This window comes from Primulina tabacum, chromosome 18 (genome assembly GCF_025594145.1).
Source record: "Primulina tabacum isolate GXHZ01 chromosome 18, ASM2559414v2, whole genome shotgun sequence".
NCBI classification, from domain to species: Eukaryota; Viridiplantae; Streptophyta; class Magnoliopsida; order Lamiales; family Gesneriaceae; genus Primulina; species Primulina tabacum.
In genome coordinates, this window is record NC_134567.1 from 21,941,325 (window position 1) to 22,085,503 (window position 144,179).

At 36.6% G+C, this 144,179-nt stretch overlaps 7 protein-coding genes, 1 non-coding gene and 3 pseudogenes across 8 annotated transcripts; 5 read left to right on the plus strand and 6 right to left on the minus strand.

Annotated features, from left to right (window-relative positions):
* Positions 1–3,744: 3,744 nt before the first annotated feature.
* LOC142534001 (small nucleolar RNA R71) lies at positions 3,745–3,855 on the plus strand. The gene has a single exon (XR_012816873.1). It is a non-coding gene; the product is annotated as a small nucleolar RNA R71 (small nucleolar RNA).
* Positions 3,856–29,471: 25,616 nt separating this feature from the next.
* On the minus strand, positions 29,472–31,771 carry LOC142533747 (prefoldin subunit 5). The gene is made up of 3 exons (XM_075640624.1): positions 31,408–31,771; positions 30,230–30,307; positions 29,472–29,806 (listed from the first exon to the last, which is right to left on the minus strand). The coding sequence occupies exons 1-3, from the start codon at positions 31,696–31,698 to the stop codon at positions 29,723–29,725; spliced, it is 453 nt and encodes a 150-aa protein (XP_075496739.1). The 5' UTR covers positions 31,699–31,771; the 3' UTR covers positions 29,472–29,722.
* Positions 31,772–41,670: 9,899 nt separating this feature from the next.
* On the minus strand, positions 41,671–43,738 carry LOC142532363 (uncharacterized). The gene is made up of 4 exons (XM_075638679.1): positions 43,595–43,738; positions 43,132–43,473; positions 42,575–42,906; positions 41,671–42,244 (listed from the first exon to the last, which is right to left on the minus strand). The coding sequence occupies exons 1-4, from the start codon at positions 43,736–43,738 to the stop codon at positions 41,671–41,673; spliced, it is 1,392 nt and encodes a 463-aa protein (XP_075494794.1).
* Positions 43,739–51,199: 7,461 nt separating this feature from the next.
* Positions 51,200–61,634, minus strand: LOC142532628 (myosin-1-like; annotated as a pseudogene).
* A 16,657-nt stretch (positions 61,635–78,291) lies between these two features.
* On the plus strand, positions 78,292–80,231 carry LOC142532185 (glyceraldehyde-3-phosphate dehydrogenase A, chloroplastic-like). The gene is made up of 5 exons (XM_075638463.1): positions 78,292–78,431; positions 78,599–78,718; positions 78,810–79,111; positions 79,185–79,429; positions 79,541–80,231. The coding sequence occupies exons 1-5, from the start codon at positions 78,402–78,404 to the stop codon at positions 80,041–80,043; spliced, it is 1,200 nt and encodes a 399-aa protein (XP_075494578.1). The 5' UTR covers positions 78,292–78,401; the 3' UTR covers positions 80,044–80,231.
* A 206-nt stretch (positions 80,232–80,437) lies between these two features.
* On the minus strand, positions 80,438–83,577 carry LOC142532186 (uncharacterized). The gene is made up of 3 exons (XM_075638464.1): positions 82,894–83,577; positions 82,039–82,534; positions 80,438–80,732 (listed from the first exon to the last, which is right to left on the minus strand). Exons 1-3 carry the CDS (start codon positions 83,513–83,515, stop codon positions 80,726–80,728), a joined length of 1,125 nt encoding a protein of 374 aa, XP_075494579.1. The 5' UTR covers positions 83,516–83,577; the 3' UTR covers positions 80,438–80,725.
* A 24,758-nt stretch (positions 83,578–108,335) lies between these two features.
* On the plus strand, positions 108,336–110,695 carry LOC142532364 (uncharacterized). The gene is made up of 4 exons (XM_075638680.1): positions 108,336–108,544; positions 108,958–109,063; positions 110,037–110,090; positions 110,441–110,695. The coding sequence occupies exons 1-4, from the start codon at positions 108,336–108,338 to the stop codon at positions 110,693–110,695; spliced, it is 624 nt and encodes a 207-aa protein (XP_075494795.1).
* On the minus strand, positions 110,441–114,498 carry LOC142532365 (putative protein phosphatase 2C 72; annotated as a pseudogene).
* Positions 114,499–115,269: 771 nt separating this feature from the next.
* LOC142533909 (26S proteasome regulatory subunit 8 homolog B-like) lies at positions 115,270–116,602 on the plus strand. The gene is made up of 3 exons (XM_075640844.1): positions 115,270–115,369; positions 115,722–115,832; positions 116,428–116,602. The coding sequence occupies exons 1-3, from the start codon at positions 115,277–115,279 to the stop codon at positions 116,566–116,568; spliced, it is 345 nt and encodes a 114-aa protein (XP_075496959.1). The 5' UTR covers positions 115,270–115,276; the 3' UTR covers positions 116,569–116,602.
* Positions 116,603–123,696: 7,094 nt separating this feature from the next.
* Positions 123,697–136,690, plus strand: LOC142532366 (uncharacterized). The gene is made up of 5 exons (XM_075638681.1): positions 123,697–123,834; positions 134,254–134,582; positions 134,967–135,072; positions 136,037–136,174; positions 136,436–136,690. Exons 1-5 carry the CDS (start codon positions 123,697–123,699, stop codon positions 136,688–136,690), a joined length of 966 nt encoding a protein of 321 aa, XP_075494796.1.
* A 435-nt stretch (positions 136,691–137,125) lies between these two features.
* On the minus strand, positions 137,126–140,699 carry LOC142532367 (putative protein phosphatase 2C 33; annotated as a pseudogene).
* Between the last annotated feature and the right edge of the window lie 3,480 nt (positions 140,700–144,179).

Below are 144,179 nucleotides of genomic sequence, written 5' to 3' on the forward strand. Positions count from 1 at the left end.
TTTAAAATCATTTAAGCATAATTAAATCATAAATAGTAAAATCATTTTAAAATAACTTTAAGCATAAACAAATCCTTTAAAATTCATTTAAAAATAACTTTAATCATCATCATAACTCATATATCATAAAATCGTTTTAATCATAAGCTTTCAATCATATATCATTTTGGGTGAAGTTTGATCCTTGAAAGTGACTAACTTTTATCCTTCGGTTGACTGATCAAGTCTTCAGCTCCACATGGCCCATGGGGGTGTGCACTAGACTCCACCATGGAAATACGATCGTCGGGGTTTCCCTCGGGGGCCTTCTCCCATAGACAGGTTCCCTCTGGTGCATTTTCCCAAAAATGGGTTCCCTCTGGGTTCTTTTCCCGTAGATAGGTTCCCTATGGGGCTTTTTCCCCCTCACGACATCCCCATAAAATTGTAAGTTCACCGTCCTCAACATAAACGGATCCCCCACAAATCATATATCATATGTCACAGTCAATTCACATCCCTCAAAATATTTTTTTATTTTCTTAAAAATCATAAAATCTCATAACTTTCCAAAAATAGCATTTTAGAGAGTAAAAATTGTCCAGCTTTCCAAAAATCATAAAAATACATATTATCATCAAAATCATCGTAATAAATCATAAAATATCATTTAACATGCGTTATGATCCTTCAGGACGCTGCCAAGTGTTTACGTATTTTCCTAAGTGTAAAATTATCGTTTTGCCCATGTACGTAAAAATTCTCGATTTTATCTTTTTCTCATTTTTAATGACATGGGCTTACCTTAAATAAATATTTAAGCTTAAATATAATTTTTCATAATTTTATAAAGCATAAAACTAGGTTTTTCAATTAATTTTGTAATTAACGTTTCATGACGCGGTTAAATCTCGAATAATTCCAAAAATCATTATTTTGTCCCCAAATTTTAAACATAACATTTTTATTATTATTCTACCCTTGTGAGCCTTGAACCACACCCGTAGATCCATGGTTCTAATTTTTTCCTTTTAAATTTCGAATTTGACACAAGTAAGGACACACCGAGCCATCTCCTAAAATACTTGAGCCACGCCCGAGCCACCTTAAGCCAAACCCGAACCAACCCATCTAGGAACCCTACTAACCAGCCCCAAGCCCAAGAACCAGCCCCTGGCCCGCGTTAAAGCCTCTGCACCTTGGACCCAATTGCATGCGTGTGTGCGTGTGAGGTGTTTTGGTGCACTAGGACTCCTTATCCTTCTAGGAGCCTTACATCCCCCCTAACCATCTACCAGCACTGACCCTCACTGAGCCTAGACCACACTCAGACCCAGCCCAGACTAGCCCAAACCTTGAACCAGCGCACAAAGCCGCTGCAAGCCCCCTGCCCACAACAGCTGCATGCGCGAGTTGCACATCAAGCTACTCTGCACCAACCCATGACCCAACCCCTGGCCAACCTCCCTTGACCATACTGGACCAACCTAGCCCTAGCAGCGAGCCACTGGTTCGAGAAACCAGCAGCTGCGCGCCTCTCCTTGGTTACCTCCCGATATCTCGAGCAAGCAGCCAACCCAGCCGCACCAGCCCTTGGCCTGACCCCTGCCCATCACCCTAGGACCCTGATGGACCACCTAGCCCAGCCCCAACCGAGCCGCAGCCCCCTGTACAGCAGCTGGTTGCGAGAAGGCTTGGGGAGAGTCCTAGCTTTCGTGAACTCGTCCCCAGCCTGAACCACGAGTCCTAGCCATGTTAGGACTCTTCCTAGGACCTAGCCATGACCCTTATGACCCAATCCCCAGCCCTGGTCGAGCCCCAAGACCCCATGCACAAGAAACGAGCCACTTGACCCACAACATGCACACAAACTCTTAAAGAACTCATGGTTCTTTTCTTCCCTTTCCACGATTGTTCCATCTTGTGTTCTCTTCAATAATTATCATGGTTTGTTCATATTCAATCATATTTTATCATGTTTTGGCAGCATGTCTGTTGATTCATAACGATTATTTTAAAACAAGCGTAAAATCGTAAAAACGTTGAAACTACGTATCATACCGTAAAATAATCGAACCCACGTATTTTACATGCATTATCAATTAAAACACACATATTATGATTTGTATGATGTTTGAAAGGGTTTAGAAAACGTGCCTTTACGTTTATAATGCTTGAATATACGATCTTCGGCGAAGATGCGATGTTGGACGACCGGACGACGAAGAACACAAGCCTTTCTTCTCCTCCTACTTTTCGAAAATCTGAAGTGTGTGTGTGGTGTGTGTTTCACTGCTGATTGGGTGTGGAATAATGTGTTTTGTTGAAACTTTTCAAGTTCGCAATCTTGATTTTGATTTTAACAAAACTTGTTATTGTGTTTCTAACATATTTACTCAAGTGTGAAGTTATTAAAACAAGAAGCAAGCCGAAACTGAATTCTGCACAAACTGAATTTCTGGCGAGCTTCGGTATTTTGATGATATCTCTCAACTGGATGATCCAAATGACAATCCAGTCAACTAAACTGTTTAGAAAACTCAATTTGGAACAAATCGTATCTCACGTTAGTTGGGCAAAATCGGATGTTATCATGATCTAACTGATCGCTAAATTACCGAACTGATCACACGAAAACAACAATCAGTTTGGTTTGAGAAGTTGCCGTATTTTGGTCATATCTCTCAGCTTGTTTGCGTTGGAAAGATAAGACAATGATCTACAAATCATCTTCAGAAGTCAAAGTCTGAATCGAAGCTTAAGATGATGATAAATGACAATTAAGTTACTGGTTCTGCACAAATTGAAATCATCCTAGCTGATTTCAGCACACCAGCTGAAATTGAACCAACTGAACCAGCTGAAGACCAGTTGAACCAGACCAACTGAACTGAACCAGCTGCTGACCAGTTGAACTGAATGACAAGTTGAGTTGACCAAATTTGACCAGTCGAGGAAAAGGTCCAGCAAGACGAATTTGACAGTTGTAACCTCAGAAACAGTACAGAAACTTTTCAAACGGTCATATTCTTGTGTCTAACGTATATATCATTGTTGGGGCTTATAAATATAACATCTTGAAGATCAAACAAGAGCTTTTGAAGTGGTTTCAAAGCATGGGCAGTTAGCATGAATATATTAGCTAGTTGAGAGCACAAGCCCTTGTGTGAGGATACATTTGAGATGTACACTGTAAAGGATAAATTCCTCACACAATCACTCACACATATACAAGAGAGTTAAACTTCAAAGATTAGTTGAGTGAGTCTTACACAAAGACAATAAACTTGTGTATGTAGTCTTTGCATATGAGACATTAAACAATATGCTGATTATGAGGTTCTGCCTACAATCTTGAGTGCTAGGAGTTCAGTTTAGTCAGTGGGTAAGTCCTAGCTGAGTGGGTCTGTACAAGTGTTTGTATAAATCAAAGTCTTCTAGTGAATATCCTTCCCAAGAGGAAGAAAGGGTGACGTAGAAATTATTCAATCTCCGAACATCCATAAAACAATTCGTGTATATTTGTTTATTGCATTTACTTATCATTTTCATAGTTTTAATTATTGAATTATTGTTTTTAGTTGTTGGTGGTTCTATTGTGCCTATATTATCCCAATTTTGAGCATTTTATGCTAATGAATCCAAATATTCTATAGCTTCATTTGGGTTTTTATCTTCAAAAGTTCATTACACATGAATTCTATCATTTGCCTATCTTTAGGTATTAGACCTTCATAAAAGTGAGAAACTATTCTCCATGTTTCAAAACCATGATGTGGGCATGTATTAAGTAATTCTTTATATCTATCTCAACATTGATAAAACGTTTCTCCTTGTTTTTGAGAAAAAGTTGTAATTTGTCTTTTAAAAGAGTTTGTTCTATGGGAAGGGAAAAACTTTTTGAGAAATTGTTGTTGCATTTCTTCCCATAATCTTATTGAACTTGATCTTAAATTTTGTAGCCATATTTTAGCTTTATCTTTTAAAGAAAAAGGGAAAAGCTTTAATCGAACTATATCCATGCTACAATTTTGATCATTATAAGTGTTACAAACTTCCTCAAATTCTCTTAGATGCAAATATAGATTTTCAGAATCTAAGCCATGAAAATTTGGTAAATGTTGAATAATTTGAGGTTTGAAGTTGAAATTAGATGCATCAGGAGGAAAAACTAAACAAGATGGGGCACTAGTTCTAGTAGGATTCATATGGTGCCTAAGTGTTCTTAATTGATCATGTTCTTGATTATTATTATTATTATTATTATTATTATTATTATTATTATTATTATTATTATTATTATTATCTTGATTATTTGAATTATCATCCATGTTTAAATTATTTTCAGATACTCGAATAAGTCTACCGCTTTTTTTTCGACTCCAAATACTCATACAAAAAAAAAAACAACACAATACTTATAAATAAAACATAATTAACAAATATAAACTTAATTTATACCTCCCCGGCAACGACGCCAAAAACTTGCTACTACTTAAATAATAATTCACCCAAGTATAGGTTTTCTGCAAGTAATATATTTCGTAAGTACGATATCGATCCTCAGAGAGGTTATTTTGAGTTTAAATTTATTAATTTATAGATTACCAAATTTGGTAAATGTTGAATAATTTGAGGTTTGAAGTTGAAATTAGATGCATCAGGAGGAAAAACTAAACAAGATGGGGCACTAGTTCTAGTAGGATTCATATGGTGCCTAAGTGTTCTTAATTGATCATGTTCTTGATTATTATTATTATTATTATTATTATTATTATTATTATTATTATTATCTTTATTATTTGAATTATCATCCATGTTTAAATTATTTTCAGATACTCGAATAAGTCTACCGCTTTTTTTTCGACTCCAAATACTCATACAAAAAAAAACAACACAATACTTATAAATAAAACATAATTAACAAATATAAACTTAATTTATACCTCCCCGGCAACGGCGCCAAAAACTTGCTACTACTTAAATAATAATTCACTCAAGTATAGGTTTTCTGCAAGTAATATATTTCGTAAGTACGAGATTGATCCTTTGTCAAGGCTTGAGGATTTATTCTTGGTTTATGTAATATTGTTTAACTAAAAGTAAAACAAAAGAAACCACCATAAATAATGGTTCCAAGAAAATTAAACACACACATAATATAATATAGTTCCCACTATAGAAAATACCGAATTAACCGATATTTTATATATGGTACCTATGATTATAATTATAACTATATAAATAAATAATTGCATAAAGTAAATGTTAAATTAAATCATTATATTTCATTTAGAACAACCGGCAGAGCCACGCTATTGCCTAAATGAAATATATTGATTTAATAAGTTAGTTGCGGTAAAGTAAAAGTTAGTTGCGATAAAGTAAATGTTAGTTGCGGAAAAGTAAAAGTTAGTTGCCGGAAAGTAAAAGTTAGTTGCGAGAAAGTAAAATTTAGATGCGAGAAATAAAAGTTAGTTGCGATAAAGTAAATGTTAGATTGTTAGATGTTAGTATTAAATCATAATATTTCATTTAGAACAACCGACAGAGCCACGCTATCGTCTAAATTAAATATTATGATATTATTATATAAATATATATATATATATATATATAATAATAATAATAATAATAATAATAATAATAAGTGATGAAATATTTATTGTATCAAATTAAACAACAAATCAAGATAACCACTTTAATGGTATCAAGCATTTGATGTAAGTTGATAACAACAAATAATTCATTTTTATACCTACAATAAAAATAAGTTAGCTAAATGAACAAAAATAAAGAAAGAATATACAAAATATAAACAATCTTACTTCACCAAGAATGCAGCCTCTTCACCTTGACATAATAGATTTAGCTTGCCATAAGCTTATTTTTGATCAACACTAAAATATCACTCATAGTTGAGAACATGAAAAAAAATATATTGGAACTTAGAACTTTGATACACACTCACACTATATTTTACAATGAGATAGAATGATTCTCAAGCTAGCACAAGGCCTCTATTTATAGGCCAAATGAGAGAAAGGGTCAAAATTTTTATTAATGCCATGTAGTTGCAATAGTATTCTTTGTCTCCTCAAAGTTCAATTCCATGTCCCTTCTTTCAATGCTTTGTTCCACTACTTTAATCACCGAATTTGACTCTGCTCAAAACGACAAACATGTGGGGAATTGTCTGTAGATGAATTTGGCCACTTGGTTCACCTCATTTGGTTAAATATTGAAATAGTTATGATTTTTTTACTATATGCTGGTCATAGTAAAAGTAAATTTGTCCTCCTTTTGATATTTGCACAATTTTATCATCTTAATGAACTTTTTAGGCAATCATGTCTTGTGCAAAGTTGTAGATAATTTCTCAAAGATTCCAAACATGTTTGAGTCACCTCCATTTGAATTTTCTAGCTTGAGTTATCATTATTTTACCAACACGTAGAAAACCTGAAAATAAAACATATTTAGTAAGACAATTAAATATAAACAAACAATACTAAAATAACATAATTTTATAATTTTAATGAAACTTAAATTTTAAAATACAGGTTTTAACATATAATAAATTATTAATTTTAAGTTTCATCACACCCCCACACTATTTTATTACTAGTCCCTTAGTAATAAACTTTATCGGAAAATCACAACCTAGATTCTTTATTCCTTTTATATATTCAAATACAAACATATTTATTAAAAACAAAATCATATACCGATTTATATATATATATTCGTTTAATATAATAATATATAATTAAATGTGTTTTTATTATTATTCTTATTTTCACATAATATAAAAAGTAACAATATATATATATAATTTTTTTAAAAAATTTCTAAATTTTTTATAATAATATAGTCAAAAAGATAATTCACACCACCCACCATAACATGTATAATATCAAGAATATTATTGTAAAAGCCTCAACTCCATATATTCTTTCAGGTCAAAATGTTTAAGGAATAGCTAGTTTTCACTCATGGAGTTGGAATGAATATTAACTCTCATTGAAAAAAGCTAAGTATTAAAGCAGACAATTAATTAAACTAATATTGAAAACAAAATAGGAAAATTTACAAAGAATAAAATCCCCATTTTTTCTTTTTTTTTATTGTTTTTTTTTTAAATAACGTGACTGCAAAATTTTACAATAACATAAAATTTTTTATCCAAACATTCTACCATCAATATATATATATATATATATATGTATATGTATAAATATTTATATAACGGATACATCCGACTACCTTTGAAACTTATCTAGCACAAACAAATCTTTTTGTTTGTTTATTTGTTTTTTTTTGTTTTTTTTTTAACACAATATTGATGTTTTTAGAACACATTGATAGTACATCAATCAAATCTAAAAAATTACAATGAATAAAGTATTTTGCAGTCCGTTATATATTTACTTCTTTTTTTTTTCTTTTTTTCAAGAAATATTTTTTTTAGGGGAGTTATATTCTTGTAATTAACCATTTTTTAATAATCAATAAAAGTTTATTAATTGTTTTCTCATTTCTCACCACTCACTCACAAAAGATGTGTGAGTATATATTATACTTTTACAAAAGAATTCTTTCAATTATACATGTTAACAACCATACAAACCATATATTTTAACTATATTCTCATAAAAATTTTAAAAATTATTTTATTTGAAAACACATACAATTATATATATATATATATATATATATATATATATATATGAACACATCTATTATATATTTTATATTAATTGATCAAAAATATATATAAATTGGTACGTATGAAAAACTAATTTTTCTTTTAATCTGTATTTTGAATATAATGAATATTAAAATATAGTGTATTGTGATTTTTCAATAATTATTAACTAATGCGTCTCAGGTGTATTTTACTGACACCTTACTCGACATTGAACTAAAAATTATTATTATTATTACTATATATAAGTATATATTTTAATTTTTATATAAAAAAACTAAGAGGAGAAGAAGAAGAAATTATTCATACCTTAAAGAAAAACATTAAAACATACCGTTGAATCACAAGTTTAGCATCACATGAATTTTCTTTTCTTACTTTTGGATGTTGGCCAATTAAGTTGAGATAAGGATGGATCTGGTTCATAACTATATCCTTGCAGTAAATCAATAAGTTCACCTTCACTTGTAGCAGAAACTAACATCCTTCGCGAAACTAATAAAATAAATCCATGTTCCACAACATCATCAAGAAACGATAACAGTTTATCATAATAATTGTTAACATTTAACAAACCAATTGGCTTATTGTGGATATTTAATTGTGCCCAACAAACAGTATGAAATATTTCTTCCAAAGTACCGAAACCTCCTGGCAAAGCAATGAAAGCATCTGAATGCTCAATCATTTGAGTAATTCGTTCATACATGTTGTCCACTTTCATTTCTTCTCCTATTGTTGGTCCTGTAAGATTGGCTAAGGTAATCGGAATAATGCCTAAAACTTCACTTCCACCTGCATGCGCAGCTTTTGCAACTTTTCCCATGAGGCCAACTTCACCACCACCATATACCAAATGAATCTTTTTTTTAGCAAGTGTTATTCCAAGATTTTCTGCTACTTCTTAATAAATTGAATCTTTTCCTCACTAGATCCACAAAATACACAAATATTTTTTATTTTACTTACCGTGGACTGTTGACATGTTGAGAAAATATGTTTTTTGTAATTGTTAGATCACAGCATATGAATTTATAAGCGTAACATGCCAAAAGTCAATATTTGAACAGTAAATTATTATTATTAAAAGAAAATAAAAACGACAAAATTAAAACAAATATATACAGCGTAGTTGTGATTGTGGCTCACATCTTCCTCTGATTTTACGTTCAGTAACGGCTTCAACGCCTTCTATGAGTCGAGGATATGCTTCCCATCCAATTTTCTTATAAATTGACAAACATGGTCTTTTAACATCAGATTCCCAAGACGAAATTGTGTATATATATTTACTTATCTAAATAGATATGTGTTACTACAGTAGGATCTTTGTAAGGCTGATTCCACCGTCCATATTGATATTCCTCCTGTTGAAATTTCCACCATAGTTTAAGAAGTTCATTTTGCACGTACCCACTAGAATGCGTATCAAGAACCTCTAGAAAATTATCCAAAGGCTCTTTACTCAGACCATTCTTAATGAATAAAATTTTATCTTCTCTATTCATTGATGTCATTCCAACATTTTTGCATTTTCCCTTACAAGTCCACCTTGCACATTTATGACATCCACCTATACGTTTATCTCTTCGCTTTTTGGCATATGTGTTTTTACCAAATCCTGGCATATGTCTTATTATTAATTCACTTGCTTCCCCAACCAATCGGACTTTTACTTCAATTATCAAACGGACATCATTCGGTATGCCATATGACATCATCAACCTTAGCCGCTCACATCTAGCTTTATAAATTTTTTTCAACGCATTATCAGGTAAACAAGCAAAATATTTACGAAGATTCATAATACACGCATCCATATTATTATTATTATTATTATTATTATTATTATTATTATTATTATTATATATTTCAATTATTTTGGGAAAACTGAAGAAATCGACTTAAACAGTCACGGAGTACCGTTATCCGCCACTTAACCGGAAAATGAACTAGAATCTGCAAAACAAAATGAAAATATCAAACAACTATTGTGGATCATATAAAGGCATAAACTCATTATTAAGAATTTCATTTTCTATAAAAGGCTTAAGTCTTTGCCCATTAACTTTAAACACGTCATTATATTTAGGATTTTCAATATCAACAGCACCACGAGGATAAACAAATTTGACTATAAATGGTCCTGACCACCTCGATCTTAGTTTACCTGAAAATAAATGCAAACGAGAATTATAAAGCAAAACTTTTTGTCCAATTTCAAATGACTTTCTCATAATATTTTTATCATGAAAGGCTTTAGTTTTATCTTTATAAATCTTTGAATTTTCATATGCATCATTTCTTAATTCTTCAAGTTCATTTATTTGCAATTTTCTTAATTTAGATGCATCATCTAAATTAATATTAAATGCTTTAATTGCCCAATAAGCTTTATGTTCAAGTTCAACAGGTAAATGACAATGCTTACCAAAAACTAACCTATATGGTGACATCCCTAATGATGTTTTAAATGCAGTTTTATATGCCCATAATGCATCAGTTAATCTTAAAGACCAATCTTTTCGATTTGGATTAACTGTTTTTTCTAAAATTTGTTTTATTTCTCTATTTGCAAGTTCAACTTGACCATTACTTTGAGGATGATATGGGGTAGAAACTTTATGTGTAATGCCATATTTTCTTAACAAAGAAGAAAATGATTTATTTATAAAATGACTTCCCCCATCACTAATTATTGCTCTAGGTATTCCAAATCGGCTAAAAATATTTTCTTTTAAAAATTTTACAACAACTTTATGATCATTAGTTCTACATGCAATTGCTTAAATCCATTTTGAAACATAATCAACAGCGACTAAAATGTACCTATATCCAAAAGATAATGGAAATGGACCCATAAAATCTATCCCCCAACTATCAAATATTTCAATAATTATGATTGGATTTAAAGGCATCATGTTTCGTTTTGAAATTGATCTCATCTTCTGACAGTTTCACAAGATTTGCAAAATAAATGCGTATCTTTGAATAAAGACGGCCAATAAAATCCACATTGTAAGTTTTTGTAGCTGTTTTATTGGATGAAAAATGACCTCCACATGCTTCAGAATGACAAAATTTAATAACATTACTTACTTCATTGTCGGGTATGCATCGTCGAAAAATTTGGTCAGGACAATACTTAAATAAGTAAGGATCATCCCAATTAAATTTTTTAACTTCTATCAAGAATTTATTTATCCTGTGAATTCCAATGAGAAGGCATTTTATTTGTCACAAGAAAATTTACAATGTTAGCAAACCAGGGCATAATAGTAGCATAAAACAACTGATCATCTGGAAAATTTTCATTTATTGGTATTTCATTATGAGATGATTCAGTCATTATTCTAGATAAATGATCGGCTACAACATTTTCTTTTCCTTTTTTATCTTTAATTATAATATCAAATTCTTGTAACAATAAAATCCACCGTATTAATCTTGGCTTAGCATCTTGTTTATTTGATAAATATTTTATGGCAGAATGATCGGTGTAAACAATAGTAGTAGAACCAATTAAATAAGATCGAAACTTATCTAATGCAAATACTACTGAAAGTAATTCTTTTTCAGTAGTTGAATAATTTATTTGGGCACTATGTAAGGTTCTACTAGCATAATAGATTGCATAAGGTTTTCCTTCTTTTCTTTGTCCTAACACAGCTCTTATAGCATAATCACTTGCATCACACATTAAATCAAATGGTAAAGACCAATCTGGAGGTTGTAAAATAGCTGATGTAACTAAAAGATTAATAATTTTTTTAAAAGCATTTTCACATTTCTGAGTCCATTCAAATTGTGTATCTTTTGTTAAAAGATTTGAAATTGGTTTAGATATTATGCTGAAATTTTTTATAAACCTTCTATAAAATCCTGCATGACCCAAGAATGATCGAACTTCTTTGACCGTTTTTGGTGATGTTAAATTAGCAATAACATCAACTTTGGCTTTATCAACTTCAATTCCTTTTTCAGATATCACATGTCCTAAAACAATCCCAGATTTAACCATATAATGACATTTTTCCCAATTTAAAACAAGATTTTTTCTTCACATCTTTTTAATACTTCTTCTAGATTTTTAAGACAATTTTCAAATGAATTTCCAAAAACAGTTATATCATCCATAAAAACTTTTACATATTCTTCAATCATATCACTGAAAATACTTAACATGCATCTTTGAAAAGTAGCCGGAGCATTACATAAACCAAATGACATTCTTTTAAATGCAAAAGTTCCGAAAGGACGAGTAAAAGTAGTTTTTTCTTGATCTTCTAATGATATAGGTATTTGATAATACCCCGAATACCCATCAAGAAAACAGTAATAAGAATTTCCTGCTACTTTTTCTAGAATTTGATCTAAAAATGGTAGTGGAAAATGATCTTTTCTAGTTACATCATTTAATTTTCTATAATCAATACACATACACCAACTAGATGGAATCCTAGCTTGTAATAACTATCCCTTTTCATTTTTTATAACAGTGATGCCAGACTTTTTAGGTACTACTTGTGTTGGACTTACCCATTTACTATCTGAAATTGGATAGATAATTCCAGCGTCTAATAGTTTTAATACTTCATTCTTAACAACTTCCTTCATATGTGGACTTAACCTTCTTTGTGGTTGTTGATATGTTTTAGCATTTTCTTCCAAGTGAATTTTATGTGTACAAATTAAAGGATTCATACCTTTTATATCTTTCAAAGTCCATCCAATTGCATTTTTATATTTTTTAAGTAATTTAATCAAATCTTCTTCTTGATTTGGCAAAAGAGTGGAAGAAATTACAACAGGAAATGTTTTATTTTCACCAAGAAATACATATTTCAATTCTAATGGTAAAACTTTTAATTCAAGTTTTGTATTATCATCTTTTTTAAATTTATTTTTAGACTCAAAACTTTCTATTGAAAAAACTTCAGATTGTTGATTTAAGTTTTCTTCTTGTATATTTTCTTCCACAATTGTTTCAATTTCATTATCATATTCATTTTCATTAATACTTAGTTGTTTACATAAATTGAACACATTAAGTTCTAGAGTCATATTTCCAAAAGACAATTTCATTATTCCATTTCGACAATTAATTAAAGCTTTTGAAGTTGCTAAAAATGGTCGTCCCAATATTACTGGAATTTCATTATGTACTTCTATTGGTTGTGTATCCAAACAATAAAATCTACAGGATATATGAATTTATCAACTTGAACCAACGCATCTTCTACAATACCTCTAGGTATTTTGATTGACCTATCCGCCAGTAAGAGAGTAACAGAAGTGGGTTTTAATTCTCCTAAATTAAGTTTTTCATAAACTGAATAAGGAAGTAAATTCACACTTGCTCTCAAATCCAACAAAGCTTTTTTAATTTTATTTTCTCCAATAATACATGAAATTGTTGGACAACCAGGATCTTTATATTTTAAACTAGAATTATTTTGAAGAATAGAACTTACTTGTTCAGCCAAGAATGCTTTTTTCTTCACATGCAATTTTCTCTTTACAGTACATAAGTCTTTTAAAAATTTTGCATAAGAAGGTACTTGTTTAATAGCATCTAATAATGGAATATTTATCTTCACTTGTTTAAAAACTTCATAGATATCAGAATCACTTTTTTGTTTTTTATGATTTGTTAATGCATGAGGAAATAGTGGAGGTTTATTTGACTTATTTACTATTTCAGATGATTTATCATTCACCATATTATTTTTAAAATTTAAGGTATCATCATTCTCAAAAGTATCAGGATTATTGTAGTACCCGTAATTTAGACTACGTACGAGCCATGCATAATTCTAATATTTTGAATTAAATTGACTTCATTGCATGAATATTTAAATGCTTTTCTTTGAAGTTAATTATTTCATTTCAGTAGTTTTAATTTTATTTTTTAGTTATTTCAGTGAGGCCGGATTGGAGTTGGAGCTTTGAGATAGAATTTAAGATTCGATAAATATTTCCAGACTTTATTTTAGCTAGCAAGTAAGTTGATTTCAGTTAATAAGGAAGTTCAAGGAATTATTTAAGTTACTTGAGGTGAGTAGAAAATAAACTCATTTAAGTTTGGTTTAAATTCACTAAATTAATTAAAGTATTAGTGAGGATTTTAAGGGTTATTGATTTACTAGATAATCAACATTTTCCCTCCATTTATTAGTGAATTTTCGGCCAACCCTTTCTAGATCCATCCAAGAAGACTTGATAGCAACTAGAATTCAAAATTCAAATAATGGTAGACTTGGTCACCCTTTGTATCCCTTTATTATGGGATCTCCCCTCACTCCCCCAACCACTTAATCCCCTCCTCCGTCACCGAAAACAGCAGCCATTTCAGATTAAAAATCGTGACCCTCATAGCCTAGAACAAGAGAGAAAAGAAAAGGAAAGAAGCGCTCCACCTCCTCCGCGCCGGATCGTCTCTTCTTTTCGTTTTTCTTTCAAACGAAACCAGGCATGCATATATTCTTCCTTGACTCTTCAATCAAGTCATACTATAATTATTTTTATGTTCTATGATCATCATTTCATGTATGAACCGAAATACATCAAAGAATTTTCAGAAAACATCACATGCAGATTTCGGTTTTCTTGTGCAGTTCACGGCTTCCTCTTGTTTTGTGGTTTCAGGTGGATGGTTCGATTCCAGGCTCCCAAGGCGGCTCCTAGACATGTAATAGGATGCATTAGGACCATGTTGGCCCATTCATTCAGTCCCCATGCTTGATGGAAAACCGAAATCATAGCAAGCTCCCTATAGGTGCAGATTTGTGTTCGAAAATTCAGGTTTCTGTCATAATGGAGATGGATCTGATCATGACTGCCCACAAGGCCAATAGCCATGGTTGGATCACTTTCCTAGCATTTCTAAGACGTGACTAAGTCGCCCTTTTGGTGGCTCGGTCCATGGTGCATCGGTTTTTAAATCAAACAACAAGAACAGCCCCTCCCCTCTCGGCCCCTTCGGTTTTTGACAGCTTGTGTGTGTTCGAGTTTTGTTGAATGGTATGGATCTTGGTTGGCCTATGGCCCTTAGCCACGGTTCATACCATGCCCCTAGATGTCTAGATCGTGCCATGGTCAATCAATGGCCACTGGAACGAGTCGAGACAGCAAGCGAAGCACAACACCACACACGCATGCATGACGGCCCTCGGTAAGAGCTTTTGGTTGGTTGCTGGAATGGTGAGGATTGTGGCTGGCCTAGGGCCCTTAGCCATGGTTCAAATCATTCCTTGGGATGTTGGTAAGAGTCTCTGGTCGGTGGTTCACGCCCCAATGGCCGGTAGTCTCGAAAACAACACAAGACACGCAATTGCACAGCTGCTGGAATTTGACAGCAACTTGCTGTGACGGTTCGGAGGATCGTTTGAGTTCTTGGTTGGATTTTAGCCTATGGCCTTGGACTGGACAGTGCCTCATCGAGTTATGAAGGTCGTGTTTTTGACCGTTTGTGATTCGGATCATTTTTGAGGTCGTACGAGAATTTACGGTGCGATGTGCCAAATTGACTCTCGAAAGAGCGTTTCTTGTTTTGGCCTCCATTTCACCTAGATTTCGACCCTCATCATTTTAGGAGCATTAGTTCATAATTTTAAGCATATTTTAATCATGACTATACGTCGGTTCAGTATTGGTTCGGGTTGGTTCGGAGTCATGATTAAATACGAAGTCTTTAGACGTAATTGTCGCATTTTCAAACTTAATTGCATAGTTTGATCAGGTATAAGCTATTGCATATTTTTCATGGCATATTTAGGTTGCAGCGAGCCTGGGAGCGATCCAATCCAGTTGGTAAAATATACAGGATATTTTTATTATGCCATTTAATTATATTACGTGCATGAAAATAGAAAATACTTATTTTTGAGATTTATGCGATATTGCTTGTAGTCAATTCACTATTATGGGAGCATTATTTTATACGGTCGCCAGTGATCGATCAGTTCAGTTTGGTACCACCCGGTCGCCAGTGACCGGTCAGCTCAGTTCAGTTTGATACTCCCCGGTAGCCAGTTACCGATCAGTTCAGTTCAGTGCAGGGGCCACAGGCGTAGACCATAATCTCAACAGAAAATTTTTATCAGTTATTTCAGAACAGGGCTCCAAGGAGCAAACATTCTATTTACTATGACTTTCTGTTCAGTTATGCACGTATTATAATTGCTCAGTACAAGTTATTTTAAGTATGCCTCATGACATGATATTTTATCCATGCAAATTACATTTTCTCGTTACCTACGATATTTGCATGCTGAGTCTTTAGGCTCACTAGACTTGATTGTTGTAGGTACTGATGAGGCCAGGGCCGAGGGCGGGGACCAGTGAGCCAGCTTGGGTCGGCAGTAGTGGCACCCGAGGACCTCAGTTCCAGCACATGTCATTTTATGCTCAAACATTTTTACCAGTTGTTGGACATTCTTTGAATTGTTATTTTTGGCAAACTTTATTTTCTTCCGCTGCTATATTTTTTTAAATATTGAACTTGATTCATCAGCTGATTTTATGGATGAGGCACTCCATTTATTTTAAAAGAAAAATTTTTATTTTTCCGCAAATTTTCCAAGCAAGGATTTTCGGGCCTTCACAGTTGGTATCAGAGCGGTGGTTCTGTATAGGGTTACACTACTACTGACCACGAGAAGCTCACGAAGCCACGTCTTCGGTCTGTAAGTTTTACATTTCAGCATTTTATTTAAAGCATGAATTATTTTGACAGCATGCTTCCATGAAATAATTTCGACCAGATTTTCAGCATTTCAGTGTTCATTTAAAATAAATTATGGAATTATGCATGTTAGTTACGTATGGGTTATGTTGGAACAGTATGCCCCCTAGACGTCAAGTAGGACGCCCGAGAGGTAGTGGCGAGCACCGTCGAGAGGACGATGACGATCAGAGACAAGAGAGGCAGACACCTCCTCCTCCTCCTCCACCTCCACCACCGCCCCCACCTGACATGAGTGCCCAGATGCTAGCTGGGATGACACAGTTCTTCGCACAGTTTGCGGGGAACAATGCCGCAGCCGCAGCCGCAGCCAGGCCGACAGGGCCCGAGGCTGTTTATGATAGGTTTATGAAGATGCGCCCGAAGGAGTTTTCTGGGACGTCTGACCCCATGATTGCCGAGGGATGGATCAAATCCCTCGAGGTTATCTTCGAGTTCATGGAGCTGGGAGACGCAGACCGAGTCCGATGTGCCACCTATCTGTTCACTGGAGACGCCCGCTTATGGTGGGAAGGACCCTTCACGGAGGTTTTCTACTCCAAATATTTTGCTGAGGAAGTTCGCACCAGGTTGACCACTGAGTTCATGAGCCTGAGACAGGGAGACATGACGGTTACGGAGTTCATCCGTAAGTTCGAGAGGGGCTGTCATTTTGTGCCCCTGATCGTGAATGATGCCAAAGCCAAGTTGATGCATTTCCTGGTGGGTCTACGGCCGATCTTGCACCGGGATGTTAGGGTGTCTGACCCTGCTACTTATGAGATTGCTGTCTCCAAGGCCCTAGCCGCAGAGCAGGATCTGCGGGATATCGAGAGGGATCGCCAGGGCAAGCGCCCAGTTCAGGTACCACACCTGCCCTCCTCCTCATCATCATCAGCAGCAGAACAAGAGGCCTTTTCACGGACCGCCTAGAAATAGAGGCCAGCAGCAGCAGCAGCGGGGACGCCCAGCCCCGAGGACTTATGAGCACCCAGTCTGTCCCAAGTGCTCACGCCGCCATCCTGGAGCATGTATGTCTGGCTCAGGAAAGTGTTTTAAGTGTGGCAGTCCAGACCACATGTTGCTGCAGTGCCCTCAGAGGAATCTGCCTACCCAAGGCAGAGTTTTTGCTCTCCATGCCGCGGAAACCAACCCGGAGACTATGTTGTTGACAGGTACTTTTAAGCTTTAAGTTATTATTTGAATTTTCGTGTTTTGGGAATAGGGATTAAGATTGAACTTAGAACGGTGATAGGATTGCATGCTCTACTCAGTAGTATTTTGGGGATTTAAGTTAGAAGAACTCTGGCCTTTGCATGTCTATAAGTTTGGTTCTTGTAGCTATTGGATCCAACTTAGAGTTCCGATCTTTCAGGGAGAATTTTTATATCTGGTTCCGCCACCAAGGCCTTGATAGATTCAGGGGCCACTCACTCGTTTATTTCGAAGGTCTTTGCAAACTTTCTCAAGATCAAGACCATTGGGCTAGATACAGCCTTTTCAGTAGTGTTGCCGTCAGGTGAGGAGATGGCAGCTACCAATGTTATACGAGATATAGACCTTGAGCTGCACGGTAATCTTGTTTATGCGGATCTGATTGTGCTACCGATGCCAGAATTTGACATCATCCTAGGGATGGACTGGCTATTGAGGAACAGAGTATTGATAGACTTCCAGCGGAGATCTGTTCTTGTCCGACCGCCTGGAATGGAGCAGTTCTTATTTGAGCCGGACAGGTACTTTCCTTTACCGCGCATTATTCCTTATGTTCAGGCCAGGAAGCTCATGCATAGAGGGTGTCGGGCATTTCTAGCGACCTTTTTATCTGTCCCCGAGGAACCCAGCCAGTCAGCCTCAGATGTTCCGATTGTCAGAGATTTCTTAGACGTTTTTCCCGAAGATGTCTCTGGTATGCCACCCGAGAGAGAGGTGGAGTTTTCCATTGAGCTTATGCCAGGTACGGCTCCGATATCCAAAGCGCCGCACCGACTAGCACCGACAGAGATGGCAGAGCTTAAGAAACAGATACAGGAACTTCTGGACAAGGAGTTCATTCGTCCTAGCTTCTCACCTTGGGGCGCGCCAGTCTTGTTTGTTAAGAAGAAGGATGGCTCTATGAGACTTTGTATTGACTATCGGGAGTTGAACAGGGTGACAGTGAAGAATAAATACCCACTTCCGAGGATTGAGGATCTGTTTGACCAGTTGCAGGGAGCTTCGATTTTCTCCAAGATAGATCTGCGTTCCGGTTATCACCAGTTGAGGGTGAGAGATGCTGATGTCTCGAAGACAGCTTTCAGGACTCGTTATGGTCACTACGAGTTCCTTGTGATGCCGTTCGGTCTGACGAATGCGCCAGCGATCTTCATGGATCTCATGAATCGCGTATTTCAGCCGTATCTTGACCATTTTGTGATAGTATTCATAGATGACATTCTCGTCTAACTCCAAGAGTCGGGAGGAGCACAGCAGACATCTGACCACAGTGTTGCAGACATTGCAGAAGCACAAATTATTCGCAAAGTTCAGTAAGTGCGAATTCTGGTTAGAGAAGGTGGCGTTCTTAGGCCACATTGTATCCAGCAGTGGTATTGAGGTAGACCCAGCGAAGGTTGCAGCAGTCAGAGATTGGGTTGTGCCGCAAAATGCATCCGAGATCCGCAGTTTTCTTGGGCTAGCAGGATATTACAGAAAGTTCATTCAGGGATTCTCCTCCATTGCCGTTCCACTCACAGCACTGACCAAGAAAAATGTGAAATTTGTTTGGAGCGAGGAGTGTCAGAAGAGCTTCGATACTTTGAAGCAAGCTCTTATCTCAGCACCAGTTTTGGCCATGCCATCAGGGCCCGGCGAGTTTGTCCTTTATACCGATGCTTCGAAGCTCGGTTTAGGTGCAGTTCTGATGCAGCATGGGAGAGTGATAGCGTATGCTTCTCGACAGCTGAAAATCCACGAGAAGAACTACCCTACCCATGATCTAGAATTGGCGGCCGTAGTTTTTGCCTTGAAGATTTGGAGGCACTATTTGTATGGAGAGAAATGTCAGATCTTTACCGACCACAAGAGCCTCAAGTATTTCTTTACGCAGAAGGAGCTGAACATGCGTCAGAGGCGTTGGTTGGAGCTTGTGAAAGACTACGATTGTGACATTAGCTACCACCTGGGTAAAGCTAATGTAGTTGCGGATGCATTGAGCAGAAAAGTCGCAGTGATGGCTCATTTGACGATTCAGAAACCTCTTCAGTTTGAGATACAGAGGTTTGATCTCGAGACTTATCCTCGAGGTAGAGTTCCTCGTCTATCTACCTTGACCATTCAGTCTTCCCTTATGGACCGTATTCGCAGTGGTCAGTCAGCAGATGAGCAATTGGCACAGTGGAAGAAGAGAGATGAAGCCAAGGGCAGTGTCTTGTATACAGTCAGCGACGGTATAGTGAGATACCGAGACAGGATGTGGGTTCCTAGCAGTGATACTATCCGAGCAGATATTCTATCAGAGGCCCACATGTCCCCGTACTCCATTCACCCGGGGAGTACGAAGATGTACAAAGATCTGCAGTTGTTGTATTGGTGGCCTGGGATGAAGAGAGACATCAGACGTTTTGTATCTGAGTGTCTGACTTGCCAGTTAGTGAAGGCGGAGCATCAGAGACCAGCAGGTTTGCTCAAGCCTCTCCCTATTCCCGAGTGGAAGTGGGAGAATGTTACCATGGACTTTGTGACCGGATTGCCGAGGTCAGCCAGAGGATCGAATGCTATCTGGGTGATTGTAGATCGTCTTACCAAGTCAGCGCACTTCTTGCCCGTTAAGACGAATTTCACCATGGTTCAGTATGCAGAGTTATATATCCGGGAGATAGTCCGACTTCATGGTGACCCAGTTTCTATCGTATCTGACAGAGATCCCAGATTTACTTCCTCGTTTTGGAAGAGTTTGCATTCGACTATGGGTACGAAGTTGCTGTTTAGCACAGCTTTCCATCCGCAGACAGATGGGCAGTCAGAGCGAGTCATTCAGATTTTAGAGGATCTTCTCCGTGCTTGCGTCATTGATTTCTCAGGGAGAGTTGGGAGTCGAACTTACCATTGGTTGAGTTCACCTATAACAACAGCTTCCAGTCTTCTATTGGTATGGCTCCGTATGAAGCACTGTATGGCCGCAAGTGCAGATCTCCTATTCATTGGGATGAAGTAGGAGAGAGAGCAGAGTTGGGTCCAGAGATTGTTCAACAGGCAGCAGATGTAGTAGTCAAGATCCGTGATAGGATGAGGACTGCTCAGAGCCGACAGAAGAGTTATGCCGATCAGCGGAGGAGAGATTTAGAGTTTGCAGTGGGCGATCATGTCTTTGTGAAAGTGGCACCTATGAAGGGTGTCATGAGATTTGGGAAGAAAGGGAAGCTCAGTCCGAGATTCATTGGACCCTTTGAGATCCTTGACAGAGTTGGGACGCTAGCTTATCGTGTGGCTCTTCCGCCGAATCTGGCCGGAGTACACAATGTGTTCCACGTCTCCATGCTGAGGAAGTATATGGCAAATCCTTCGCATGTGCTGCATTTTGAGCCGTTGCAGCTTACTCCGAACTTGTCTTATGAGGAGAGGCCAGCGCAGATCCTAGACAGGTAGGAAAAGAAGCTTCGGAACAAGCTGGTTAAGCGAGTCAAAGTCAAATGGCTCAACCATTCTGAGGAGGAAGCTACGTGGGAGTCTGAGCCGGAGATGAGAGATCGATACCCCGAGTTATTCGGTGAGTTCTAATTTCGAGGACGAAATTTCTATAAGGGGGGAAGGATTGTAGAACCCGTAATTTAAACTACGTACGAGTCATGCATAATTCTAATATTTTGAATTAAATTGACTTCATTGCATGAATATTTAAATGCTTTTCTTTGAAGTTAATTATTTCATTTCAGTAGTTTTAATTTTATTTTTCAGTTATTTCAGTGATGCCGGACTGGAGTTGGAGCTTTGAGATAGAATTTAAGATTCGATAAATATTTTCAGACTTTATTTTAGCTAGCAAGTAAGTTGATTTAAGTTAATAAGGAAGTTCAAGGAATTATTTAAGTTACTTGAGGTGAGTAGAAAATAAACTCATTTAAGTTTCATAATTAAGGGTTTAAATTCACTAAATTAATTAAAGTATTAGTGAGGCTTTTAAGGGTTATTGATTTACTAGATAATCAACATTTCCCCTCCATTTATTAGTGAATTTTCGGCCAACCCTTTCTAGATCCATCCAAGAAGACTTGATAGCAACTAGAATTCAAAATTCAAATAATGGTAGACTTGGTCACCCTTTGTATCCCTTTATTATGGGATCTCCCCTCACTCCCTTAACCACTTAATCCCCTCCTCCATCACCAAAAACAGCAGCCATTTCAGATTAAAAATCGTGACCCTCATAGCCTAGAACAAGAGAGAAAAGAAAAGGAAAGAAGCGCTCCACCTCCTCCGCGCCGGATCGTCTCTTCTTTTCGTTTTTCTTTCAAACGAAACCAGGCATGCATATATTCTTCCTTGACTCTTCAATCAAGTCATACTATCATTATTTTTATGTTTTATGATCATCATTTCATGTATGAACCGAAATACATCAAAGAATTTTCAGAAAACATCACATGCAGATTTCGGTTTTCTTGTGCAGTTCACGGCTTCCTCTTGTTTTGTGGTTTCAGGTGGATGGTTCGATTCCAGGCTCCCAAGGCGGCTCCTAGACATGTAATAGGATGCATTAGGACCATGTTGGCCCATTCATTCAGTCCCCATGCTTGCTGGAAAACCGAAATCACAGCAAGCTCCCCATAGGTGCAGATTTGTGTTCGAAAATTCAGGTTTCTGTCATAATGGAGATGGATCTGATCATGGCTGCCCACAAGGCCCATAGCCATGGTTGGATCACTTCCCTAGCATTTCTAAGACGTGACTAAGTCGCCCTTTTGGTGGCTCGGTCCATGGTGCATCGGTTTTTAAATCAAACAACAAGAACAGCCCCTCCCCTCTCGGCCCCTTTGGTTTTTGACAGCTTGTGTGTGTTCGAGTTTTGTGGAATGGTATGGATCTTGGTTGTCCTATGGCCCTTAGCCACGGTTCATACCATGCCCCTAGATGTCTAGATTGTGCCATGGTCAATCAATGGCCACTGGAACGAGTCGAGACAGCAAGCGAAGCACAACACCACACACGCACGCATGAGGGCCCTCGGTAAGAGCTTTTGGTTGGTTGCTGGAATGGTGAGGATTGTGGCTGGCCTAGGGCCCTTAGCCATGGTTCAAATCATTCCTTGGGATGTTGGTAAGAGTCTCTGGTTGGTGGTTCACGCCCCAATGGCCGGTAGTCTCGAAAATAACACAAGACACGCAATTGCACAGCTGTTGGAATTTGACAGCAACTTGCTGTGACGGTTCGGAGGATCGTTTGAGTTCTTGGTTGGATTTTAGCCTATGGCCTTGGACTGGAAAGTGTCTCATCAAGTTAGGAAGGTCGTGTTTTTGACCGTTCGTGATTCGGATCATTTTTGAGGTCGTACGAGAATTTACGGTGCGATGTGCCAAATTGACTCTCGAAAGAGCGTTTCTTGTTTTGGCCTCCATTTCACCTAGATTTCGACCCTCATCATTTTAGGAGCATTAGTTCATAATTTTAAGCGTATTTTAATCATGACTATACGTCGGTTCAGTATTGGTTCGGGTTGGTTCGGAGTCATGATTAAATACGAAGTCGTTAGACGTAATTGTCGCATTTTCAAACTTAATTGCATAGTTTGATCAGGTATAAGCTATTGCATATTTTTCATGGCATATTTAGGTTGCAGCGAGCCTGGGAGCGATCCAATCCAGTTGGTAAAATATACAGGATATTTTTATTATGCCATTTAATTATATTACGTGCATAAAAATAGAAAATACTTATTTTTGAGATTTATGCGATATTGCTTGTAGTCAATTCACTATTATGGGAGCATTATTTTATACGGTCGCCAGTGACCGATCAGTTCAGTTTAGTACCACCCGGTCGCCAGTGACCGGTCAGCTCAGTTCAGTTTGATACTCCCCGGTAGCCAGTTACCGATCAGTTCAGTTCAGTGCAGGGGCCACAGGCGTAGACCATAATCTCAACAGAAAATTTTTATCAGTTATTTCAGAACAGGGCTCCAAGGAGCAAACATTCTATTTACTATGACTTTCTGTTCAGTTATGCACGTATTATAATTGCTCAGTACAAGTTATTTTAAGTATGCCTCATGACATGATATTTTATCCATGCAAATTACATTTTCTCGTTACCTACGATATTTGCATGCTGAGTCTTTAGGCTCACTAGACTTGATTGTTGTAGGTACTGATGAGGCCAGGGCCGAGGGCGGGGACCAGTGAGCCAGCTTGGGTCGGCAGTAGTGGCACCCGAGGACCTCAGTTCCAGCACATGTCATTTTATGCTCAAACATTTTTACCAGTTGTTGGACATTCTTTGAATTGTTATTTTTGGCAAACTTTATTTTCTTCCGCTGCTATATTTTTTTAAACATTGAACTTGATTCATCAGTTGATTTTATGGATGAGGCACTCCATTTATTTTAAAAGAAAAATTTTTAATTTTCCGCAAATTTTCCAAGCAAGGATTTTTGGGCCTTCACAATTATCACCATTAATCTTTGATTTTAAATGATCCTTGTTTTCATTAATATATGGATCATTAACTATTTTACCACTTCTAAGGGTAATAACAGATTTTATTTGATCAATTTTTTCATTTTTTAATTCTTGATTTTGATTTTTAGGTTTCGGTTGAGGTTGAGATGGAAATTTTCCTTTTTCATGAATATTAAGTGCAGATGCAAATTTTGCAAGAGTTTCTTTCAAATCACTCATAGATTGACTGTTTTGAATATTGATAGACTCTTGCTTTTGGATAAATGCATGAATTACATCTTCAAAGTTTTTTCTTGGAGGTGTAACATAAGGAATATAACCTTGATGATTTTGGTTGTTTTGAAAATATTGTTGTGACAGTTGTACATTATTATCATTCCTCCAACTAAAATTAGGATGAATTTTCCATCCAGGATTATATGATGGTGAAAAAGGATCTAGTATTGTTTTTTTATAATTGTTAACATAATTTTCTTGTTCATGGAGACATTCTTTAAATGAAGGTAATGTTGGACAATCTTTTGTAGCATGATCATGTGTATCACATATATGACAAACAATTTCTTGAATACTTTTTAATTGACCACTCTTTTTCATTTCTAATGACTCAATTTTTCTTGCTAAAGATGCAAGTTTAGCTTGAATATCTATATCATCTTTAAGATTATAGATACCACCCCCATTTGTTTAATTATTGTTTTTAGTTGTTGGTGGTTCTATTGTGCCTATATTATCCCAATTTTGAGCATTTTATGCTAATGAATCCAAATATTCCATAGCTTCATTTGGGTTTTTATCTTCAAAAGTTCCATTACACATGAATTTTATCATTTGCATATCTTTAGGTATAAGTGAGAAATTATTCTCCATGTTTCAAAACCATGATGTGGGCATGTATTAAGTAATTCTTTATATCTATCCCAACAGTGATAAAACGTTTCTTCCTTGTTTTTGAGAAAAGTTGTAATTTGTCTTTTAAAAGAGTTTGTTCTATGGGAAGGGAAAAACTTTTTGAGAAATTGTTGTTGCATTTCTTCCCATGATCTTATTGAACTTGATCTTAAATTTTGTAGCCATGTTTTAGCTTTATCTTTTAAAGAAAAAGGGAAAAGCTTTAACCGAATTATATCCATGCTACAATTTTGATCATTATAAGTGTTACAAACTTCCTCAAATTCTATTAGATGCAAATATAGATTTTCAGAATCTAAGCCATGAAAATTTGGTAAATGTTGAATAATTTGAGGTTTGAAGTTGAAATTAGATGCATCAGGGAGGAAAAACTAAACAAGATGGGGCACTAGTTCTAATAGGGTTCATATGATGCCTAAGTGTTCTTAATTGATCATGTTCTTGATTATTATTATTATTATTATTATTATTATTATTATTATTATTATCTTTATTATCTTTATTATTTGAATTATCATCCATGTTTAAATTATTTTCAGATACTCGAATAAGTCTACCACTATTTTTTCGACTCCAAATACTCATACAAAAAAAAACAACACAATACTTATAAATAAAACATAATTAACAAATATAAACTTAATTTATACCTCCCCGGCAACGGCGCCAAAGACTTGCTACTACTTAAATAATAATTCACCCAAGTGTAGGTTGTCTGCAAGTAATATATTTCGTAAGTACGATATCGATCCTCAAAGAGGTTATTTTGAGTTTAAATTTATTAATTTATAAATTACCAAATGCAAGAATGAAGTTTACAAATTATAAATTTTGTCAAGGCTTGAGGATTTATTCTTGGTTTATGTAATATTGTTTAACTAAAAGTAAAACAAAAGAAACCACCATAAATAATGGTTCCAAGAAAATTAAACACTCACATAATATAATATAGTTCCCACTATAGAAAATATCGAATTAACCGATATTTTATATATGGTACCTATGATTATAATTATAACTATATAAATAAATAATTGCATAAAGTAAATGTTAAATTAAATCATTATATTTCATTTAGAACAACCGACAGAGCCACGCTATTGCCTAAATGAAATTTATTGATTTAATAAGTTAGTTGCGGTAAAGTAAAAGTTAGTTGCGATAAAGTAAATGTTAGTTGCGGAAAAGTAAAAGTTAGTTGCGAGAAAGTAAAAGTTAGATGCGAAAAATAAAAGTTAGTTGCGATAAAGTAAATGTTAGATTGTTAGATGTTAGTATTAAATCATAATTAAACAACAAATCAAGATAACCACTTTAATGGTATCAAGCATTTGATGTAAATTGATAACAACAAATAATTCATTTTTATACCTACAATAAAAATAAGTTAGCTAAATGAACAAAAATAAAGAAAGAATATACAAAATATAAACAATCTTACTTCACCAAGAATGCAGCCTCTTCACCTTGACATAATAGATTTAGCTTGCCATAAGCTTATTTTTGATCAACACTAAAATATCACTCATAGTTGAGAACATGAAAGAAAATATATTGGAACTTAGAACTTTGATACACACTCACGCTATATTTTACAATGAGATAGAATGATTCTCAAGCTAGCACAAGGCCTCTATTTATAGGCCAAATGAGAGAAATTGTCAAAATTTTTATTAATGCCATGTAGTTGCAATAGTATTCTTTGTCTCCTCCAAGTTCAATTCCATGTCCCTTCTTTCAATGCTTTGTTCCACAACTTTAATCACCGAATTTGACTCTGCTCAAAACGACAAGCATGTGGGGAATTGTCTGTAGATGAATTTGGCCACTTGGTTCACCTCATTTGGTTAAATATTGAAATAGTTATGATTTTTTTACTATATGCTGGTCATAGTAAAAGTAAATTTGTCCTCCTTTTGATATTTGCACAATTTGATCATCTTAATGAACTTTTTAGGCAATCATGTCTTCTGCAAAGTTGTAGATAATTTCTCAAGGATTCCAAACATGTTTGAGTCACCTCCGTTTGAATTTTCTAGCTTGAGTTATCATTATTTTACCAACACGTAGAAAACCTGAAAATAAAACATATTTAGTAATACAATTAAATATAAACAAACAATACTAAAATAACATAATTTTACAATTTTAATGAAACTTAAATTTTAAAATACATGTTTTAACATATAATAAATTATTAATTTTAAGTTTCATCAGTCGTCCCCGGTCTCCTTTCCTCTGCCTATTATCGAATATTCGGGTAAAATCCTTAATTTCATGAAATCATGTCATATCATCATTTAATCATATAATAAATATCATGCAAGCATTTAAAATCAATTAAATAAAACAATTAAGCAATTAAACAATTTTGCATGCATGCGGTTTACGTAGGTTGGTTTTTCAGACGTTACATTATAAATATATTTGTTATTATTAATTTGGTTATTATCATTTATTATTAATTTTATTGACAATATTAATTTTATTTGCATTTATTATTAATTATTTCTTATTATTGTTTTTTTTATTGTGAAAATCAATAATAATTACAATAATTTTATTGATATTAATATTCTTATTAATATTTATTTATTAATAATATTATTTTATATGTTCATCTTTCTCAAATTAAAATCTCATTTTTTAATCATTGAAGAAAGTTTGTGTTTTTCATTGTATAATTCAACATTTATTCTTTTTCACCCATTTTTGAAACCAAAAAAATATTAATTTGGCGTTTTATTTCACTGTGTCGACATTTTTTATTCCGTGAATTTGATCGTACTTTTGGATAGAAATAATTTCGAGTAACAACGTTTTGAAGTAACTACACATTTTCATTGGTTGGATGAATGATTGATTCTATTGAAATCATCGAAATTATGAGTTTAATATTGTAATTTTTCGAATTTAATTATTCACTTAATAGGTTCAACTCAAAGTATTGTATAATTCATTCTCATACTAAATTCGTCTTATTCTCGTATCAATTCAATCATTAAATTTAATTTTGTTGCTACTTACGGGATAATATAGGTATTGATCATTAATAAACAATAATTAAGTACTATTAAAAAATAATTGAGTTTTAAGAGACAGAAACTGTATACTCTATATTAAATTTAGTGAATATCATGTTATGATGATATCGTAATTCTGACCATATTTTGCTATTATTACACAAAAATTAGGGATTAATATAAAACAAGTATTATTATTAGAAAATAATTGAATACTTAATTAGGTACTATTTTAACTCCAAACAATTGTTTTTAATACACAATTTAAGTCTTTCTACTATGATTTTTTTAAAAAAAACATATGATGGAACTTGGGTTCAAGTGTTGCCGTGATTAAAGCATTTCGAATGGTATATCGTGGCAACTCAACGCTAGACAAGATGAGAAGCGCATCATTAGCAGCGACGGTATACCATATTTGGAACGTACGAAATCTTGCCATCTTTGAAAATGTAAAGTCGGATGTCGAAGCAATTGTGAAAAAAAAAATCAAAGTTTTAATGTTTCGTTTAGTTTCAAGCTTTACTGAAACTCTGATTTGAATGTATAATTTGTGATGGTGTAGAACATGTAAGGTACAGACGTTATCTCCTGGGGATGTTCAGAACATGTAAGGTACGGACGTTATCTTCTAGGGATGTCCGGTGTATTTGTATTTGTATTTTACTCCTTTTTACATTATTTAATGAAATGATTTTCATCAAAAAAAAATTATTAAATTATGTCTATGGGTAATCCGTAATAGTGAGTACCTTTTATACAGTAACTGGTCATTAATAAAATTATTAACTACTATGGAACGATAATTGAACTTTAATTTTCAGAAAATGGGTACTCTAAATTAAGTCTAGCGAAATTTATGTTATGATAATATGGTCATTCCGACCATAATTGAGTGGTATTACACATAAATTGAACATTAGACAATAAATTCATATTATTAGACTATAATTTAATACTCTTAATTCAGGTGTAACAATTAAGATGATCAAGTGGAGATTCTTTAAGTTATTATCACGTCAATCTCGTTAAAAAAAAAATACTCTATGTAACCTCTACTCAAAATAATCAATATAAAAATGTTGGCAATTCTTGCAAGAGTATTTTTTGGGTATTTTGCAGAGGGTTGGGGAGTTGAAACTAAGAAATAATGACATTAAAGAGCTTAAATATATATCAATTGACCCATAAGTTGAAAATGTGTTTGGGGGGTTTAATGAAAAATTGCCGTTTGAATACGTAAAAAAACATTTATGTTATTTTTTAATTAAAAAAACTAAACTTATTTAAGTGTTTTTTCACATCCAAAACCACCATTTAGCACACTTGGTGGCAGATCGTTTACTTTCAAAACATAGATGAGATAAACGATACTAATATAAGAAAAACTCCGAAATGCCTGCAAGCAACATTCATGATGTGGATCAATTTTTATAAGTTCTTTGTTGCTATGAAATTTCCCCACCCAAAGATCATTTCAACCATCGGAAAATAAAATTGGCCTTAAGAGTTCTACAACATAATGTTTTGAAGAACACAAAGGATAAGGCTTGCACAAACAAAGCAGGGGTCGGAGGGCAATCTGAGTAATTGGATCCTCCAAGCTGCCACTTGGCCTCCCTTCTGTGTGAAAATGCAAACATATTGACACAAAACCACGCTGAGTTCCAATTAATCGACTAAAATTGACACAAAACCACGCGGAGTTCCAATTAATTAACAGTCATTGTGCTGGAGCCAAATGCTTCAACTTTGCCTGTAAAACTGCACCAGCTTCATCTGCTATGCTTTTCTTTTTAGCAGCAACCTACAATTCATTATGGCCATGATCAAATAAAAAGATCAGAGAATGAATGTGCACTCAGCCTTGTTAAATAGACACTCCTGATTTGTGCCAACTTCCAATCTCAGTATGTCAGATCGTCTTACGATTCTGCCCCTTCAACCAATTTTACAGACTGTCTATAGGCGTCAATATTCAATAAAGTATGCTAACATGTGTTTACACGTTCTATTCTCAATTCACACTTATCTTGTATCCTTAGAAGTTAGATGTTGAACCGCTCCAAACAATTTTCACAAATGAGTTATACGATGAATTTGAAAATAAAAACAATGGGCTTGAAGGAAAGTAAAACAAGTCTAGAAAAAAATTAGAAGCACACGAATACCATTTCAAAATTTTGCAGAGCGACGTGTAAGAGGTTGTTGACATATCAATAGAACATACCTCAAGAAGTTGATCATAATTCGACTTGAGCAGAGAAATTTTGCGCTCACAGTAATCTTTGCCTTCTGCCATTGTTTTCTGCTCAGACAGAAGATCGATACATTAGGTTAAAACTTGATATTGATTCAAATAGAACAGTGACATAAATCCATAAATAAGAGAATTCCAGTCAAGCAAAGTAGCAAAGAATGCTTTCTGCTCAAATCTGGTTACATCAGCTCAACATCGTCCTTCAACAGCAAATTGACGCACCCTCATTTTCCCAACAGTTATTAATTTCAAATATTTCCCTCAAAGTTTTAGCGTGATCTAAAAAAGTAAATATCACAATTGTGGCCTGTAAAAGTACAGTTATAAACAAAGAGATGAAAAATCAGCATGAAACAATGTAAATGGGCATTTCCTATCAACAGCACCTCTAACAGAAAAGGCACAATTTCTTATTCATTTGTATGAACTTAAATCTAACTCCCTAAAGAATTCACAAAGATTGATGACCAATGGTTCTGAAAATTGCTTCAATATTCCAAAGGCCAAATGCTTAGGTTGCTTCACTAACAATAGTCCAGTCTAGGCCATAGTTCTGGAACAACTGGGATCTAGGTCAGCACAGACCACTTTTTTCTTTGTCCTTCAGACTTCAACTACATCAGATCAACTTACGCAACTGCAATATTTGGAACGAAATTTCAATTCTTGTTGGCCCAATAATAGACCTGAGGTTACAGGTGAAAATAACAGAAGTTACAGCGGAACATTAAATGGTCAAACTATTTCAAGAATATTACTATTTCCCATATTGGCACCACAAGAAAAAACAGAGTGGATAATAAACTTGAGGTGTTATCCCACCTAGAAAGCTCGTCCTTTTAGGTTTGGGCTATCCTTTTCAGTTCATAGTTCAATAATCTATGTGATACATACAACACAATACACAATAGTAACGATAAATGCCATGAGACGTACACAAAAAAACAAAAGAGATAGGAACAATCACAAACTACAGCTCAAAGTGAAATTCTTCCGTATCTTAACGTCCCTACTGAATATATAGCAGATGACACTTCCACCTCAAACATACAATTCAAAATGGAACAAAATCTTATATATGAAACAATAAATAAAGGTGAATCAGGCCGGTAAATACACAACGAGCAATCTAGTAGCACTACTCTAACCTCGATGAAATAACCAGTGCCCACATCCACCAGGACCTTCTCCGCATCATCCAGAGTACCGGGGACATAAAGCGACGCCGTGAGAGGTACCAACATCTTCTTCCCCTTGGGGCGGAGGGAGAGATCGAGGAGGGCGGTGGAGGCCAGCTCGAGGCGGGCCGTGGCGGTGCGAATGTTGTTGAGACTGTCCTGGAAGAGATTGACTTCGAGATCCGCCTGCTCTTTGAGCCCCCTCAGCTGCTCGACGCTCATTCTATCTATCTCCATCCTCGACGATGATGCCGCCGCCATAGCTCCTCCGCTGCTGCGATCTAACTTCTGTTGCTCAGTTTCCCGTCTCCATTTTCCCCCTTTAATTTGATAATTATAATACAATAATTTAAAAAAAAAATTAAATTCTTTGAAATCTTCAATTTTTTTTAGGGTAAATAAATATACACAAAAACTTATAAACTAGTTTCGCTCATCTTATCCGAATTAATCGATAAAGAAAAAAAATTTATCGAATACGAAAGATAGTTTTATGGATCAATAAAATTTTATTGAGATGAGTCTGACTTGTCACGGATATTAATCCATTATATTGTTTTCGGATCGATAGATTTAAAATTCATGAATTTCAAATATATTTATATTGTTTACAGAAGTAAGACTATAAACTTCAAATACATTCCTTACATGTTTATATAATATTAAATGATAATTAAGATGAATTTCAAGTTCACACGATAATGATATCATTTTAAATATATTGTATTTTGTACTAATAATGTCTAAACAAGCATGATATATATTGGCTACTGAAATCTGCATTGTCCAACGGCTGCATTTGCAGCCGTTGGCCCACATTTGCATCCTTTGGGCCAACGGCTGGCAAATGCAGCCGTTGGACAATGCAGATTATCAGTAGCCGTTGGCTACGGCTACTGAAATCTGCATTTTTTTCCTCATATTCTCATATACAATCTTAAATAATTTGAGAGTTATTATTCATAAATATATTAAAAATCATCCCATAAAAGGGCCAAATAAATTACAAACTCCATTAAAGCTAAAATTGGACGAAACAGTGAACTAGTCCAACAACTCAAACCCCAACAAAAACCCAATCTTAACCACTTACTAAAACCATCATAACATCAACACATTGATTTGGTTCGTGGAAATCGATAATAAACGATGTATGATGTAAAGATCATATATGTAACTCTAATTATTTGTAAAATTTGAGTCAAATGACGGATAAAAAAATATGTATAATCATCTAATATCATATTTTTGGTACAAAACAGTGTATTGACAATTAATAAGTTGTTCTACCGGGTCATTTAATTTTCATTGTGTTAGTGTTCAATTTGTTAGAATATCCAACTTTAGATTTCTTTGACGAAAATCATTTACAATCTTAATAGTAAGACTTAGACATGCTTAACGGACCGGTTCGGACCGGAACCGACCCGGAACCGGTCCGTTAAGCCCGGAACGGGATCCAGGAGGGAAGAACCGGACCCGAAACCATGTACAATCCGTTGGTTTGTGGGTTGAACCGGTTCAGCATATCCTGAATCGGTTCAACCGGTTTCGGATCCGGTTTCGAACCCGTTCCGGACCGTATCCGGAACCGACCCGGACCCGGAACCGGTCCCAAACCTGAATTACGAAATTTTTAAAAAAAAAATAAAAAAAAGGCTTTTGGGTGCAGCCGTTGGCCCAAAAGGCTGCAAATGCAGCCGTTGCATTTGCAGTCCAACGGCTACTGAAATCTGCATTTTTTTTCTCAATTTGGCCCCCAATTTTGGGGACCAAATTGCAAAAAATAAAATTTTTTTTAGACCCCCAAAAATCACCTATATATACAAGTCATTTTTTACATTTTACATATCAATTTTCTCTCAACTTTCATTTCTCTACAATCAATATCTTTCTTTGCTATCATATCTCCAAATATATTCAATAATTGTGTTATAATTTTATCTATAATCCGTATTATTTTTATTGTTATATATTTACTATTTCGCAATTTATTCATCTAAACAATTCGAATTTCAATGGCATCATCTTCAAATCGTCGTGGTGGTAGTGGCGAATATGCTCCCGATTTTGGTGAACATTTTAGCTACATCCCTGACTATGATGAAGTCGAACCTGGCCACGAGGATGAAGAAGCCATGGAAATCCCCAACAAAGATGTAGGGACGCCATCGTCTACTCGAGCAAGCAACACAATCTCAACGAGCACGACGACAGCCCGTGCAAAGCGAAGCAAAGTTTGGGATCACTTTGATATTGAACAACAAGGTACGAATAACTCTTTTGTCGTTTGTAAAATTTGCAAAACGAGGTATTCTTACAAAACGGGTGGTGGTTCCGGTGGTACCGGTACTTTGAAAAAACATTTAGTTAAGGTACATAAACTTGACCCTGATACGCTACAACCTATTCGGTAGGGAACCAATACAACAACAAATTAATCCTTTTAGTGGTAAAGCTTTTACAATTACAAAAGAAATTTCTCGGAAAGCCATCGTAAAGTTTGTTACCAAATGTTGTCAACCTTTTATAATAGCTGAACAAGAAGGTTTTGTTGAATTTACTAGTACTATTCAACCTGGTTTTCACAATATTTCTAGGCACACACTTAAGAAATATTGTTTTGATATTTACAAAGAATATAAAGAAACACTAAAATCGCATCTTTCAAATATTTCTTGTAGAGTTAGTTTGACAACTGATATTTGGACTAATTTAAAATATGAATCATATCTTGTTGTTACATGTCATTGGATTGACGAAATTTGGACAATGCAAAAAAGAATTTTAGCGCTAGATCATTTAGAATCGTCTCACAACGCATATACTATAGCTAGATATGTTTTAAATGTTGTTAAGATTTATTGGGAAGAATGTTGACGATCAAAAGAAGTCAATCATGCATTCTCTCCAAGAATTGTTTGATTTGTATGCTAGTGAACATTGTGATGAACCGAGTGCACAGCCGGAGGAGATGCCGACATATAAGAGCAAAAGTGGAGTACTGAACTTCTTTCAAAGTTTGAAACGACAAAAGTTCAAAGGAAAATCGGTGACAACAACCAATTACAATGAGATCCAAATTTATCTAAGTCAATATATTGAGACTACTGATAATTTCGATGTTCTTGATTGGTGGAAAGTAAATTCTAAAATTTATCCAGTGTTATCTGCAATTGCAAGAGATGTCCTACCCATTCAAAGTTCAAGTGTTGCTTCCGAATCAGCATTTTCAGTATGTGGAAGGATTATTGGTGACCAAAGAACTAATTTAAAGCCAGAAACACTTTCCATGCTAACGTGCCTACAAGATTGGTTTGCTGCAGAAAAAAAGAATAGGACCTCTGGCGCGATCGACGAATTCCAAAGCTCAAGTTCCGACGAAGATCCAGAATATTACAAATATATTTTAATAAATCGTGATGAATTTTAGATGTTCAATTGTAAAAATAAATGTTTAAGTTATTCTGTTAAATTTTTTTTATATAATCACAATTATTTGCAATCAAAATACTAAATAAAAAATTGTCCGTTAATATTACTAATTTTAAGTATATAGTAAAATATAATAAATTAGAGTTCGGAACCGGTTTAAACCGAACCAGAACCGGTTTATTCGAAGCCGAACCGGTCTTGGTTTGGATTGGTTCCAAGTTTTTCAACTTGGAACCGGAACCGGTTCGGAACCGATTCGGACCGGTTCCGAACTCACCGGACCCAGAATCGGTAGGAACCGGTCCGGTGGAACCGACAAGCATACCCTGTTAAGACTATATCACATATGATATGAAAAATAATAATGTATTATAAATAATGTGGATTTAAGAGATTATAAAGATTTTTCATATTCAAATAATTTTTTAAATTAATACTTAAAATTCAAATTACAATATCTTTAATCTTTTCCAATATTAAATTTACTCAACGCATAAAAATCATTTTATATAAAATATTGATTTATGGGTAAATTGTAGATAAATCCCAAGAACCCAACTCAAATTTATTCTAACTCCCTACACCTAAAAACATTTGTTTAAACTCCCTTAAAGGTTAAAATGACAAAAATACCCCTTATAAGAAAAATTTCTAATGATTGATTTTCTGATCACAAAATGATATCAGAGTCGAGGTAAAATTATTTCAAACATACAGATTTATTATTACAATGTAATTAAATGTTTGAGGAGGAGAATTTCGAAAAATTATGAATCCGAACTCAGGTTCGAGATAAAAATTTACAAAAACTATTCCAATATTTTGGAATATACACAAAATCATCTAACCCTGGTTAGATATCAGGAGCAGAAAGGGACGAAACAACACCCTCAGGTAAACTTATGATTCAAGCTAATAAGTTTTTGGAGATAGTATCAGATTCCTCTAAACTCTCTTCAGATCTTAGGGAAATCCAAAAAATGGTACAAAATTATGGCAATATGTTGTACTTGGTACATCAACGAGTTGAAAAAATCCTTGAAAACCAATAAAAAATTCTTGAAATATTAAAGGATATTTAAACAAAAATTCAAAAACAAGAACAACAATCAAGTTCTAGTAAAAGAACTTCAGGAGGATGGGTACCACCATCATTTGGTGTTGAACCTTTGTTACATCAACAAGGAAATGCCAAAGTGGTGTCAAAACCTTTGACTGAAGAAGAAAAGATGATCAATATAATTAAATATGTCTCAAAAAAGAAATTAATCTGATGACAACTTTAGAAATGATTGGTTTAAAGGATCTGCAAGAACTTGCGGAATCTTTCGCAAATCTTAAAGTTGTAGATCTAAAGATGAACACAGCATGAGGTAAAACACCTGCTATAACCTGGTCATTTTCCCAAGAACCACCTAGGGAAAGTGTGGGATCTCAAAATATAAACATGAGAGAATCTCAACCCGATTTTCATATTAGTGGAGGATCACACCCAGCGGGAATAAGGACAAGGAGAAGTCAAATTTCCTTGCACCAAACACTCTATGGGAAAACTGTTTTAGATCTTATACATCCTTACGGGGTTATGCTTAACCTTGATGTGTTAGATTTCAAAAATAGAGAAGATCTCATAGATGACTGGACATCTGCTATGAGAATCGCTGCATGAACACTTGATCTCAACAGAGAAAGATTCATTAAACTTTTAGAAATGATTCTTATGGGTTCAGTTAAAATTTCTTGGGACATGACTTCATTAGATACAAAAGAGTCAGTCCTAGCTGGTGAATCTCTCAGTGAGATCGCTGGAAAAATGGCTACCCTATTTAAAGCACAATTTATAGGGATAGACTATTTTAACAGTCAAGATACAGAGAAGAGGAAGAAATATATGCAAGCTTTGTATAGTCTTGAATTACATGATATATGTTTAGTGGATGAATACATTATGTTATTCACTAAATATAGATGGAATTCAGGAGTCGAAGAAGATATAGCCATGCAGCTTTTCTTCGCTAAAATGCCAAGTCCTTGGAGAGAAATGCTTATAAGGGAATACGTACCTGGAAACCCAGATACATTGGCAAGAAGAGCCTCTTTTCACAAAGGAAAATTGGCAGAATGGTGTCATATGACAGCATTACAAAAGAATTACAAACGCTTAAGGGGTATCAATAAAAAAACTCCTTTGTTTTGTAAGGAAAATGATCTTCCAACGATTATTGGAAGTAAACCACAGAAGCATAAGAGGAAAAGTTTTAGAACTCATCCTTATGCTAAAAGTGGAAGAAGTTCTTGGAATCAAGAACAGTTTGGTCTAGATAGAAAGCCAGATCTTATAAATCTGAACAAAGAAGTGGACCATCAAGAAGTAGGATATCATCCCAAGCAAAGCACAGGAAGAACACCTACGAAGAAAACTTTCAAAAGAGCTCATACTCGAGCTAATGAAAGTTTCAAAGACTGTAATTGCTGGACATGTGGAGCAAGAGGGCATATCTCGACCAACTGTCCAGAGAATGAAAAAAAGAGGTATTAAACGCTTTGATCCAACCCCAGATATTAAAGAAGCAATTTATTATCAAGATCTTATTCAGGTATACCGATTCGAGGATATTGCCTCATATGAAAGTATATATGAAGAAGAAGAAGTGTTGAGTCAAGGAGAATCAGATGTAATTGAATCGGAATCAGACTGAAGACGAGGTGTTTCGACACGAAACACATGAAGATTTGTTTGGGTTCTTTAGCCAGACAACAATATCTCATAACATGATCCAAAGGATCATGAGAGAAAATCCTAGTTTTCAGAGATATCAAGGTTTCTCTGCAGGACATGTAGAAAAGTTCTTAGGAAGTCTTGGCCTAAGGAATAGAAAGCATCATCTATTTTATAATGTTTCTAGGAGGGAAATGGCAATCTCGATGGAACTTACAGGAAATAGAATGGAGATGCAGTTAATTCTTTCCGAAGAAATAAAGGAGGAATTACAAAAACTCAAGATAGAGGTAGCAAGGACTATGTCCTGGATTCATATCGGAGCAATCTAGATTATGATAAAAGCTACTTTCAAAAAAGGAATAGATTCACCCATTGATATTGCTATATGTAATAAAAAAAATGGGGAACCTTCAAGATTCAGTACGGGGAACTATCTCAGGAAATCTCTGCGCGGGAAAGATTGTAGGAGTAATTTATCCGAGAATTGTCTACAACCTTGCATATCAAGATTTCAGTCGAGCCTTGACATTGCACCAAAATTTCAAGGAAAAAATGCTGATGAAAGAAGGTAACAGACCATATTCTATTACCTACCAGATTTCATATGCTCTATCTAATACACATCATTCAGAGTTGTTTATTAGAAATGAGTTCATTGAAATACCTGAGATATTTGGAAAAGTTGCCCAGGTAATTTATCCAGAAAGAGTTGAGTTTCCTCTAATACAGGAAACAGATATCCAAATACAAGACAAACCGATTCTTCAAAGGAATCAAAGTCTTAGATTGGAATCAAGAAGACTATCTTTCCAGGGAGATAGAATTACAAGTTACAGGTGGAGAAAAATGCCTGTCCCAGAAACCCAACAGGAACTAAAAAGTTTTTCTACAATAGAAAAGCTTAGATGCCCAGAAGGGTGGAAGGAAGTAGAAATATTATTTGATATTACGAAACAAAGGAATCAATTCCCTTGTAATACCATATACTATTTGGAACAACCTATGATAGGAACTTACCAAGGAATGATCAATATCGGAGAATTGGAAGTTCATATCAAAGGAATTCCAGGGAAAGAATTAGATCGACTGGTTCTTAGAATAGAGTTTCTAGAGGAACATAAACCTTGGAAACATCTTGTGGGGACCCGGACGCTAATTCATTTCTTAATCGTCTTTGGGAATAATTAAAAACAATTAAATAAACATGGTCTAAATTTTTTTTTTAAATACAAAAGCGGAAACATATGAAATAAATCTTATTTCATTTACAAGATCAGTATCCAGATCTAAGTACAAGTTCTGTACAAAAGTAAATCATAACGACTACTGTTCATTCACTACATGTCAGGTAAAATGAAACATATCTACTTCTGGGTCCAAATCTCCACGCTAAACTAGTCCTCTCTCGTCCTCGTCTTGACCCTGGTGCTGTCCCATCTGTTGTCATGCACACATACAAACAAGACAACAGCCGGATAACTCCGGTGAGAATTATATTCCCGGTATAAACCATGTATACATGCATTTCATATAAACAGATATAAAAATATGAAGTAGATATCTATAACATGTATCACAGTCAGAAACATGAATCAATATCAAACTGTAAATCACACTCTGAACATGTATCAAAATCAGAAAACATGAATCAATATCAAGCGGTAAATCACGCTCTGTGACTCTGAGACTCTGACTCGACTCATTCCTAATCTAGGGATCCCGATCTGAATAAGAACGCAACAATCTCCCACCTACTCTCCCGATCGTGGTGGCGGTATGTTCTTATTACGGACTTTGGTCCTGTCCATATTGAATCTCGCTATAGAAGTTGCTCCACTCCTATGCACTATCAATATGACCAAACGTCTGGTGTCTTGGCATATCCTGCCAAAGACTAGGCCTATCCGCACTGGCATGTCCTGCCACTGACTCATCACAACACATACTAGACTATACATCCATAGCCTAGACATATCAAACTTATCAATTGCAAATATCAATGCAATAAGATAAAGTATTTTTAAAGAGATGCTTACTCCTGCCGAAGAGGCACACCTGAAGAGCTCTCGGCCTACCCCGAAGCTCTTTGAAGGCTGCAACCTGGGTTTTCTCTGTAAGTTCCTGACCACTTTCTCCCTTCTTTTCTTTTTTTTTTTAAACTTAACTCCTCTTATACAGGGTGTTCAATGGCTGATCTCGGCCTTTGAAGAGGTGGCCACAGTAGCCACTATTGCGAACAATCGGGCCCAGTCATTCCAGGATATACAGGAGTGATTACAAGGGAAGTGTCCAGGGTCCGATCGGTTCATGAGGGCGAAGTGGCCAGCCTTCGCGCTGCCCTGGAGAAAGCCAATCAGCAAGCGGATATAGCCAGTCAACAACCTGTCCAGGCCAAGGAAAACCTGGAAAGGGCCCAAGATGACGTCAATGAGGGCCTCATCCGGGAGGAGACTTTGCGGGGTATTGTATCTGACTTGGAGTTGAGAAATCGTTCTCTTTCCGAGCAGGTAGAGGTACAGCAATCTTGAGCGGAGAGAGCTGAAAGCGCCTTGGCCCTGGCTGAGTATAAGAAAGATAAGTGCAGGCTTCCTTCCTTCAGTCTCCCGAGTTCAAAGCTGCTGTTGAAGATAAGTCCTATGATTACTTCAAGTTTGGCTTTGTAAAATGCCGGGAGCAGTTTGAAGAGGATGGCCTTCTTCCTGCCGCTAAGGAAGATTTCCCGGATATTGATAACGGCATCGACTCCCTTCCCAAGGACGACGATGCTAATGCTAAGGCCGGGAAGACTCAAGAAGGGGAGGCCGAGGAGCAGCCTTCTCCTATAGATTTAGAATATGATTGTAACTTCTTTTACTTCATTTCTTTGTAATCTCTAGCCTCCGGGCTTTTCATTAATGAAATGTTATTCATTTTTCCTTCTGTGCTTTAATAACTTGTTGAAAATTCATGAATTCCCGGCGTTAGAAATAATCAAGAAAAGCTTGTGAAGCACGAAATTTTCTAAGTATAGTAAATCAATCGGGATCCTTAGTAAGCAACCGGGACGTTGAACCTCAAACTAGAATAAGAAATCTTTGTGCTTAATAAATGCTCGAGGTGTAGACCCTCTAAGTCAGGGTATATAGAGCACTGGATTGTTTTGATAACCAAAGTGTGGAACCCTGGGCGGGGATCATGTCCCGAGACCAGGGAATGGTCGAGGTGTGTTGCCCCGAGCCAGGGTGTAGAGCCCTGGGCTTATTAATAACCAAGGTACGGAGCCTTGGGCCGGAGATCCTGTCTCGGGACTTGGGAATGGTCGAGGTGTGATGTCCCGAGCCAGGGTGTAGAGCCCTGGGATTATTAATAACCAAGGTACGGAGCCTTGGGCAGGGGATCATGTCCCGGGACTTGGGAATGGTCGAGGTGTGGTGCCCCGAACTAGGGTGTAGAGTCCTTGGCTTATTAATAACCAAGGTACGGAGTCTTAGGCCGGGGATCATGTCCTGAGACTTGGGAATGGTCGAGGTGTGATGCCCCGAGCCAGGGTGTAGAGTCCTGGACTTATTAATGACCAAGGTACAGAGCCTTGGGCCGGAGATCATGTCCCGATACTTGGAAATGATCGAGGTGTGGTGCCCCGAGCCAGGGTGTAGAGTCATGGGCTTATTAATAACGAAGGTACGGAGCCTTGGGCCGGGGATCATGTCCCGCGACTTGGAATGGTCGAGGTGTGGTGCCCCGAGCAAGGGTGTAGAGCTTTGAGCTTATTAATTAACCGAGACTTTGTACCTCCCGGGTTTAGATAATTCACATTCACCCACTTTTCTGAGAAGAATAGAACTTTCATTATATCTTCGAACAAATAATTACATTTTTCAAGAAAAATATTTATTTAAATGAAATACATTTCATGGTCTTTTGAGAGAGCTTCCTTGGACATATTCTAAATAATAAGCTCCCGAGCTAACCTTTCGGGTTATTTTAAAACGCCCTTCCCACCGAGCTTCAAATTTTCCAACATCTCCAGCTGGATTAACTTTCTTCATGACCAGATCTCCTACTTGAAAGTCTCGGATTCAGACTCTCTTGTTGTATTATTTCATAACTCGGCCTCGGTAAGCTTTCATTTGAATTAGAGCCTGCTCTCTCTTTTCTTCCACCAAATCCAATTCCATTTCCCATCTTTGAGTATTATCATCCGAGTAAGATTCTACCCGGGCAGAAGATTGTTTCAACCGGGAGAACTGCTTCAGAACCATACACCAGATTAAAAGAAGTTTCTTGAGTAGGTGTTTGGGGAGTCTATATGCCCAGAGAACATTGGGCAATTCTTCCACCCAATCTTTTACTTTGCCCTGTAGCCTTGTTTTCAAGGCTTGCACAATAATTCTGTTCACCACCTCTGTTTGACCATTGGCTTGAGAATATGCAATAGAAGTGAAAGACTGGGTGATTTTCATTTCCCGACACCAAGTTGTGATCTCCTTTCCCTGAAACTGCCTCCCATTGTCTGAGATTAGTCTCCTTGGGATTCCAAACCGGCATACAATATTCTTCCACGAAAACTTCAAAACTTCCTTCTCAGTATTCTTGCCAGGGGCTCGGCCTCTACCCATTTTGAAAAATAATCCACAGCCACCAACAAAAATTTCCTCTGAGCTCGGGCAACTGGAAAGGGAACAACAATGTCCATGCCCATTGATCAAACGGGCGGGATGCCCAGATAGGCTTCATGAGGATGGTCAGGCTGTGTTGAAAATTTGAATGATGTTGACAACCCACACAAGCCCGGACCACTCGGGCAGAGTCTTGGCTAATAGTAGGCCACCAAAATCCGGTGACCATTGCTTTTTGGGCCAATGATATTCCTCCAAGATGCTCACCGCAACATCCTTCGTGAATCTCCCGGAGGACATAATCCACCTCTCTCATAGATAAGCACTTAGTAGAGGTCCCTGAAATGATCTCATGTACAAGATATTATTTAAAAGAACAAACCTGGGAGCTTGTCTCTTGATCTTTTGGGATTGATCTTTATCTTCAGGCAATTCATTGTGTACAACAAATTGTATCAGGGGTGTCATCCACGAATCCTCTGGTGCCGGCAGTGTTTCTTTTTCAGTAGAGAGTATTAGCTGGGAAACATGCAGTACATTTTGGGTATTGACTTCTGACAAGGAGGCGGCCATCTTTGCCAAAGCATCTGTTTCCTCATTCTCGTCGCAGGGTATCTGTTCAATACTCCAATCCACAAAAACTTCTGCCTGGGCTTGAATGAGCTTGAGATATTTAAGCATCCTATCATCCTTAGCCTCATAAACGCCCTTTATCTGCTGAGTAATCAGTTGTGAATCAGAATACAAAATGATTCGGAAGCTCCAACTTCCCGGGCAGCTTGGATACCGGCGAGAACAGCCTCGTATTCTGCCTCATTGTTGGTCACCCGCGAGTCTTTTCTGAGTACCAGTTTAATCTTCTCTCCCGGGGAGCTATTATCACAACTCTACACCACACCCTAAAAGGCTAGACGCCTCATCCAAAAATACCCTTCAGACCTCCTCCTCATCAGGTTGGACCATCTCTGAGAAGAAATCTGACAGGGCTTGTGCTTTGATTGACACCCGAGGCTTATACACAATATCATACTCTCCCAGCTCAACTGTCCATTTGATCATCCTCCCAAAAACTTCTGAATGAGTCATAATCCTCCCGAGAATACTATTGGTTAGCACAATGATTTGATACGACAGAAAATAAGGTCGCAGTTTTTGGGCAGTCATGACGAGAGCGAGAGCTATCTTCTCCACTTCATTGTACCGGAGCTCGGGGCCCCTAAGAGCATGGCTGACATAATAGACAGGCCTCTGATCAGAGCCTTCTTCTTTATCAGTACTGAGCTGAAACCGTACTTTGTAGTGGATAGATAAACAAATAATTTCTCCCCCAGCTCTGGTTTCACTAAGACAGGCTGCTCGGCCAGATGTCTTTTAAGGTCCTGGAAGTCTTGCTCACGCTTACCATCCCACCCAAACTTCTAGGCCTTCCTAAGAACTTGAAAAAATGGATAACTATGATGCGCTGGCCGGGATATAAACTGGGAAAAAGAGAAGCAATTCTCCCGCTCAGCTTTTGAACTTCTCGGACAGACCGAGGAGACGACATATCCAGTACAGACTTGACTTTTTATTGATTCATCTCAATCCCCCGGTCAGTAACCACAAAACCCAAAAATTTACCACTCTTCATGCCAAAGATATATTTGGTCGGGTTAAGCTTTATCTCATACTGCATGAGAGTGGCAAAAGTCTCCTCTAAATCATAAACGAATCCAGCAAACTCCTTGGACTTACCCAAGATATCATCCACATACACCTCTACGTTCCTGCCCAACTGCTTTTCAAAGACTTTGTTCATGAGACGCTGATAGGTGGCCCCTATGTTCTTTAACCCGAAAGGCATGACCACGTAGCAGAATGTGCCTCGCGAGGTGATGAAGCTGGCCTTGTCTTGATCACTCCTAGCCACGGAAATTTGATGATACCCTTGGTAAACATCCATGAAACTGAGCAGCTCATACCAAGAGGTGGAATCCACCAACTGGTCAATTCTGGGCAGCGGATAATGATCTTTGAGGAAAGCTTTATTGAGATCCCTGAAGTCCACACACATCCTCCACTTCCCGATAGATTTTGGCACCAACACGACATTCGAGAGCCAGGTAGGAAATTGTACTTCCCGAATGTGGTCGGCTTTCAAAAAATCTCTAACATGTACATCAATCACTTTATTCTTCTCAGGACCAAAGTGTCTCTTCTTTTTCTTCACAGGTTGAGTTCCCGGGAGGATATTCAAGTGATGCTCCGTTATCAGGGTGAGATCCATGTCAACTCCTGCTGAGACCAGGCAAAAACATTAATATTAGTTTTTAAACAATTTATCAAACTAACCCGGGTGGATAAGTCAAGATCTCGGGTCACCAGGATTTCTTTGCCTGGCCCAATCTCCACCACCTCATGCTCCTCTTCTGCCACGAACTGCACTTCTTCCTTCTCCACTATCCTCTCCATCTCCTCACAACTCTGAACTTTCTTTCCTTCCTTCCTTGCCCTCTTCTGGTCCACCCGGACCGCTTCTACATAACACTTCCGGGAAGAAGACTGATCTCCCCGGACTTCACCTACTCGATTTCCCACTGAGAATTTAATATTTTGATGATAAGTAGATGCTACGGCCCTGAGCTCATTCATGGCCGACAGCCCCAAAATGATGCTATATGATGACGGGTCATCCACCACAGTGAAAGTAGTCATCACCGTCTTTTTTCAGCTCCCGGGCTCCCAAAGATAAAGTCAGGACAATCTCCCCTTCTGGATAGACAACATGGCCAGCAAAGCCAAAAAGCATTGTGTCCACCGCTTCCAAATGATATCCCTGCAAATCCATTTGTACAAGGGCCTCCTTGAAAATAACATATACAGAACTTCCTGAGTCCACGAAGACCCTCATAATATCATAATTTGCTACCCTGGCTTGAATTACCAGAGCATCGTTGTGGGGAATATTGACACCCTTCAATTCTTCCGGGCCAAAACTAATCACTGCCTCATTCCTCCTCACCTTTTCCACTTCCATACAATCTCTCCTGCTCCTCGACTTACGAGCCCGATTAGAATCACCATCGGTGGAGCCACCATGATAAAGATAAAAAATTGTATATTAATTAAATATTTTATAATATAAATATATAGTTTTTGTTTTATTAAATGTTTAAATATTATATGTTTTATAATAAATTGTATAAAATATAAGTTGTTGTGTAATTAAAGTTTTTACTATTTTTTTACAGGTTCGATAAAACAAGAATAACCTTGGCGTTGCAAATGGGATTAAGATGATTCTTGGACCTGTAGAAAGTTGATGTTAATATCTACAATATTAGTGGCAAGCATGAGATAAAAATCTTCTCACAAGTGAGATCAAATTAAGCAACAAATAAAGTTACCAAAAAAGTGACAGTTTTACCATGCTCTAGTATTTTGACCATATCTCTCAAATTACTTGGTCAAATGGTTAAAAAAATACCACAATTCAAACAACTCAGATATCTACATGTTTTGTTTTATGTGGAGAAGAAAATTCGGATGGGAAGATTTTCAAATGTGATGTGTATTAAAATATTAATTTCTTGGAACACCAATGAAGACTTATGTGTAAAAAATAATATTTTATTTGTGGTTGTCTCCCCAAATTTGGCTATAAATAGGGGTGCATGTAATGTATTGAGATATCACTCATTTTATGAATAAACCTTTGAGTTCATAATATTTCTCTCTATGTTTTTCCTTTATTTCTTCATTTAAATATAATTAGCATGTTAAATTCATATTCAAAGTTTTACACTTTGAATAATGAGTAGCTAACTTCCCAAAGTTGAGATGAAAAGGTGAAACTATTGCCATGATAATAAGGTTATTAAAAGGTAAGAATCTATGTTTTATATTATTTAATCATTATTTATTATTTATGTTATTTTTATTTCTTTAAGTATTATTATACCCTACTTATAAGTGAGAGTTTTGATTTATTGTTACTATATGTTACACTAAATTCTTGGAACTATTTAAATGTTAGTTTGGTATTACCAACCATTTAAAGTGGATGCCTTGATTTATTATATATGATTATATCATAATATTAATTTCTTGGAACCATTTAAATGTTAGTTTGGTATTACCAACCATTTAAATTGGATGCCTTTTGATTTATTATATATGAATATATCATAATATTAATTTCTTGGTACCATTTAAATGTTTGTTTGGTTTTACCAACCATTTAAAGTGGATGCCTTGATTTATTATATATTAATATCATAATATTAATTTCTTGGTATCATTTAAATGTTTGTTTGATTTTACCAACCATTTAAAGTGGGAACCTTGATTTAGTGTTTACAAATATATATATAGCATAATAAATACTTGACAACATTTACAAGTTTTGATATATATTATATACTTATAAGATAATAATATATAACATAATATAAATATGATTATTTAATATATATTGGAACCATTTTATTAAGTGGATTTCAATAATGTTCATTAATGATAACTTTATTAAAATACCAATAGTGGATCCTTTAATCTTAACTACTTAAATTAAAATTTGAACAATTAAAAATTACCAATTAAAGATTCAAACTATTAAAAGAAAAAAAAAAGATATTGTAGACTTGTAATTACCTTAGCTTCTCTGTGGATACGATATTCGGACTCACCGAATTATACTACTTGTGGACAACCTGCTCTTGGGAGTGCAACAATCAAAGTCGCAACACTCCAGATATCATTTTAATTTCCCCCATGCTAGGGGCGAAGACTTCTTCCTCTCGGGCTCTGCATCTCTCCTCCCCCTCGAGACATTTCTTGAATCCTCCCCGACACTATGACCGAGCTGCCGAGCTGCCCAAGGTGGCAACCTCGGCCTCTTGCTGGGTTGATTATGTCCCTGGATAGAGGGCTGAACATAATCTCTTTCGAGCGTTTTGCAGTCCTCCGTGTTGTGATAACACACTTTGTGAAAGGCGCAAAACCCCTTCTTTTCAAGCCTAGTGTGCTGCTGAGATGGAGGCAAGTCCCTGCTACACTCTTAGATCTCCCGGTCCCGGATAATCTTTAAGGGCACATGATGAGAAAAATGTCCCGGGTTACTCCTTCTCGGCCCTCTCTCCTCGGACTTAGATATCCGGTCTCCTCTCTCTCTCCTTACCGACTCTCTTTTCTGCTTCAAGGCCTCCTCCATATTTATATATTTTTCTGACCGGACCATCAAATCTTCAAAGTCCCCGGGCATCTTCCTTGTCAGTGACCGGAAAAATTCACCATCTCTCAACCCCTGGGTGAATGCAGTTGTCTTGGTCTCAGGGGCGCAAGAGGGGACGTCCAAAGCCACTCTATTAAATCTCCGAATATAAGCCCTCAAACTCTCCTCCGGGCTTTGTTTAACCTCAAAAAGACTAAATGCGGTCTTTTTTTTTATTTTTTACTACTACTAAAATGGTATAAAAACATCTTCCGGAAGTCCTCAAAAGAATGGATACTCCGATGAGCCAGTCCCTCAAACCACCTCTGCGCCGAGTCAACCAGAGTGGTCAAAAACACTTTGCACTTAATTCAATCAGCATAACAGTGCAACATGACCATATTCTCGAACCTGGCCAAATGTTCCTCGAGGTCTGCATTGTCATTATAATTTTTCACTTTGGCAGACTTAAAGTTCCTGGGAAGAGGTTCCCGGACAATAGCTTCAGAAAACGGGCAACCCTTAACGACTACCCGGGAATGACTTCTACCCTCTATCTGTCCCTCCAACTCCTTCATTTTCTGACTCAACTCTTGCAACTCCTCTACCACAGTCGGGAACTTGGACCCAGCACTCGATTCTCTCTCCTCCCTCTCCGCTTTCTCCTCCCCTACCTCCTGCTCTCCTCTTGCATGCGTAGCTTGATGAGAAGCATATCTCCGGGCTTCAAGCTATGGCTTTTTCCACTGTCTCGGATATAAGCCGAGCCAACTCCTCCGAGGACAAAGTAATGACAGATGGAGGTCCTGTGGGTGGAGGACCACCATGTCCTGAGATAAGTGTATCATCTCCAGGAGCCCGGGAAGTATCCTAGTTGGTTATTCTGGTAGGAGCCATATCAACGTCTTAGACTCAATTTCCCACAGACAGCGCCAATGATGTGATCCGGGTAAATCGGGTGAGCAAAAGTCGAGGCGATCCACCGGATGATGATATAAGATTTAAGAAAAATGAGTAAGGAAAGGATATATTTTGTGAGAAAAATATATCTCTGTAACTTTGGGCTTCTACCGTGACCTGCAAACAATGAAATAAACTCGTGAATGGGCGCCGGAGGAGTGTCCGATGTATCTACTCCGATGCTTAAGTCAGCAGGTGAAGAAGAAAGATGAAATGACTTGTATATGTGTGAATATACGTGAGTGGTTAAGTATTCAGAATTCCATAATATGTAAATGAGAAGCGTATCTGCTATTTATAAGAGGAGATCTCATCATTACCTTGTTTTCAGTGCCTACCTACTAAGTATGGTAGGGTGGCTGCCCATACCCTGCTTCTGGTGACTTCTCTAACACGCCAAACCCATGTTATTCTGACAGATAAGATAGCCCATACCGATGTACTCGAGTGTAGTGCGCTTCTGGAGACAGCCCGGGTAGATAGCTCCCGGAAGCTTGTATGCGAGCCCGGGCTCTTGATCGATCGGGTAGAAAATATCTCGGGTGATCCCATGCCCGGCTGATGAAAAAGTGAGCTGCATATTTGATTCTGTTTTGGACTATCTATTTAGTTTTCCGGGTTATAGATGACCCGGGATCCTATGGGGATATCAACTTGCTTAATCAACTTGAATATCCTTGAAAGACTTATTATTTCTTTTATTATTATAACTTAGTTAGGATATAGGAACGAGGAAGAAGTTGTTAATGAAATGAAAATGAGGTGCGTTGTCCCTATGTTGTCCTCTCTAGACTCTACTTATATATATAATTAATTATGAAACTGGATATATTTTATGAAATTACATCTATATTATCGAAAGAAGATCAAAGAGATCTAGATTGATGATGTGTCCGAGAAGACCATATATGACTAAGAGTTCGGACATAAATATTGTTTGATGGCAAAAACTTATGTGAGACGGTCTCACGGGTCGTATTTTGTGAGACGGATCTCTTATTTGGGTCATCCATTAAAAAATATTATTTTTTATGCTAAGAGTATTACTTTTTATTATGAATATCGGTAGCGTTGACCCGTCTCACAGATAAATATTCGTGAGACCGTCTCACAAGAGACTTACTCTTGTTTGATATACTTATGATCTTAGTTGTTTGAAAACCAATCTCAAGCTGTGGGAAAGAAGATCAAAGAGATCTAGATTGATGATGTGTCCGAGAAGACCATATATGACTAAGAGTCCGGACATAAATATTGTTTGATATACTTATGATCTTAGTTGTTTGAAAACCAATCTCAAGCTGTGGGTGAAGATCTGCTGAAAACCGAGCTCAAATAAAAAGAAGTAAAAACAACCACTAAAGACCAAACTAACATAAAGAGCAATACAGAATAATCTGCTAAAAATCGAGTTCGAACAAAGACCTATAGAGAATAATATGCTAACTACCGAGAGCTCAGTGACGGAGCCAGGAAAATGGCTCTACCCGGGCTAAAATTCTAAATTCTAAAATTTTTTAATATTTTAAATTGATCTACAAGTGTTAATATCATATTAATCCAAAATTTACATATAAATTTTTATTAAAAAAATTGGGCCACCCGGGCTAGGTGGCAATGACTGTGGCTCCGTCACTTACCTAGCTCGAATAAAGAGAGAGAATAATCTGCTAAAAAAACGAGCTCAATTAAATAGTTACAGCTCGAATAAAGAGCTATAGAGAATAATCCATTAAAAACCGAGCTCAAATAAAAAGCCATAGATAAAACTCCAATTAATGTTGCCGAGGGCAAAGTCGGGCTTATGAATTTGTCAAACAAAATTGGGCTCACTGAGTGTTGAGTGCGAGGTCGGACTTATATATTTGCCAAGTATAATTGGTTTCACTGAGTGTCGAGCTTATGTATGAAAGTGCTGGCTTGGCGGAGGAGTTGCGACCGAGGAAATTGTTTTTGTTCATTCATGGATGATGGGGTTAGGCGATAGTTTTTCTTTTCGGCAAATTTTTTTCTTCTTAATTCAATCAATAGAAATGTGATCAAAAAATTTGTACCATTAAAATACCATAAACCGATAACTCAGCCCGGATACGAAGTCACTCAGGAACTCAAGTCAGTATAGTATTTGAGATAAAATATATATGACTAGCGTAAATAAAATAATTGCATATAAAAAACGTATGCAAAATGTACCTTGATAAGGGCTAGGAATCCACTTTTTATAGTGGAGAATCCTGATTAGTGCATATTTCAATTAATATTTTGTAATATATCTAACATATAATTAGATATTTGATAAGATTTTTACCATATCATAAAATTTCTAAAAAAAGTTGGACAAAATTAATTTTATATGTGCCATTTTAATAATTAATATTATCTTGTGTGCCTACACAAATTCTTTTTTGAGGGGGTCAACGTATAGTATTTTTTTATAAAAAAAAAAATCAATGGTATATAATTATCATTGCGCTAAAATAAAATGGAAAAGGAAAAAAATATATAATGACTTTATAGGGTCTGTTTAAAGTTGTAGATTTGGGCTAGATTTGATTGATTATATCGGGTTGCATATTTCTAGCTCATTAGATATAAAACTTATGCTGATTGAAGGTGTCATGCAAGGCTTATCATAATTCAAATTTTGCTCGCGAGAAATAATCTTCATCTAAATACTCAAGTATAAATCAAAATAATCTCTCTCAAAGAGCCTATAAGATAATGTTTGAGCCAATTCTATTAGTTGGCAACTAGACTTTATGGTCAGATTGTCACATTATCCATCACACAAAAATAAATTGTAAAACTAAAAAGTAAACTTGTTCATTATCAGAAGGAGAGATCATAAAACATAGGTGTCCTCAATCAGCAAACACATTTAAACTTTCCTCATAAATAAAATGACAACCAAATTTACACTACAGAGAAAAAAGAGCAATGCCATGAGGAATGGCATTTGCAATCTTCTATAAAAATCATTACAAAAGCACAACTACAAGTCCATCTTTACTATCTATCTTATCTGTTTCCATTACCCACAAACTTGACACAAACTTGGTAATGTCAACTCAAAAATATGTATAGTTCAAGAAAATCCATATCTTCAAGGAAAGAAAATCAGGTTACCCTTGTACTGTTCCTCCCACCCCACCATTTCTTTTTCGCCTTCTCTCCAGAGCCTTCTTCATGCCCAAGCTTATGGAGAATCACTTTTGTTTCTTTCAATCTTGATCCGTAATCTTTTTTCCAGGCCTCGAACATATGTTTCAATCTGTGCAGCTCGAGATCAGGATCTAGACCTGCCTCGACTTGACCTGATTTAACTTCGATTAAGAACTTGGCGTCGTCCCCGAATACTTGACTTCGTTGCTCGAATTCATCAGCTAATCGACCTATAACGTTTAAACCAGTACTTGACGATCTTTCTCCAGTCTTTTCATGAATACCTATGTTGCTACCTGTTTCCCAGGTAGATTCTCTATCATCGTTTCCATTGAGCGAGGCATCTGAATTTCTTCGAGAATCGTCGAAAGCTAGGCTCTTTCTCGCAATGGAAAGACTAGATTGAAGCGACCTCATTTGTTTCTGCCACACTTCTTCCATGGACTTCATTTTTAGCTCATATTCAGACCATCGATTCTCATACTGTTGCAGCCTTTGGTTCAGGACCTCATCCTCTTCTTCTTTCTCTCTCAAAGCAGCTTCAGCTTTGAGAACACGACGATGAAGTTCAGCAAGAAATGACGACTTTACCAGCACTTCTTCTGGCTCGTTACCCTGATTTCCAGTTGATATGTATGAAAATAAGTCTTTCAGATATATACAACAAACAACAACCTGATTCTTTTTTCCAATTAAGCAAACCTTGTACAAAATATGAAAAAATTAAGCTGTAAATAGGTATCATGAAAAAGCAAGCCAAGGAGAAAAATACATATCCAAAGAAAAATATATGGCATGACGTTAGCTAGATGTGTTAACAAATCGAAGCATTAGTGTCCATTGCTGCCCACAACATACTAACATGCCATATATTTTTCTTTGGATATGAATCAATTGCTGCCCACAATATACTAACATGCAACCATACAACAATTCAAATTATCCACCAAAAACCGAGTCCTGAGTACCTTTCTTTCTCCAAATTGCAGCAAACCTATGTCTCCCGAACATCTTCGAACCAACCAGCCACGAATAACTAAGAAATAAAATAAAGAAAAGAGAAAAATGAACTTATGAATACCCTTTTCGCTTGTAAATGTTATAGCTCTATCACACAATGGCTACGAAGGTCAGGATGTGTCCTGCTGCAGTGATCACTGATTCGATAGTGGAGTCATGAATTCTAATTTCCCTATTGTATTTGTCTTAAAATAAATATTTCTCCAGTTTTTTCAAGAAAGAAAGCAGGTAGAATATAAAACTGCTGCCTGCTTCAACTTAATATAATCGTTTACATTAAGGTAGTGTGTGTCACATTATTATGTAACAGAGTTTACCTGATTGTACTAGAACTGATGCCTTCTTCAAATTTCTAAATTTTTTACTGCAAATCCTGGATTTTATTTGCTTTTGGATGGAGATAGCAGCTCGATGCCTTTGTAATAGGATTGCATAATCCTTTCTAGTTTTGACACCACGGATAACTGCATTGAACATGTTTGACAGCTTAGAAAAATTTTATTTTGTAAATGCAGTCCCAAAATAGATATCCACATAGACATAGACATACACGACTGAAGTGCAGCGATACCCCTCCTCAAATCCTTTAGATAGCCTCGAGCTTGATGACCCCTGTAACAGCTTTGAACACGCAAGATACCATGGAGAGTACGAGTTCTTGTATCCTCAAGTACACCAATCTGAAACGATTCATGGTACAATTAAAATTGAGTGAGTGCCAATGGAGCCTGATTAATTAACACACACTTCTCACATAATGGTTGGCGAAAAACAAGGGAACGAAATTCATGAAGAATATTCAATTTGTTCTTAGGCCATTTTCAGAGAGATACCATTGATGTACCAAGATAACACAACAGCAAATATTATTGATGCATGTAACAAACTGACACTGAGAATTTTCCAATACAGGCAATTTTCCTGAAATTTAATGAAAGAATATCGACGAGTCACGGCAACTATGTCAAAGTTTAGGCAACTCGATACTCAATAACACAAAATTAACATCGCAACCTAGCTTGACGAAACACACTCATAGGCACAGATACAATTGGAAACTCTTTGACCTCATTTATTTTTCATTCAATTAATAGAATTCAGAATATCAAATTCCTCAACAGTGAAGGCTATAAGAAGAGGGGATTCACTCCCACCTGTCCAGTTCGGAAAAACAACTTAGTGTAGCCAACTTGATACATCTCAGGTAGAATGTTAAACTGGCGAAGAATTGCCACTGAAACACTGAGTGGATCTTGTGATGCAACATGATCTAATAGAAGAAAACCATACCTAGAGAAAGAGGTGGGTGAGATCACATTGATAAATCATGGAATCTAGTGGTGATAATCAGTAGAATAATCAGGTATTTTATTCTTTACCTTCTAGTAAACTTTTGATGCGACATTCTGGTAGGAAAACCAGCTCTCGATATTCTAACAACTTCTAAGACTCCACAGCAACGAAGCTGGTGCAATACTAGCCCTTGATTGTAGTTACCAGGAGATTGGAAGTCATTGGGCTTTATACAACGTATAAAATGAGGTGTTGTATTCTCAAGATGTTGCATCAATAGGAATAATTGGCCCTGACTAACAAGAAATAGTAAGAAAACGATAATAATATTAAAAGAAGTAAACTGCTTAGGGAAGCGTAATCCAATATAAAATTTCCACCTTTGTCCCCAACTCCTCTCCTCTCCTCAAACTTGAAGAAAATAGCAAAAGAATATGGCAAGTTTTTTTTCCAAATTATCAAAAACTGTGGCAAGTTGAGAACCCTTTCTCCACAATTTTCATTTTAATCACTATTTAATCCAGTCAAATCTAATAGACCACGTGAAACTGGAAAATAAGATTTACAAAAGCCCTAACTATACAATGGAATACCGAATATGATGAGAACATACATAGAACAATAATATGGATGACATAGTATGTTAGGCTTGCTGTTGATTAGCCTGGATATGCCCAATCTATTTGTATATACTTTTGATTTATAAAATAATAATATGATCGATCCAAAAAAAGGAACAGATATAGAACCATAATTAACTTAGCGCAAAAACTTTTGTGAAACAGTCTCATGAATCAATTTTGTGAAACGAATCTCCACTTTGAGTCACCCATCAAAAAGTGTTATTTTTTATGCCAAAATTATTGCTTATTATTGTAAATATGGAGAGGGTTACCCGTATCATGGATAAAGATCTGTGAGACCGTCTCATAAGAAACCTACTATTAACCTAGAATCCCAATCAGTCTCATAAGAAACCTACTATTAACCTAGAATCCCAATCAGTAGGAAATCTTCAGGATTTCCCAATTCCATTAGTGCATGAAAAAACTATGGCAATTTTGAACCATGAGGCTTTGCTACGTCCCTAACCACTTACAAGTTGCAGATATTCTAACTAGGCCCTATTTCATCCAAAATTTGAAGACTTGGTGTCCAAGTTGGGCATGATCGATATATATCGCCCAACCTGGGAGTGTTGAAGATCCGATAAGAGTCCATCAAACATGATTTGTTTTGATATAAGAATAAAAGTTTATCATTTTATTTTGTAATTTAAATAGTGGATAGATCAGGATATTATCTTCTTTACTGCATTGTATATATGTAGGTTGTGCTTAACGAGAACAAAAGGGAATAAGAAAGCTTCTTTTCCACGCATCTATTCACTCATAAACTACATGTAAATAGCATCTTAGATACAACATTAACATTGAGCTTTTTAATGCAAATGTTGCATGTTGATCTCATAATGTTTGATTGCTGTGAGCCTGAGGCATCAACGTTTATTCATCCTCTGATCATTTAAGATTGAGAGGTTACCTTGAATTTAGTTGTGACACTCAATTTTTGTGAATCTGCTCCACCAGATTTATAGAGTGCGCCAACTACGGGCTTTTGGGATTGAGTAAGCATGCTGGAAGCAAAAGCCTGAGGGAGGTGGCAAGTACAAGAAGACAATAGTTGGATGGAATCCAAATGTAGCAAATCTCGATTCTTCTCAAGAAACCCAGTTGTGTCATACATGACCTGGAAGAAACAAAAAAGTTATTGAACCTCAACAGAGCAAAAAAACAAAACAAAACAAAAAAAACAAACATTAAGAGGTGACTAGAAACTGTTTACAAAATATTTGATTTTTATGTCTGTAATGAAAAAAATCAAAGATGATGCAACCTGATGGCCAAAGTGGCACCACTCAACAATTTTATGTGTTCCATAAATGGTACAACAAACGAAAAAATTAATTTGATATACATAAGGCAAAAGTTTATAATCGATAATCATCCTTCAGCAAGTTCAGTTCACCATAAAATCATTAATCTAATGTCTGCCCCACAAATGAGAAATCTAAAAAATAGTGACTAAATTTTTTTTCCTTTCTCTTTCTTTAAATGGTTGTAAGAGATAAAAATATGGATCAGTAGTCTATCATAAAAAATTCAGTAATAAAAGTAATACCTCTCCAGCATAATGGCAAACAGTGAAAGCTTTGCCTCTTTCACCTCTAAAACAAGGATTAGAATTCAGATGTTGCTTAAGCTTATTCGCGAAGCTCAAATCTGTGCCATTCGGAAAGGTTGATTCCTCATCTAGCAAGGATTGTAACCCTAATGGTTTCTGCAATAAAGAAAACAAATGTCCAAGAAAAATTGAAGAAACCAAATTCTTTCCAGGTTGTTCATCTTTCAACCTCAAAATAAAGGGTATGATTTCCTATACTAATATTTATTATCGTGCATCAAACATGTTCCTAAAATACCAAAGAATATACACCCAAATAAAAAATTAGGAGAAGAAATTCTCCCAGATTGTCACTATTAAACCTCATAAAAGTTGAGCAAATATGGAATATAATGCCAAAAGGTCCAGCAGCTTAGTCAAAACTGACAGAATGAGACCATTAGTTGCGTAAATTGTTGGAAAAGTGTCATACCTTCTCAAAGAGAATGAGACAATCTTGGTTATCTTCAAATTCAACTTTTGCCCAGTCAATACCATCTTGAACGTATTCCTGAAGAATAATTGGATAAATTCCAGTTCAATGGAAACTTTAAACCTTTCACATACCACATTCAATGTGTTGCAAAAGAAAATTTGCAGATTCAAAAAAGTTAACCAAATTCAGAAGATTAGATAGAAATGATACATTATCGGCATTTAATCTTGAACTATGAAATAACTGCACAGCATAGGTTAAAGAAGACAAGTGAAGATTACCTCTTGTTCCAATTTGAACAAGTGGCGGTTGAAATGTTGTTGTAATCTTTCATTGGCATAATTGATGCAGAATTGCTCAAAACTATTCCTCTAAATAAATAAATAAACGATAAGCACATGATTGTAAAAGACAGAGAAACAGGAAAGCTAAGAAAAAATATAAAAGGTGCATACCTCAAATGATTCAAAGCCATAGATATCGAGAATGCTGATGGACCGTCCGGTGCACTTTTTACCTACTGCTAATGATCTATTGATTTGTTCAACAAGCCAATCGAACAAACAAGAATAAATAGATTTTGCCAATGCATCTCTCGTATCAACAGCCTAAAAGAATGAATGAGAAGCCATGAGACAGTTTCACATGCAAAAGTTATAAACCCACTAAAGTCAGTGGTAGCCACATTCGAAATACAATAGATCATTGTGGAATCTCTAACCTGAGATAGAGTAAGCTTTTGAACAATATTGTCGTTTCCTACTTTCATTTTCCTAGTAGATAATGCTAGCTTTAGTTCCTCCACATTGCACCCAATCAACGTAGCAACATTGATTAGACCTGAAAATTGAACATACAAAACAGAAATTCATGCACTGACAAGGAGGTATGCACATTCAAGCCATCGCATCAAAGATTTTCTATACAATGCATACTTGCAAAAACAATTTTGCTCATCATATGTAAATATACTCACTTTCATCCACCACTAGTTGAACATGGTTTTCACCATCAACCACCGTAAATGAGACATTTCCCAGCCACAAAACTGCGGCTAGCATTGCAAATACACTATCTTGATCTTCTTTATTAACATGAACAATGTCCAGCGCTTCCTGGGTTTAGCAAAAAGATAAACGTCTAAGTATGTTCAGATCAGTTGAAATGGTAAAAATAAAAAACATGAGATTAAACCATAAGGTTCAATACCATAACTACGCGGAACTGTTCGGCATCATTAACCTCAGAAATTGTATAGCAATTGCTCTGTCTCAGATAATTAAACTCATCGGCATTCCGTAACTTCAATTTCTCTGTATAAAAATACCAAGGTGCACACACGAATGAGACTATAAGAAAGAAAAGGCACGGACAAGGACTGGAAGATAAAATGATATTTGGACTACAATTGGGATATCTTAGTGTTGATGAAGCATATGTTATACCTTGTAAGGTGGGTGGAGCTCCAGCACAAAGCTGATAAAAGATATGATATGACCTTTCTCCCTCTGAACATTGAACTACTCTGGACTGTTCATCATAACAGTAAGCCAGAGTCTTTTATATCACAAACAGAAGATGATTGAAATCAACCAAAGTAGATTAAACAATACCTTCTCAAGTAAAACTTAACGGAATGGACCGCGTCAAAAGAAAAATACAAAAAAAGATAATAAAATTAGTCATCGTAATTTACTAAATGGTGATTTTACTTCAATATTATTCATCATTGTGCAAGACAAGATCTTACATGTTTGAATCTTGGCACCTGATATTTTCCCAGTTTCGCTGAAGTGAATTTCAATCAACTTTCCCTGCAGAAAAATTCGTCCGTGTTTCTTGAACTTTTGAGAAAAAAACAAAACGGTGATGGCTATTCATATTATCACTCATATAAAACATGTTACGTTGATTGCACACACACTCTGGTGAAACAAAAGAGCTAGCCAATGAGCAACTTACGAATCGGCTTGAGTTATCATTTCTTAACGTTTTGGCGTTGCCAAAGGCTTCCAAAATTGGATTTGTTTTCAGAATCTCATACTCTATTCCACCACCACCTCCCAGGGCAGCTAGGTATTGCATTGCTATTTTTGCAGTCTCTGTTTTTCCAGCACCACTTTCCCCACTAGATGAAGAGAGAGAGTATAACTATATAAAAGATCAAAGGAACTCTACACAAGTAAATAGCTCAGCAGGTGAAATAAGCACTGAACATCAGCATAAAACTAAGTTAGCCATTTCTGTCTGAAATAATGAAGATGCAGTGACCCAACTTTTTCTAGCAGTTTAAAGACAAATAGTGAAACTGATAGAACTGAAGCCATGCGCTTTCTTGATTAAGATGCTGTAGAAGATATAATATAACATAAGAAAATTTCATTTTCAATTAGATAAAACTGCTTTATAGTCAATTCATGAAAAAACGTACTTACGTGATTCAACAGTTTAGTAATTAAAAGCTGCACGATAAATGCTTCAGAAACTACGAAGAACAGAAAAATTTAATTGGTGTTTGGTCTGGCTTTTAATTGTTTCAGTGGAAAAACTTTGATAGTTATTTAAAAAGAATTGAAAGTGTTAGGTAAGAAGTTGATTTGATGTTTTGTCATTTGAAAGTGTGTTGCGTATAATTTTTAGTGATTCTTTTGAGTGGAGAAATCTCCACTTAGTAGCCCTTATAAACATCGTCTAAGTAGTTGTGAATTGTACTTGCATATTATCAAAGTCCAGAGGGCAAACGTTATAATAGCATGATATTGCCACAAGAAACTTATATTGCAAATAGGGGAAAGCAAAACCCAATAAATTCTAAAAAATGAAAATTGGCTAGTACAATAACATGATGCAACAAAATTGTCTTTGTAACACAACACAATGAAGCAATGAAGAAGAGCTGCAAGAATACGAAAATCAAATCAGTGATAAACTGACCTTATAATGATGGATTGATTCACCTCATCTGCAGACGAAAACAAATCGCGTGTTAAATCACTGCAGCAACTAACTTGGTCGCTGATTCGAGTAGTAAAGGTGGTGGATAAATCATATTACCTCGGATCATTTCCCGAATAGCTGTATCTGTGATGGCATATACATGTGGGATCTCCAAAGATTTGCACTTGTATGCTTCAATATAATTATCGCCATATAATGGCAGTTTCTTAAAGGGGTTAATGGCAACCAGAACAGGACCTGCCTTGGTCTAAAAGGAACACCGAAGTGAGAAACAAAGCATCAGGTAAAATCAAATATTTGAACGATTTTAATAATAAAAATTCATACTTACATATATCATATCATGATTATATCTATACTGAAGATTATGCAATACTGATGGTTCGTTTAAATAACTTAGTTGCATAAGATCATCTATGCCATCGAGTATATCAGGATTCGCTGGCACCAGAGCTTCAAAATGCACTTTCAAAACCTACATGGGAAAAAAGTTGGAGAAGGATGAACTTAAATGCTTAACAAAAATAAAATCACAATGGAAAATTTTATGCTCACTTTTCCCTCGGCATATGATATCAATGACTCGTTTCCAGAGGTCCAAAGAATTGTCCCCAGCTCCCAATTACCATCAGGCAGTTTAAACCAAGATTGAAGCTTCTGAAATGACTGTTAAACTATTAGGTGATAAGGTAATTAAAATTTTTACCTGAATGAGGGTATCTTCAGCCAAAATAATTTCATATTCAGCAACATATCAGATGTGTTTCCGATTCAGAATTTTTGGTCTCTCGTGTTAGGTAAAATTATATACAAAAGAGCTTAACCCCTTTGACAAATCAATGCCTCGTTTTCTGCAATGGGACGTAGTAAAGAAAAAACACAAGAAAATAACTCATGGGAAGAACTGAAAAAACATGCTCGGGGGAGAACAGAGATAAATGTTAGAAATAGGCATGAGAAATAATATTGGAAAATAAACAGTAAATGTGATATACTATATAACTTAAGGAATGGACTCCAAATATGCAAGTACGTAACAAAAAAAGGAAAATTCCTGTATTTATATACCTTTTTTGATGCATATGGGGTGGTGTCGCTCCATTTAGAATCAGCATGCAGCTGTTCAAATGACCGTGTGGTAGTGTTAACAGTCTGAATATAGTCATCATCATCACGCAAAGAAGCACCATCTTTGGTTGACAAGTCCAGAGTACAATATGGTGATTCCTCATTAACCGAGCCAATTTCGGCATCACTCGGCCGTTCAACATTTTCTAACATACTGTCAGTTCCCATGGACAGAAAATCAACGGAAGTGATTTGATAGACTGAAGTGAAGGCGAACCCTGTACTTTCTTCTGTGACATTTTCCTCAACGAAGGTCCTTTTTTTTCCCTTTGTTCTGCCTTAGTTCATTAATCACATTCACAGAATTATAATAATTGGATCAAAAGGAAAGCTTTTTTTTTTCTTTTTTTGCTCTCAAAAAGTGAATCAAGCTTTAACTAACAGGTCCCACATCCTCATCTGCCAAGCTTAATGGCGGGGACCATACAGTTTCCATAACAGTTAAGCGACTCCTCACTAATCAGTCACATTCTCTACAGCAAATCTCTAACCCCACTGGCAAATTATGCACAATCAATAAATCAAAGCTTACTCCAAAAAATTTGAGAAGGAAATATCATATCTTCTAGATCAGTCAGACACGCATTTAATTTGCCGAAATAATACTTAAACGCGTAAAAGATTTAGCCGACAGTTAATCTTCAATCTCCAGGCAGATATTCTGCCTCACAGAAAAGAAAAACGGAACATAATTATCGCACCACTGTCTTTCTCTGCCAACAAAAAAATCCCAATCTGGGTTTTCGTTAATGACTCACAACGCACCTCAACCGATCGAACTCGGCTTAAAAAAAAAAAGAGCATAATTTCATGAGAGATGTATGAACAAGAAACCACAAAAAAACATCATCTGGCAGAGCAAATGCAACCCAGAATGAAGCAAAAACAGATTGAACAATGCTCAAAAACTTACAACGATTAGTAGTAGAAATGAAAAAGGAAGAAAACCCAGTGACAGTGAGAAAAAGTAGAAAAAAGCCGCGTTGGGCTTAGCTTTGAGTGGGGATATTTATCTTTTGTGGGAAAATTTAAAGCCAAATTCGGCAGCCATCGATGATTGATAGGGACATGGAGGGAAGAAAGGGTAATTGTGCCACCATTTGATTTTCAAATTGTTTTGGCACCAAATGTATTTCAAGGGTCGAAATAGACCAACCACGTTTGATTGTAAGGCTCATGTACGGAACGTTTACATGGAGCGGAAGGTAACAAAATATTTAATTTTAAAATTATTTTTTTTTATTTTACTAAAAATGAAACGTTCATTATTTTTAAATTTTAAAATCTTACTAAATTATATTTTTTCTTCTTTATAAAATTAAAAACATTTAATTAAAACGACACAATTTTTCAAAAATCCTAAATGCCTGAAAAATTTGTACATCGTCAACCACCAATATCATACACCAATATTTAAAAATAATCTAAAATTGAACTTCAGAATAAGCATAAATCTCTAAATAGAAAATTCTCAAAATCTTTTCGTAAAATTTTAAATAATATATATGGAAAATAAATGTCCATCGGGAGTATACTGCCTGACTCGATCCACTCAAGCGTCAGCGCCTCCATCAAATAATCCTCGCCTGCAACCATCCAAACATAATGAGCCTGATGACTCAGCACGTTCTAAACATGAGTAACAAATAATACATATATAAGCACATGCATTAAAATCATATTTTTATTTAAAATAATCTTGTAATATATGATAAATTGTAAAGCTGTCGATCATTTATCATTTTGGATGAAGTTTGATCCTTGAAAATGACTAGCTTTTATCCTCTGGTCGACTGATCAGTCTTAGCTCACCATTGCGCATGGGTACGGGCATTAGGCACCGCCGTAAATGGAAATACGATCGTCGGGCTCACTCTAGGGTCATCTCCTGTAAATGGGTTCTCTATGGGGTCTTTTCCCACATGCGGGCTCCCTCTAGGCCTTCTATCATAGACATGCTCCCTCTGGTATCTTCTCCCTTATGATATTCTCAATCATATCATATCATATCATATCATGTTTGCCACATTCAATTCACATACTTCAGAATATTTTTTTCCTTTTTATTCAGAAAATATTGCGTCCTTTCCAATTTCGCAAAATAGCATTTTAACAGAAAAATCGTGTAGTTTTAGCATAAATTATAAAATTCCATATTTTCATCATAAACGTTTTAAAATATCATTTAGTTTGTATTATGATTCTTTGGGGCGCTGCCAAGCTTTTCGTACTACTCGGGACGCAAAATGACTATTTTACCCTTATAATCCAAAATCCTCGATTTTGACTTTCTCTTACTTTTATTGACTCGAGCCTATCCATAGTATCATATAAGCTTAGAATTGACTTTTAATATTTTTCTTAGACGTAAACCCGAGCCTTTTGATTTAATAATTTAATGACTAAAACATGAAGCGTTTTTAACCCGAATAAATTCAAATTTTAATATTTTCTTCCCAAATTTTAAACCTAAACTTTTCATCCTTAAACTTAACATGACACCTTAAAATATACCCATAAACATTTTTTAGACATAAAATTAAGATCTTCAACTAATTTCCCAAAACGTTTTAAAACTTAACCGTACGTGCCGGTTTTAACCCGTATCGACTCAAAAATTAACCAAACTTTGAACCATAGCATGTTAACACCTAACCATACCTTATACAACCATATTCAAGCCATTTAAGACCCTTGATCAAGCATAGGAACCTTCTGAAATTTTCTGCACATATTTCGAAAAACCTAACCTCATCCAACCATAAATTCCTTCGACCCTAGACCCTAACCGAGTGGATTAGACTCTAACCAACCCTACCAAGACCTGGACCGAACCCTTAACAACTTGCTGGACCAGCCTCTACAGCCCATGCACTTGCAACCATAAACCCACGCCAAACCCGTGCTCTACAAGGCTAGCGCGACTAAGCTTCAAACCTACAGCCTTCCTCCTTGCACCAGCCTTCCCTCGACCCATATAGGACCATGACTAGACCCTATTAGGATCTTTGGATGTGTCCCAATAGAAGCCCGTAGTCATGCCCTTCTAGGAACCCAAATCGTGCCCTAGCTTGTTTTGAAACCCAGATTTTCATTCAACCTATTTCTCCATTTGTCCAGCCATTATCCATGCCTCTATGAACCCTTAAACGTACTGAAAAACGTCTTATCTAATAGTCATATCTCGACAGCCCCTTTGTGCCTCAATATCATGAATTTAAAATCGTGAAAACTCAAATTTTATCATGTATATGCCATAAAAACTAAAAGAAAATGAGAGTTTATATTTTTCATACAAACATGATTAAACACACATAATATGATTTGAATGGTGTAAAAAGAAGGTTTAGAAACGTGCCTTTGTGTTTAAAACGCTTGGAATACGAATATCGTAGTGGTGGAACGTCGGTGACAAACGGAGGACGATTTCTATTTTTTTTCTACCATTTTTTCTTGTCAAAACCTCACCAAAAACCCACCTCGGGATGCAAGAGAGTCGAGTGATCGTTGTTGGAAGGAAGAACGAGGAAAAAAGTTGAAGAACGAATGAGGAAAAAAAATCGAAAACTTCCCTTGGCTTGCAAAGAAGAAACGGCGGTGGTTCCTCTCCTTCACTTTTAGCTGAATGTGTGTGTGTTTAGGTGTTTGTGTTTGTGTTTAGGTCTAGGAATCTTTCTTTTATTTATTTATTTCTTTAAATAAATAATAAAAGGCTTTCAAAATAATTAACTAATGCGTTTAATTAACTTTAGTTTTTAATTAATAAATTAGGCCCATTAAGATTTATAAAATCATTAGACCTCAAACTAAAAGATTTAAAAATACTTATTTCCAAAAAATTTCTCTTATAAAATACATAAATTCTTTACTATCACTAATTAATTTAAAGTTGAACTTAAAAATGCAATTAATTTACCACATATTCAATCCAATTAATCAATTGGATCATTAACCAATATGTTCGATTCACCTCATCAACATCTTTTCGAGTGATTTTGTTATGTAGGATTTATTCAAATGCGATTTACTTGCCTAATATAATTTTCACATTATTACATTAATTCAAAGGTAATGCACGAATTTTTTTTTTTAATATATACTCACTTTATGGCTCATTTGTACGGGTAAACCGTCCAGTCTGGATTATACCAGGCCTGGATCAGGAGAATGCTGACTGGGCCGTAATACGAGTCAGCGTCAATATTATTCAGGGACCAATTAAGATTTGTTAATCGGCCCATCAAACCAATACACAACGTCATTTACATTTCCCCACGTATATTGTGCATCATAAAAATTTCCACGTAAAATTTCCACGTGTAAATCTATATTATTTTATTAAATTTGAGATACTTAGAGTAACTAATTTTGGTGTCATAATCTGTTTTATTAATTATATATATTAATAAAATGTTAACATTTTAATGTAAGTGTTGTGCCTAATATTTCAGAAGCCCAAAACAAATTCAACAGATGAAAGCCAATTGTTATGTCCAGAACTCAAAAAAGCCCAAAATTCGGCCCAAGTGAAATTGCAGTTGGCCCAATGAATCAATGTGATATCAGTTGCTGCCAGTGCCCGACGTGGAAGAACGTGGAGTGATGGGGGAAGGGAAAACTGCTGTGCGGAAGGTAACAAAAGCAAAAAGAATCATCAGAAAGAGGCTCAACAAATTCACAGCAAATCTACAGCAACTTCTCTGCAACTTTGCTCTCATATATTTGGTCGTATATTTTTATTTCCAGCAATCGCCTTCCATAGATTTCAGAATGTTTGTTCAAGTTTCTTGTAAAAACTTTATTCGAATTTATAATGGCATAACAAATGTTGATGTTGTTTATGAATTCCCCTTTTAAGTTCATTATATTCGCCACTTCACGTTCTTATTTTTGGAGCCATTTCGAAGGAATTATAACTAACGGTCGAATCGAGATTCGCAACGCTTGGTAAACGGAGTCAGATTAATTCACATTTGGCACGAACACGTGCCTGGCACGCCCGTAAATTTTCGAGACAAACAAATTGGCACGCCCGGTGGGACCAAATGCCTCCAAAGCGTACTGAGAAGAATGAGGGAATTCCTCCATCACAGGGGAAAGTTCATCGCTCACAGGAAGAATAAATTGATGCAGATGGAAGAACTGTTGAAAGACTTGTTCACCAGTTCGAGGAAGAGACTATGAAGGAAGGAATTGATGTTTCTGGTGTTGGCGGGCCTTCGCTGAACTTTATGTTGGCTATGGAGAAAAATATCCGCTGTGATCTCAAAGAAATGACCCAAACTTTCTCTACTGTTATGATGGAATTTGTGGCAGAAGTGAAGGAATGGAGGAAGTCTGCAAAAGGAGAGGCTGTTACACCAGAAAATGCTGAACTCCAAGAAACTGACGTTAAATTGCTAAAAGATCAAGGCCAAGGATCAGGGATTTCTCAAGCAGGTGAAAATCGCCGCTTGGGGGAAACACGAATTCCTGAATCTGCCAAGGGAGGGAGATACACTCCTCCGCACAAAAGGGATGAGGAATTGGGGTTGAAATTCCAAAACTGCAGCAATAGCAAACAAATGGCTAGTAACGTGTTCTCTGTGACGTCTCCTAACTTACATCCAGGGGTGTATGTTGATGGGGGGATGCGTGGATATTCAGCGCCAGGTTCGGGGAATAACACTCGGGGGGTAATCTATCCTCCTCACCATTTAAGACAAACTCCAGCGTTGGATTTTGAGATGGTACGTGATGTGATTCAGCAGTTGTATGGCCCAGTTGTATGGCCCAGGAGTGAGGCCAATCAACCGACCAGAATTCCACAAACCGTATCCTGATATTGTGGATCATGAAAACCCTTACCCAAGAGGATACCGCATTCCAGACTTCACGTTATACTCCGGGGAAGACGGTCAATCCAGCGTGGAGCATGTGGCCAGGTTTACAATTCAGTGTGGGGAATTGTAAAATTTGGAGAGCTTTTCTAATTACAAGTTACGTTTGTTCCCCAATTCCCTGACCAGTACTGCTTTCACATGGTATGCAACATTACCTCGAAATTCTATTATGACTTGGCACGATATGGAACGTCAATTTCATACACAATTCTTCCGGACAGTACCTGAGATTAGTATAGCGGAACTGTCAAGGGTGGTCCAAAACCCGGGGGAATCTGCCGATGATTTCATTTGTAAGTTCAAGAAGGTGAGGAGCAGATGCCGAGTTTTCCTCCCTGAATCAGAATACGTGAAGATGGCACAGCGAGGACTCGATTTTGAACTTAGAAAGAAGTTCCAAGGGATGGAATTCCGTGATTTTTATGAACTTGGTGCCAAGGTATCAGAGTATGAGGAATTATTACGAGAGGAGAGTCATAAAAGAAAGTCTAAAGTGGGCTCTTATTTCCAGGAAGTGGAGGAAGTTGCATTGGCAGGAGTAGCAAACTCCGGATCACGGATTGTCCCTTTCTTGAAACGCAAAAGTGAAGAACTTTCCAAGAAAAACATTCCTCCAGTGCAAACACCCTATACTTTTGATGCATCAAAGACGGAGGAAATTTTCGATCACTTGGTGAAGGAGAAGTTTATAACATTCCCCTCAGACCACAAGCTGCCCACTAGGGAGGAATTGAAAGGAAGGGATTACTGTAAGTACCACAACTCCTTCAACCATAATACTAATACTTGTTGGGCTTTCAAGAATGTCTTGCAGGAAAGAATCAACAAGGTTATCCTGAAATTCCCCGAGAAAAAGGAAGCAATGATAGTGGATGAAGATCTTTTTCCCCCGATAGCCAATGTGAACATGAGCAGTACTGATTTGCGCTTCTTGATCAATGAGAGGAGACGGAGTGAAAACAGGGACATGTCCATTAGGCCAGGAATTACTATAAAGAAGTGTTGGGTGCCTCGAAAAATGATGTTTGAGGTTAGGGAGAAGAAAACAGAAACTTTTCATGGGAAAGATCGCTATTACAGTGGGGAGGATCTGCATTATACTGGAAGGAATATGAGGTATGACAGGGAATCCATGGAAAAGGCCGGAGAACCAGTACCTCAGAAGGAGCCCATATTCTTGGTCGATGAATAACGAGAGAAGAAGTGGCCAGCAGTCATTTCATAAGATAATACAGAGGCCATCTCTTCTGAGCTCTGATAGAAAATATGAAAGGAAACCTCGTTTTGTTGTTCCTCCCAGAGCAATCCCTGATGGTGTATGGAGGCGAGTAGAACATCCAAAATTCCCAAAGTCTCTTTCTAGAACCCAAAAACGACATTTGTTGAGAGAAAAAGCTGCTGAACGTAGGTCTGGGGTAGAGGAGTCATTTAAAGAGAAGAAAAAATTTGGGAGGAAGGCTACTGAAGATAATGAGGAGGAAGATGATGATTTATTATCGAAGGAAGATAGTGAACCAGTCAAGAGGGCTACTTTCAAAGTGGGGCAGATTTTGGTTTCATTTGAGTGTGCCACTGGCTCGTTAACTGTTGCCAGAGGAATTCAAACGCAAAAGGATGTGTGAATCCGAGGTGTTCGCTGGAAATCAAAATGGTACACAACCTGTTCAGACTGATATTTTGAATGAAAGCGTTGGTGTTTTTGTCGATGAAGAGAAAAGAGTATTGATGAAGCGACCCACAAATGAAATGACTCAGCATATCAAGCCACTCTATATTGTAGCGCATGTGAATGGAAAGCCGTTGTCTAGAGTGTTAATAGATAATGGGTCTGCTGTGAATATTTTGCCGTACAGAATTCTTCAGAAATTGGGGAAGAAGGTGGAGGATTTGATTCCCACCGAAGTTTCTGTGGCGGCTTTGACTGGGGAGTCTACAAAAACTTTGGGAGTATTGCCATCAAACATCACTGTAGGGTCCCGATCTTCGTTGTCAGCCTTTTTCGTGGTAAATTCCAGTGCAAGTTTCCACGCTTTGTTAGGGAGGGATTGGATTCACACCAATCATTGTGTGCCATCATCCATGCACCAGTTGCTGTTGATGTGGAAAGGAGATGAGGTGGAAGTGGTACAGGCTGAGTCACAGCCGTATCAGTCAAACTCCAATGCAGTAGAAGCTAGATATTATGATGGAGCCTTCGGACCTATCAGAATTCGTGATTACAAGGTGAATGGGCAGCAAGGAGCAGTCTACATGGACACCAAGAAAATAAGGGAAGCAGTTGAAATAATTCTCAAACCCACTGCCATGGTCTCTCCTAGACCCATGGTTCGACCTATTATCGAGGGGGTCGATGATTAAGTTCACTAAAGAAGAAATGGAAGTGGCTGCAACTTCCGAATGGAAAGCCACATTGCAGCAGCTGGTGAGTTAGTCTTAGCTCCGGCACAGATGGAAGATCGACAGCCGGAGACTCATGACCCTTTGAAAGAGGTGAATCTGGGGACTGTGGAATGCCCTAAACCCACGTACTATCAGTGACTTATTGGAGGAAGAGATGAAAGGGGAAATAGTGAAACTTCTCATGGAATTCAAAGATTGTTTCGCATGGGAATATGAAGATATGCCGGGTTTAGATCGTAAATTGGTGGAACATCGACTACCAATTAAAGATGGTTTCAAACCATACCAACAGCCGGCTAGAAGGATGTCCAAGGCGATTGAAGTAAGAGTAAAAGAAGAAATTGAAAAATTACTCAAAGCAAAATTCATTCGTCCAGTAAGATACATGGAATGGCTGGCAAATATAGTCCCTGTCACGAAAAAGAATGGGAAGCTTCGAGTTTGCAAAGATTTCAGAGATTTAAATTGTGCTACCCCGAAAGACGTTTATGTCATGCCAGTAGCTGATATGTTAATCGATGCAGTGGCAAAAAACGAGTTGATGTCATTTATGGACGGTTTTTCAGGATACAACCAAATAAAAATAGCCGAGGAGGATGTATTCAAGACAGCCTTTAGATGCCCTGGAGCGATCGGCACGTTCGAATGGCTTGTTATGCCATTTGGATTGAAAAACGCGGGGGCAACTTACCAAAGGGCCATGAATACCATTTTCCATGACATGATCGGTCAGTGCTTAGATGTATACATTGATGACATTGTTGTAAAATCTAAAAAAGCAGCAGATCACCTTGGCCATCTTAAGAAAAGTTTTATAAGGATGAGGCAGCACAACTTGAAGTTGAATCCTTTGAAATGTGCTTTCGGTGTACAGGCTGGGAATTTCCTTGGATTTTTGGTTCACCAGCGGGGAGTAGAGGTGGAAAAAAATAAGGCTAAAGCCATTATGGCAGCGATGCCACCGAAGGATAAGAAGGAGCTACAAAGATTCTTCGGTCAGGTAAATTATTTAAGAAGATTTATTTCAAATCTGGCAGGTAAAACTCGTGAATTTTCTCTATTATTAAAGTTGAAAGACTCGGAGGAATTTAAATGGGAAAAATGTCACCAGGAAGCCTTTGATAAAATAAAAGAGTATTTGTCTAAACCTCCTGTTTTGATGCCCCCAAAGCATGGTTTTCCCCTCAAATTGTATATATCGGCCGCTCAGGATTCTATTGGGTGTCTTTTGGCACAAAATAACCAAGAGAATCATGACCAGGCCATTTATTATCTGAGTCGATCATTAACAGAGGTGGAGTTAGATATTCAGTCATAGAAAAGCTGTGTATGGCGTTGTATTATTCATGTACTAAATTGAGGCATTATCTGATTCATTCAAGAGTTTATGTGATTTCGCAGACAGATCTTGTCAAGTACATGCTTCACAGGCCTGTCTTGACTGGGAGAATTGGCAAATGGTCGCTGGCATTGGCCGAATTCACCTTGATCTATTGCCCACAAAAATCGGTAAAAGGCCAAGCCGTTGCTGATTTCCTAGCAGACCATCCTATGATTGATGTGACAGGGAATGTGCCAGGAGATATACCAGTTTTCTGTATTAATCAGCCTTGGATTTTGAAGTTTGATGGTTCCAGCACGGAGAGGGCATCAGGGGTTGGAGTCGTGATAACATCCCTAACAGGAGTCAAGACGGCTTTGTCGTTCAATCTGGACTTTCCATGCACCAATAATCAGGCTGAATATGAAGCACTAGTGATTGGTTTGGAAATTTTACGAGATTTGGGAGCTAGAGATGTGCTGATTATTGGGGATTCCCAGTTAGTCCTCAAGCAAATGTCAGGGGAATATAAATGTTCGAGTTTGGCGTTGGCCCCTTACTTTACTGCTGCTTCACAGCTCCTTGATGATTTTGAGGATGTGACATTCCAATATGTGCCAAGGCAAGACAATTGGGAAGCTGATGAATTGGCTCAAATTGCTTCTGGTTTAAAGATGTCGTCCGAGCTCACCCACAAACTCTTGTTGATACAAAAAAGAAATCATCCTTCTATCCATCAGCGAGGAATACAAGTGGATACCTTTGACATTGATGTTGACCTCGCTGGGGATTGGAGAGATGAAATAAAAAATGCATTGAGGAATCCTGAGCAGAGGTTGCCTCATGGTTTGAAGATGAGAATTCTGCATTATGTCTTGATGGGAGATGAACTGTACAGGAAAGGATACAATGGTTTATTGTTGCGGTGTTTGGGTTTCCCGGAGTCCATGAGAGTTATGCAGCAAGTACATGAAGGAATATGTGGGGCACACCAGTCAGGAATCAAGATGAGATGGCTAATCCGCAGACATGGCCACTACTGGCCATCGATGCTAAAAGACTGTATAAGATATTCGAGGGGTTGTCAACAATGTCAAAAACACGGAAATATTCAGAGGATACCAGCCGATGAAATGCACGCTTTCATAAAGCCGTGGCCATTTCAGGGGTGGGCCATGGATTTGATAGGTAAAATTTATCCTCCCTCGTCTAAAGGACACTCCTTTATAATTGTGGCAACAGATTTCTTCACCAAGTGGGTTGAGGCTCTCCCCATGAAAAAGGTAGAGCAGAAAGATGTTGTTCTGTTTGTAAAAGAACATATTATTCACAGATTTGGAATCCCGCAATCGATCACTACCGACCAGGGAACTATGTTCGTGGGGTCAGAAATGAAGGAATTTGCCGAAGATTACGGAATCCAGTTGATTAATTCTTCACCTCATTATCCCCAGTCCAACGGTCAAGCTGAAGCTTCAAACCAAGTATTGATCAAGATGTTGAAAAAGATGATGGAAGACAATCCCCGAGATTGGCACCGACTGCTATCGGAGACTTTATGGGCTTATCGGACCTCAAAGAGAAGTGCTACTGGTACAAGCCCTTTCACCTTGACTTATGGGCATGATGCAGTATTGCCTATGGAAGTGGTAATCCCTTCTTTGAGAGTGATGAGGCAGAATGATTTGGAACCAGAGATTTACACGGAGGCTATGATTATGGAACTTGAGGATTTGGATGAGCTGAGAATGCAGACATATAATGCTTTGATGCTTCAGAAATCCAAGGTGGCCAGAAGTTACAATAAGCGTGTGAATAAGAAAATATTTGAAGAAGGAGACGTGGTTTGGAAAGTGATTTTACCCCTCGGGACCAAGGACAGGGAGTTCGGCAAATGGTCACCCAACTGGGAAGGGCCATTCAAAGTTCATCGAATATTAGATGGAAATGCATATTGATTGGCAAGTCTTGATGGGGAGCCACATAGAAGGTGCATTAATGACAAATATTTGAAGCATTATTACCCCAGTAGTTGGGTAGGGGTGTCAGAAACAAAGGGTTCATGAAGCTGGATGCGAAGGAGTTGGTACAAAGTAGGCTAGATGGCCACTTTGTTTGAATCCATTGTATTAACTTGTAAGAAGTTCTTGTGAATATGCAAGGAATAGGCTTTAAGCCATTCCTTGGCAAACTTATTTGTAAAGAGTGATGGAGCATTTGTAAATAAATAAAAATACTGGCTCGTGGAGTTCGCTATAGTTAATTTGGGTAGAGTGCTCGTTGTGTTAGTTGGCCAAATCGGTAACAAAGTGAAGTTCATTTAAGTGCATGTCTTGAAACTTCGATGAGCTTTATTCAAAAAATGTGGTTTGGCCGTTCATTGGGAATGTATGTTGATTTGCGTTTGTTTGCGTCGTTATTAAATGTTCACTTTGTAGAAAAAATTTTGGCAGAGTTTCGCTTGTAAGTATAATATGCCAAAAATATAAAAACACCTGCAAACAAGCCCCAAGCAACAGATATCCAGAGAATAGTGCATTATAACAACAGAGCTGAGTTTCTAAACATTCCCCAACATTCACGAAACAGAAAAGGAACAAGCCAAATCATGGCAGACAGGTGCAATATGTCAAGAATGTACTACTCTATGGTCCAGAAATTCCACAAAATACCAAAACATAAACCAATATCGCCATAAAGATGAGATGGAGTCTTCAAGAGAAATCAAGTTGACGTAGCTCTTCCCACTTGGACAAGCATTCAACCCGAGTCTGCTCAGCCGTTTTCAATGTATCCTCCCACTGCTGATAGGCATGCCTTTGACTTACCAAACTGTCGCCCAAACTTTGGATGTCTGCCTTGAGTCTGTCAGAGGAAGTCTTTAAAACCTCACTGTCATGAAGGAGAGTTACCATATCAGCTTTGTGTTGGGCGATTTCCATTTCTAGCTTCTTCACCAATTCCTCTTTGGCGTCAAACTCCTCATTAGAGCAACTTTCCGTTCGGAGAGCATACCATCTAAATGTCTTTTTTGCTCCTTGAAGTTGTTCACCCGAATTAGTGTCTCTGAACATATAGAACTCGAGTCCTGGAAAACTGAGAATATGTTTGGCAAAGCAGCCAACACCTCATGAAGTGGAGATGACGAGAAATCTGGGCTGCTTTTCAGGATAGACACAGCGGATAAAATGGTGGTTTTTTCCATATCCCCTAAGGCGTTGAGGTTCATATTCAAGAAATGCTTCAGTGAAGCTTTTGCAGTAGCAAGCTCCAAACCAGAGGGGACATTCAAAGAGGAGGCCATATGAGACGGTCCTGACTCCAAAAAGCTGAAATCAAAATCCAAAGTCTCCTCTACCAAAGAGACCATCGCCCTCCGTGCCGATAGATCCTACAATGCCAAGGAGAAGGTGAGACACAAACAACAAACTGATAATTAAAGAGGGAGTAGAATGGTTGTTACCAGAAAGTGGGAGCCAGCCGAGGGAGATTTCTCTGCCACATCATCGGAAGAATTACCGGGGAGAACTTTCCTACTCTTGAGTGAGGCCAAAGGAGTGGCCAAAGGGACATGCTCATCCGACTCGGTTTCTGCGGAAGGGCTGGAGGTTGAGGAGGAGTCAAGATTTTCTACTATCACAGGGCCAGCTGAGGGAATGGAAGTGAGTGGTTGGATTGCCCGAGACAATTGAGCGGTGGATCGGGTCCGCCGTCTTGACGGTGAAGGAACATGTACTTGTTTCACTTGAGCAGACGGAGTCACTTGAGTAGGATTTGCTTTCCCCTCCTTGCCTTTTCTATCATTCCTTGCAACCGACAGATCCAAGGCTTGTCGAGGACTTTGAGGGTCTACATATCCAAACATATAATATTTAAAATCTGAGAGTAGCAAATCATACAAAAAGCAGGAGAAGATATACCTGATATGTCCAGCTCTGCAGGGATAAGACAATGATATCTTGCAGTCCACCATGCAAGGTAGTCATCAGAGACTGAAATGGGGGCCTCCACAACAGGGGTCTTAAAATATTCGGCTTGCTCCGATAATTCGATCAACGATAGTGAAGTGAATTTCTTTTGAGACAACTCCGCTTTCATCATTTCGTTCAGAGGGCGAGGCAGATACAATGTGTTTGAAGACACGGTTGGACACAAACCTAGCTGGGAGGGGTACAAGGTTGGATTGTAAAACTCAAAAATATGGGTACTTTGATCACGTGGGGACACCCCGTCATGTACTAGGAAACGAGGATGTAGGGTGGCAGTCCGCACATTTTTAACCAAGGAAGATACGTCTATCGCTTTACTGGTAGCCATATACCCAATCCACGGGTAATCATCGGCTGTGACCCTAAGGAAAGGAGGCCGATGAACTGCTCGAAAGAAGGGCAGAGATAGCATAAAAGTACACACCCCTGCAACAGTGAAAGTACTCCGACAAGTTATGAGTTCCTTCCATGACAACCTCTCAGAAAGAAGGCCGGGTGGGGATTTCAACTCAGGAAAGTAAGAGAACAGCCACATTTGAAGAAACCACATAACCCCATTAAGTCTAGAGAGGGGCACATCATTCACGGCAACGTTCAACCAATGGTAGATCGATCCCAAAAACATTACACCAAGACCGTGTACATTTCTAACGCTCAGGGACCTGGCAAGAGCCAAGTATTCCATAGTCGGCTTACCAGAAGAAGGACAAAAAAGATACTTACATATCAGTACCCACATAAAGGATATACGTTCTTCGCTGGTAGGGGAAGTCCTCTTGAGAGCGCTCCAAGACCTGATAATCTGAGAGTAAGAAGAAGGACTCCAATATTGTTCAGAGAGCTGAGGTAAGTCTCGGGTATCCACCAGGCTGGCAAATTCATTTCCAAGAACGGGAAGACCAGTGAGATGCAAAACGTCTTGAAGAGTGATGGACATAGGGCCACAGGGGAGAATAAAAGAATTACAAGGCGGTGCCCATAACCGAATGGCACCCTCGATGAGGTATAGATTAAAAGTACGATCGGTGGTGGACATTTGGATGAATTGGTAAAGGCCCTGTTTTCGCCACATTCCCCCATCAAACTTTTTCAACCTCTCAACCCAAATATTCCAGTTAACATCTCCCCTGGGTAAAGATTTAAATTTGGCAAACTCAAAAGGTGGTACAACGGTGCAATTTAGCAATAAAGCACTTGGCTCAAGGATGGAAAGAGGAAATAGCATGTTGGTGGCCTCGGGGGATAAGGGAATATATGACTATAGGAAGGATCAACGGTATAACCAAAGACTTCCACCAAGTTAGAATCACCCTCAGTGATCATCGAAAGTCTGCAAATGGCATAAGATTCAAAGTAAGGGGAATTAATACTTAACAAAGTACACCCAGACAAAGAGGAAACATACCCGGGGGTAGACATCCCAATAACGAATTCGTCGCTAAGCGTAGAGGATTGGTTTCGATACGCTGACGAGTGTGCGCCCACGAGTGAAAGATCACCGCTTATCCCTACAAGGTGAAATAAGAAAGGCGTTTCACGTCACAGACAAGAAAATCGAAGAAATATACATTGGCACTGAGAAGGATCACGTGAGCTAAAGTTACGTATCTAACGAGCAAAGAGGAATTGCCAATGTGCAGTAGTCATCCTTATAAAGCACTCAAGAACACGTAGCCACACAGAGCAATACTCCAACATAAATTTGAATAGACACAAAATACCATCCGATCGATTCAACCGAGATAATGAAACAAAAAGGGGGATATCTACCTGTTCTTTGTAGTTGCCCGGACGGGGGACGGCGAGTGAAGGAATCACAGACCCGTGAAGAGGAGCTTACACTATTTGGATAACGGCGTGGCGATGAGAGAAAACCAAGAGAGGAGAAGGAGGGCGGTGGTGCACGCGGTATATCACAGACCGCAGGTCCCAGTAAACCAAAAGGATTTGGGCGATGGGCAAAATCGAGGAACGTGGAATGATGAGGCAAATCGATGCTTTTGTTATCCAGCGTAGGCGAGGAGTTGGGGAAGAAGACAATGGAAGGAACGAAGGGAGTGTGGAGGATTTTTAGGGAATTGACGCGGAGATCGAGGAATAAAGCTTGGAAATGAAAGTTGAGATAGAAACATAAATAAGCCAGGATCTTTTATTGTGAAGGGATTATATTTGTTAAACTCATTTTGAAGGACTCTAGGAAGATCGGAATGCTTGGGAAATGTGCGAGGGAATTCCATTTGTTTTGAAAAGGGACATGCGAAAATATAGCCAAATTGGCCCATGGGCCAAATTGGCTACGGGGGGTAATTGTTGTGCCTAATATTTCAGAAGCCCAAAACAAATTCAACAGATGAAAGCCAATTGTTATGTCCATAACTCAAAAAAGCCCAAAATTCGGCCCAAGTGAAATTGCAGTTGGCCCAATGAATCAACGTGATATCAGTTGCTGCCAGTGCCCGACGTGGAAGAACGTGGAGTGATGGGGGAAAGAAAAACTGCTGTGCGGAAGGATAACAAAAGCAAAAAGAATCATCAGAAAGAGGCTCAACAAATTCACAGAAAATCTACAGCAACTTCTCTGCAACTTTGCTCTCATATATTTGGTCGTATATTTTTATTTCCAGCAATCGCCTTCCATAGATTTCAGAATGTTTGTTCAAGTTTCTTGTAAAAACTTTGTTCGAATTTATAATGGCATAACAAATGTTGATGTTGTTTATGTATTCCCCCTTTAAGTTCATTATATTCGCCACTTCACGTTCTTATTTTTGGAGCCATTTCGAAGGAATTATAAGTAACGGTCGAATCGAGATTCGCAACGCTTGGTAAACGGAGTCAGATTAATTCACATTTGGCACGAACACGTGCCTGACACGCCCGCAAATTTTCGAGACAAACAGTAAGTTATATGTAGTTCAGCGGATAGAGTCATTGTTTCTTGAAGTTTAGGTTATATGTTCAATTCTCACTATATCATTTTTTTACTCTTTTATTTTTTAATTTATATATCAAAATTAGAGTGTAGTCCATCGTTATTTCTTTAAATTATATTTTGATCCTCATTTAAATATAAATCAAATAAATTATAAAAAATATTATACAAGCACGCAACGCGTGCGTCGGTGCACTAGTTGTAATGAAGCGTCCATTCTTTTCTGTTTTGTTCGAGTCCACAATTTTTTGATATATATATATATATACACATATATAAACTGTGAGACTGGTTGATTTGATCTATAACTATATTAAAAAATAATATTTTTCACTGATTGCATCGAGTCGAAAACCAGATCACAAAATTGATTTATAAACCGATCTCATAATAATTTTTTCCTATTTTAAATTGACGATTTCAAGTTCCAATGAAAAGCGAACTTAAAACAAAATATTTTGATACTAAAATTTCAATTTGATTAAGATTTGAATAGATCCCAACTAAGAAGTTTTTTTTTTTAAAAAAAAAAAAACCTAAAAATATTAGGGAGGACGAAGCCAGAAAAATAAATTAGGAGGCAAAAAATTAATTTTATATAAATAGTTAAATATTATATATGAGTATAAATATAGTAGTTGTCGTAGATGCACAAAATAATTACCATTGTCATATTTTCTGAAAAAATGTGATTAGTTAAAAAACACTATTAATTCAGCACAATAAAAAAACGAAAATATGATTTTAAAACAAATTACACAAAAATAGGAGAATAAGGTCGAACATCGAAGTTTGAGCATGTCTCTTGTAAGACGATTTCACGAATCTTTATCTGTGAGACGGGTCAACTCTACCGATGTTTACAATAAAAAGTAATACTCTTAACATAAAAAATAATATTTTTTCATGGATGATCTAAATAAGAGATACGTATCACAAAATACGACTCATGAAATCATCTCACAAAAGTTTTTGTCTCGGAGTTTTCAATGCACTTCTATGACATGTTTTCCAGCAATCATATTTGGAAAAAAAACGATGGGAAAATAATACTTTAATTATTGTGGTGTCATTCATATATTTATTATTATTATTATTATTTGTAATTATTATTACAAAAAAGCACGGCCATTCGATGAGTGTGAGGCTAAATCCATCGCAAAAAATCTCATCTAATCCACTCTTTTTCTCCAAGACATTCGTACGATCCCCTTGCTCCACACAAAAAAAAAAACCCATATCTCGACTCATTTTGCCACACCAAAAACCATTAACAAAAACAGAAACAGCAGCAGCAACACCAGCTCAAGAGAAATGGCCTCAGCAGTTATTTCATCTCTGCAGGTCAACTTCTAGCTTCTTCACACTCTATATATCTTCATATTTATGTACACGAACAAGTTTGAAATTCATCACGTTTCAATATATGTGTGTGCCTATATGTGTGTGTGTATGAGTGAGTAGAAGATAGATGTATATGTATATGATGCAAGAATATATGCATACTGCAGGTGGGCTGCAGCAAAGGGTTCTCAGAGTTTTCTGGACTCCGGAGCTCATCATCGGGCCTTCCGGTTAATCAGAGACTCAATGACGACTTCGTGTCTGTCATCTCCTTCCAGACATCAGTAGTAAGTTCAAGCTTCTCTCAGATTCTCATCTGCATGGTGATCTAAACATGCTCACCAATAGCATCATATGTTTTCATGAATGAATGTTTAGATTGGCAGAAACAAGAACAAGAAAGCAGTTGTGGAGGCCAAACTGAAGGTGGCAATCAATGGATTTGGAAGGATAGGAAGGAATTTCTTGAGGTGTTGGCATGGAAGAAAGGACTCCCCACTGGACGTGATCGTCATTAACGACAGTGGAGGTGTTAAACAGGCCTCTCACCTTCTGAAATATGACTCTACGCTTGGTACATTCGACGCAGATGTCAAGGCGGTCGGTACCGATGCAATCTCCGTCGATGGCAAGATCATTAAAGTCGTGTCCGATCGTAATCCGGTCAATCTCCCTTGGGGGTAAACAAAGATATATAAAGTATAACAAATTTGTCTTGTTTTTATCTCATATATCATGTGGGCTGTGTGACAGGGCAATGGGGATTGATTTGGTAATTGAGGGAACTGGAGTGTTTGTTGATAGAGATGGTGCGGGGAAACACATTCAAGCAGGAGCAAAGAAGGTTCTTATTACAGCACCTGGAAAGGGAGACATTCCTACTTATGTTGTCGGTGTCAATGCCGATGATTACAACCCTGACGAGAGCATCATCAGCAATGCTTCATGCACAACTAACTGCCTCGCACCTTTTGTTAAAGTTCTCGACCAAAAGTTCGGTAAGCAGCTCTTATATGTCGATAAATTTAGAAGTTTACGACAATTAGAGAATCTTGCCCGATTATCACATTCAATCAGACTGAGCTAATAGTAAATTATGTCACACGTAGGTATCATAAAGGGAACAATGACCACAACTCACTCCTACACTGGAGACCAGAGGCTTCTCGATGCAAGCCACCGTGATCTGAGGCGTGCAAGAGCCGCAGCACTGAACATAGTGCCTACATCTACTGGTGCCGCAAAGGCCGTTGCCCTTGTTCTTCCCCAACTCAAAGGGAAGCTCAATGGCATTGCCCTTCGTGTCCCCACCCCTAACGTCTCAGTGGTGGACCTTGTCGTCCAGGTCCAGAAGAAGACATTTGCAGAGGAAGTGAATGCAGCGTTTAGGGAGGCAGCGGATAAAGAGCTCAATGGGATCTTATCAGTTTGCGATGAACCACTAGTTTCCATGGACTTCCGTTGCAGTGACGTGTCATCCACCGTGGATTCATCATTGACAATGGTTATGGGAGATGATATGGTTAAGGTCATTGCTTGGTATGATAACGAATGGGGTTACTCTCAGAGGGTGGTTGATCTTGCTGACATTGTTGCCAACAATTGGAAATGATATTATGGAAGGACATAATACATAATTATTTGATATATTGTAGATCTTCATTTCGTTTTGGAGTAGTAATGAGGAAGCAAAAAATTTTCACTTGTTAATTCTTATTGCTTGCTACCGATGCATATTAAAATCTATGCAATGTAATCTAATTTCTGATGGATTCCTCCTTATCTACTTGATTTTACTCATAGGAGGAGCCTTGATTAACTCGCCTACTCTACTATATGATTAGCTCTAACAAAGTGGAAAAACTGGTCAATTTTGGAGCTCTAATCTTTTGGGAGTTTATTGCGGTACAAGTTGGATTTTATTGCTGCAGACGAAGTAAGGACTGGGACTGGGAAGGTCCCCTTGTCAAGATATGGCTTTATTTTGTGCAGTAACTGCACTTGTCTTGTGTAGCACACCAATGAGGATTATATTTATCTTAAATTTTCTAAGCAGCAATGTTTTCTGACAAATCTTAGATCTGAAATTCATCTAAAATCACAGATACAAAATTACATAAACTACAGGATCAGCATTTCCGCTAAATTAAAAGAGTGGATGGTAATAGCAGATGCAAAAAGAAGCTGGTTCCCAGAATTTATTTACTAGATAAATTGTATAATTTATCCCGGATAATACCTTCCAACAACATTTCTGCATAACTTATTTCAGAAACAACCACCCTATCACTCCATCAGACCCTGCAGAAAATAGAACAGATATCAACGCTCCAACGAAAAAAGTAGCATCCATTATCTAGTAAAGAAAGCTGTGTCTGCCATGGGTTAAATATTCAATATCAAGGATACAAGGTTGGACACAGAATTTTCTCAGGGATTAGAAAACTCCGCAAAAATCACATTACTATATAACTGATCCATGAAAGAGACTTCAAGCCCAATAGTAAATGAAAGTGAGAAATCCAAGATGGCAACATGTTATACAGTTCACCAAAAAAATGAAAATATACACTAGAGTACCCTATGAAGAATATAATAAACCCCATATCTGAATCAAAATATTGTAGCATCCAAACTTCTGTAGAGAGTAGTAAATTGAAACCTATAATAAGTTTTCAAAAAGGGAACAACATTATCACATGCAGACTTTCAATACACAGCCTTCTGGTCGTATGAGGTGTTGTATAAAAATACAAGTAACAGGTGATGTCATGTAAATCATCAAGAAAGGGACACTCCTACAACAGCAGGTGGACATAATTACTTTCTGTCATATGTAGGAGCTCCAAGGTCGATCGCGATGCAACACCAAATCCATTTGGTGTAGCACACATCCTTTCAGATCAAATAATCTGCATTTCCTTCACATGGAATCTCAAGATCCTTATTAATACCCTTGAGATTTTCAAAAAAGCTTGATTGAGCTTGTAAATTCACTCCTTGAAATAAGTAACACCATCAATGTTCCCATTTCCCCACTACTAAATTCAGAATCCCTACTATATTTATATTGAAGCCTCGAAAAAATTTTCCAAATCTGCATCAGTCAGAAGGTCTGAAGTTATCACTGGTAGAATTAGAGCTAGAGAAAGGGAACATTCGACCCCATAAAAAGATTTTGGCATGACTCATTTCTGAATATGCTATTTCATGTTGAAAGTGTTGTCAATGACATGACATAATTGGATGAAATGCATTATCAAAGAAAAAAAGCGCAATAAGAACCTACGACATTGGCATAGCAAGGCTTGATTTCGAGAGGCGATACATAGAACAGCGGACCATCCCACATCAATATAATCTAGTTTTTCAGTCAGCCTTAACTTATTTTGTGATGTAACGTCCATGTGGAAATATTCCGATTTCTAAAATATAATGGAAGCGAACAGATAAATGCATAAATTCTATTGCTGTGGCTTGGAATTTAAGGATATGGCATTTGATCACAACAGAGAAGACGAGAATAAAAGCAAATGCAAAAGAAAAAAAAAAACAAATATGGAGAGCAAATTTTTGTCTTCGAGAGAAGGTAAGAAAAGTGGCATACCATTTGATAATAGAGCCAAATAGAAAATGTTGCATGATAGGAACCTTGCCCAAAACTTCTACTTTATACATCTTGAGCAGCCCACTGTGAACCTTCTTCCAATTAGGAACTCCACTAATGTCATCCAGCATAGGTGAATGCTCAGCAAACAATCCTTTTTTCATCTTTTTCACAAATACAATGCATCCGATATACAAATACTCTGTTGAGAAGTTCTCCAATATATCTTCATTATGAATTGACTTTGGCTTCATGTACTTGTGGTCAATCAGTTGTGATGAACCAAACACAAATGGCAAGAAATGATAGTCATCAAGCCCCCACACACCGTGGGAACCTGCAGGTTCTAAGCAATAGCCAAGTTGCAATTTCCTCATCAACTCCAAGTATTTGACAAACACTCGTGACACCAATGCTTGATAATCCTCATCTTTCACTACACCAAGTCTTGCTAAGCAATATAACCACGCTGCGAAGTTTGTCTCATGACCAGTGCCTACATCATGATTGCAAAAGAGAACAGAAGATTAATGCATTGCCTTCACATATGTCATAAGAATCTGAAAGTTTCTAATGAATACTAAGTCAACAAGTTACTCCCCTTTAACATAGAGATGATACATCACAATCATTTGAACTAAAGTCTCATATTTTCTCTTTTCGCCTTCCAATACATTTAAGTGTGTATGACCCCATTAAAATTTCCAATTCAATGTATTGTCCACTAAACTAGAGCACTATTAGAATAAGAATTGGCACTGAATCAATACTTTAGGAGCTGTAAAACGTTCTACAATATGATAAAAAAAATAGCATCATCAATTATGCTACTGTTAAAGAACTTAATCAGCATACCATAATCGATGCGTGTAGAGTTGCCAAAGCTATCCGTGAAGTAAGGCACAAGTTCTACAGAGGCAGCATGAAGATGGGGCGGCAGGAATTTTAGCATAAATGAATCTGCATCATTGCAAAGCCGCTCGTGCCACGCCCGAAACGAAATGTTTCCGTACCGAGCAGACTGCGGGGCAGGAGGGATTTCATCCACGTAAGCAATCAACGTCTGCAGAATGGAAACGATGGCTTCGACGGTGGGAGAAACGTGACAGGGATCGGAGAGCTTGCGAGATCTAACGGACTCGGAAATGGAGACGACGAAGCCGATGAAGTTGAGGAGAGCTGGGGAGGAGTGGAACGCATCGATGTCGTCTTGGGATCGGATTCTCTTCGAAGGCTCGGTGAATTGGTGAGGCAGAGTGATGGGTTCTACCTGCTGAGACTGCGGGACAGGGGTGCGCATGATGAGCTCTCTAGTGTTGGTGGGAGAATTGGGGAGGTTGACGGCGGGGAATCGAATGGGGATGTAAGAAGGGGTATCCGACGGTGGCGGCGGGACGGGGAACACGGTGTGGCCGCCGCAATTGACGCAGACGGAAGGATCTGGAGTGCAACGGTGGTGGTCTCGCGGAGGATCCATCGATATTTTTCACTGAAATATTCTATCCCTCCGTTGATATATTTTTGTAAGTTGCACCGGCTTGCTTTTTTACTCATTTGATGACTTTCGGGTTAAAGTAGTAATTTCAAATTAGCGTATCATGTAAACCACAGGAATCTTTTTTTATGACTACGAAACTCACAACCGTAGAACTTTGATGTTTATTGGGCAAATCTCCACTAACGTAATAACCTACCAATCAGGTGACCGTTAGATATACTTTTTGCTACAAGATCGCTCGAAAAATTTGGTACGAGGAATCTAATTTTTGATAATTGGATCAAACGATCACCTAATTCACTAACTCGGGCTCATTCAGGGAATCATTTCTCTTATTTTTCAAGTATGCTAAAATCTTCTCCCCTTGAGCTAGCTTTTGGGGTTGAGTTAGGTCCAAGTTACTAATCTTAACATGGTATCAGAGCTCAGGTTCCATCGTTATGTGTTGGATTGCCCATAGTTGGGTTACCCGTTCTGCCCATAATTGGGTCATTTGTAAACTTCACTCTCCAGATGTTCATTCCTGGGCGTGAGGGGGTGTGTTATTTGTCCCACATCGGTTGGATAAAATACATTGGAGTTGTATATATGATCTTGGACAATCCTCCCCCCTTGAGCTAGCTTTTGAGGTTGAGTTAGGTCCAATTTCCAATCTTAACACAATTAATTTTTTATGAAATAGGAATGCACAGTAGTTACCCCTCGAAACACAATGAGTAAATCTTATGTTAAGATAATAACTTACAAATTACAGTTGTAAAATAAATTGCAATCAAACCTTGTGTGTTTAACCTTGTGTGTTTATAGGGATAAAGTTTGGTATTTTTTAAACAATATTTCATTGTATAATTTTATTATTATTATAATAATGAGATAAATTTGTTTGTGAAAATACAAATTCTCTTCATAATCTAAATGAACATAAAACAATTATATTGAGTGAAATCAAAAGATTTATTGTCCTATTGAAAATTCATAATCTAAAAAAAGCATTATCAAATCTTTTCTTACTTAATTTTCAGTTTTTTGGTCATTTTTGATTGTTTTATTTAAATTTTCTGATCATTTTACTGATATTAGCAATTTTTTCATTACCATGAATTTGTATAGTTTCTCATTTGGAACATGACGTACTTTGGTTTTTTTTTTTTTAATTATGTGGTTTTGTCATTTTCTTAGTGTTTGTTGTTTCTTATCTTCATGTTGTAATGGTTTTGCTATTTCATTTCCGCTATTTGCGTTCGTTTTTTTTTCTTGTCTTCATTTTGTATTTCATTAATGTTTCGATTCTTTCTTTTCTTGTTAGCATTTTTCTTGAGTTGTTGTGTTTTCTCCAATCCATCCACAATTATTGATATTATTCCATTTTTTGGTCAAGACAGACTTGTCTAACTTGAATAGAAAATTGTGATTTTCTTTGCTTGGTTAACCAAATATGGTTACATGCTCTACATTACTTTTCTTTTTGGAAAATTGATTATTCTACTCTATTTCAAAGTCATAATTTCAAAAAAGGTCTTATTTATTACACATTTTACATTATGTCTTATTTAATTAAAAAAATCCTAAAATACCATTTTTCTATTAACACACATGTTCCATTTTCGTGATTCATTTATTTAATTATCTATTATTTCTCTTTAAGAGTTGATTTAACATTTGTTATGTTTTATTTAATTTATAATATATTAATTTTTTTAATACTACTTACTTATATCAATAAACATATTTTAATAAAATTATGAATTGTTAGTTTGAATTAGTGCATACGAAACCACCAAGGTTATAATATTTTAATTACGATTGTTGCTCATCTAAAATAATATAAACAAAATCACCAATCACCATGGTTATGAAACGTAATAATTACATCAATGTGAGTTTATACAAATATAAACAAAAAATCCGATGGTCTCAATTAAATCTACTTTATTCCATGCTAAAAGTTTATGAGTATGCACAACAAACCTTCAAAAAAATAGAATTCATAAAAATGATACTCGACAAAAGAATTATCTCAAATTATCACCACTCTTTGTCCAAATGCATGAAATTCATAAGATTATTCGAGAAATTGTGAAAATCAAATAAAGAATTTGAGATAAAGAAATTGATGGTGAATAGAGTTTAAATGATAGTGTGGATATCTATGTAATTTGATATGATAAAAAGACTATTTTAGGTAAATTAATTTAACTGAAGACTAAAATTGATTATATTAATTGTGTGAAGTCTATTTAAGAAAATCTCCCTTATTTTTTTCTAGCAATATAAATTTTGTAATTATTGGCAATATGTATTAGATTATTATAATGTTATTCAAATTAATGTTTTAATTCATCTTAGTATGCATGTCAATTATTTTTTGATTGAGCAACCAATAAACATATCAGCGAACTCTTCGAACAATGTCACACTAGCTATTTCATTTCATCTTGGACCATCATTGTTATCTGGTATCCGAAAAATTAATTGTGAGAAAGTATACACAATAATTAATTGTTTTTAAGCATGCAAAGTTAATTATAGTTGCAATATATTGGGACGATCTCAATATTCAGCTCCACACAATTGGTGCAATCAAACACATTGGTAGTTTTGGCAACAGATTTGAAATAGTTATAACATGTCTCGTTCCATGGAGTTGATTTATTTTAAATTTCCTTAATGCTCGCGTTAATGTAGTAATACTTGTTCTACATATAATATTATAAGAGTAAACAAATTTAATTCTGGTTATATCATCTCACGTCATCTCAAAGCATAAATGAATATGCAATATATTTTATCTTTAATAATAGATGTTTTCGTTCAAAACAACGATTCATGAAACATAACATCACCATTACTTCTTCCAAATTTTTTTGATTCTTTTATCATATTTTAAATATACAAAATTCATTCAAAGTTTTCCGATGTATATTTCTCTACAACCTGTAAAAGCTGGTAGTGGATAGAAGAATAAGTCAATAAAAATATATAACTCTAAGAAATAATACAAAAAGACACAGAATATAAATACATAGAATATGACACAAATTTCACATTCAAATAAGAAAACTTAGCAACACTTTTTGGGAACATAAACTCAAAACAAAAAATACAAAGTATTCTTCAATTAGGAGAAATAACAAAACCACAAAGAAGAGTTATACCAAACATATGTGATGAAATTCAAAGTCATGGTTGATATAGATAATTGTATACCAAAGTTGTTACAAATGAATCAATGTAGAATTCAATTAGGAAAGATAATTTATATATATATATATATGTTATATTTGTATCATGAGTTTATATTTTCAATCTCATGACAGGTGGATTGACCAACATCGCTGTCTTCGATGTAGATTTCAGTTGTAGTCCTAAATATTAATAAAAGAAGAAGAAGAAGCAAAATTAGACATTTATTGTCAAATTAGATGATATTTGAAAATACTACATTGGTACATATTAATTTTTAAATTGAAAAAAAAAAAAATTGGATTTTGATCTTAAATACGTTGAAAAAATATATATTTTCAAAATGAGATGTATATATAATTATTTTTATAAATTTACGAAATGTTGAACAAAACTACTTCCCTCCAATAAACAACGATGTCATCTTGTTTTTGGAAATTGTTAGATGACGAACCTTCTTGATGATGCCAATTATATATGTGCATATTAACATTATTTGATTAAAAAAAATATGTAAATATCACAATAAATAAAATGGAAACTTATTTTGGTCATTAGTGTCATTTGGATTACTTGCTAAATTATCAAATTCTCTGAAACGAAAATTAAGTCTGCCTAAATTTGGCGCTTCTTGCAACTCGATGACTAAATTATCTTTTGCATTATGAACTCAATACTCGGGTTTAGGGGTGGGCGCGGGTCGGGTTTTCGGGTACCCGACATATCAGGTAGTAAATTTTACTACCCGACACCAACCCGATCATGTCGGCTACCCAAATTTCGGGTACCCGAAATTTTCGAGTATTTTCGGGTACCCGAAAAAAAACATTTTTTTTAATTTTTTAAATTTTTTTTGAAAAAATATATGTATTTTTCACATTTCACAAAAAATCATGTCATTATATCGAGTTATGGCTAGTCATTATATCATATTATGGCTAGTAAATTAAAAAAACTCATGTATTTTTCACATTTAACAAACCCATAAAAAAAGTAAAAACAAAAAAAACAAAAAAATTCGGGTACCCGATATCCGATCGGGTATCGGTCAAATTACCCGAACCCGAACCCGATAATGTCGGGTACCCGACAAACCCGATTTTTATTAAAAATACCCAACCCGATCGGGTCGGATCGGGTACCCGATACCCGAGAATAAATGCTCACCCCTACTCGGGTTTATATTTGGATAATTTGAACTTATTTTCTTCACGGTTAGATTTCATATAAGATAATTTTTTTTATACTTTAATATTAATAATTAACTAAAATTAATTATTTAACGAAGGACTTAAAAAACAAACAATTTTCAAATATTGGTTCTTTTATATATGTATATGTTAGACTTAATTTAATTGTGGTGATGAGAGTCTAAACCAGTAGGTTGTGATAGTAAAAACAGAAGACAACATAAATAACTGAAGCACTCGTATCGCTAAAACAGAAGCAGTACTTATCGAGTACTGAACGACTTGAAAAAGCAGAAGCAGAACTTAGCATAAGCAGAAGCAGAACTTAACGTCTTTCGTTTGATCGTTACAAGTCTTAAATGTTACTGTTACTTTACCTAGTACTAGTATTAATTACACCATTTAATGTTGTACAAAGTCGTTTAACACGCCTTACTAGTTTTGGTATAAAACAAAGACTGATTATTCTGAAGCTTTCTGCAGGACCCTTTTTCGGTGATAAAGCTGATTTACTCAGAGTCAAAGAAGCCGTTTTGTTTATAGACGTTGGATTCAAGGTTTCTATATATATAAAAAGGATCAATCCAATATAGACACCGACGATTATCATTACAAGGAACACATTTTCTATCCAACGTTGTTTTGAGCAATCAAGAACTCTCTTTATCTTCAAGCTCAAATATACAGAAAAGCAGCACACTCTTTATAGCAGATATCGGATCTTCTGAGATCATCTTGTGATGCAGTTTCGTTATCTCTTCACAAGCTATTCACTTCATCATATCTTATTGAGAAGAGTTTGTAATCTGGAAAAGAATCTTTTCCAGAACCTTGTTGTATTCATTATTTTGTGTTGTGAAACTAAGAGTTTCAGTAGGCGAAGGGTAAGTCCTACTGAAGTGGGTGTATACAAGAGTTGTACTGTAAAAACCAAAGTCTTTTAATGATACCTTCTGGAAACAGAAGAAGGGGAGACATAGAAGATTTCTTCTCCGAACTTCCAGAAACAACTACTGTCTATCGCCTACTGTTTTATTGATTTCACTTCAAATCATCAGATCGTTTTCGCACAAATTATTGTGATATGCTGGAAATATATTCAAACAAGATAAGCTATAATCTCTAACAGGATTCTAGCACATTTGCAAAAACGTCAAGGAAAGGAACGAGTTTATTCACCCCCTCTAAACTCTTTATCGATCTCCAACAAGTGGTATCAGAGCAGGTTATTCTTGTTCTGAAAATCTACAACAAATGACACATTTCAGCAAAGTCCCTATGTTCTTAAAAGAGGAATTCGATTATTGAAAGATCAGGATGCAAGCACATCTTGCAGCCCAAAACGATGATATGTGGTTTGTCATAAAAAATGGTCATTTGAAAATTTTAAAGCCTAATACAGCTATTGCTGTTACTGAAGGTGCACCACAAATGCTTGAAAAGCAAAGAAGTGAATGGACAAGCGAGAATAAGAAGAAAACAAATCTAGACAATGTTTCGAATGATATTATGTACAAAACACTTGATAATAATACCTTCAGCAAGATTAAAATGTGTCCTACAGCAAAAAAGATTTGTGAAAAACTCATCCAAATCTGTGAAGGAAATGAACATACAAAGGAAAACAAGCTGTCCATGGCAATGCAAAAGTTTGAAAATCTCAAGATGAAAGCTGGAAAAACTCTAAGCGAGTTTGATGAGCGATTCAACAGCTTGGTAAATTAACTAGAAGCTTTGGGAAATGAACATGTCAATAGAGAAGTGGCACTCAAAGTGATGAGAGCTTTACCCAGGGAATGAGACGTAATGACAATGGCTATGAGATTCTCAAAAGATCTGAACAAGTTAGAGCTACACAACTTGTTTGCGGACTTGAAAGCTTATGAGTTTGAGTTGGAAGTAAGAAGTGGAAAAGAGCCCTTGTTGAATCCACCTACCAAGGCTCTTGCTGCTATTGCTACTGTTATTGCTGTTCCAAGTATATCACCTGCTGCTGTTATTGAAAGCACATCTGACAAGACTGCTGAATAAATCAGCAATGATGCAATGTCCTCTTCGTGAAGAAAATTTCCAGATTCATGAAGAAGAATCATCGAGCATACCAAAATCCAAACCGAAACTTCAAAAAAGAATCACCACCGGGTGATATGGCATGCTTCAACTGTGGAAAAATTTGACATTTATTGGTGACTGTCCAAAACCTAATAAGGACGACCAAAAGAAGAAGGAGTACAAGCGTAATGATAAGAAATCTAGAAGAGACCACAAAATAATGATTCCTGAAGAAAGTAAATCAAAGTGGGCAGATTCTAAAAAGAAATCAAGTGTCTCATGGCGAATACTGAATCAGCCTCGACATCTGGAGAGGTATTTGATTTCGATTCTGATGAATTTATACGAAATGATTTAGTTAATGCATTGCATGACATGGTAGAAGAGTACTCAAGACTTTATCAATGATTCGAGGAAGTTAAAATTGAAAATCAAAACTTGAAAGATCAAATCAGTAAGTTTTCTTACTTGCAAGAAAACAGCTGCAATGATCTAAAAGTTGAGATAAGTAAATTGAGAACTAAGAATGACAGAGTAAATGCAGATTACGATGATGTCTGAAAATCAGAAGCTATCGGTACTGGTGAATGCATGGAATAAGTTCTGTTTCACTAGAAAAGATGCAAGAATTAAAAGCAATCTGGAGACAGGAGTGGTCTCAGGATTCAGTAATGATGAAAGCACTTCTGAAACAAGTATAAAGCCAAATCTAGATATGAGCAAATGGAAATACAATCACTTTGTTAAATCCAGTATGGTACATGAACCAGAAGTACCAACTGTTCAAATTGAAAGGTTTGTAGATCAGACAAACAGAAGTAAACATTATGGTTTGGGTTACGTTGAACCTAAGAGTAGAGTCCATCAGAGTGCTGGATCCAGTAGAGGATTCAACTCAGGAGGTCAACTCTCTGTGAAGGTTAGAAACCACTAGTACTATAATTGTAGACCAGTTCAGAAGAGATACAGACCAGACGATAAAAAACAGAAGAGAAGAACAACATTCCAAAATTCATTTTGTTAGAAATAACATTAATAGACCTTCTGTTGCACACACCTCTGGGGATACCTGAAGTATAAGATCACCTAAAATTGTACAAATGTGGGTTCCTAAAGGACTGATAAGGCTTGGACCCAAATAGATTGGGTACCAGTTACTAAAATTTGTGCATGCAGGAACATGAGAAGAAAGCCAATATAAGCAGCTCTATATGGTATTTGGACATTGGATGTTCTAGACATATGACTGGGCAAAAGAATCTACTTTCAGAAATAATGAGTTGTAATGGACCAAAGATAAATTTTTGGGACAACTCAAAAGATAAAACCGTGGGTAAGGGTAAGATTATCCATGATAATATCACTATAATTGATGTTCTCTTGGTTGAAAATCTTTGTTACAATTTAATTATTATTAGTCAACTGTGCCATAATGGTTACTCAGTAGCTTTTCAGAAGCACACATGCGCAGTTAAAGATGCCAATGAGTCTATAGTCTTAACCGGAATAAGAGAAGCAACACTTACAAAATATCTTAGAACAAAGATCATGTTAATGTTCCTACATATTTAGTTGTCTCCCTTAGTGATAAACATTGGCTATGGCACAAAAGATTGAATCATCTTAACTTCAAATCAATCAATAATCTCAAGAAACATAATATAGTTGATGGTCTACCTGATATTAGTTTTTCGTTAAGAATCATGTTTGTTCTGTATGTCAACTTGGCAAACAAGTAAGATCTATCTTCAAGAATAAAGGTAGTAAATCAACATCAAGATGTTTGGAATTATTGCATATGGACTTGTTTGGTCCAATCCCTATCATGATCTTAGGGGAAATGAAATATACTCTTGTTGTTGTTGATGATTTTTCTAGATTTACTTGGGTAATCTTCTTGCTGGAAAAGATCAAATCAGTGGCCTCCTGATCAAGCTTCTGAAAAGGATTCAAAATGAAAAATCAGTTTCTATCATCAAAATCAGAAGTGATCGGGGCACTAAATTTACTAACAAAATTCTTGAGTTATACTTGGATGAACATGGTATTCATCATGAATATTCAGCCGCCAGAACGCCTCAATAAAATGGAGTAGCTGAAAGGAGAAACATAACTCTCAAAGAAGCTGCTAAAACAATGCCAGCAGATGCAGACATCTCTCAGCGTTTCTGGGCAGAAGCAATCAACACAGAGTGTTACACACAAAACAGAACCATGATCAACAAGAGGCATAATCAGACTCCATATGAGATATGAAAAGGGAGTAAGCCTAATATATCATATTTTCATGTGTTTGGTTGCAGATGCTTTGTGCATAATAATGGCAAAAATAATTTGTTAGCATTTGATTCAAAATCAGATGTTGGTCTTTTTCTTGGATATTCAGCAGTAAGAAAATCATATAGAATTTTCAATAATAGAACTCTTAATGTTGAAGAATCTATTCATATTGTCTTCGACGAAGATAGCAGTGCTCCTGAAATTTCTAACTTGTCAAATCTAAGTAACAGATTAGACACAATTAATCTGGAACTGGATAGTGAAGATGATGCAGAACCAAGTGTCAAAGATGCTCAAAATCCAGAACCAGACATTCCTATGGTAGAACCAGTTGTACAGACACATGATATACCAGAACCAGCAGCTGACATTTCAGAACCTACTCTAAATGTTTGACATGTTCATGTCGAACATGTCAAACATGAACATGTTTAATGTACAATTCTCATAATTATTTTAATTTGTTTAATGTACGCTTTTAGGGTTGGATGATATTCTGGCCAGGGAAATTGGCAGTACTAGCCAAACACTACATATATTTGAGCCTAACCTTCCGGTCATTATAGAGGAGTCCTCAGAAGGTGAGTTAATGCACTTTTTTGATTTGATATTTTTGTATAGTATATTAAACAACAAACCTTTTATTTTTAGATATTCAAGTTACTCCGGATTCGCGTAAGTCAGGTTGCGAGGCGACCACGTCGAGAGGTTATTACACTAAACCTTGTCTATTCATATTTGCATTAAAGTTCTTGTTATTTTAATTTGTTGAATATACGCTGTTAGGTGTGGCTGATAATATGAGTAAGGAAATTGGCAGTAGTAGCCAAACCCAACAGATATTTGAGCCTAACCTTCAAGGCATTCCAGAGGAGTCCGCAGGAGGTGAGGTAATGCACATTTTTTATATTTATATTTATGTATAGTATATTAAACAATATACTTTATGTTTTCAGATATTCAAGTGACTCCAGATGCGCGTATGTCAGGAGGCGAGGCGACCACGTCGAGAGGTTATTAAACTATACCTTGTTTATTGTTCATATTTGCATTAAAGTTGTTACAATTGATCATTTTATAGATGACGGTGTGAGGTCACTTGCGGAGACCGTGACACTGAAGGTAAACAACTCGCTTGCGCGAGTTAGGGCATCGATGCTCGATCGTTCGCCTAGTAGAATTCGAGGTTTTTACGCCGAATATGAGAAGTCTTTCTAAGGACCCATGGTGATCGCAAACTCGCGTGTCACTTTCTCTGTAAGCTTTTAAATAAATCTTTTATAAAGTTTAAATCCTATGGTAGGCTATATCTCTAAATGTTTGACATGTTCATTAATATCTTTAGATGCAATCAGAACATCGTCAATATAAACGAACATAAATTTAAAATAATATTTAAACAAATTATCCATTTTCCTTTGAAATATCTGAGGTGAATTAGATAATCTCATTGGTAATACCTCCCAAATATAATGTCCTTGGGGTGTGGAAAAAGCTGTGAATTTCTGGCTTTCTTCCTACATCTGAATCTGATAAAACCCAGACTTACAATCGAATTTAGAGAAGATCTTGGCATTGCGTATGCAACTAATTAGATGTTCTCTGCTAGGTATAAAATACCCATCAAACTCCAGTATCTTATTAATTTCTTGATGATTAATAATCAATCTGGGTTTTTCTCATTTTATCTCACCATGATTTCTTACCAGAAAACCTGGACTGCTATATGGTGACATTCCTGATTTGATTAAACCAATGTCCAAATGTTCCTTGATTATAATCTGCATATCCCTTTTATCAATTATGTTCATTGGGATAGGTTTACAACGGACAAATTCATACTCTTTGCCTTAATTTTAAGGCAAGCTTTGAGCTGATTTCTGTCCCACCATGCCAAGGGATCTTCATTATAATTCTCTTTGATCCTTTTCTTGACATCTTCCAATGATACCTTAGTTTCAAACTCTACTTCATTCTTGTATAGAGTTATCTTAAGGCATTCTATATCTTCTGGTTGGAGCTCTTTATCTGCTCTTAGTTGTAGCATTGTTTCTCCAAACCGTCTAGAATCCTTCATTTTTGGGTTAAGAAGTTTTCCTTCATCACCACGCTTGCTGCGAAATTGAATTGGGAATTTTCGTTAAAATGCCTCCCTTAAGACAGATTTCGCAGTTCTAGCCCGAGTTATACGGGAGTATATTGTAGCACTTGTGGAGGAAGACATTCCACAGAGCAATGCCGAGGTGTGTTTGGTAGTTGCAACGTCTGTCGTCAGCCAGGACATTTTGCTAGAGTATGTCCACAGAGAGGTTCCCGAAGATCTCAGGGAGCAGAACCATCTGGATCAGTGGCACTGCCTGATAGACAATCACCGGTTGTTCACTCCTTTCAACCACCGACGACTCCTCAATCACAGCCAGGGCCAGGAGGAAAGCCAGACAGGTAGCCAACCTCCTAGACAGTAGGCCAGAGTGTTGCCTTAACCAAGGAACAGGCCCAGAGCGCATCTGAGAAGATGGTGACAGATAATTGTTTCCTGTATGGTTATTTTGCATATGTATTGATAGATACTAATGCATTCCATACGAATATCTTTGAATGAATTGCATTGATATATGCTTTGGTTATCGAATTATTATATGCTATAGTATTGATCTCTTTTCTGTTGGGGATAGGTTTTGTCTCAGTGACATCTGCTAAATCTTATATGCTACAGTATGACAGATATGAGATTGAGTTAGATTATATTGTACTTGGGTTGTCCGATTTCGATTTTTTTTATCGGTACTGATATGTTGACCAAGTACAAAGTTATCGTTGATTTTTCCAGAAGATTGAAAGATTCAGATAGATATGATTGATGAACGGAAATTACGGTAAGGATTCTAGATTTAGAATTCATTGGATATGAACGATGTTGAGGACTCGATTGTTACAGAAAGGAACGGAGGGATTCCTTATCTATTCAGTTGATATACTGCAATCGAGCCTATCATTTGCTTATTTGCCAGTGATATATGAACTTGCTGATGTTTTCTCAGATGGGATTTCAGAGTTGCTTCCAGTCAGAAAGATAGATTCCAGCATTGAATGAATGCCAGGTACTGTTCTTATTTCTAGAACTCTGTAGAGAATGACACTGATTGAATTGAAAGACTTGAAAGACCAGTTAGAAGATTTCTAGCCGAGAGTTACATCTGATTGAGTGTTTCTATTTGGGATGCCCCAGTTATGTTGTGGGTTGATGAACCCTGTGTTCAACAGTATTCTGATGATTTTATGCTCGTTTTATCTATGATTATTTCATCTATGATATCCCGAGATATATCTATGACATCCTGAGATATTTGAAGCATATGAGTGATCAGATCGAATATTTGAAAATTGTATTGAATATTCTGAGAATTGAAATGTTGTATATAGAAACTGTTGAGATTTGAATTTGGCCGAGACAGATTGTACTCGGAACATGTTAGATCCGAAGATAGTATATCGGTTGATCTTAGCACAGTTGAAGTCATGATCAGTTGGCTGAGACCGGTAGCATTGTCAGAAATTACAGTTTTATGAGTTTAGCAGATCAGTATCGATGAATGATGTTTCGAATCTCATTGAATATTGCTGTTGTTTTGAATCCGTGTTTGAAATAGATAGTAGACTGTGGAGAATTTATATTGTACAATCCGAACCAGAGCTGATTTTGAGAATTAAATTAGTTCAGAAAGTTGATCAGAATGTACAGAATTCGATTCGATAGTTAGAGCAGAGTATCGATCAGAAAATCAGGTATGTGATACTGTATTGTATGTGAATAACCGATTTGTTGTGCTAGATGTTTCGGGTTTGAAACGACAGGTATTGTCAGAAGTGCACAATAATTGATTCAACATTTATTCTGATGATAGAAAGATGCATGATGATTGAAAAGACAGATTTTGGGTGAAACAGATGAGATCAGATATAGCAGAAGTTGTATCGCCAACAGATAAATACAGAAAGATAGAAACTAGGAGGATTATTACATAATTTGCCTATTTCTGAATGGAAATGGGATAACATTTCCATGAATTTTGTAACGAAGTTACCGAAATCCTCCCGAGGTTGTGACACAAATTGTGTCGTGATTGACAGATTGACCGAATTTGCATGTGTTATTTCGTACGAAATGACGTGCAGATATGATCCAATGGCAGAGATCTGTGTCCAAGAGGTGGTCAGACTGCATAGAGTACCAAAGTGGATAGTTGCAGACCGTGATTTTCGGTTACTTCGCACTTTTGACAAAGTTGTAGTAGGCTCTAGGTACGAAATAATTTTTGAATACTGCATATCATCCACCGACTGACGGACAGTCAGAGTGGATTATCCGGATCTTGGAAGATATGCTTAGAGTTGTAGTGCTTGATTTTAGCACTAGTTGGCAGGATTTATTGCCATTTTGTGAGTTTTCGTACACCCACAGCTATCAAACGAGTATGGAGATGACACCGTTTGAAGCGTTGTACGGTAAGGAGTATAGATCCCCTATTTATTGGGACGAAATCTCTGAGGTTCCTGAGATTGGACCTGATATGATCAGAGATATGACAGAAAAAGAGAAGCTGATTCAGAAGAAAATGAAGGCAGCTCAAGATAGACAGGCCAAATATGCCAAGGTTTGACATAGACCGTTAGTATTTGAGGTAGGAGACTGAATATTCTTGAAGATTTCACCTTTCAGATAAGTTATCAGATTTGACAGGAAAGGGAAGTTGTCTCCACATTATAATGGGTCGTATAAGATTCTCGAGAAGATAGGAGATCGTATCTATCGACTCGTATTACCGCTTTCTTTATCGGAGATACCTGACTTTATGTATTTTTATTGAGGAGATATCTGTCTGATGCTTCACATATTATTCACCCAGACAAGGCAGAACTGGACGAGGCAATGAGTTACTTCGAGAAACCGATTCAGATTCTCGATCGTAAAGAAAAACAACTTAGAACGAAGACTATTCCGGTTGTGAAAGTTCAGTGAAGTCGTCATGGCACTGAAGAAGCTACAGGGGAAACTGAATCAGATATGAGACAGAGATTCCCAGAATTGTTTTACTTGATGTGAGTATTCTTATTTCGCTTATGTTCTCCATTTCTTATTGTATCTGGTGGATATTTAATTTGATATCTAATTAGATTGCCTGTGATTTCGGGAACGAAATCAGATCTTAGGGGGGGAGAAATGTAAGGCCCAAGAATTTGATTATAATAATCTGAAATGATTTGTGGATAAACTGATGTGATTATAGACGGAACGGGTCAGACTGGGAAAGACGGAAGAAAACATAAAATATGTGCGAGGATAGAACACCTCGCGCATATGCGCGACAAGGAGCCTCGCATATGCGCGACAGTGGCAGAAGACCTCGCGCATATGCGCGAGAAGTGTGCGCGCATATGCGCGGGCTGTGTAGAAGCTAAATGCCATGTCCAGAGAACCTCGCGCATATGCGCGGAAGTGGTGCGCGCATATGCGCGAGCTGCCGAGAAGCTTATCGCGGAGACCAGTAGGTCTCGCGCATATGCGTCGGTTTAGGTCGCGCATATGCGCGAGACGTGTTAGCACAAGAGATAAGCCACCTAAATTTCGCATGCAATATATATATATGTTGGAAGCTTATTCTTCAGACAGCAACGAAGGGGAGAAAAGAAGAAACCGAGGAAAGATTTCAGTTCGTGATACAAAAATTGTGATTTTGAGAAATCCGCCCGTTCGATTTTGAATCCGAGTACAACACTGTGTTTCTATTGACAAGAGCTTTAACTGGACGTAAGTTTTGTTACGTTTGATATGATTTGAAATTATGATTATTCCAGAATCGGATATGATTGATATATGTTGTTCTTGACATAGTAGACATCGTATAATCGAAACCGGATCGAAGAACAGATGCCGTATGAAGAACTGATATGATCGAGATTGTACAGATTTGAGATTATGATCTGTTATTGTTGAGATTATGGGTTGTACTGATATTGATTAAGAGCGTGTTATTATATCTGTAATGTTGAGATTGACGGGGTTATTGAGATTGTATTGTTATGCCGTCGAAACATCAATAGATTGATATTAATCAGATTTGCTATTGATTGAGATTGTATCGTTATATAGTTGACATTGATCAGATTATGTCTAGATTTGAGTATTGATCAGAACATGTCTTGAATTGAGTTGTACATTGACACAGTATATTCGATATTATCATTACCAGATTGAATATGGACAAAGCTGAATTTGAGACTTCGACTTCGCCAGAACGAGAAGAGAAATGTATAAATTAATGTTGATTCGGGATTGCACAACTTGAGTTTCTCTGATTGAGGGAGGGAAGAATCTCGGGCTTTGCCCTTACCCTTGATCTTTTTTAGAGTTCGGGAAGGACCTGAAGACGAGGGTTTGATTTGTTTAGCTTTGGGTTTTTTTAGAAGAATGGATAACAAAACATTGCGCATGAGGATAATGGGTTGAGTCGGAGCGCATCGCGGTGGACTCATCACTAGGCGAGCCTCGCGCATTCGCTCCAGAAGTGGAAGAGGTGGAATTTGACATATTGGGAATGAAATAGGAAAGAAAACTTACAAAGAAATTGGTGGTTGATCGAACGGAGAAGTTGTTGTGGACGGAAGTTCTCTTGAATAGAGATAGCGCCGTGCGTCGAAGAGTTCTTAAGAGAATTTCAAAAATCAGAAAGTGACAAATGAAGGGGGGTGTGTTGTTATATATAAATGGAGTGAAATGATCTTAACCATTGATCTAAAGTTGAATCGGACGGCTAGGAGGAACGTTGGAAATTGTGCGGGTATATGAAAGGACGTGCATGGATATCGAGGTGTCAGGCTCATTATTACCTCGGAATATGAAGTGATTTGGATGGATAGAATTCTAGGGCATGCGTCATCATGACATCATCATGATTTCCCAAGAATGCTAAACGAAAAATATTTGGAATCCGGGAGGCATGAGGCCCCGACATCTTATTTGAAGTCTGGGAGACATGAGGCCCTGACATCTTATCTACAACCCGGGATACTGAAGCTCCCGATATCTCATCCCATCTCTGGGATATTTAAAGCCCCCGATGCCTTTATAATCTGGAATGAATAATCTTTCTGTGGAAGCCCAGGCGTGACTGATCGGGACAGCGAGTAAGACTCTAACCAGACTATTTGAGTAGGGATGGCAATTGGTAGGGTATGGGTCGGATTTCATACATCCATCCCCATACCCATTTATTAAATTCATCCCCATACCCATCTCCATACCCATCGGGTATTGAATTTCATCTTCATCCCCATACTCATCGGTTTATCGGATACCCATACCCTACCCAAATACCCTATTATCATATGCAATTGAATTTTTTCAAATTTAAATTGTTTCAATGAAGTTATGAATATTTAAAAAATTATTTAAATGAACAATAAGAAAAATTATTAGTGATAAAAATTTGCAAAATAAACTTTATAGAAAAAATAACAAAATATTAAAAATAATTTATATTAGTTGAACAAAAGTACGCAATTCAACAAAAATATAATAGAATTTACATCATATCCAAAATTCATAATTCAATTGATTAATCATCTATGGGCTACCCCTAGTTTAATCATATGTAAACATTATCAACCCAAAATCAAACTAGATCGGTTTATCTTAGAACTAATCGTACATGTCTTCATCACTTGACATTGTAGTGTCCGGCAAAATGATGAAGAACAATATAAATAATTGACCCAACAGTTTATTTCAATGTCAAATTTAACAAAATTAAATTGTATTAAAAACTTACAACATCAACATCAATAGTGTCCTCATCATATTCAACTGAAGAGTAATATGCTTCCGTTTCTTGTGAACTTGTAGCTACAAAATTCAAAGAAAAAAATCATTACTGTATATTATAAATTAATAATATTTTGTTCAAAAAAAATAAAAACTAAAATGCAATTTATATTACATTGTTTCTCATTCACTAACCAACTTTGAGTGCACATCAACGCTTCTGTGGTTTTTAGATGAAGCCTGCTTTTATGGGAACTCACCAATCTGCCACCAGTACTAAATGTTGATTCTGAATCTGAAGCCACCGTTGATATTGGAATGGCAAGCAGATCTCGTGCCATCCTCATCAAATGGGATATTTGATTCCATTGGTCTTCCACCACTCCAATATGTCAAAATCAACATTTCTAGGCAACACTTTGTCTTCCAAATAATGATCTAGCTCAGTCTTCATATCAGTTTAAACATCACACTCAAGTGCTACTTCTTTATCGAAACTATCCAAAAAATCATCAGTACTTGTATTCAATCTAGTCTCTGTTGATCTTTGTTCAACACTGCCATAACCATTATTATTTGTATAATCGTCAAGCAAATCATAACACATCTTTTTAATCTTTCTAACAGGTTCTTTAAAACCAATCTCTCCATGTGTTCTTTTGAAACAATACTCAACCAACTTTGTCTTATATCTTGGATCTAAAATAGTAGCTATTCCCATAACTCCATGAATATCACACCAATAATTCTCAAATTTGGAAAGCATCCTTTCAGTCATAGAAGAAATTACCTTGTTAGGAGATGTGGTCCACTTGAGCAATGAAGCTTTAATTTCACAAACCTTGGAAAAAAAGATATTAGTTGTGGGATATTTTCTTCCAGAAAATAATTCAGTCACAGAATAAAACACTTGCAACATTTTAGAAACCTCTTCTGCTAACAACCACTCATCATCTATTGGGAAACATTTATATGATGGATCACGAAATCTCAGACGAGCAAACACATCTTTAAAAGATATAGCAATCATGAGCATCACATATGTTGAGTTCCAACGGGTTTTACAATCCAACACCAATTTTTTAGCATTTATATTGCGTACTACAATCCGTGCCACATCATCAAACTTTTGGTCTCTTTTAGGAGATGCTCTCCAATATGTGACACTTTCACGAATTTTCTCAACACTAGGTGCAATGATATCCAAACCATCTTGGACAACTAAATTCAAAATATGAGCAGCACAACGCATATGAAGTAAAGACCCTTGCAGCATAAGTGTAGAATGATCAAGCTTATGCATCACATAGTTCATAAGAGAATCATTAGTGGAACAATTATCAACAGTAATGGTCGATATTTTCCTATCAATATTCCAATCCATCATAGACTTAACTATCACATTAGCAAGGACTTCTGAGGTATGTGGAGAACGAACATAAGCAAACCTACATAATTCAATTAAAATAATGTATATATGTAAGTATCTATTTAACTGAAATCATAAAAAGTGTGAAAAATATTACATATTTGAGTGACAAATAAAATATATACCTCAAAATAAGACCTTGCAAAGTCCAATTATCATCTATGAAATGGGCAGTCAAAGCCAAAAATCCTTTCCTCTGATTAGATGCAGTCCACATGTTGGTGGTTAAAGCAATTATGCCTTTATTAGATTCCAATAAACTCAATACTTTTGTCTTTACATAGTCATACATTTTCAGTATATCACTCTTGATGGTATTGCGACTTGGAACCTTGAACAAATGCTGAAGACTTGCTAAAAGTTTATGAAATCCATGATGCTCCACTATTGTCAATGGATACTCATGTAAAATTATCATTTCATCAAGAATTGACCTTGATGTTTCTTGATGAAATTGAAAGCCTTTAATAGCAAAATCCCCATTTTTTTGCTCTTTAATTAGCAGTTTCTGCCTTATATCACTAACAGTTCTTCATGGACAAACTTTGAAATGTTCAGGTAAATGTGTTGTCCCATGTTTTCTTTGACCAGAAAAATATTTTTTTCAGTAGTTGCAAATTGCCTTATCCATTCCATTAATTTTCTTCCTTTCAAAATGATTCCACACATCAGAAGTAAACTTTCTCTTTCTTGTTACAATAGGAGAGGCACCATCAACAAATGCTGTATTTTGTGGAACATGTGGAACCTCGTGATTTATTTCAGATAGTGGTACTTCATTTTCTGTTATATGATCTGTTGAGTCTATTTAATATATGTATGTTAAAAAAAGACAAAATAAAATAAAATAGAGAAAATAACAATGTCTTTTTAGTTCAAACTTAAGAAGAATGAGAATAAATATTAGAAAAATCTTAGCCCTTTCTCATATTTGGACGCAATTTTTTACTATGATCAAGAAGTCAAAAGTAAACATCATAAAAAAAGTAAATAATGACAAATAACTTGAGGATACACTCCTCTGTCACTTGTTGAAAATTTAGATTCACCTTCTTTTCATCCAAACACAAGACAAGTAAATCAAAAGGACAAAAAAGAGACATAATGAAAATAGCTACAATTAATAATCCACCAAATGAATCAAGGCTTGTAATGCATAAAAAAATTCATGGAAAAATACCAAATACGATTAAATTGATTATTGAAAAATTCCAACATAAATTATCCACAATTATGTTGCAGCAAGGATTAGTAAACCCCTCAATCAAAGCAAATTAGTCAATAAACTTAGTCAATCTACTGTAACTTTTTATGGATTGTTGGATTTCCATCTCTCAATCATATCTAACTTTAACGAGAAAATCTTGAGAAAAATAGCCTAAGTTAAAAAAAAAAAACCAAAAACAAAACCAATAAAAAAACAAAGTCACGTACATTCCAAACTCCCAAAATTAATTGGTTAAAAAAACCCTAAAATGAATTGAAAAATATGCAAACAAAAAAGGAATACAATGAATCATAATCAAGAAATAAAGTATTTTTCAATTTCTGAAGTCAAACATGGAATAAACTTACAAGTGGAGAAGATGAGAAATTGAATGAAAAATAAAAGAGCGGTAAAAACCTTGAAACGTAAAAGTGAAAGTGAAGAGAAAAGAAAAAATACCGATTTACTTGGATTTGAGAAGATGAATCTTTAATATAAATAAATATAATTACTATATATATACATATATATATTTATAAATATTAATTTAAACGGGTATTCGGGTCGGGTGTGGGTTGGATTATATCAAACCCGCCTCCATACCCGAACCCGAAAATCCCCATACTCGATTACCCAATTATTTAATCGGGTCTAAAAATCCCTCCATAACCTCTTCTATTCGGGTCGGGTATCGGATCCTCCACGGGTTCGGAGGAAATTGTCATCCCTATATTTGAGGGATGGATGGTGATACCCCCATAGGATCCCGGGTCATGGATGACCCGGAAAACTAAATGGATAGCCCAAAACAGAATCAAATATGCAGCTCACTTTCTTCATCAGCTGAGCATGGGATCACCCGAGATATTTTCTACCCGGGCAATCAAGAGCCCGGGCTTGCATATAAGTTCCCGAGAACTATCTACCCGGGCTGCATCGAGAAGCGCAGCACGCTCGAGTATATCGGTATGAGCTATCTTATCTGTCAGAACAACATGGGTTTGGCGTGTTAGAGAAGTCATCAGAAGCAGGGTATGGGTAGCCGCTCTACGATACTTAGTAGACAGGCACTAAAAACAAGGTAATGATGAGATATCCTCCAATAAATAACATGTACACTTCTCATTTACAGATTCTGGAATTCTGAATACTTAAGCACTCACGTATATTCACACATATACAAACCATTTCATCTTTCGTCTTCACCTGCTGACTTAACATCAGAGTGGATACGCCAGACACTCTTTCGGCGCCCATTCACGAGTTCATTTCATTGTTTGTAGGTCATGGAAGAAGCCCAAAGTTACAGATATATATTTTTCTCACAAGATATATCCTTTCCTTACTTATTTTCCTTAAATCTTATATCATCATCCGGTGGATCACCCCGACTTTTGCTCACCCGATTTACCCGGATCAAATCACAAGTGAATGTTTGATTTCATTATCAGGAGTTCGATTATTTCTACCAACATCTTATCGGACGAACTTGTCACACAAATAATGTTATTGCATTAGTTGAGGAGTTTACCAAATACACACCGAATGATAGTAGCTGCGGGTTTCCACATCATAAAAAATAAATAAAAAACAATAAACACAATATTTTTGGAGCGGTTTGATTTGACTTATTGAAGAAATTGAGTTGTGATCATCGGAACAAGGTATTTTAATTTGTCCGAACTTTTTGATTGCATCAAAATTGTTCTTAATTTGGTGAAAGCTCAATCCATAAAACAATTCAGTAATAAATTATGAATGCAATGCGAGATTGATAGAGGTTGTTGTGCCAAGTGTCTTGAAAAAATAGATCTAGTTTCATAAATTGCCTTTCCTTCTCAATCTCTTTCTCGTCCTGTTCCGCCATAAGGGCTTTCTCCACGATCTCTTTGTACGTTGTGACCTTAGACATTCTGACATCCCTCCTGATCTCAGCTCTCAAGCCTCTCATGAAGTGTTCCCCTCGATCTTTGTCATTCGAAGCAATAAAATGAACGAACAAACATCCTTCTTCGAACTTCAATATATAATCATTCACATTCAAGTTGCCTTGTTTTAGTTCCAAGAACTCCTTCACTTTCTGTGTCTTGACATTCGTGGAGAAATATTTGTCATAAAATAGCTCCTTGAACTCATTCCATTGGAGAGTTTGAACGTTGACAGTTACCTTCGTGGCCTCCCACCAAATGCGTGCAGTCTTGGTCAGAAGAAACCGTTGTCTTTTTTTTTTAACAACGGTTTTAACAAAAACCGTTGTCGTAGTCTAAAAAACCCCGCTTATAGACAACGGTTTTTAATTTATGTGTCTACGACAACGGTTTTTAAAAACCGTTGTCTTTGATGTGTTAAAACCGTTGTCTATGAGTGTTTTTTTTTTTTTGTTACAACAACAGTTTTTAAAAACTGTTGTCTAAGAGCTTTTTTTGGGCTACAACAATGGTTTTAACAACCGTTGTCTATGAGCGGTTTTTTTTTTAGACTACAACAACGGTTTTTAAGGATGATTTTTTAACTATGACAACGGTTTTTTAAAACGTTGTCATTTCTTAGTGTTTTATTTGGTTAAAGACAACAGTTTTTGAAAAAACGTTGTTGTAGTTTCTAATTTTTTTAAAAATCGGTTAATATTTAGCGACGGTTTTAAAAAATACCGTCGTTAAATTTAAAATTAGCGACGGTTAAAAAACTCCGTCGCTAACTTTAGCGACAAATCCCGTCTATTCGTCGCTAAATTTAGAGACGGTTTTTAGCACACCGTCTCCGATTTTAGCGGCGGTTGAAGCACAAACCGTCGCTACTAGCGACGGTTTGGTCAGATACCGTCGCACAAGTGTATAAATAGTTTCCCTTCTCAAATTTTTTTTTTACGATTTTCCTTAAACTTAAATTTTAAATTAAAGATTATAAATATATTAATTTAGTAAGATTGTTAGTTTATTTTGTTAGGTTTATCAAATTATAACCATAAATTTTTTTTTATTTTACAAAAAACATTAGCGACGGATATCATAGTTAAACCGTCGCTAATGAGCGACAGACAATTAGAACCGTTGCTATGAGCGACGGAATTGTTTAGAAAAACCGTCGTAAAATTCTTGTTTTGCAACGATTTTTCAATGCTACGACAACGGTTTTTCACCGTTGTCTTTGAGCGCACCCTTTTAGCCACAGTGCCTTTAACAACGGTTTTACAAGACCTACGACAACAGTTTTTCACCGTCGTCTTTGATGTCTACGACAACGGTGAAAATCCGTTGTCTTTGAACGCACCATTTAACAACAGTGGCTTTAACAACAGTTTTTTTGACCTACGACAACGGTTAAAAACCATTGTCTTTCGCCTTTTTTCTTGTAGTGTAACTCGATCATTATCCTCAAAGTGCATGTAGTCAAAGATTGCTTCAATAACTTTAACCCATTCCATAGCTATAAGAGGGTCCGCACTTCCCACGAACTCAGGTGGATTCATTCTTTTAAATCTGTCATACGCTCCCTCTGAACTGGGCTCCTGTCTCACAAGACCTCTACCTCTCCCTTGTACTGGGTCCTACAATCTCAATAACTGTTGGATTTGATGTCCATGAAAGTTGGCTTGCTCCTTGAGCAACTTGCTAAACTCATCAACAACTCGTGATGAGAAACTATCTTCTCCCTCTACATCTTTCCTCTTAGGTGACATCTCCTATATTGCATCTCAGTTTAAAATCATTTTAAATCATCTACATACTATTAAAGATACTTATCATCATATCAGTACATCAATGAGATGCAGAAATATACATACCGAAGTATCGTAAACAGAAGGAGTCACGTGCCAAACATTGGTCCGAAAAACGTCTGCTTTGATATCACTAAATGTAACACCCTGACGTTTTAAAATAATAAACTCTATAATGCGGAAGCTTTAAAAAAAATAGACTTGGAGGAAAGTATGTACTTTAAAAAAAATTGACAGAGTTTCCCCGTAAAAAGGAACTCACCACATGTCTCAAGCAATAAAATCAATACATCATAAAAATTCCCACAACTAATACATAAAGATATACAAAATCAAAAGTATTGCATTTGATTACCAAAATAATTTAGTCAAGTTTAAATTCCCAAAATATCAAATGTTTTACAACAAAAGATATTCACCACTTCAACCATTTCAAAACAAAATAAATTCTTAACCATCCATAGACAAAATAATCATTTCATCCTTCCTCCAAGCTTGGCACATTTCTTTCTTCCGTCTCGACACCCCGCCGTATCAATCTCGGTTACCTGCATCTGCATCTCATGAACATAACTGAAATGAGTTATAAAAACTCAGCAAGTAGACCTTTAAATAACAAGTACATATACTATAGTGTAAAGTAGGAATCCATACCATTTCTTAACCGTAATATGCCATCAGTCAATAAAATGCGTATATAACAATTATAAGATGACATCTATAGAACAATTCATTTCTTTTCATTCGTATGGCATTGATAGGTCATCAGTCAATGATACACATGTACGTCTCAGTCGAAATCAGTCACAATACATGTCATTATGTTGATCAACTTCGGTCAAGTGGGTTCAAAATTACCATAGGTAACACAACAATACCATATAACCATCAAGTCATAAAAACATTCATTGAAACATTTTATCAAACACGTGGTGTGCGTGCAAAAGAATTAGCTCCTTTACTTTGCTCTTGTCAACAATTTCATTTCTTTTCAATATATCATTACATATAATATATATAATCAATGATTTAAAGGAGTTAAAATCAATAGAAACTTCATTTATCATATACATAGCTAATGAGATGCATTCAAAGAAAAAGTTTACTTACAACCCAATATACAAGTAGTTGCTTAGCTCTTGAGGGATTCCTACAACACAATGATAATAATAATATCATCAATCATTATATTGACAACCTTACCTCAACATTCAAACCAAACAACCTTATCTTTCCTTCAATCACTAACCCAAAGAAAATAAGCTTTCTTACCTTGATCCTAGATTCTTGTGGAGAAGAACTTCTAATCTCCAAGCAAAGATTAAGGCTTCAATAAAAGATTAATGTCTTGGAAGAAATTAGATTGAAGGAGAAATGAGGAACCCTAGCTTCCAAACCGTGAGAAGAGAAAAGAAGATAAGGGAAATGAGGAAAATGAGAGTCTCATTCGATTTTATGCCTTAAATCACCCAAAACACGATTTTCCACTGTACAGGGCGCTAGGGCGGTCGAGTTTACCGCCCTACCGCAGAACTTACTGTCCAAAACCCAAAAATACAGACCCAGGCGCGCTGGGGCGGTCAAACATTACCGCCCTAGCACGGCACCTTCTGTCCCGGCGCGCGCTCTGTGCACAACTTCTCCAAAGATTGCTTTCGAAACGCCTCTTCCCTTCATAATTAGAAAAATTGGTAAACATGAAAGTTGTAGTCCTATGTCTTGGCTTTCATCTCCAATTGGCCTCATCTCATTTGGATATTTGAGAAAAATGTTATGCTCCATCTCCCAACATGTGTCAGTGCAAGAACGACGATACACACGACACACTTTGGGGCACTATTGACTTATTTTCCATAATGATTTGAACAAAATTCAAAACATGATAGTTATAGTCTTATGTCTTATCTTTCTAAAGAAAATGGCCTCACATCATTTAAATCAAAGTACAAAACATTATGGCCAAGATGTTGAGATGCAAGATGTTGAAGAGGGTGAGTTACTTGAACCTATTTTAAAGGATGAATCAGGAGTAAGCTGTAATGTTGGAGTTAATCAGGTTTCCAACAAGAGGAATTTAAGACGTAAGAAGAAGAAAAATAAAAACAAGCAAAATACAGAAATCGATTGGTCCAAATGTTACTGATATCAACAGGTTTGAAACATTTTGAAGCAAGATTTTGTTCATTTTATAGTATCCCTTTAGCATTATTTCGTCGTCGTATTTTTTGGTTATCTATTGTCATCCATAGCCTTATGTTACACTATTTTTGTATGTCGTGGTGGCCTTAGAAGTTGCTATATCACTTATAGAGAGGAAAATAGAATTCTGTACCTTTTTGTGTAGATAAACGAACACCATCACAGACGCAACCTGCTTCTTTATATTCTTGACATGTACTATATAGTCCGCCTATTGACAAGGATTCATATTTTCTGATGCAGTGTTTTCTAACTTTGCTAGCTTCAAATTCAACATTTCCCTGTTTTTACGATTATTTTCATTTTTTTGGTGACTATTTCCTTTGTATAAATATTTGTAGGTTTGTTTTAAATGTGTGTAAGCGTTTGAGAGAGAGGAAATCTTATCTTATGTGTACTGCTGTTGGTTGTATTGACGTCTCTGCTTTGAGTGATCTCGTCAAAGAGGTAAGACTTTGTTGTGTTGTTCTGTTGTACCACTTCATCTCTGGCCACCTATTGCTGATGATCTTCATTTTAAATTTACAAATTGTACTAAACTTGACTTTGACGGTTTGAACGGTGCTGTAGTTAGAGAATTTTGCTTGAATGATTTGCATGTTTATGATCTCTTAATTGGTTAAGTTACTTGAGGGAGTTATTGTACTTACACTGCAGTGCGATGCAAGATTTACAATCCAAAAATGGGATGAAGTGCGTTTTATAAAAAAACTGACTTAGCCGACATTTGGCTTTCTCATTACAATGCAATGCGTTTTTTTTACATGGTTCCAAAACTTGTTTTGGTGACAAAATGATGCACGTTAATCTTAGAACTTATCCCTATTTGGATGAGCTTTGATATGTGTTTACTTGGTGGGGTAGCGTGCTTTAGGTTTTATGACATCATTATCATAGATTAACCACGCTGCTCTCACCTTTGAACCCTTTCCGACTTATCTCGTACTGCTAACTAATGAAAAGTATTAGAATCTGTCATTAGTACTGTACTGTTTTGGTAAAACCTGGAATTGACCCTTGGTATTGTGATTGGTGAGATATTTGTTAACCATAGTTTTCTACAACTTTTAGGGATATAGTCTACTTCCTTCCCCCTCCTTAGTTCTGATTCTCAGTATTGTTTTCCCTCCATCGCAGATTCTTTTGGCTGAAGATTTTCTTGCTATCGCTATCCTGAAACTTTCATCTGAGAATTGAGATAGCTTCTTGATGAACCACTCATAAATTTTTTAATGAAGGTTGATATTTTTGAACTTATAACCTGTGAATGGCTGAACATCACTATTGACCTTTCGGTCTTTTCAAGATCTTAGTTCTCCATATTGATAGGATTATTATTAGTTTCCTCTTCTCTGACTTTTTTTTTTAATTTCTCACGCATCACTCAAAAAAAAATGTTACATTGAACATGAACGTGCAGGTTGATGCCATTCAGGCCTGTGGAGGTCAGAAGACTGCTGATGGTGGCCATTTCGTAATGGTGGTGGCATATTGTGGACTATCATCAAAGCTTGTGACCAAATGCTTACAAAGAGATCATGAGAAAGGGGAAAAAATTTGAGGTGCACTTTCTACACTAGTATTCTATTTATTTATTTTACCTTTTACATATGCACTCACTTATGTGATTCAAGTACTAAATTTCTTGCTTAAAACCAATTTCTTCATCACTATTCCTACCGGTTGGCCATTGACAATATTTGTATTTTATTACATTCTAATCATGATTTATCTGTTTGTTTTCCCTCGTATATCTGCAACCAATACATGCATCACATAGACTGTAATCGAGTTAGTAACAATTTGGTTTGATACTTGTTGCAGAAGCAATTCAAGCAGCATCATCAAAATAAGCAAGCACATGCACAACAATCAGAATCTTCTTCTGAAAGAAGGGCTCTCAATACAGTTAACCAGATTAAACCCAAGATATCGAATGGTCTGGAGCTTTTGTCACATGATCAGAACCAGCTTGAACAGTCCTCTACCGAAGAGAAACGTACGTCTGTTCATAATCAAATACGAAGGCCAGTTACATACGATGATCTTCTTGAAGGAGAGGATCCCAAAGACGGATAGAACTTGTGATCGAACCATTTTAATTTGAAAGTCCCTGAACTTCATCCAAATCCTCTTTCTACACCTTTTTTGGGAACTAGGTCTATTAGTGTTGATTATTTTCCTTTTCGTGCCTCTTGGATGGAGGAATGATTAGAAACATGAAGGCTGGCTTAATGCTTGTTTCTTCATGTATTTCAATTTTTTGGGGTTATACTATTTTTTGGGGTTATACTATGATGATTCTCGTTACACTTTCTTTTGTTTTAAAAAAAATTCTACTTTATACATGTGTACATGATCCTAAAATAGACGCCAATAAACTATTATGTAATATATAATCGTTTTTCATCTTTCAAAAACAAAGATGCTTTATTCGTCTTGTTGCATCGAAACATTACAAACACCAGCAACGACCAATATTCACTTCCAACTCTATCTTACTGTAATAGAGTACGTTTCAGGTTCTAACGAGCAAGTTTTGTCACACCCAAGTGACCAATGGACGATAATGAACTAGAGAACAAACTATGCATACTCAAGAATATGAACTCTCTCAAATTTTATCTTGCATTCATCTTATACAAGAAGAAGCAAATGACAGTGCAGTCATCTCTCTTTGAGTTCGGAAACCAACGTTTCCATGTAGCAATTGTTGCATCCACCACTGACTTTGCTGCTACCTCTTCGCTATGTGCAGCAGAAACTATTGCAATAATATCGTCATTACTTAATACGTCCCACACCTGAAAAAAAATTCACAAATTTGGTAAATCAGTTCAATTATATTTCGATTTATATCATCGTGACCGTGATAACTTATACATAAGGTTCTATATGATATGTGGTAGAAAGTAAGAACCAGCAACTTTTTGATACATTTTTAATGCAGAAATTCGATTTGTATTTGGGTGGGTTTTTTGTTTTTACCCCATCACTGGCCAGAACAAAAAACTGATCATTTGGAGATAAACCGTTATAAGAGATATCAGGGATTGCAATTATGCCATGGTACTTGAGCACAAAGTCTCCAAAAGCTCGCGACATGGCACGGCCTGGAGAGTCATCATGAGGAAGCCATACTCTCTGAATATGCGGTTCTTCTTTCAGGGCCAGTACTCTGCCATTGCACTTCCTTATTCACTCAGCTTCGGCTGGAAAACAAAATTTTATTTTTGTAAATATTAGCATCGTTGATACACAAGCAGAACCGTGTTGCGTAGATGTTTTCGGGGAAATTCTGTGTTAGACCCGTCTAGCACACATCTTTAGTTCGATTCAAGGGTGTTTACTGGATCGAAACCAAAAAGTCTACATTGGAAAAAGCCTACTTTTTATTGGGTTTCTTGGTTTATATTCATTTATTTATTTTATCATTTCTATCATGGAAAAGAATCTTACAGGGTAGTCCTGGCTTGAAATCAGTAGTTAACTGAATCGCCGCATTCCCTTCCTCGGTTTTTGTTCCTAAAACTGCCCTCGAATCGCCTAGATTCGCAATAATTATATCTACACCCTGTATGGGAAAAAAAGGGAATACCATGTGATTCCTCCAAACATTAATCAAATACCTCTAATTTGTCCTACGCATTCAGATAATATTTGTTTACAATACCTGTTGGACAACAACAACGGCGGTAGTTCCACTGCAAGAACAGTCCAAACCTGTCAAGAATCTTGATTTCCTTATCCATTGCTTTGAATGCACTCAAACATGCCTCTTTCCATTTAAAGAAATTCTTAGTTGGTTCTGATGGGATAATACTCATTTTCGTCCTTATTGTTTATCGATTTTCCTATTTCAGTCCCTCTTCATTTTTGACTGCTTAATTAATCCTTCAAGTTTCCAAAATCATCCCGAATCGGTCCCTGTCGTTATCTTGACGTTAAGATTAACGTTGACCCACATCATGTGCCTCTCACATGATCATTTCTTTGTGAAGGCAGTCGATTATCAAGAATGATAACTGGTATATATACCTCTGCATTGGGATTTGGGAACTCAATGTATACGAAAATGGGTATTTTCCCAACTATGTATGTAATTTCATTGATTTTATCTTATATAATTAATAAATTAAATTATTAATGGACGAAATTGATAGCATAGGGTCTTCACGTATGGAATCTGGAAGTGGCAATGGGGATAGTGAAGTTCAGCAGCCTATGCTGGAGCTTCTCAATCAGCTTGATGGCTTTGAAGCATCTAATAAGATTAAGGTATCTTAAAGTTCTTGTCAACTTTATACCTTGGCTATTGTTTTCTTTTGGTTCTGCTGTGAAAATATCGTGGTTTTATGTATGATATCTATACAGGTATTGATGGCTACCAATAGAATTGACATCCTGGACCATGCTCTACTTAGTCCTGGAAGAATTGATAGGAAAATTGAGTTCCCAAATCCCAATGCTGAGGTATACATACCAGTTATCGTTCTTGATAATTCTTTTTTCTTTTTTGTGTTCTCTCTTGCTTGTATTCCCTTATACTCTTAGCTTTGATGAATTTGATAGCGGGATTGACTTACCAAATATAAATGATGAGGCATTCTACTTTAGTCCAGTGATTTTACATTCAGATATTTTGCTTATATTCCCTATCTTCGTTGCTTTTACATTTTAAACTTCATTTAATTATCACATCAATCACAATTTATTGCCCCTCCTTTTCTCTTTTCTATTTCTATCCAAGATATTTAAACCCACCCTTCGTGACCGCACTACACTTAGTTGTTGGTCTACGCGTCTTGTAAAGTCGTTTCGCACGTAACTTCAATCGATGACGTCTCAAAAGTAACATAATCAAGAAGGATCGACACATGATTTGGTGAAGAATCACAAAAAGTAGAATGTGTCTACGCATAATGGTCATCTATCGAAGATACTTCAAAAAAAAAATATATAATTTAACATGTATTTAAAAATGCATTCACAATTACCCCATACAATTTCATACATTGTCAAAAAACACAGTAGGGTGAACACCAGATTTTCAATTTTCAAGGGCTTATTACAAAACACATCACATTATAAAATGAGTACATATTTGAAGTCCGGAGTAAGCGCAATATTTATTATTACTATTAACCAAACCATGAGTATTTCAAAATTGATTTCTTGAAGCACATCTAGCACAGAGTCTGAAGTAAGAAATGGACAGTTGGTTACTCAGAGTTCGTGTTCGCTTGAAATGAAATGAAATTGATGACATCTAAACAAAAGCTCGGCACAGGAAAAATATCAGAAACGAAAGATTCAATTAAATAGCAGTAAGAAATGGGCATGTACTTTACAAAATTCATTTTTACAAAAGCTTCTGCAAATTCAAGTAAATATCCAAGAATTTAAACACTGTTTACATGATTTAGGAAGATTTGGCCAAAGACAGCGAAGACCTAAGCCACTCCCCTTTCTTCCTTCGTACGCTCTTGTTTTGTTGGAGGAAGAGTCTTTTGTGGGCCTTCTTTTGATAGAAAAGGGTATAATAGGAAAACAGACGTTGGATAGATAGAAGGACTAATAATTCAGGGCCATGCGATGAGTTTAAATTAACCAGCCTAATACAAGATAGTCCACTGGACACTAGATTAGATGGGTTTAATTACAACCGTACCAAACGTCAAATTAGCTAGGAAAAAAAAAACCAAACCTACTTTATCCACCGAACCAAGCAAGGCCTTACAGGGTAGTCCTGGCTTGAAATCAGTAGTTAACTGAATCGTCGCATTCCCTTCCTCGGTTTTTGTTCCTAAAACTGCCCTCGAATCGCCTAGATTCGCAATAATTATATCTTCACCCTGTATGGGAAAAAAAGGGAATACCATGTGATTCCTCCAAACATTAATCAAATACCTCTAATTTGTCCTACGCATTCAGATAATATTTGTTTACAATACCTGTTGGACAACAACAACAGCGGTAGTTCCACTGCAAGAACAGTCCTAACTGTCAAGAATCTTGATTTCCTTATCCATTGCTTTGAATGCACTCAAACATGCCTCTTTCCATTTAAAGAAATTCTTAGTTGGTTCTGATGGGATAATACTCATTTTCGTCCTTATTGTTTACCGATTTTCCTATTTCAGTCCCTTTTCATTTTTGACTGCTTAATTAATCCTTCAAGTTTCCAAAATCATCCCGAATCGGTCCCTGTCGTTATCTTGACGTTAAGATTAACGTTGACCCATATCATGTGCCTCTCACATGATCATTTCTTTGTGAACGCAGTCGATTATCAAGAATGATAACTGGTATATATACCTCTGCATTGGGATTTGGGAACTCAATGTATACGAAAATGGGTATTTTCCCAACTATGTATGTAATTTCATTGATTTTATCTTATATAATTAATAAATTAAATTATTAATGGACGAAATTGATAGCACAGGGTCTTCACGTATGGAATCTGGAAGTGGCAATGGGGATAGTGAAGTTCAGCAGCCTATGCTGGAGCTTCTCAATCAACTTGATGGCTTTGAAGCATCTAATAAGATTAAGGTATCTTAAAGTTCTTGTCAACTTTATACCTTGGCTATTGTTTTCTTTTGGTTCTGCTGTGAAAATATCGTGGTTTTATGTATGATATCTATACATGTATTGATGGCTACCAATAGAATTGACATCCTGGACCATGCTCTACTTAGTCCTGGAAGAATTGATAGGAAAATTGAGTTCCCAAATCCCAATGCAGAGGTATACATACCAGTTATCGTTCTTGATAATTCTTTTTTCTTTTTTGTGTTCTCTCTTGCTTGCATTCCCTTATACTCTTAGCTTTGATGAATTTGATAGCGGGATTGACTTACCAAATATAAATGATGAGGCATTCTACTTTAGTCCAGTGATTTTACTTCAGATATTTTGCTTATATTCCCTATCTTCGTTGCTTTTACATTTTAAACTTCATTTAATTATCACATCAATCACAAGTTATTGCCCTTCCTTTTCTCTTTTCTATTTCTATCCAAGATATTTAAACCCACCCTTCGTGACCGCACTACACTTAGTTGATTTTCACATGGCTAACGTGAAATTTCTTTTTCAGTCTCGATTTGACATTTTGAAGATACACTCGAGGAAAATGAATATGATACGAGGGATCGATCTGAAGAAGATTGCTGAGAAAATGAATGGTGCGTCTGGTGCAGAACTTAAGGTATTTCATGACTTTTTGTGAACTTCAGTTAACAGCCACAATATTATGAAAGGCATGTTTTTATTGGCAATGCATCTGTTCCTGTCCATGGTCATTTTCTCTAATAACAATCAGGTCATCTACCTATATGCTTTATAGCAATGATTGGTCTAAGATTTAGTTCAATATGCATTATTTCTTCGTTGAAGAGAAGCCTGGGATGCGATTCATTTTGGGGAATAAAGTTTCTCAGCACGTAATAATTATACTAAATTTGTGTGGGATGGATAAAGCGAGTAGGTCTATCATTTACTTTTGGCCGAGGCGAAACCGTGTTGAAATTGATAGGTATTTGATGAGTACCTGTCAAGTTGTTGCATATCTAAAAACATAGAATCACGGGTATAGCTTAGCAACAGTTCTTGACATATGCTGATCTATTAAGGGGACCCTTGAACTTGAAATGATGCAACAAAATACGAAGGATGTCAGTAAATTTCTCATAATTGAAATTAGAATTCAAAGCTGCTCTGGGTTTTTACTGCTATCATGTTGCCTAATTGTCGCAACATCAACATATCGTCTCGCTTATGCAAGTAATGGTGTTGTTTTGCAGACTGTTTGCACTGAAGCTAGGATGTTTGCTTTGAGAGAGAGGAGGGTCCATGTAACTCAAGAGGACTTCGAAATGGCTGTTGCCAAGGTCATGAAGCAAGAGACTGACAAAAATATGTCTTTGAGGAAGCTTTGGAAGTAAATTGTGTGTTATATATCACCACTCGAATTGGCAAACTGCTACTTAAACATATATTCTTCTTGTGAGAGGCACATGATGTGGAATTGCTAAATTTTCTTCCAGTTCACCGTGGGTTTCGAATTAGGGTTGTAAAGGTGGGGAGTAAGGGTTGTAGAGGTGGGGAGTAAAATGAAAAAGGGAAATCGACTGCCTTCACAAAGAAATGATCATGTGAGAGACACATGATGTGGGTCAACGTTAATCTTAACGTCAAGATAACGACAGGGACTGATTCGGGATGATTTTGGAAACTTGAAGGATTAATTAAGCAGTCAAAAATGAAGAGGGACTTAAATGAAAAAAGCGGTAAACAATAAGCACGAAAATAAGTATTATCCCGGTTCTGATTTATCATAAGTTTCGGTTTCGGCGATGGTTTGTTTAATCGTCGCCGATCTAGATTGGCGACGGTTTGTCAAAACCGTCGCTATTGGCGACAATTTAACTCAAAATCGTGGTTTGTGCAAAAACCGTCGCTATGATTCTATAAATACCGAGGTTCGCGAACATTTTATTCAGATATACCCAATTCTGTGATAAGAAATGTAGATTATACCTCAGAAATACCTATACCTATATATACCAAAAATAGGATAGGAAGACAATTAAATATTCCAGAACAACAATTTGAATCAGAACAAGATCCAACTAGTCCAATTTTTTCCTCAATAACAGAAAATATAATTAATGAACTAAATGTTATAGAAAAAGAATTCCAAATAGATAAAAACTTTCTACATAAGGATTTTTATGCTATACATAATAAAGAAAAAAGATTATGATTTTTTGAAAAATTTATGAAAACCAGAAAAGATATTCAACAAAAATTTTATGAATTTATAAATAAAAATAAAATTTACATTTTATTCTTCGATTGGTTTGAATATACTCCTCTCAAAATTCCTTAGAATATCTATTTTGAAACTATGTAAATCCTATTACAATAAGAAATAAATCACCAGAATGGGAAACCATTACTGATTCTAGAAAAATTCAATCTAATTATCATCCTTTACAAGGAATTAAAATAATGGTACAAAATCAACAAATTGAAGCAATTCATATAAAAAATCCAGGAGATAATGATAAAATTAATATAAAAAACATCATAACACAAAATAATTTCACAAATACAAATTTAAATACAATAGAAAAACAATTAGATATGATAGAAATACAAATACAAAAACAACCCAAAAATAAAATAGAAACTTCGAATACAGATAGTAAACTCAAAAACCTAATTTTTAAACCATATTAAATAACTAAAAATAGTGTTAAAAATATTAAAGAAAATAATTCTGAATTTATAAAAATATTAAAGAAAATAATTCTGAATTTATAAAAATAATACAAGATAAATTAAGTAAAATGGTAACAACAGCCAATAGTTCAAATCATGCATGAGTTTTTTTTTACTAGATAATTAAGTTAAAACCGTCGCTTAATATAGCGACGGTTTTGTAAAAAACCATCGCTTTCATTCAGCGACGGTTAACTTAACCGTCGCTTAAATTAGCGACGGTTTGTATATAAAATTTTAAATGTTAATTATGAATTTTGTTTACACGTCGAATTTTAGAAGTAAATGATCTATTTTAAGAATGAATTCAAATAAAACGTATAAAAATATTTTTTTTTGAGAGAATATATGTCACACCCTTACACTATACTTAGCATAATTACCATAATCAAAATAGGGTTTGAATGATATACCTATAGTATGAAGCAGATCAAACAAGGGCATCAAATTGACGGTTTATAAAAATTTTGGCATGATGTCCCTATATTTTGTATAAGCCCAAACCCAAGCAACAACATTTATATATACATAGAAACATATTTAAATATACAAACATACATTGTATCCTCACACATATCGTGGAACTTGTTTCAAACCCTGACATTCAATTCATTATAATACATATGCGGAAGCTACACAATAAGAAGTCCCGGTTCTTGTCAAGGTGAGGCACGTTACAAGCATCCATTGGCGAACCGGACATCCTATATATCTTCATTACCTGATCCTGTAATACATGAGCTACGTGAGTTTATAAAACTCAATAAGTTGGCACTTATATGTATCAATATGCATCGAAGGAACATACATATCAAGTCGTGATAAATAATGAATCTTAAAAACATGTCATACCGTAGCATATATTCAATGTTCATTTTTGTACTTGAGCCTCATTAGTTGACCTGTACTACCGTGCTTGCTTTATTATATAGCTACTACTGTGTTGGACGTCAGGGAGCAACCTTTGGCATCCCCACGCCCCATGAACATATATTGGCCAATAGCTTTGGTGGACTTAAAACCACCCATGATGTCAACAAGCTCTATATCATGTAAAATCAGTCATTTTCTTTTCATGTTCATGTTCGTGTTCATGACATAGCACCCCTCTTCAATATTCATGAGTTCCTTACGTATTTAATACATAACAATGGAATATGATGCTATGTTTTCATCAATAAACATACTAACAATGTACATATAGCAATAATCAATGGGAAGTATTTGAAAACATAATACTACTCATGTATTACTTCAAGAACATGCCAACTTACTGTCCAAGCTTAAGAACACTGGTTTGAGACGGTGTTTCTCGCTCCTATACTGTCAAATACATCAATAAACCCATCACTATGTATATACTAGGTGAAAATCACTCCTCTACATGTGGAACAACTAAAAGAGAAGAAAACTTACACCTATATGATGTTCTTGTGATGGAGAATAAACTTCTAACCTCAAAATGATGAAGAAGAAGAAGAGATGAGCTTTTGGAGGAAGATTTATTGGTGTCTTTCGAGTTTTGCTGTGGAAAAGGGGTTGTGGAATGGTAAATAAGGTCAAGGAAGTCGAAACTTATCTTCTTATATGCAAGGCGGCGCTCGGGCGGTCATAAATTACCGCTCGAGCGCGGCACTTTCTGTCCGAAACCAAAAATCCAGAACCATTGGCGCTCGGGCGGTAATTTCTTACCGTTCGGGCGCCACTCTGCGCACAGCCACCTCAAAGATCGCTTCAGAAACGGCTCTTCCGTTCATAATCTGAAAAATGGTAAACAGGAAAGTTGTAGCTCTATGTCTTGGCTTGAATCTCCCACTAATTTCATGTCATTTGTAGTTCTGAGTAAAAAGTTATGCCCATTCTTCCAACATGTGTCATTGTAGGAGTGACGATACACACGACCCACTTCGGGGCGCTTTTGGCTTGTCTTCCACAATGATTTGGACAAAACTCAAAACATGAAAGTTGTAACCTTATATATTAGCTTTCTAATGGTTATGACCTGACACCATTTGGATCAATATTTCAATGATTATGCTAAAACACGTACGAACTACCATATTTTCATCTCATTTCCCACCACTTCTGATACACTATTTCTACGTACACATCTTACTATCACTATTTAGACACATATTCATTCTCAATACACCATGGACAATATAAATATCATGTTCAATCTCAATATTGATACCTCACTCATCACGTGAAATCTAATGAGCTAAATAACTACGTAATAAACGACATAAAAGCATTATTATCATTTGTACGAGTAACCGGGCATTACAATTCTCCCCTCCTTCAAAGAATTTCGTCCTCAAAATTTGACGTACCATATAGTTCAGGATATCTCTGTTGAATCTCGTCCTCTCGCTCCCAAGTTGCCTCATCAATTGCATGATTGCGCCATAACAGTTTAACCAAGGGTATTTCCTTGCCTCGTAACACTTTTGATTTCCTATCGAGGATTTGGATCGGTCGTTCTTCATACGAGAGATTTGATGCAATCTCCAATGGTTCATAATGAAGAACGTGAGAAGGATTGGCCAAATACTTTCGTAGCAAGGAAACATGAAAAACATTATGAACATTTGATAAGTTCGGTGGTAAAGCAACTCGGTAGGCCCTGTCTCCTATTCTTTCCAAGATTTCAAACGGACCGATATATCTTGGACTTAATTTTCCCTTCTTACCAAAACGCAAAATGCCCTTCAATGGTGATATATTTACAAATACATGGTCACCAACCTGAAATTTCAATCGACGACGTCGCACATCAGCATAACTCTTCTGTCGGCTCTGGGTAGTGTGCATTCTTTCTTTGATCTTGGTTACCAATTCGGCTGTCTGTTGTACCAATTCAGGGCCTAATAATTTCCTTTCTCCTATTTCATCCCAATGTACTGGAGATCGACATTTTCTACCATATAAGGCAGTATATGGTGCCATTCCGATACTTGACTGATAGCTATTGTTATATGTGAATTCAGCCAATGGTAGTTTACTGTCCCAAATACCTGGAAAGTCAATAGTACAAGCCCTCAACATATCTTCTAAGATCTGATTCACTCATTCTGATTATCCATCAGTTTGAGGGTAGAATGCTGTACTAAATGCTAATCGAGTTCCCATAGCATGATGTAAAATCTTCCAAAATGCAGACATAAATTTGGGATCTCTATCAGATACAATGGACACTGGGATGCCATGAAGTCTCACTGTCTCTTGGATGTATTCTTCAGCATATTGATTCATCGTGTATGTGGTCTTCACTGGAAGAAAGTGACCTGATTTCGTAAGTCGATCCACAATAACCCATATAGCATTGAACCCTCTTTGTGTTCTTGGCAAACCAAGAATGAAATCCATCGTGATGTGTTCCCATTTCCATTCAGGAATAGGCAATGGTTTCAAGAGTCTGCTGGTCTTTGATTTTCAGTCTTGACCTGTTGACAAGTTAGACATTGTGCAACAAATTGAGCAATGTCCTTTTTCATACCTGGCCACCAAAATAATGGTTTCAAATCTTTGTACATTTTTGTGCCTCCTGGATGGATCGAATAGGGAGTGGCATGAGCATCAATAAGAATGTCATTTCTGATCGTTCCTTGCTTTGGTACACACAACCTCCCTCGATATGTCCATATTCCTTCCCCATTCAATTCCTAGTTCAAATTTCCTTTTTCTTCATCTCGCTGTCTCAATTGTTGTAATTCAGTATCTGTATTTTGTTCGGCCTTGATTCCTGTCTGCAAGCGTTGGTCGAACCATAAGAGATGATAACTGAATTGCAGATCCATTTGGAATAACATCAAGCTTCAAGTTCTGCAAATCCCATAGGATTTGTTCTTGTACTTGCATTGCAGCAATAGAACTGGACTTTCGACTTAACGCATCTGCAACAACATTGACTTTACCTGGATGATAGTTAATAACACAATCGTAATCCTTCACCAATTCCAACCAACGTCATTGTCTCATATTCAGTTCCTTTTGCGTGAATAAATATTTCAGACTCTTGTGGTCCGTGTAAATTTCACACCGTTCACCATACAGATAATGGTGCCATATTTTCAATGCAAATACCACTGCTGCCAGTTCTAAATCATGTGTGGGATAATTCTTTTCATATTCCTTCAACTGTCTTGAGGCATAAGCAATCACCTTCCCGTGCTGCATTAAAACTGCTCCTAAACCTTGTTTCGAAGCATCACTGTATACCACAAAATCTCCTGATCCTTCTGGAATAGCAAGGACCGGTGCTGATGTCAATTTTGCCTTTAACTCTTGAAAACTGCGATCACATTCTTCGTTCCATACAAATCTCACATTCTTTCGTGTTAACGCAGTCAAAGACAATGCTATCTTAGAAAATCCCGCTATAAACCGATGGTAATAACCAGCTAACCCAAGAAAACTATGTACCTCGGTAACAGTGGTAGGTCGTATCCAGTTATTAACAGCTTCAATCTTGCTTGGATCCACTGATATGCCTTCTTTTGAAATGATATGACCTAAGAATGCTACTTGTTCAAGCCAAAATTCACATTTCTTCCATTTGGCATATAAATGTTTATCCTTCAAAGTCTGCAAAACTAATTGCAAATGTTCTCGATGCTCCTCTACAGTTCGTGAGTAGATGAGAATATCATCTATAAACACAATCACGAACTTGTCTAGAAATGGATTGAAAACTTTATTCATTAAATCCATAAAAGCTGCTGGTGCATTTGTTAGTCCAAATGGCATTACAAGAAATTCATAATGCCCGTACCTGGTTCGGAAGGCAGTCTTTGATATATCATCTGATCAAACAAATCATCAATTCTGGGGAGTGGATATTTGTTTTTAATTGTCACTTTGTTCAACTCCCGATAATCAATACATAAACGAAGAGTACCGTCTTTCTTTTTCACAAACAAAACAGGTGCATCCCACGGTGAAAAGCTCGGTCTAATAAACCCTTTATTAAGCAACTCCTGTAACTATTCTTTCAATTCTTTCATTTCTGTAGGAGCTAATCGATAAGGAGCTTTTGAGATCGGATGAGTTCCTGCCACAACATCAGTTACAAATTCGATATCTCTATCTGGGGGTAAGCCTGTTACATCATCAGTAAATACTTCTGGAAATTCACAAACAACATCTGTATCTTTCAATTCACGAACAAGTGGATCACTAGTTAACACAGATGCTAAATATCCTTGACACCCCTTCTGTAGTAATTTACAAGCCTTCATACAAGAGATTATCCGAAGAGGTAAGGATATACCTGCACTTGCTACTGTGAATGGTTCAGCTCCTACTGGTGCAAACTTGATCATCTTTATGCCACAGTCAATAGTAACTCTGTACTTCGAGAGCCAATCCATTCCCAATATCACATCAAAATCGGTCATTTTCAAAACAATCAATTCAGCATACATCTGATGGCCTTGGACATATATTGGACACCCTCGCACAATCTGATCTGTCTGTAATTCTTGCACGGAAGGTAAGGCTATGGCGAGTTGCGTCTCTATTGTACTTGCTGTAATGCCCAGTCTCCTTACAAACGATTCCGAAATAAAGGAATGCGTGGCTCCTGAATCTAGTAAAACAATAGCAGTAATACCAGAAATCAAGAACATACCAGCGATCATCGATGTATCCGCATCCACTTTTTCTTTGGTCATCGAGAAAAGGCGTCCCTGTACTTTCTTAGAACTCCCTGGACAATTCCTGGCGAGATTCCCTGGCTTTTTGCAACGATAACAAACATTGGAACCTTGCATACATTCCCCGCCATGAAGTTTGCCACATTTAGGACAAGGTGGCCTGTCCTGTTCTTTACGTGGAAGGGTACCCTTGTCACGGGGTTCCTCTGGTCGAGTACCCTTGCTATCGGTCTTTTTGCCTTGTCCTGTTCCTTGGCTCTTTTGAAAGTACTGCTGCCTTCGCTGTTGCCTATCTCTGTCAATGTCTTATTCGTCCTGTTCAGCCATAAGTGCTCTTTCCACTATCTCCCCATATGATGCAAATGTGGTTGATCAAGCACAAAAGAAAGCATGGGAGTCGTTGGAGTTGCCCGAAGGACCTATAACGAGGAGACGAAGCAAGAAGTTTAAAGATGCACTTCAAGGACTCATGATGAGCTATCAAGGAAGTCCTACAAGTTGGATGTCTAAATTAGAGGAGGTTGAGAATCATGGGAATAATATTGGAGGTTTTTGGAATGTTATTCAAGTGCAATTGCCGAAGTTAGAGCGCACCCGCGCCAGTTCATGGACTGCACCCACGGTCCATAATAATCAAATTTAAGAGAATATTGCCGAAGCTATACCACACCCGCGGTCAGAAGGCGAGCGCACCCGCGGAAGGCGAGCGCACCCGCGCTCCTAAAAGGACCGCACCCGCGGTTCTTTGCATCCGAATTTCGCCGAAGCGGCACCGCACCCGCGGTCCAGTCTGCAGCGTACCCGCGGTCTTTTGTCAACTTCCGTGTCAAATTTGCTTGTTATCATAATTAAGCCTTTTTACACTACTTTTTCATACTTTATTGAATATATATTCAGTGTATCAGACCATGAACGAATAATGATGAATGATAGATAAATGTTCTTGAGTTTTCTCTCAATTTGCAAAGCTTGTGCTTTGTGTTTATCAAAATCAAACTTATCAAAGATTGTATCTTTGTGGCGTTTGTCGATTGTTCTTCGCACGGATTGTCAAAACAAGTTCTTTAAAGGTTCGTTTGAAATTCAATTGTTTTATCGTTGATATTTGTTGCTAAGTTATAATCGCTTAGAGGTGAATATCACAAAATCGTTACTTGTTTCAAAAGATCGGGACAAAATAATCGTTCCTTGTTTGTTATTGAACTGAGGGTGCGATTTATATATTCGTGCTTGCCTTTCATTCGTACGAGGATTCATATCATTTGGTATCAGAGCTTTGGTTCATTGAATTCAAGTAAGTATCGTTGTTGTTATTTTTCAGATCTGTCTCAAATTTCATTCTGTTTCAGATCTGTGTATCCTTTTGTTTCTATTGTCATATCTACCAAAAACAAAAACAAAAATTTGTTCTGTTTCAAGTTTTGTGTTATCCTTTGTTCTATTTTAAGATCTGCGTTTTTTCTATCATCTTTTGATAATCCAGAATTCCCGAAAAATTTGTTCTGTGTTATTCTGTCGTTCTTGTTTTTGTGCAATCCATGTGAAACAGTTGCAAGTGTTCACAAGTTGAATCTTGTTAGTTTGATAAAAAAAATAATATATATAAAGATTGAGCACACCTTTGAGATAACTATCAAATTCTAGTGAAAAACATTTGAGTGCGAGTGTTATTTCTTTGGAGTGATCGTGAGAATTTGGGTGAGGAAAATCTTTTATTTCTACTAACATTTTATTGCAGGTACAAAATCTGAAATTAAAATGGAGAGGGAAGTAGGAGAGAGTTCGAACCAAGGGTTATCTAAGGTTCAAATGGAGGCGTTATTTGGGCATTTTAGTAGAATGTTGAGGGCCGAGTTGGATCCTTTATATGAGAGGTTGGATAGGCTTGAAGTTAGTACTGAGTGAAAATAAATCTAAGCCTAAAGGTTTGGGTAGAGTGGATGAAGAAAAGAATGATTATGATTTGGAAGGAGAAGAGGAGAGCCAAAACGAGAATTGGGGTAGAAGCGGAAGAGGTAGAGGATTTGGTAGGGGAAGAAGAGAAGCCTTACGTGGTAGGTACGATGATGGGAATAAGGAAGATAATAACATAGGCAGCATTAAGATGAAAATTTCGTCGTTCCATGGTAAGTCGGATCCAGAGGCTTATTTAGAATGGGAAAAGCGAGTTGAATTTGTGTTTGATTGTCACCATTATTCCGAACAAAAGAAGGCTAGGTTGGCTGTGGTTGAATTGGTTGATTATGCACTTATTTGGTGGGATCAATTAGTGACCACTAAGAGAAGATGGAATGAGAGGCCTATATAAACTTGGGCGGAGATGAAAAGCGTAATGAGGAAGAGGTTTGTACCAAATCACTACTATAGAGAAATGTTTAAGAAGTTACAAACTTTGAGACAAGGTGTGAAGAGTGTTGATGACTACTATAAGAATTGGAAGTAGTCATGATTAGAGCAAACATAGATGAGGATAGTGAGGCTACTATGGCTCGTTTTCTGTGTGGTTTGAACAGGGAAATTCAAGACCAAGTGGAGCTTAGACATTACTTGGATCTAGATGAAATGGTGCAAATGGCGATAAAAGTGGAACAACAACTCAAGAGGAGAGGAGTTGTTCGTACCACACAAACTGGGAATACATCAACACCTTGGCGTTCCAACGTTGTTAAACGTGAAGAAAGCAAGGTAGTAGTCAAGCCCAAAGTTGACATTAAACAGGAGGCGCCTAAGCAGGGAATGCAAGGTAAACCTGAAGCTCCTATTAATCGTTCTAGAGATATTAAATGTTTTAGGTGTCAAGGAGTTGGACATATTGCTAGCCAATGTCCCAATAAAAGGGTGATGGTGTTGAATAATTATGGGGAGTATGAATCTCATAGTGAGGGAGATGATGGAGAGGATGAAGATGAGATGCCTGCATTAGAGGATCCTGATGAGGGATATGAAGCAGTTGTGGGTGAGGCATTAGTGACTAGGCGTATCATGAGTGCCCAAGTCAAAGAAGAGGAGACGAATCAGCGGGAAAACTTGTTCCATACTAGATGTTTTGTCAGTGGCAAAGTTTGCAACGTTATTATAGATGGAGGAAGTTGTACCAATGTTGCTAGTCTTGAGATGGTTGAAAAATTGAGTTTGCCTACTTTGAAACATCCTCAACCATATAGGCTACAGTGGTTGAACGACTGTGCTGAAGTGAAGGTGAACAAACAAGTTTTGGTTGCGTTTTCGATTGGGAAGTATGTTGATGAGGTATTGTGTGATGTGGTACCAATGCATGCTTGTCATATTTTGTTAGGAAGACCATGGCAATATGATAAGCAAGTGACACATGATGGGTTTAGAAATAAATATTCTTTTGTACTCAAGAAAGAACCCATTGTTTTACTTTCTTTGTCCCCAAAACAAGTGTTGGAGGACCAATTGAAAAAGAAGAAGAGAGATGAGGCCGAAAGAAAGAGTGAATTAAAAAGTGAGATGACCTTTGAAAAGAAAAATGAAATGGCTAAAAACAAAGTGATAAAAAAATTGAGATAGCCATACAAAAGAAAAATAAGGAAAAAGAAAATGAGAGGAAAGAGACCAAAAAAAAATATATATGGTCCAAAAGAGTGACATGAAACAATTGTTGCACACACATGATACACTTGTGTTGATTCCTTACAAAGAGATTCTCTTTAACACAAGTGATATAGCCGGAAATCTTCCGAGCATTGTTGTTCCCTTTTGCAGGAGTTTGATGATATATTTCCAGAGGAGCTACCTCAAGGAATACCACCATTGAGGGGGATTGAGCACCAAATTGATTTTGTGCCCGGAAGTGCATTACCAAATCGTCCAGCGTATAGAAGCAATCCGGAGGAGACCAAGGAGCTTCAACGGCAGGTAAGTGAATTATTAGATAGGGGTTTCGTGCGTGAGTCCATGTCTCCTTGTGCTGTACCTGTTTTATTAGTTCCTAAGAAAGATGGCTCATGGCGTATGTGTGTAGATTGTAGGGCAATCAATAATATAACCATCAAATATAGGCATCCCATACCTAGACTAGATGATATGTTAGATGAATTGCATAGTGCTTGTATTTTTAGCAAGATTGACTTGAAAAATGGTTATCACCAAATTAGGATGAGGGAAGGTGATGAGTGGAAAACGGCTTTTAAAATCAAGTACGGGTTATATGAGTGGATGGTCATGTCTTTTGGCTTAACTAACGCTCCTAGCACTTTTATGAGGTTAATGAACCATGTCTTGTGTGCATACATAGGAAAATTTGTTGTTGTTTACTTTGATGATATCCACTAATATAACAAAGACTTGGATGAGCATGTTAATCACTTGAGACTTGTGCTAATCACACTAAGGGCTGAAAATTTATATGCTAATTTAAAGAAATGTGATTTTTGTACAAGCAAACTTGTCTTCCTTGGTTTTGTGGTAAGTTCGCAGGGGATACAAGTGGATGAGGACAAGGTAAGTGCTATTCGAGATTGGCCAACGCCTGCTTCTGTTGGTCAAGTTCGAAGCTTTCATGGTCTTGCAAGCTTCTATAGGAGGTTTGTAAAAGATTTTAGCACACTGGCGGCACCGATGACGGCGGTGATTAAGAATAACGTTCCATTCCATTGGGGCGAAGAGCAAGAGAAGTCTTTAATATTATTAAACAAAAGTTAATTAATGCGCCTTTACTTGTTTTGCCTGATTTTCTAATACTTTTGAAATTGAATGTGATGCTTCAGGTGTAGGTATTGGTGGTGTTTTGATGCAAGGAGGACGATCAGTGGCGTATTTTAGTGAGAAACTCAATGGAGCAGCACTGAACTATCCAACGTATGACAAGGAGTTGTACGCGCTTGTGAGGACTTTGGAAGTGTGGCAACACTACTTGAGGCCTAAAGAGTTTGTGATTCACACGGATCAGAGTCTCTTAAGCACCTAAGGGGCAGCAGAAGTGAACAAGCGGCATGTCAAGTGGGATGCATTCATAGGTACATTTCCCTACATCATCTAGTACAAAAAGTAAGGAAAATGTAGTGGCTGACGCATTATCACGGAGGTATGTACTAATCTCTACTTTGGGGTCTAAAGTTTTGGGGTTGAGCATGTGAAGGATTATCATGTGCTAGATGAGGATTTTAAGAAAGTATTTGAAACATGTATGCATGGTCCACATGACAAATTTATTTGCATCATGGTTTTCTTCTTGTTTAAAAGAAGATAGGTTGTGCGTCCCTAGCTCATCCATTCGTGAATTACTTGTTAGGGAGGGCACATGGGGGGGCTTTAATGGGGCATTTTGGTGTGGCTAAAACTTTAAGTGCATTGCATGAACATTTCTATTGGCCACACATGAAACGTGACGTTTGAGCGTGTTTGTGATAAGTGCATTACTTAGTAGACAAGCTAAATCTAAAACACAACCACATGGCTTGTATACACCACTTCCCGTCCCTAGTGAACCTTGGGTTGATATTTCTATGGACTTTGTTTTGGGGTTGCCTAGGACAAAGAAGGGGGGATTCTATTTGTTGTTGTGGATAGATTTTCTAAGATGGCTCATTTTATTGCTTGTCACAAAACTGATGATGCATCTCACATTGCGGATCTATTCTTTAGAGAAGTCGTTAGGTTGCATGGCATGCCTAGGACTATTGTTTCGGACCGTGATGTTAAATTCTTGAGTTATTTTTGGAAAACGTTATGGGCTAAACTTGGCACAAAATTGTTGTTTTCTACTACATGTCATCCTCAAACGGATGGGCAAACTGAAGTTGTCAATAGAACTTTAGGAACACTTTTGCGTGCTATTCTTAAAAAGAACTTAAAGAATTGGGAGGATTGTTTACCATTTGTTGAGTTTGCTTATAATCGTAGTGTCATTCTACTACGAATTATTCACCATTTGAAATTGTATGTGTTTTAATCCTTTGACTCCGTTGGATTTGATGTATTTTACCTGTAGTGAAATGTTAGATATGGATGGCAAGAAGAAAGCGAATTCGTTAGAATTTTGCATTAGAAGGTCAAGGATAACCATCGAGAAGAAGAATTTACAATACCGAAGCAAGCCAACAAGGGAAGGAAAAGATGATTTTTGAAAAGGGACGTACGATTTGGTGGTGTTGGCACGCTTAAGGAAGGAAAGATTTCAGAAAAGCGACGTTCAAAACTCTTACCTAGGGGTGACGGACCATTTCAAGTGCTTGAAAAGATCAAGCGACAATGCCTACAAATTAGACCTACCAGGTGAGTATGAATGTCAGCTCTACTTTTAATGTCAGTGATCTATCGTGTTTGATGTAGGAGATGATCAAGATTGAGGACAAATCCTTGGTCAAGAAGGGGGGAGAATGATGCAAATGTGGGTTGATCAAGCATCAAAGAAAGCATGGGAGTCGTTGGAGTTGACCAAAGGACCTATAACGAAGGGGACGAAGCAAGAAGTTTAAAGATGCACTTCAAGGACTCATGATGAGCTATCAAGGAAGTCCTACAAGTTGGATGTCTAAATTAGAGGAGGTTGAGAATCATGGGAATAATATTGGAGGTTTTTGGAATGTTATTCAAGTGCAATTGCCGAAGGTACAGCACACCCGCGCCAGTTCAGGGACTGCACCCGCGGTCCATAATAATCAAATTTAAGAGAATATTGCCGAAGCTATACCGCACCCCGCGGTCAGAAGGCGAGCGCACCCGCTCTCCTAAAAGGACCGCACCCACGGTCCTTTGCATCCGAACTTCGCCGAAGCGGCACGCGCACCCGCGGTCCAGTCTGCAGCGCACACCGCGGTCTTTTGTCAACTTCCGTGTCAAATTGCTTGTTATCATAACTTAAGCCTTTTTACACTACTTTTTCATACTTTATTGAATATATATTCAGTGTATCAGGACCATGAACGAATAATGATGATGATAGATAAAAGTTCTTGAGTTTTCTCTCAATTTGCAAAGCTTGTGCTTTGTGTTTATCAAAATCAAACTTATCAAAGATTGCATCTTTGGTGGCGTTTGTCGATTGTTCTCGCACAGATTGTCAAAACAAGTTCTTTGAAGGTTCGTTTGAAATTCAATTGTTTTATCGTTGATATTTGTTGCTAAGTTATAATCGCTTAGAGGTGAATATCACAAAATCGTTACTTGTTTCAAAAGATCGGGACAAAATAATCGTTTCTTGTTTGTTATGGATTGAGGGTGCGATTTATATATGCGTGCTTGCCTTTCATTCGTACGAGGATTCGTATCACATAAGGTAGCAACTTTCGACATTCGTACATCTCTTTTAATTTCAGAGCGAAAGTCCCCTCATTGAAGTGTTCGCCCTTACTTGTGTCATCCTGGGCAATATAGGGTACGTATGGACTCCAGCTTCGAATTGTTGTATATATTCAGTCATTGACATGGTTCCTTGCTTTAAATTCAGAAAATCACTGGCTTTTCTTAGCTCGTACGTCTTTACTGAGAATATTTGTTGTAAAACACAGTTTTGAAAAGTTCCCCATGTCAATGGCCTAACCGTAATGCTACTTTTGCCTTTCCCACCATATTCTTGCTTGTTTTGTTAAGAGAATCTGGGGGTATGACACAATTACTATTATCTGCATGCTTCCATATGGGGAGCGAGTTGGGTGACGGAGTAGAGGGTGAGTGGGGGGACTCCAACGACTTAATCCATTCCTTCTGCTACTGCTGGATCGGTGCTTTCCCATGGAATTCCGGAGGAATTCAAACGTCTAAAGAGCCATCATACGTCTGTCTGAACAGGCACATGTCTGTGTAACTATGGCTTGTACTTGTGCCTATTCATGAGTAAGGCCGTTGCCATCTCAGTAGCTGATGTATTGTCACCATGGACTTTTGCTTGTTGGTTGGAGCAATTTGGCATAGTCATCTACCGATCTCGTGTTGTACTGCCTTCATCGTGTTGCTGGGTGGCTCTTGCCCTTAGATGACTCTCCTTCATGTACCTTACGTTTCGGTGGCATCGTCGCTTATCTTAACCTACATATAGGTCACGTAGAAACACATAACTTAGCATAAACTATGGGATACAAAGATACTTACTTGCCGAGTTCCCCATGTATGGATGAAGTGCTGTGTCTTCCCTGTTGAAGAACCGTGGGCTCTGATACCACTCTAAAATGTCACACCCTTACACTATACTTAGCATAATTACCATAATCAAAATAGGGTTTGAATGATATACCTATAGTATGAAGCAGATCAAACAAGGGCATCAAATTGACGGTTTATAAAAATTTTGGCATGATGTCCCTATATTTTGTATAAGCTCAAACCCAAGCAACAACATTCATATATACATAGAAACATATTTAAATATACAAACATACATTGTATCCTCACACATATCGTGGAACTTGTTTCAAACCCTGACATTCAATTCATTATAATACATATGCGGAAGCTACAATAAGAAGTCCCGGTTCTTGTCGAGTGAGGCACGTTACAAGCATCCATTGGCGAACCGGCATCCTATATATCTTCATTACCTGATCCTGTAATACATGAGCTACGTGAGTTTATAAAACTCAATAAGTTGGCACTTATATGTATCAATATGCATCGAAGGAACATACATATCAAGTCGTGATAAATAATGAATCTTAAAAACATGTCATACCGTAGCATATATTCAATGTTCATTTTTGTACTTGAGCCTCATTAGTTGACCTGTACTACCGTGCTTGCTTTATTATATAGCTACTACTGTGTTGGACGTCAGGGAGCAACCTTTGGCATCCCCACGCCCCATGAACATATATTGGCCAATAGCTTTGGTGGACTTAAAACCACCCATGATGTCAACAAGCTCTATATCATGTAAAATCAGTCATTTTCTTTTCATTTTCATGTTCGTGTTCATGATATAGCACCCCTCTTCAATATTCATGAGTTCCTTACGTATTTAATACATAACAATGGAATATGGTGCTATGTTTTCATCAATAAAACACTAACAATGTACATATAGCAATAATCAATGGGAAATATTTGAAAACATAATACTACTCATGTATTACTTCAAGAATATGCCAACTTACTGTCCAAGCTTAAGAACACTGGTTTGAGACGGTGTTTCTCGCTCCTATACTGTCAAATACATCAATAAACCTATCACTATGTATATACTAGGTGAAAATCACTCCTCTACATGTGGAACAACTAAAAGAGAAGAAAACTTACACTTATATGATGTTTTTGTGATGGAGAATAAACTTCTAACCTCAAAGTGATGAGAAGAAGAGACGAGCTTTTGGAGGAAGATTTATTGGTGTCTTTCGAGTTTTGCTGTGGGAAAGAGGTTGTGGAATGGTAAATAAAGTCAAGGAAGTCGAAACTTATCTTCTTATATGCAAGGCGGCACTCGGGCGGTCATAAATTACCGCTCGAGCGCGGCACTTTCTGTCCGAAACCAAAAATCCAGAACCATTGGCGCTCGGGCGCCACTCTGCGCACAGCCACCTCAAAGATCACTTCAAAAATGGCTCTTCCGTTCATAATTTTAAAAAATGGTAAACACGAAAGTTGTAACTCTATGTCTTGGCTTGAATCTCCCACTGGTTTCATGTCATTTAGAGGTCTGAGGAAAAAGTTATGCCCATTCTCCCAACATATGTCATTGTAGGAGTGACGATACACACGACCCACTTTGGGGCGCTTTTGGCTTGTCTTCCACAATGATTTGGACAAAACTCAAAGCGTGAAAGTTGTAACCTTATATATTAGCTTTCTAATGGTTATGACCTCACATAATTTGGATCAATATTCCAATGATTATGCTAAAACCCGTACGAACTACCATATTTTCATCTCATTTCCCACCACTTCTAGTAACTATTTCTACGTACACATCTTATTACTATTTAACACATATTCATTCTCAATACACCATGGACAATATAAATATCATGTTCAATCTCAATATTGATACCTCAATCATCACGTGAAATCTAATGAGCTAAATAACTACGTAATAAACGACATAAAAGCATTGTTATCATTTGTACGAGTAACCGGCATTACAATTATATACATTTTAAAGCTGATATACAATGTGATATATTTCCGTTGATTAATGAGCTATTTATTTATTCTTTTGTCTGAATTCAATTGAATGGGCTATAAGGCTATTGGTTAAGTGAGATATAAAAAGCCCAAAACAGAAAATTTTGGTCCAACAATATATGGCCCAATCATATAGAACCCACGTCTCAAGCTGTGGGGCTGTAACATCCCTTACGCATTGTTTTCCATACTCGCAGGTAGCTGTTGTTTTTCTCGTTCTCTTATTTTCTCTATACTTTCGTCTGTAGCTTGATTTTATGTTTTTGGCTTTTTTCCTGGGAAATTTGTCACTTCTATTCTGTTTTGGGGAATTCTGGATTTTGGTAGGGTTTCTAATGATTTTTTCTTTGGCATGTGAACATATTTAATTTAAAATTTTTTTATCGAGGTTTGCTTCTGCAAATTGTTAAATTTTACCTGTAATGGTTGCATCGATGAGAAAAATTATTACATCTGGCTTAATAATCCCTATAATGTTTTTTAATAATAAAGAAAATGTGCTTCCAGAAATATTCTTAATTTTTTGTGCATTTGGTCTTGAGATAGGTCGACTATTAAATTTAGCTGTATTGCGAATGTGAATTGTTCCCCAGACTTGATCATTTGCAGCGGAATTTGACTATACTTTCATTCTTGGTCTTATGTGGTGAATATCTAACTTTGAAACTTCCACAGTTTGCTGATTTCATGGAAGTAGAGAGTGTGCTTGACACAATTTATGATGATGAAGGTATTGAGGATGGCCAAGATGTTGAGATGCAAGATGTTGAAGAGGGTGAGTTACTTGAACCTATTTCAAAGGCTGAATCAGGAGTAAGCTGTAATGTTGAAGTTAATCAGGTTTCCAACAACAGGAATTCAAGACGTAAGAAGAAGAAAAAGAAAAACAAGCAAAAGACAGACATCGATATTGGTCCAAATGTTACTGATATCAACAGGTTTGAACATTTTGAAGCAAGATTTTGTTCATTTTATAGTATCCCTTTGGCATTATTTCGTCGTCGTATTTTTTATGTTATCTATTGTCATCCATAGCCTTATGTTACACTATTTTTGTATGGCATGGTGGCCTTAGAAGTTGCTATATCACTTATAGAGAGGAAAATATAATTCTGTACTTTTTTGTGTTGATAAACGAACACCATCACAGACGCAGCCTGCTTCTTTATATTCTGACATGTACTCTATAGTCCGTCTATTGACGGATTCATATTTTCTGATGCAGTGTTTTCTAACTTTGCTAGCTTCAATAAAACATTTCCCCGTTTTTACGATTATTTTCATTTTTTTGGTGACTATTTCCTTTGTATAAATATTTGTAGGTTTGTTTTAAATGTGTGTAAGCGTTTGAGAGAGAGGAAATCTTATCTTATGTGTACTGCTGTTGGTTGTATTGACGTCTCTGCTTTGAGTGATCTCGTCAAAGAGGTAAGACTTTGTTGTGTTGTTCTGTTGTACCACTTCATCTCTGGCCACCTATTGCTGATGATCTTCATTTTAAATTTACAAATTGTACTAAACTTGACTTTGACGGTTTGAACGGTGCTGTAGTTAGAGAATTTTGCTTGAATGATTTGCATGTTTATGATCTCTTAATTGGTTAAGTTACTTGAGGGAGTTATTGTACTTACACTGCAGTGCGATGCAAGATTTACAATCCAAAAATGGGATGAAGTGCGTTTTATAAAAAAACTGACTTAGCCGACATTTGGCTTTCTCATTACAATGCAATGCTTTTTTTTACATGGTTCCAAAACTTGTTTTGGTGACAAAATGATGCACGTTAATCTTAGAACTTATCCCTATTTGGATGAGCTTTGATATGTGTTTACTTGGTGGGGCAGCGTGCTTTAGGTTTTATGACATCATTATCATAGATTAACCACGCTGCTCTCACCTTTGAACCCTTTCCGACTTATCTCGTACTGCTAACTAATGAAAAGTATTAGAATCTGTCATTAGTACTGTACTGTTTTGGTAAAACCTGGAATTGACCCTTGGTATTGTGATTGGTGAGATATTTGTTAACCATAGTTTTCTACAACTTTTAGGGATATAGTCTACTTCCTTCCCCCTCCTTAGTTCTGATTCTCAGTATTGTTTTCCCTCCATCGCAGATTCTTTTGGCTGAAGATTTTTGCTATCGCTATCCTGAAACTTTCATCTGAGAATTGAGATAGCTTCTTGATGAACCACTCATAAATTTTTTAATGAAGGTTGATATTTTGAACTTATAACCTGTGAATGGCTGAACATCACTATTGACCTTTCGGTCTTTTCAAGATCTTAGTTCTCCATATTGATAGGATTATTATTAGTTTCTTCTCTGACTTTTTTTTTAATTTCTCACGCATCACTCAAAAAAAATGTTACATTGAACATGAACGTGCAGGTTGATGCCATTCAGGCCTGTGGAGGTCAGAAGACTGCTGATGGTGGCCATTTCGTAATGGTGGTCGCATATTGTGGACTATCAAAGCTTGTGACCAAATGCTTACAAAGAGATCATGAGAAGGGGAAAAAATTTGAGGTGCACTTTCTACACTTGTATTCTATTTATTTATTTTACCTTTTACATATGCACTCACTTATGTGATTCAAGTACTAAATTGCTTGCTTAAAACCAATTTCTTCATCACTATTCCTACCGGTTGGCCATTGACAATATTGTATTTTATTACATTCTAATCATGATTTATCTGTTTGTTTTCCCTCGTATATCTGCAACCAATACATGCATCACATAGACTGTAATCGAGTTAGTAACAATTTGGTTTGATACTTGTTGCAGAAGCAATTCAAGCAGCATCATCAAAATAAGCAAGCACATGCACAACAATCAGAATCTTCTTCTGAAAGAAGGGCTCTCAATACAGTTAACCAGATTAAACCCAAGATATCGAATGGTCTGGAGCTTTTGTCACATGATCAGAACCAGCTTGAACAGTCCTCTACCGAAGAGAAACGTACGTCTGTTCATAATCGAATACGAAGGCCAGTTACATACGATGATCTTCTCGAAGGAGAGGATCCCAAAGACGGATAGAACTTGTGATCGAACCATTTTAATTTGAAAGTCCCTGAACTTCATCCAAATCCTCTTTCTACACCTTTTTTGGGAACTAGGTCTATTAGTGTTGATTATTTTCCTTTTCGTGCCTCTTGGATGGAGGAATGATTAGAAACATGAAGGCTGGCTTAATGCTTGTTTTCTTCATGTATTTCAATTTTTTGGGGTATACTATTTTTTGGGGTTATACTATGATGATTCTCGTTACACTCTTTTGTTTTAAAAAAAATTCTACTTTATACATGTGTACATGATCCTAAAATAGACGCCAATAAACTATTATGTAAATATAATCGTTTTTCATCTTTCAAAACAAAGATGCTTTATTCGTCTTGTTGCATCGAAACATTACAAACACCAGCAACGACCAATATTCACTTCCAACTCTCTTACTGTAATAGAGTACGTTTCAGGTTCTAACGAGCAAGTTTTGTCACACCCAAGTGACCAATGGACGATAATGAACTAGAGAACAAACTATGCATACTCAAGAATATGAACTCTCTCAAATTTTATCTTGCATTCATCTTATACAAGAAGAAGCAAATGACAGTGCAGTCATCTCTCTTTGAGTTCGGAAACCAACGTTTCCATGTAGCAATTGTTGCATCCACCACTGACTTTGCTGCTACCTCTTCGCTATGTGCAGCAGAAACTATTGCAATAATATCGTCATTACTTAATACGTCCCACACCTGAAAAAAATTCACAAATTTGGTAAATTAGTTCAATTATATTTCGATTTATATCATCGTGACCGTGATAACTTATACATAAGGTTCTATATGATATGTGGTAGAAAGTAAGAACCAGCAACTTTTTGATACATTTTTAATGCAGAAATTCGATTTGTATTTGGGTGGGTTTTTTGTTTTTACCCCATCACTGGCCAGAACAAAAAACTGATCATTTGGAGATAAACCGTTATAAGAGATATCAGGGATTGCAATTATGCCATGGTACTTGAGCACAAAGTCTCCAAAAGCTCGCGACATGGCACGGCCTGGAGAGTCATCATGAGGAAGCCATACTCTCTGAATATGCGGTTCTTCTTTCAGGGCCAGTACTCTGCCATTGCACTTCCTTATTCACTCAGCTTCGGCTGGAAAACAAATTTTATTTTTGTAAATATTAGCATCGTTGATACACAAGCAGAACCGTGTTGCGTAGATGTTTTCGGGGAAATTCTGTGTTAGACCCGTCTAGCACACATCTTTAGTTCGATTCAAGGGTGTTTACTGGATCGAAACCAAAAGTCTACATTGGCAAAAGCCTACTTTTTATTGGGTTTCTTGGTTTATATTCATTTATTATTTTATCATTTCTATCATGGGAAAAGAATCTTACAGGGTAGTCCTGGCTTGAAATCAGTAGTTAACTGAATCGCCGCATTCCCTTCCTCGGTTTTTGTTCCTAAAACTGCCCTCGATCGCCTAGATTCGCAATAATTATATCTACACCCTGTATGGGAAAAAAGGGAATACCATGTGAATTGCCTCCAACATTAATCAATACCTCTAATTTGTCCTACGCATGTCAGATAATATTGTTTACAATACTGTTGGACAACACAACGGCGGTAGTTCCACTGCAAGACAGTCCAACCTGTCAGAATCTTGAGTTCCTTATCCATTGCTTTGAATGCACTCAACATGCCTCTTTCCATTTTAAAGAAATTCTTAGTTGGTTCTGATGGGATAATACTCATTTGCGTCCTTATTGTTTAGTCGATTTTCCTATTTCAGTCCCTCTTCAATTTTTGACTGCTTAATTAATCCTTCAAGTTCCAAAATCATCCCGAATCGGTCCCTGTCGTTATCTTGACGTTTAAGATTAACGTTGACCCACATCATGTGCCTCTCACATGATCATTTCTTTGTGAAGGCAGTCCGATTATCAAGAATGATAACTGGTATATATACCTCTGCATTGGGATTTGGGAACTCAATGTATACGAAAATGGGTATTTTCCCAACTATGTATGTAATTTCATTGATTTTATCTTATATAATTAATAAATTAAATTATTAATGGACGAAATTGATAGCAATAGGGTCTTCACGTATGGAATCTGGAAGTGGCAATGGGGATAGTGAAGTTCAGCAGCCTATGCTGGAGCTTCTCAATCAGCTTGATGGCTTTGAAGCATCTAATAAGATTAAGTATCTTAAAGTTCTTGTCAACTTTATACCTTGGCTATTGTTTTCTTTGGTTCTGCTGTGAAAATATCGTGGTTTATGTATGATATCTATACAGGTATTGATGGCTACCAATAGAATTGACATCCTGGACCATGCTCTACTTAGTCCTGGAAGAATTGATAGGAAAATTGAGTTCCCAAATCCCAATGCAGAGGTATACATACCAGTTATCGTTCTTGATAATTCTTTTTTTCTTTTTTGTGTTCTCTCTTGCTTGTATTCCCTTATACTCTTAGCTTTGCTGAATTTGATAGCGGGATTGACTTACCAAATATAATGATGAGGCATTCTACTTTAGTCCAGTGATTTTACATCAGATATTTTTGCTTATATTCCCTATCTTCGTTGCTTTTACATTTTAAACTTCATTTAATTATCACATCAATCACAATTTATTGCCCCTCCTTTTCTCTTTTCTATTTCTATCCAAGATATTTAAACCCACCCTTCGTGACCGCACCTACACTTAGTTGTTGGTCTACGCGTCGTGTAAAAGTCGTTTCGCACGTACTTCAATCGCTGACGTCTCAAAGTAACATAATCAAGAAGGATCGACACATGATTTGGTGAAGAATCACAAAAAGTAGAATGTTTCTACGCATAATGGTCATCTATCGAAGATACTTCAAAAAAAAGAAATATATAACATGTATTAAAATGCATTCACAATTACCCCATACAATTTCATACATTGTCAAAAAACACAGTAGGGTGAACACGCAGATTTTCAATTTTCAAGGGCTTATTACAAAACACATCACATTATAAAATGAGTACAATATTTGAAGTCCGGAGTAAGCGCAGTATTTATTATTACTATTAACCAAACCATGAGTATTTCAAATTGATTTCTGAAGCACATCTAGCACAGAGTCTGAAGAGTAAGAAATGGACAGTTGGTTACTCAGAGTTCGTGTCGCTTGAAATGAAATGAAATTGATTGACATCTAAACAAAAGCTCGGCACAGGAAAAATATCAGAAACAAAAGATTCAATTAAGAGCAGTAAGAAATGGGCATGTACTTTACAAAATTCATTTTTACAAAAGCTTCTGCAAATTCAAGTAAATATCCAAGAATTTAAACACTGTTTACATGATTTAGGAAGATTTGGCCGAAGACAGCGAGACCTAAGCCACTCCCCTGTTCTTCCGTCGACTCTCTTTGTTTTGTTGGATGAAGAGTCTTTTGTGGGCCTTCTTTTGATAGAAAAGGGTATAATAGGAAAACAGACGTTGGATAGATAGAAGGACTAATAATTCAGGGCCATGCGATGAGTTTAAATTAACCAGCCTAATACAAGATAGTCCACTGGACACTAGATTAGATGGGTTTAATTACAACCGTACCAAACATCAAATTAGCTAGGAAAAAAAAAAAACCCAACCTACTTTATCCACCCAACCAAGCAAGGCCTTACAGGGTAGTCCTGGCTTGAAATCATAGTTAACTGAATCGTCGCATTCCCTTCCTCGGTTTTTGTTCCTAAACATGCCCTCGAATCGCCTAGATTCGCAATAATTATATCTTCACCCTGTATGGGAAAAAAAGGGAATACCATGTGATTCCTCCAAACATTAATCAAATACCTCTAATTTGTCCTACGCATTCAGATAATATTTGTTTACAATACCTGTTGGACAACAACAACAGCGGTAGTTCCACTGCAAGAACAGTCCAACTGTCAAGAATCTTGAGTTCCTTATCCATTGCTTTGAATGCACTCAAACATGCCTCTTTCCATTTAAAGAAATTCTTAGTTGGTTCTGATGGGATAATACTCATTTTTCGTCCTTAGTGTTTACCGATTTTCCTATTTCAGTCCCTTTTCATTTTTGACTGCTTAATTAATCCTTCAAGTTTCCAAAAATCATCCCGAATCGGTCCCTGTCGTTATCTTGACGTTAAGATTAACGTTGACCCATATCATGTGCCTCTCACATGATCATTTCTTTGTGAAGGCAGTCGATTATCAAGAATGATAACTGGTATATTACCTCGGCTTGGGATTTGGGAACTCAATGTATACGAAACTGGGTATTTTCCCAACTATGTATGTAATTTCATTGATTTTATCTTATATAATTAATAAATTAAATTTATAATGGGACGAAATTGATAGCACACAGGGTCTTCACGTATGGAATCTGGAAGTGGCAATGGGGATAGTGAAGTTCAGCAGCCTATGCTGGAGCTTCTCAATCAAACTTGATGGCTTTGAAGCATCTAATAATATTAAGGTATCTTAAAGTTCTTGTCAACTTTATACCTTGGCTATTGTTTTCTTTTGGTTCGCTGTGAAAATATCGTGGTTTTATGTATGATATCTATACAGGTATTGATGGCTACCAATAGAATTGCATCCTGGACCATGCTCTACTTAGTCCTGGAAGAATTGATAGGAAATTGAGTTCCCAAATCCCAATGCAGAGGTATACATACCAGTTATCGTTCTTGATAATTCTTTTTCTTTTTGTGTTCTCTCTTGCTTGCATTCCCTTATACTCTTAGCTTTGATGAATTTGATAGCGGATTGACTTACCAAAATATAATGATGAGGCATTCTACTTTAGTCCAGTGATTTTACTTCAGATATTTTGCTTATATTCCCTATCTTCGTTGCTTTTACATTTTAAACTTCATTTAATTATCACATCAATCACAAGTTATTGCCCTTCCTTTTCTCTTTTCCTATTCTATCCAAGATATTTAAACCCACCCTTCGTGACCGCACTACACTTAGTTGATTTTCACATGGCTAACGTGAAATTTCTTTTTCAGTCTCGATTTGACATTTTGAAGATACACTCGAGGAAAATGAATATGATACGAGGGATCGATCTGAAGAAGATTGCTGAGAAAATGAATGGTGCGTCTGGTGCAGAACTTAAGGTATTTCATGACTTTTTGTGAACTTCAGTTAACAGCCACAATATATGAAAGGCATGTTTTTAATTGTGCAATGCATATGTTCCTGTCCATGGTCATTTTCTCTAATAACAATCAGGTCATCTACCTATATGCTTTATAGCAATGATTGGTCTAAGATTTAGTTCAATATGCATTATTTTCTTCGTTGAAGAGAAGCCTGGGATGCGATTCATTTGGGGAATAAGTTTCTCAGCACGTAATAATTATACTAAATTTGTGTGGGATGGATTAAAGCGAGTAGGTCTATCATTTACTTTTGGCCGAGGCGAAACCGTGTTGAAATTGATAGGTATTTGATGAGTACCTGTCAAGTTGTTGCATATCTAAAAACATAGAATCACGGGTTATAGCTTAGCAACAGTTCTTGACATATGCTGATCTATTAAGGGGACCCTTGAACTTGAAATGATGCAACAAAATACGAAGGATGTCAGTAAATTTCTCATAATTGAAATTAGAAATTCAAAGCTGCTCTGGGTTTTTACTGCTATCATGTTGCCTAATTGTCGCAACATCAACATATCGTCTCGCTTATGCAAGTAATGGTGTTGTTTTGCAGACTGTTTGCACTGAAGCTAGGATGTTTGCTTTGAGAGAGAGGAGGGTCCATGTAACTCAAGAGGACTTCGAAATGGCTGTTGCCAAGGTCATGAAGCAAGAGACTGACAAAAATATGTCTTTGAGGAAGCTTTGGAAGTAAATTGTGTGTTATATATCACCACCGCGAATTGGCAAACTGCTACTTAAACATATATTCTTCTTGTGAGAGGCACATGATGTGGAATTGCTAAATTTTCTTCCAGTCACCGTGGGTTTCGAATTAGGGTTGTAAAGGTGGGGAGTAAGGGTTGTAGAGGTGGGGAGTAAAATGAAAAAGGGAAATCGACTGCCTTCACAAAGAAATGATCATGTGAGAGACACATGATGTGGGTCAACGTTAATCTTAACGTCAAGATAACGACAGGGACTGATTCGGGATGATTTTGGAAACTTGAAGGATTAATTAAGCAGTCAAAAATGAAGAGGGACTTAAATGAAAAAAGCGGTAAACAATAAGTACGAAAATAAGTATTATCCCGGTTCTGATTTATCATAAGTTTCGGTTTCGGCGATGGTTTGTTTAATCGTCGCCGATCTAGATTGGCGACAATTTAACTCAAAATCGTGGTTTGTGCAAAAACCGTCGCTATGATTCTATAAATACCGAGGTTCGCGAACATTTTATTCAGATATACCCAATTCTGTGATAAGAAATGTAGATTATACCTCAGAAATACCTATACCTATATATACCAAAAATAGGATAGGAAGACAATTAAATATTCCAGAACAACAATTTGAATCAGAACAAGATCCAACTAGTCCAATTTTTTTCTCAATAACAGAAAATATAATTAATGAACTAAATGTTATAGAAAAAGAATTCCAAATAGATAAAAACTTTCTACATAAGGATTTTATGCTATACATAATAAAGAAAAAAGATTATGATTTTTTGAAAAATTTATGAAAACCAGAAAAGATATTCAACAAAAATTTTATGAATTTATAAATAAAAATAAAATTTACATTTTATTCTTCGATTGGTTTGAATATACTCCTCTCAAAATTCCTTAGAATATCTATTTTGAAACTATGTAAATCCTATTACAATAAGAAATAAATCACCAGAATGGGAAACCATTACTGATTCTAGAAAAATTCAATCTAATTATCATCCTTTACAAGGAATTAAAATAATGGTACAAAATCAACAAATTGAAGCAATTCATATAAAAAATCCAGGAGATAATGATAAATTAATATAAAAAACATCATAACACAAAATAATTTCACAAATACAAATTTAAATACAATAGAAAAACAATTAGATATGATAGAAAAACAAATACAAAAACAACCCAAAAATAAAATAGAAACTTCGAATACAGATAGTAAACTCAAAAACCTAATTTTTAAACCATATTAAATAACTAAAAATAGTGTTAAAAATATTAAAGAAAATAATTCTGAATTTATAAAAATAATACAAGATAAATTAAGTAAAATGGTAACAACAGCCAATAGTTCAAATCATGCATGAGTTTTTTTTTACTAGATAATTAAGTTAAAACCGTCGCTTCATTAAGCTACCGTCGCTTAATATAGCGACGGTTTTGTAAAAAACCATCGCTTTCATTCAGCGACGGTTAACTTAACCGTCGCTTAAATTAGCGACGGTTTGTATATAAAATTTTAAATGTTAATTATGAATTTTGTTTACACGTCGAATTTTAGAAGTAAATGATCTATTTTAAGAATGAATTCAAATAAAACGTATAAAAATATTTTTTT

What these genes read in the sequence shown, in the direction of transcription:
- LOC142533747 (XM_075640624.1), bottom strand. Translation starts at nt 31,698, where the DNA reads ATGGCGGCGGCATCATCGTCGAGGATGGAGATAGATAGAATGAGCGTC. An exon ending in GCACTGGTTATTTCATCGAG is followed by an intron (nt 30,308 to 31,407) that starts GTTAGAGTAGTG and finishes CTGTCTGAGCAG; the next exon opens with AAAACAATGGCAGAAGGCAA. An exon ending in ATTATGATCAACTTCTTGAG is followed by an intron (nt 29,807 to 30,229) that starts GTATGTTCTATT and finishes AATGAATTGTAG; the next exon opens with GTTGCTGCTAAAAAGAAAAG.
- LOC142532363 (XM_075638679.1), bottom strand. Translation starts at nt 43,738, where the DNA reads ATGTCGTCTCCTCGGTCTGTCCGAGAAGTTCAAAAGCTGAGCGGGAGA. An exon ending in TCCAACCTGATGAGGAGGAG is followed by an intron (nt 42,907 to 43,131) that starts GTCTGAAGGGTA and finishes ATTACTCAGCAG; the next exon opens with ATAAAGGGCGTTTATGAGGC. An exon ending in ATCAAGAGACAAGCTCCCAG is followed by an intron (nt 42,245 to 42,574) that starts GTTTGTTCTTTT and finishes TTCCCTTTCCAG; the next exon opens with TTGCCCGAGCTCAGAGGAAA.
- LOC142532185 (XM_075638463.1), top strand. Translation starts at nt 78,402, where the DNA reads ATGGCCTCAGCAGTTATTTCATCTCTGCAG. An exon ending in TCTCCTTCCAGACATCAGTA is followed by an intron (nt 78,719 to 78,809) that starts GTAAGTTCAAGC and finishes ATGAATGTTTAG; the next exon opens with ATTGGCAGAAACAAGAACAA. An exon ending in AGTTCTCGACCAAAAGTTCG is followed by an intron (nt 79,430 to 79,540) that starts GTAAGCAGCTCT and finishes TGTCACACGTAG; the next exon opens with GTATCATAAAGGGAACAATG.
- LOC142532186 (XM_075638464.1), bottom strand. Translation starts at nt 83,515, where the DNA reads ATGGATCCTCCGCGAGACCACCACCGTTGCACTCCAGATCCTTCCGTC. An exon ending in CTCTACACGCATCGATTATG is followed by an intron (nt 82,535 to 82,893) that starts GTATGCTGATTA and finishes ATCATGATGTAG; the next exon opens with GCACTGGTCATGAGACAAAC.
- LOC142532364 (XM_075638680.1), top strand. Translation starts at nt 108,336, where the DNA reads ATGGCCTCACATCATTTAAATCAAAGTACAAAACATTATGGCCAAGAT. An exon ending in CAAAATACAGAAATCGATTG is followed by an intron (nt 108,545 to 108,957) that starts GTCCAAATGTTA and finishes AAATATTTGTAG; the next exon opens with GTTTGTTTTAAATGTGTGTA. An exon ending in CTGCTGATGGTGGCCATTTC is followed by an intron (nt 110,091 to 110,440) that starts GTAATGGTGGTG and finishes TACTTGTTGCAG; the next exon opens with AAGCAATTCAAGCAGCATCA.
- LOC142533909 (XM_075640844.1), top strand. Translation starts at nt 115,277, where the DNA reads ATGGCTACCAATAGAATTGACATCCTGGACCATGCTCTACTTAGTCCT. An exon ending in TCCCAAATCCCAATGCAGAG is followed by an intron (nt 115,370 to 115,721) that starts GTATACATACCA and finishes TTTCTTTTTCAG; the next exon opens with TCTCGATTTGACATTTTGAA. An exon ending in CGTCTGGTGCAGAACTTAAG is followed by an intron (nt 115,833 to 116,427) that starts GTATTTCATGAC and finishes GTTGTTTTGCAG; the next exon opens with ACTGTTTGCACTGAAGCTAG.
- LOC142532366 (XM_075638681.1), top strand. Translation starts at nt 123,697, where the DNA reads ATGAAGTTTGCCACATTTAGGACAAGGTGGCCTGTCCTGTTCTTTACG. An exon ending in TGAGTGATCTCGTCAAAGAG is followed by an intron (nt 135,073 to 136,036) that starts GTAAGACTTTGT and finishes ATGAACGTGCAG; the next exon opens with GTTGATGCCATTCAGGCCTG. An exon ending in AGAAGGGGAAAAAATTTGAG is followed by an intron (nt 136,175 to 136,435) that starts GTGCACTTTCTA and finishes TACTTGTTGCAG; the next exon opens with AAGCAATTCAAGCAGCATCA.